Source organism: Amphibalanus amphitrite, unplaced genomic scaffold (genome assembly GCF_019059575.1).
Source record: "Amphibalanus amphitrite isolate SeventyFive unplaced genomic scaffold, NRLGWU_Aamphi_draft 001379F_arrow, whole genome shotgun sequence".
Lineage (NCBI taxonomy): Eukaryota > Metazoa > Arthropoda > Thecostraca > Balanomorpha > Balanidae > Amphibalanus > Amphibalanus amphitrite.
This window is the reverse complement of record NW_024882872.1, coordinates 2,057-141,562: the sequence shown is the minus strand read 5'-3', so window position 1 is coordinate 141,562 and position 139,506 is coordinate 2,057. Positions and strand designations below refer to the sequence as shown.

General features: G+C 49.3%; 13 protein-coding genes across 37 annotated transcripts in view; 4 read left to right on the top strand and 9 right to left on the bottom strand.

Annotated features, from left to right (window-relative positions):
• The window catches only part of LOC122372634 (oocyte zinc finger protein XlCOF6-like), a 5,678-nt gene extending 3,801 nt beyond the window's left edge, over positions 1–1,877 (bottom strand). The window contains exons 1-2 of one of the 10 annotated variants that reach the window (XM_043350087.1): positions 961–1,009; positions 30–278 (exon numbers count right to left, since the gene is read on the bottom strand). The gene's annotated coding sequence lies outside the window, so the exon portion shown is untranslated. Of the gene's footprint in view, positions 1–25; positions 1,035–1,707 lie in introns of those variants that run through there. The other 9 variants (XM_043350093.1, XM_043350090.1, XM_043350092.1 and 6 more) reach the window with 9 other exon arrangements.
• Positions 1,878–25,585: 23,708 nt separating this feature from the next.
• Positions 25,586–29,809, top strand: LOC122372624 (uncharacterized protein K02A2.6-like). Its single transcript, XM_043350066.1, has one exon. It carries the CDS (start codon positions 25,586–25,588, stop codon positions 29,807–29,809), a length of 4,224 nt encoding a protein of 1,407 aa, XP_043206001.1.
• Positions 29,810–36,984: 7,175 nt separating this feature from the next.
• On the bottom strand, positions 36,985–45,009 carry LOC122372629. 2 transcript variants are annotated; one of them, XM_043350078.1, is made up of 7 exons: positions 44,925–45,009; positions 41,447–41,656; positions 40,894–41,107; positions 40,167–40,315; positions 39,677–39,851; positions 37,792–38,002; positions 36,985–37,527 (listed from the first exon to the last, which is right to left on the bottom strand). In XM_043350078.1, exons 2-7 carry the CDS (start codon positions 41,627–41,629, stop codon positions 37,059–37,061), a joined length of 1,401 nt encoding a protein of 466 aa, XP_043206013.1. In that variant the 5' UTR covers positions 41,630–41,656; positions 44,925–45,009; the 3' UTR covers positions 36,985–37,058. The 2 variants fall into 2 exon arrangements, with proteins under 2 accessions (XP_043206013.1, XP_043206014.1); XM_043350079.1 differs by having other exon boundaries at positions 41,447–41,944; positions 44,925–44,942.
• Positions 42,158–42,838, bottom strand: LOC122372630 (rab-like protein 3). Its single transcript, XM_043350081.1, has one exon. It carries the CDS (start codon positions 42,836–42,838, stop codon positions 42,158–42,160), a length of 681 nt encoding a protein of 226 aa, XP_043206016.1.
• Positions 45,010–45,688: 679 nt separating the features above from the next.
• Positions 45,689–52,714, bottom strand: LOC122372635 (DNA-binding protein Ets97D-like). 5 transcript variants are annotated; one of them, XM_043350100.1, is made up of 10 exons: positions 52,367–52,714; positions 50,413–50,609; positions 49,947–50,094; positions 49,445–49,796; positions 48,430–48,663; positions 48,115–48,219; positions 47,712–47,822; positions 47,397–47,486; positions 46,870–47,096; positions 45,689–46,621 (listed from the first exon to the last, which is right to left on the bottom strand). In XM_043350100.1, the coding sequence occupies exons 1-10, from the start codon at positions 52,394–52,396 to the stop codon at positions 46,460–46,462; spliced, it is 1,656 nt and encodes a 551-aa protein (XP_043206035.1). In that variant the 5' UTR covers positions 52,397–52,714; the 3' UTR covers positions 45,689–46,459. The 5 variants fall into 5 exon arrangements, with proteins under 5 accessions (XP_043206035.1, XP_043206032.1, XP_043206031.1 ...); XM_043350097.1 differs by having other exon boundaries at positions 48,430–48,768; positions 52,367–52,676; XM_043350096.1 differs by having other exon boundaries at positions 46,870–47,105; positions 48,430–48,768; positions 52,367–52,617.
• A 25-nt stretch (positions 52,715–52,739) lies between these two features.
• Positions 52,740–64,057, top strand: LOC122372632 (glutaminyl-peptide cyclotransferase-like protein). Of its 2 annotated transcripts, none has more exons than XM_043350084.1 (8): positions 52,740–53,182; positions 58,506–58,661; positions 58,941–59,124; positions 59,464–59,546; positions 59,859–60,026; positions 60,185–60,401; positions 60,734–60,891; positions 62,926–64,057. In XM_043350084.1, exons 1-8 carry the CDS (start codon positions 53,096–53,098, stop codon positions 62,962–62,964), a joined length of 1,092 nt encoding a protein of 363 aa, XP_043206019.1. In that variant the 5' UTR covers positions 52,740–53,095; the 3' UTR covers positions 62,965–64,057. The 2 variants fall into 2 exon arrangements, with proteins under 2 accessions (XP_043206019.1, XP_043206018.1); XM_043350083.1 differs by having other exon boundaries at positions 52,782–52,838.
• Positions 64,056–65,534, bottom strand: LOC122372631 (failed axon connections homolog). The gene has a single exon (XM_043350082.1). It carries the CDS (start codon positions 65,367–65,369, stop codon positions 64,371–64,373), a length of 999 nt encoding a protein of 332 aa, XP_043206017.1. The 5' UTR covers positions 65,370–65,534; the 3' UTR covers positions 64,056–64,370.
• A 1,098-nt stretch (positions 65,535–66,632) lies between these two features.
• LOC122372627 (transmembrane protein 33-like) lies at positions 66,633–89,368 on the bottom strand. 8 transcript variants are annotated; one of them, XM_043350069.1, is made up of 5 exons: positions 89,348–89,368; positions 87,419–87,617; positions 68,715–68,964; positions 68,144–68,277; positions 66,633–67,638 (listed from the first exon to the last, which is right to left on the bottom strand). In XM_043350069.1, exons 2-5 carry the CDS (start codon positions 87,595–87,597, stop codon positions 67,413–67,415), a joined length of 789 nt encoding a protein of 262 aa, XP_043206004.1. In that variant the 5' UTR covers positions 87,598–87,617; positions 89,348–89,368; the 3' UTR covers positions 66,633–67,412. The 8 variants fall into 8 exon arrangements, with proteins under 8 accessions (XP_043206004.1, XP_043206008.1, XP_043206010.1 ...); XM_043350073.1 differs by lacking the exon at positions 89,348–89,368 and adding an exon at positions 88,962–89,182; XM_043350075.1 differs by lacking the exon at positions 89,348–89,368 and adding an exon at positions 88,915–88,958.
• Positions 70,672–85,682, top strand: LOC122372626 (chorion peroxidase-like). Its single transcript, XM_043350068.1, has 4 exons — positions 70,672–70,929; positions 72,440–72,631; positions 81,538–82,323; positions 82,525–85,682. The coding sequence occupies exons 2-4, from the start codon at positions 72,608–72,610 to the stop codon at positions 85,273–85,275; spliced, it is 3,561 nt and encodes a 1,186-aa protein (XP_043206003.1). The 5' UTR covers positions 70,672–70,929; positions 72,440–72,607; the 3' UTR covers positions 85,276–85,682.
• A 230-nt stretch (positions 89,369–89,598) lies between the features above and the next one.
• Positions 89,599–94,687, bottom strand: LOC122372623 (exosome complex component RRP46-like). 2 transcript variants are annotated; one of them, XM_043350064.1, is made up of 5 exons: positions 94,429–94,687; positions 94,081–94,194; positions 92,703–92,824; positions 90,642–90,782; positions 89,599–90,214 (listed from the first exon to the last, which is right to left on the bottom strand). In XM_043350064.1, the coding sequence occupies exons 1-5, from the start codon at positions 94,544–94,546 to the stop codon at positions 89,933–89,935; spliced, it is 777 nt and encodes a 258-aa protein (XP_043205999.1). In that variant the 5' UTR covers positions 94,547–94,687; the 3' UTR covers positions 89,599–89,932. The 2 variants fall into 2 exon arrangements, with proteins under 2 accessions (XP_043205999.1, XP_043206000.1); XM_043350065.1 differs by having other exon boundaries at positions 94,081–94,158; positions 94,429–94,675.
• A 296-nt stretch (positions 94,688–94,983) lies between these two features.
• Positions 94,984–99,385, top strand: LOC122372621 (methionine--tRNA ligase, cytoplasmic-like). Of its 2 annotated transcripts, none has more exons than XM_043350060.1 (2): positions 94,984–95,241; positions 95,756–99,385. In XM_043350060.1, exon 2 carries the CDS (start codon positions 95,761–95,763, stop codon positions 98,944–98,946), a length of 3,186 nt encoding a protein of 1,061 aa, XP_043205995.1. In that variant the 5' UTR covers positions 94,984–95,241; positions 95,756–95,760; the 3' UTR covers positions 98,947–99,385. The 2 variants fall into 2 exon arrangements, with proteins under 2 accessions (XP_043205995.1, XP_043205996.1); XM_043350061.1 differs by having other exon boundaries at positions 95,137–95,231.
• A 3,896-nt stretch (positions 99,386–103,281) lies between these two features.
• On the bottom strand, positions 103,282–123,743 carry LOC122372620 (nephrin-like; the record flags this gene model as incomplete). The annotated part of the gene is made up of 15 exons (XM_043350059.1): positions 103,282–103,448; positions 108,834–109,004; positions 109,469–109,655; positions 110,221–110,448; positions 110,801–110,979; positions 111,438–111,716; positions 112,084–112,383; positions 112,611–112,738; positions 113,020–113,203; positions 114,057–114,347; positions 115,381–115,546; positions 117,796–117,932; positions 119,758–120,048; positions 120,534–120,722; positions 123,564–123,743. Coding segments are annotated over 15 exons (3,077 nt in total), but the record flags the coding sequence as incomplete, so codon positions are not given.
• Positions 104,196–105,419, bottom strand: LOC122372622. The gene is made up of 2 exons (XM_043350063.1): positions 105,342–105,419; positions 104,196–104,974 (listed from the first exon to the last, which is right to left on the bottom strand). The coding sequence occupies exons 1-2, from the start codon at positions 105,414–105,416 to the stop codon at positions 104,708–104,710; spliced, it is 342 nt and encodes a 113-aa protein (XP_043205998.1). The 5' UTR covers positions 105,417–105,419; the 3' UTR covers positions 104,196–104,707.
• Positions 123,744–139,506: the final 15,763 nt, after the last annotated feature.

Genomic DNA, 139,506 nt, shown 5'->3' with positions numbered 1-139,506 from the left:
TCTGGGTACCTATTAGATTAATTACCTACATCAAGTACCAGGTCCAGAAAAGCAGTCTTGGATGCTGCAGGTTGCAGGGGAAGGGGTCATATGATCTTAAAAGATTTTACAAGTTCCCAAGACTCCTTAGATTCTAATCTTTATGAGCTGCTGTACAAATTTACCAATTTTCCTTAATTTGAAATTAGCTGTTTAGTTTGTGTATTTTGTTCCCAAAACCTAAATTTTCTATATCAGGCACTTTCCTGATCAGGGGAGATAATAGGCCCAAATGCTCCCTGGAGCAATCAGTGGATCCGTCAGTCACTTTCAGTACATGTGCATGCTAATATCATATCTATAGGTAACATTGCAACAGGTCATCAATGATCAAAATGTGTTGTTGATCTTCTTACTAGTGGTGCTAATCAAAACCGTGACCTTCAGAATTCTGATTTTGTCCAATATCAAATTCGGGGTTTGGAATTTGAACGAAGACAAGCAGGCTGCTTTGGACATTGGAAAATCACTTACTACACCTTAGTATTTTAAAAAGTAATCATGATTGCATTGCATTGGTAAATAGCATTGATTGGTCAATAGAAAGCTTGGTCATCAATTAACACTTTTGGACTGGTAAAAGAACATTAAATGTAAATGAAATGAGTTTTGAGTCGTGTTAATCATTGTGTAGTTATCAAACAGCTTTGGACAAATGGCTGGTTTGGATATCTTTGGACACACAATTAACGAAAATGCTGGCCATTGACACAGGCATTTTATGAAACGGGTAGTTCAGGGCACTACTATAAACTATTCACAATTATTTCAAAATTAAAATGTCAGTTCAGTTGGGCTTGCTGGTATCGGACATCAGTATTGCTTTACACATCATCCGTTATTTTATATGTGGCTGAAAAACTAAGGGGCAGCTTCAGGCTGAGAAATAAAGCATTTTCGTGTCCATAATGGTAAAAGCACAGCAAAGCCCCATCGAGAGCGGTCAGCGGGGGGCACACAAACCTTCCACAAAACAATGCTCACAGGACACAGACAGGGTTGCCAGATCCAGAATGGTCCTTATCGCCAAATTCGCCCCTCGAATTTCGCCAAAATTCGCCAAGTAGGATGCACTGTATAAGCATACGTATAGTCTGTTCCATATCAAGTTTGCAGTCGGAGTTTCTTCGGCAGATCGCTCCTCCGCTCAAGAATTTGCGTCTTAAAATGTAAAAGAGCTATATATGTATACAGAAATCATGCACTGCTTTCAACAGGGCACTTCGGCTGCAAGCTTGAAACGGAACAGAGTATAGCAGCGCAAGTTGGCGTAGGTGTAACCGTGTTCACGATTCGTTTCCAAGTTCACGATTTACCTATCTCGTTTCTCATATTCATTTACATAACATCTACATACATTCTCATATTCAATCAAGAAGATATTTTCATCAGGAACATTTTATATTTGAGTGCGTAATATGAAACGTTGGAAGGTTAAGTTAATCAGATTACGAAATATTTCGTAACGATGTTTTTTGCTTTGTTTTGTTCATTTTTTAAAATAATATTCGGTGATTTAGAGGTGAACTCTGGAAATTCGCCAATATTTGACGTTTTATCGCCTATCGCCAAACGCCGTGCTTCTATCGCCAATGACTTTCAAAATTCGCCAAATTGGCGACATATCGCCAAGTCTGGCAACCCTGGACACAGATGAATGAGACTTACGATGTGGGCATTAGAAGTTTGAGCAATTCAGGGAGGCAATTGAATTTATTTTCATGCCTATTTTGAGATAAAATAATTCAATTCAAATCGCCCATATTATACAAACGTAATCCGCAATCCGTGCTTAACTGCGCCAGAACTCGCCGCTGACGTTTGTTTACTAGATGTCCATAAAGTTAGCGTCGTATTCGTATTCGGATTCAAATTCGAGTAATGATTTCGCTCAAAATTGGCATACAGATAGCCCATGGCACGCTGAGTTCGAAAATGGTGACCTTTTTTTCCTAGGTCAAACCGTTTGACCTTGAGAGGTCAAAATACTGCGTACCCTGTAGAATCTTTGTTTATGGTCCGATTTGAAAAATTCGACCACCAGTGTGTTCGTCTCATCGAGAAGCAGTAGCACATTCAAAAAAATCCGAGGTCAAGGTCATAGGTCAAGGTCAAGGTCACTTTAAAAATCGCCGTACCCTATAAAACCTTCATTTTTGGAGCTATCGGAAAATTTCGGCCACCACTGTGTTCGTCTCATCGAGAAGCAGTAGCACATTCGAAAAAATCCGAGGTCAAGGTCATAGGTCAAGGTCAAGGTCACTTTAAACGTTAATTTTAGTCCCCGTACCCTGTAGAATCTTTGTTTATGGTCCGATTTAAAAATTTCGGCCACCACTGTGTTCGTCTCATCGAGAAGCAGTAGCATATTCGAAAAAATCCGAGGTCAAGGTCATAGGTCAAGGTCAAGGTCACTTTAAACGTTAATTTTAGTCCCCGTACCCTGTAGAATCTTTGTTTATGGTCCGATTTGAAAATTTCGGCCACCACTGTGTTCGTCTCATCAAGAAGCAGTAGCACATTCGAAAAAATCCGAGGTCAAGGTCATAGGTCAAGGTCAAGGTCACTTTAAACGTTAATTTTAGTCCCCGTACCCTGTAGAATCTTTGTTTATGGTCCGATTTGAAAATTTCCGCCACCACTGTGTTCGTTTCATCGAGAAGCAGTAGCACATTCGAAAAAATCCGAGGTCAAGGTCATAGGTCAAGGTCAAGGTCACTTTAAACGTTAATTTTAGTCCCCGTACCCTGTAGAATCTTTGTTTATGGTCCGATTTGAAAATTTCGGCCACCACTGTGTTCGTCTCATCGAGAAGCAGTAGCACATTCGAAAAAATCCGAGGTCAAGGTCATAGGTCAAGGTCAAGGTCACTTTAAACGTTAATTTTAGTCCCCGTACCCTGTAGAATCTTTGTTTATGGTCCGATTTGAAAATTTCGGCCACCACTGTGTTCGTCTTATCGAGAAGCAGTAGCACATTTGAAAAAATCCGAGGTCAAGGTCGTAGGTCAAGGTCAAGGTCACTTTAAACGTTAATTTTAGTCCCCGTACCCTGTAGAATCTTTGTTTATGGTCCGATTTGAAAATTTCGGCCACCACTGTGTTCGTCTCATCGAGAAGCAGTAGCACATTTGAAAAAATCCGAGGTCAAGGTCATAGGTCAAGGTCAAGGTCACTTTAAACGTTAATTTTAGTCCCCGTACCCTGTAGAATCTTTGTTTATGGTCCGATTTGAAATTTCGGCCACCACTGTGTTCGTCTCATCGAGAAGCAGTAGCACATTCGAAAAAAAATCCGAGGTCAAGGTCATAGGTCAAGGTCAAGGTAACTTTAAATATCGCCGTACCCTATAAAATCTTCATTTTTGGAGCTATCGGAAAATTTCGGCCACCACTGTGTTCGTCTCATCGAGAAGCAGTAGCACATTCGAAAAAATCCGAGGTCAAGGTCATAGGTCAAGGTCAAGGTCACTTTAAACGTTAATTTTAGTCCCCGTACCCTGTAGAATCTTTGTTTATGGTCCGATTTGAAAATTTCGGCCACCACTGTGTTCGTTTTATCGAGAAGCAGTAGTACATTCGAAAAAATCCGAGGTCAACGTCATAGGTCAAGGTCAAGGTCACTTTAAAAATCGCCGTACCCTATAAAATCTTCATTTTTGGAGCTATCGGAAAATTTCGGCCACCACTGTGTTCGTCTCATGAAGAAGCAGTAGCACCTTCGAAAAAATCCGAGGTCAAGGTCATAGGTCAAGGTCAAGGTCACTTTAAACGTTAATTTTAGTCCCCGTACCCTGTAGAATCTTTGTTTATGGTCCGATTTAAAAATTTCGGCCACCACTGTGTTCGTCTCATCGAGAAGCAGTAGCACATTAAAAAAAATCCGAGGTCAAGGTCATAGGTCAAGGTCAAGGTAACTTTGAAAATCGCCGTACCCTATAAAATCTTCATTTTTGGAGCTATCGGAAAATTTCGGCCACCACTGTGTTCGTCTCATCAAGAAGCTGTAGCACATTCGAAAAAATCCGAGGTCAATGTCATAGGTCAAGGTCAAGGTCACTTTAAACGTTAATTTTAGTCCCCGTACCCTGTAGAATCTTTGTTTATGGTCCGATTTAAAAATTTCGGCCACCACTGTGTTCGTCTCATCGAGAAGCAGTAGCACATTTGAAAAAATCCGAGGTCAAGGTCATAGGTCAAGGTCAAGGTCACTTTAAAACGTTAATTTCAGTCCCCGTACCCTGTAGAATCTTTGTTTATGGTCCGATTTGAAAATTTCGGCCACCACTGTGTTCGTCTCATCGAGAAGCAGTAGCACATTTGAAAAAATCCGAGGTCTAGGTCATAGGTCAAGGTCAAGGTCACTTTAAACGTTAATTTTAGTCCCCGTACCCTGTAGAATCTTTGTTTATGGTCCGATTTGAAAATTTCCGCCACCACTGTGTTCGTTTCATCGAGAAGCAGTAGCACATTTGAAAAAATCCGAGGTCAAGGTCATAGGTCAAGGTCAAGGTCACTTTAAACGTTAATTTTAGTCCCCGTACCCTGTAGAATCTTTGTTTATGGTCCGATTTGAAAATTTCGGCCACCACTGTGTTCGTCTTATCGAGAAGCAGTAGCACATTCGAAAAAAAATCCGAGGTCAAGGTCGTAGGTCAAGGTCAAGGTCACTTTAAACGTTAATTTTAGTCCCCGTACCCTGTAGAATCTTTGTTTATGGTCCGATTTGAAAATTTCGGCCACCACTGTGTTCGTCTCATCGAGAAGCAGTAGCACATTTGAAAAAATCAGAGGTCAAGGCCATAGGTCAAGGTCAAGGTCACTTTAAACGTTAATTTTAGTCCCCGTACCCTGTAGAATCTTGTTTATGGTCCGATTTGAAATTTCGGCCACCACTGTGTTCGTCTCATCGAGAAGCAGTAGCACATTCGAAAAAATCCGAGGTCAAGGTCATAGGTCAAGGTCAAGGTCACTTTAAACGTTAATTTTAGTCCCCGTACCCTGTAGAATCTTTGTTTATGGTCCGATTTGAAAATTTCGGCCACCACTGTGTTCGTCTCATCGAGAAGCAGTAGCACATTCGAAAAAAATCCGAGGTCAAGGTCATAGGTCAAGGTCAAGGTCACTTTAAACGTTAATTTTAGTCCCCGTACCCTGTAGAATCTTTGTTTATGGTCCGATTTGAAAATTTCGGCCACCACTGTGTTCGTCTCATCGAGAAGCAGTAGCACATTCGAAAAAATCCGAGGTCAAGGTCATAGGTCAAGGTCAAGGTCACTTTAAACGTTAATTTTAGTCCCCGTACCCTGTAGAATCTTTGTTTATGGTCCGATTTGAAAATTTCCGCCACCACTGTGTTCGTTTCATCGAGAAGCAGTAGCACATTCGAAAAAATCCGAGGTCAAGGTCATAGGTCAAGGTCAAGGTCACTTTAAACGTTAATTTTAGTCCCCGTACCCTGTAGAATCTTTGTTTATGGTCCGATTTGAAAATTTCGGCCACCACTGTGTTCGTTTTATCGAGAAGCAGTAGTACATTCGAAAAAATCCGAGGTCAACGTCATAGGTCAAGGTCAAGGTCACTTTAAAAATCGCCGTACCCTATAAAATCTTCATTTTTGGAGCTATCGGAAAATTTCGGCCACCACTGTGTTCGTCTCATGAAGAAGCAGTAGCACCTTCGAAAAAATCCGAGGTCAAGGTCATAGGTCAAGGTCAAGGTCACTTTAAACGTTAATTTTAGTCCCCGTACCCTGTAGAATCTTTGTTTATGGTCCGATTTAAAAATTTCGGACACCACTGTGTTCGTCTCATCGAGAAGCAGTAGCACATTAAAAAAAAATCCGAGGTCAAGGTCATAGGTCAAGGTCAAGGTAACTTTGAAAATCGCCGTACCCTATAAAATCTTCATTTTGGAGCTATCGGAAAATTTCGGCCACCACTGTGTTCGTCTCATCGAGAAGCAGTAGCACATTCGAAAAAAATCCGAGGTCAATGTCATAGGTCAAGGTCAAGGTCACTTTAAACGTTAATTTTAGTCCCCGTACCCTGTAGAATCTTTGTTTATGGTCCGATTTAAAAATTTCGGCCACCACTGTGTTCGTCTCATCGAGAAGCAGTAGCACATTTGAAAAAATCCGAGGTCAAGGTCATAGGTCAAGGTCAAGGTCACTTTAAACGTTAATTTTAGTCCCCGTACCCTGTAGAATCTTTGTTTATGGTCCGATTTGAAAATTTCGGCCACCACTGTGTTCGTCTCATCGAGAAGCAGTAGCACATTCGAAAAAATCCGAGGTCAAGGTCATAGGTCAAGGTCAAGGTCACTTTAAACGTTAATTTTAGTCCCCGTACCCTGTAGAATCTTTGTTTATGGTCCGATTTGAAAATTTCGGCCACCACTGTGTTCGTCTCATCGAGAAGCAGTAGCACATTCGAAAAAATCCGAGGTCAAGGTCATAGGTCAAGGTCAAGGTCACTTTAAACGTTAATTTTAGTCCCCGTACCCTGTAGAATCTTTGTTTATGGTCCGATTTAAAATTTCGGCCACCACTGTGTTCGTCTCATCGAGAAGCAGTAGCACATTCGAAAAAATCCGAGGTCAAGGTCATAGGTCAAGGTCAAGGTCACTTTAAACGTTAATTTTAGTCCCCGTACCCTGTAGAATCTTTGTTTATGGTCCGATTTGAAAATTTCGGCCACCACTGTGTTCGTCTCATCGAGAAGCAGTAGCACATTCGAAAAAATCCGAGGTCAAGGTCATAGGTCAAGGTCAAGGTCACTTTAAACGTTAATTTTAGTCCCCGTACCCTGTAGAATCTTTGTTTATGGTCCGATTTGAAAATTTCGGCCACCACTGTGTTCGTCTCATCGAGAAGCAGTAGCACATTTGAAAAAATCCGAGGTCAAGGTCATAGGTCAAGGTCAAGGTCACTTTAAACGTTAATTTTAGTCCCCGTACCCTGTAGAATCTTTGTTTATGGTCCGATTTGAAAATTTCGGCCACCACTGTGTTCGTCTCATCGAGAAGCAGTAGCACATTCGAAAAAATCCGAGGTCAAGGTCATAGGTCAAGGTCAAGGTCACTTTAAACGTTAATTTTAGTCCCCGTACCCTGTAGAATCTTTGTTTATGGTCCGATTTAAAATTTCGGCCACCACTGTGTTCGTCTCATCGAGAAGCAGTAGCACATTCGAAAAAATCCGAGGTCAAGGTCATAGGTCAAGGTCAAGGTCACTTTAAACGTTAATTTTAGTCCCCGTACCCTGTAGAATCTTTGTTTATGGTCCGATTTAAAATTTCGGCCACCACTGTGTTCGTCTCATCGAGAAGCAGTAGCACATTCGAAAAAATCCGAGGTCAAGGTCATAGGTCAAGGTCAAGGTCACTTTAAACGTTAATTTTAGTCCCCGTACCCTGTAGAATCTTTGTTTATGGTCCGATTTGAAAATTTCGGCCACCACTGTGTTCGTTCATCGAGAAGCAGTAGCACATTCGAAAAAATCCGAGGTCAAGGTCATAGGTCAAGGTCAAGGTCACTTTAAAAATCGCCCGTACCCTGTAAATCTTTTTTGGAGCTATCGAAAATTTCGGCCACCACTGTGTTCGTCTCATCGAGAAGCAGTAGCACATTCGAAAAAATCCGAGGTCAAGGTCATAGGTCAAGGTCAAGGTCACTTTAAACGTTAATTTTCCCCGTACCCTGTAGAATCTTTGTTTATGGTCCGATTTAAAATTTCGGCCACCACTGTGTTCGTCTCATCGAGAAGCAGTAGCACATTAAAAAATCCGAGGTCAAGGTCATAGGTCAAGGTCAAGGTCACTTTAAAAATCCCGTACCCTGTAAATCTTTTTTTGGCTATGAAAATTTCGGCCACCACTGTGTTCGTCTCATCGAGAAGCAGTAGCACATTCGAAAAAATCCGAGGTCAAGGTCATAGGTCAAGGTCACTTTAAACGTTAATTTTAGTCCCCGTACCCTGTAGAATCTTTGTTTATGGTCCGATTTGAAAATTTCGGCCACCACTGTGTTCGTCTCATCGAGAAGCAGTAGCACATTCGAAAAAATCCGAGGTCAAGGTCATAGGTCAAGGTCAAGGTCACTTTAAACGTTAATTTTAGTCCCCGTACCCTGTAGAATCTTTGTTTATGGTCCGATTTGAAAATTTCGGCCACCACTGTGTTCGTCTCATCGAGAAGCAGTAGCACATTCGAAAAAATCCGAGGTCAAGGTCATAGGTCAAGGTCAAGGTCACTTTAAACGTTAATTTTAGTCCCCGTACCCTGTAGAATCTTTGTTTATGGTCCGATTTGAAAATTTCGGCCACCACTGTGTTCGTCTCATCGAGAAGCAGTAGCACATTCGAAAAAATCCGAGGTCAAGGTCATAGGTCAAGGTCAAGGTCACTTTAAACGTTAATTTTAGTCCCCGTACTGTAGAACTTTGTTTATGGTCCGATTTGAAAATTTCGGCCACCACTGTGTTCGTCTCATCGAGAAGCAGTAGCACATTCGAAAAAATCCGAGGTCAAGGTCATAGGTCAAGGTCAAGGTCACTTTAAACGTTAATTTTAGTCCCCGTACCCTGTAGAATCTTTGTTTATGGTCCGATTTGAAAATTTCGGCCACCACTGTGTTCGTCTCATCGAGAAGCAGTAGCACATTTGAAAAAATCCGAGGTCAAGGTCATAGGTCAAGGTCAAGGTCACTTTAAACGTTAATTTTAGTCCCCGTACCCTGTAGAATCTTTGTTTATGGTCCGATTTGAAAATTTCGGCCACCACTGTGTTCGTCTCATCGAGAAGCAGTAGCACATTCGAAAAAATCCGAGGTCAAGGTCATAGGTCAAGGTCAAGGTCACTTTAAACGTTAATTTTAGTCCCCGTACCCTGTAGAATCTTTGTTTATGGTCCGATTTGAAAATTTCGGCCACCACTGTGTTCGTCTCATCGAGAAGCAGTAGCACATTCGAAAAAATCCGAGGTCAAGGTCATAGGTCAAGGTCAAGGTCACTTTAAACGTTAATTTTAGTCCCCGTACCCTGTAGAATCTTTGTTTATGGTCCGATTTGAAAATTTCGGCCACCACTGTGTTCGTCTCATCGAGAAGCAGTAGCACATTCGAAAAAATCCGAGGTCAAGGTCATAGGTCAAGGTCAAGGTCACTTTAAACGTTAATTTTAGTCCCCGTACCCTGTAGAATCTTTGTTTATGGTCCGATTTGAAAATTTCGGCCACCACTGTGTTCGTCTCATCGAGAAGCAGTAGCACATTTAAAAAATCCGAGGTCAAGGTCATAGGTCAAGGTCAAGGTCACTTTAAACGTTAATTTTAGTCCCCGTACCCTGTAGAATCTTTGTTTATGGTCCGATTTAAAATTTCGGCCACCACTGTGTTCGTCTCATCGAGAAGCAGTAGCACATTCGAAAAAATCCGAGGTCAAGGTCATAGGTCAAGGTCAAGGTCACTTTAAACGTTAATTTTAGTCCCCGTACCCTGTAGAATCTTTGTTTATGGTCCGATTTGAAAATTTCGGCCACCACTGTGTTCGTTCATCGAGAAGCAGTAGCACATTCGAAAAAATCCGAGGTCAAGGTCATAGGTCAAGGTCAAGGTCACTTTAAACGTTAATTTTAGTCCCCGTACCCTGTAGAATCTTTGTTTATGGTCCGATTTGAAAATTTCGGCCACCACTGTGTTCGTCTCATCGAGAAGCAGTAGCACATTCGAAAAAATCCGAGGTCAAGGTCATAGGTCAAGGTCAAGGTCACTTTAAACGTTAATTTTAGTCCCCGTACCCTGTAGAATCTTTGTTTATGGTCCGATTTGAAAATTTCGGCCACCACTGTGTTCGTCTCATCGAGAAGCAGTAGCACATTCGAAAAAATCCGAGGTCAAGGTCATAGGTCAAGGTCAAGGTCACTTTAATTTTAGTCCCCGTACCCTGTAGAATCTTTGTTTATGGTCCGATTTAAAATTTCGGCCACCACTGTGTTCGTCTCATCGAGAAGCAGTAGCACATTCGAAAAAATCCGAGGTCAAGGTCATAGGTCAAGGTCAAGGTCACTTTAAACGTTAATTTTAGTCCCCGTACCCTGTAGAATCTTTGTTTATGGTCCGATTTGAAAATTTCGGCCACCACTGTGTTCGTCTCATCGAGAAGCAGTAGCACATTTGAAAAAATCCGAGGTCAAGGTCATAGGTCAAGGTCAAGGTCACTTTTAATTTTAGTCCCCGTACCCTGTAGAATCTTTGTTTATGGTCCGATTTAAAATTTCGGCCACCACTGTGTTCGTCTCATCGAGAAGCAGTAGCACATTCGAAAAAATCCGAGGTCAAGGTCATAGGTCAAGGTCAAGGTCACTTTAAACGTTAATTTTAGTCCCCGTACCCTGTAGAATCTTTGTTTATGGTCCGATTTGAAAATTTCGGCCACCACTGTGTTCGTCTCATCGAGAAGCAGTAGCACATTCGAAAAAATCCGAGGTCAAGGTCATAGGTCAAGGTCAAGGTCACTTTAAACGTTAATTTTAGTCCCCGTACCCTGTAGAATCTTTGTTTATGGTCCGATTTGAAAATTTCGGCCACCACTGTGTTCGTCTCATCGAGAAGCAGTAGCACATTCGAAAAAATCCGAGGTCAAGGTCATAGGTCAAGGTCAAGGTCACTTTAAACGTTAATTTTAGTCCCCGTACCCTGTAGAATCTTTGTTTATGGTCCGATTTGAAAATTTCGGCCACCACTGTGTTCGTCTCATCGAGAAGCAGTAGCACATTCGAAAAAATCCGAGGTCAAGGTCATAGGTCAAGGTCAAGGTCACTTTAAACGTTAATTTTAGTCCCCGTACCCTGTAGAATCTTTGTTTATGGTCCGATTTAAAATTTCGGCCACCACTGTGTTCGTCTCATCGAGAAGCAGTAGCACATTCGAAAAAATCCGAGGTCAAGGTCATAGGTCAAGGTCAAGGTCACTTTAAACGTTAATTTTAGTCCCCGTACCCTGTAGAATCTTTGTTTATGGTCCGATTTAAAATTTCGGCCACCACTGTGTTCGTCTCATCGAGAAGCAGTAGCACATTCGAAAAAATCCGAGGTCAAGGTCATAGGTCAAGGTCAAGGTCACTTTAAACGTTAATTTTAGTCCCCGTACCCTGTAGAATCTTTGTTTAGGTCCGATTTGAAAATTTCGGCCCACTGTGTTCGTCTCATCGAGAAGCAGTAGCACATTCGAAAAAATCCGAGGTCAAGGTCATAGGTCAAGGTCAAGGTCACTTTAAACGTTAATTTTAGTCCCCGTACCCTGTAGAATCTTTGTTTATGGTCCGATTTAAAATTTCGGCCACCACTGTGTTCGTCTCATCGAGAAGCAGTAGCACATTAAAAAATCCGAGGTCAAGGTCATAGGTCAAGGTCAAGGTCACTTTAAAAAGTCCCGTACCCTGTAGAATCTTTTTTAGTTGAAAATTTCGGCCACCACTGTGTTCGTCTCATCGAGAAGCAGTAGCACATTCGAAAAAATCCGAGGTCAGGTCATAGGTCAAGGTCAAGGTCACTTTAAACGTTAATTTTAGTCCCCGTACCCTGTAGAATCTTCTTTTTGAGTATCGGAAAATTTCGGCCACCACTGTGTTCGTCTCATCGAGAAGCAGTAGCACATTCGAAAAAATCCGAGGTCAAGGTCATAGATCAAGGTCAAGGTCACTTTAAACGTTAATTTTAGTCCCGTACCCTGTAGAATCTTTGTTTATGGTCCGATTTGAAAATTTCGGCCACCACTGTGTTCGTCTCATCGAGAAGCAGTAGCACATTCGAAAAAATCCGAGGTCAAGGTCATAGGTCAAGGTCAAGGTCACTTTAAACTTTAATTTTAGTCCCCGTACCCTGTAGAATCTTTGTTTATGGTCCGATTTAAAAAATTCGACCACCACTGTGTTCGTCTCATCGAGACGCAGTAGCACATTCGAAAAAATCCGAGGTCAAGGTCATAGGTCAAGGTCAAGGTCACTTTAAACGTTAATTTTAGTCCCCGTACCCTGTAGAATCTTTGTTTATGGTCCGATTAAAAAATTTCGGCCACCACTGTGTTCGTCTCATCGAGAAGCAGTAGCACATTTGAAAAAAATCCGAGGTCAAGGTCATAGGTCAAGGTCAAGGTCACTTTAAACGTTAATTTTAGTCCCCGTACCTATGACCTTGACCTTGACCTCGGATTTTTTCGAATGTGCTGCTGCTTCTCGATGAGACGAACACAGTGGTGGCCGAAATTTTAAATGGGACCATAAACAAAGATTCTACAGGGTACGGGGTCTAAAATTAACGTTTAAAGTGACCTTGACCTTGACCTATGACCTTTACCTCGGATTTTTTCAAATGTGCTACTGCTTCTCGATGAGACGAACACAGTGGTGGCCGAAATTTTCAAATCGGACCATAAACAAAGATTCTACAGGGTACGGGGACTAAAATTAACGTTTAAAGTGACCTTGACCTTGACCTATGACCTTGACCTCGGATTTTTTCGAATGTGCTACTGCTTCTCGATAAGACGAACACAGTGGTGGCCGAAATTTTCAAATCGGACCATAAACAAAGATTCTACAGGGTACGGGGACTAAAATTAACGTTTAAAGTGACCTTGACCTTGACCTATGACCTTGACCTCGGATTTTTTCGATTGTGCTACTGCTTCTCGATGAGACGAATACAGTGGTGGCCGAAATTCTTAACTCGGACCATAAACAAAGATTCTACAGGGTACGGGGACTAAAATTAACGTTTAAAGTGACCTTGACCTTGACCTATGACCTTGGCCTCGGATTTTTTCAAATGTGCTACTGCTTCTCGATGAGACGAATACAGTGGTGGCCGAAATTTTCAAATCGGACCATAAACAAAGATTCTACAGGGTACGGAAACTAAAATTAACGTTTAAAGTGACCTTAACCTTGACCTATGACCTTGACCTCGGATTTTTTCAAATGTGCTACTGCTTCTCGATGAGACGAACACAGTGGTGGCCAAAATTTTCAAATCGGACCATAAACAAAGATTCTACAGGGTACGGGGACTAAAATTAACGTTTAAAGTGACTTGACCTTGACCTATGACCTTGACCTCGGATTTTTTCAAATGTGCTACTGCTTCTCGATGAGACGAACACAGTGGTGGCCGAAATTTTCAAATCGGACCATAAACAAAGATTCTACAGGGTACGGGGACTAAAATTAACGTTTAAAGTGACCTTGACCTTGACCTATGACCTTGACCTCGGATTTTTTCGAATGTGCTACTGCTTCTCGATAAGACGAACACAGTGGTGGCCGAAATTTTCAAATCGGACCATAAACAAAGATTCTACAGGGTACGGGGACTAAAATTAACGTTTAAAGTGACCTTGACCTTGACCTATGACCTTGACCTCGGATTTTTTCGATTGTGCTACTGCTTCTCGATGAGACGAATACAGTGGTGGCCGAAATTCTTAACTCGGACCATAAACAAAGATTCTACAGGGTACGGGGACTAAAATTAACGTTTAAAGTGACCTTGACCTTGACCTATGACCTTGGCCTCGGATTTTTTCAAATGTGCTACTGCTTCTCGATGAGACGAATACAGTGGTGGCCGAAATTTTCAAATCGGACCATAAACAAAGATTCTACAGGGTACGGAAACTAAAATTAACGTTTAAAGTGACCTTAACCTTGACCTATGACCTTGACCTCGGATTTTTTCAAATGTGCTACTGCTTCTCGATGAGACGAACACAGTGGTGGCCAAAATTTTCAAATCGGACCATAAACAAAGATTCTACAGGGTACGGGGACTAAAATTAACGTTTAAAGTGACTTTGACCTTGACCTATGACCTTGACCTCGGATTTTTTCAAATGTGCTACTGCTTCTCGATGAGACGAACACAGTGGTGGCCGAAATTTTCAAATCGGACCATAAACAAAGATTCTACAGGGTACGGGGACTAAAATTAACGTTTAAAGTGACCTTGACCTTGACCTATGACCTTGACCTCGGATTTTTTCAAATGTGCTACTGCTTCTCGATGAGACGAACACAGTGGTGGCCGAAATTTTCAGATCGGACGATAAACAAAGATTCTACAGGGTACGGGGACTAAAATTAACGTTTAAAGTGACCTTGACCTTGACCTATGACCTTGACCTCGGATTTTTTCGAATGTGCTACTGCTTCTCGATGAGACGAACACAGTGGTGGCCGAAATTTTTAAATCGGACCATAAACAAAGATTCTACAGGGTACGGGGACTAAAATTAACGTTTAAAGTGACCTTGACCTTGACCTATGACCTTGACCTCAGATTTTTTCGAATGTGCTACTGCTTCTCGATGCGACGAACACAGTGGTGGCCGAAATTTTCAAATCGGACCATAAACAAAGATTCTACAGGGTACGGGGACTAAAATTAACGTTTAAAGTGACCTTGACCTTGACCTATGACCTTGACCTCGGATTTTTTCGAATGTGCTACTGCTTCTCGATGAGACGAAAACAGTGGTGGCCGAAATTTTTAAATCGGACCATAAACAAAGATTCTACAGGGTACGGGGACTAAAATTAACGTTTAAAGTGACCTTGACCTTGACCTATGACCTTGACCTCGGATTTCTTCGAATGTGCTACTGCTTCTCGATGAGACGAACACAGTGGTGGCCGAAATTTTCCGATAGCTCCAAAAATGAAGATTTTATAGGGTACGGCGATTTTTAAAGTGACCTTGACCTTGACCTATGACCTTGACCTCGGATTTTTTTAAATGTGCTACTGCTTCTGGATGAGACCAACACACTGGTGGTCGAATTTTTCAAATCGGACCATAAACAAAGATTCTACAGGGTACGCAGTATTTTGACCTCTCAAGGTCAAACGGTTTGACCTAGGATAAAAAGGTCACCATTTTCGAACTCAGCGTGCCATGGGCTATCTGTATGCCAAGTTTGAGCGAAATCATTACTCGAATTTGAATCCGAATACGAATACGACGCTAACTTTATGGACATCGGCCCCCGCCGCCTGACGCCGCGGCCGCCGGGCGGCGCCACCTGCATCCGACGTGTGCCGGCCAACATGGCCGCCGCCTCAGATTCTTCACGGAGCACTGCACGAGCCCGGTCTGCGAGCTCGCCGAGAGACAGCGAGTCGACCCTGGCTCCAGCTTTCAGGACCTGTTTCACGGCGATCGGGAGGCCAGCCACAAAGGCGCAGGACAAGCCTTCCTCGCTCATTCCCCCAAAAAGGGCCGCGAGCTGCTGAAGTTCAGCCACGTAAACGTCCACTGATTCTCCGCCACGGAGCCTCCTGTCCATGAATCGCTCGTAGGCCGTAAATTTGTCAAGCGCGAAAGCCCTTTTAAGAGCGTTCTTGATCTTTTGTGGGTCCTTCCTGTCTTCCTCTGGCAGTTGGCGATACACAGACAGCGCGCCTCCCTTCAGTCTCAGCGGAATGACGACCTCTTGTCTCGTCTCCGTTTCTCCTGCGCGCTGGGAGAGTGTGCACACCATCTCGATCTTCTCTATCCACTCGAGAACGCACGCTCCGTGTGACCCATCGAACTCTGGGATTAATTTAACGTCAAAACTGGCCATATTGCCGAAATAGCTTGTAACTGATTGTATATATATATCAACGCTCGACCATAACTGCGGCACATCCACTCCCGGCCGTCCCACGACTCCCACTGCCGGCCAGGCCCCGCCCACTTCCACACCTGGCGGGCGGCGGCTCGGCCCCCGCCGAAGTTAGTTGGTAGCACTGCTGCTCCACGGCGTACATTTCCTACCAGCCCATAGGGTTTACATGTTAAATGGCCTGTTTTCAGCGAGCGATATCTCGGTCAACCTTTGAAGGAATCAATGGTTCTTAGTCTCAAATGATAGATCGATGAATTTTCTTTCGACAATTCCTCTACCATTTTTCACGAAACCCAGCCGATCTTCTACGGCGTACAGGGTAAAGATTTCTCTGCACGCCAGCACCCGCGATCCGCCTCTCCGATCGTCGGCGCGCGGTCCTCGGTAGCGCAGTCGGTAGCGTATCGGGCTACGGATCCGAGGGTCGTGAGTTCGAATCCTGGGAGCGCCGCGTGATTTTGGCTAGAATTGAATGATGTAGATTCTTGAATGTTTGCATAATCAATTATTAATAGCTAATTGAATGTATCTGCCCACTAATCGGCCCCTAAAACCTGTTATTTTAGAAATTTAAGAAATGAATGTCACGTGCGCGTCACAACTGCCAACCATAAGCGTTACCATATTCTAGTTTGAACTAACTTTTTGCTAGTCCCGACCACATATAGTAGGTTTTCTAGTAGATATACTAGAAATTCCTACCAAAGTTCGTCCTACCCTTCACTCAATATACCCTGGGCGGCGGCTGCGCTACGGGTAGGAGCCGACGCGCGAGACGGATCACGGTCCGCTAACCCGTAAATAACACTATACGGGCCAAAGCCCGCTGAACCAGAGCCCTGTTCAAGTGCTCTGCGGCCGCCGCGGCTCCCGCGGCCGGGAGGCGGAGCCTAATTTCGGTTAGGTTGAACACCCTCGCGGCTGCGGCCGCTGCGGCCGGCGACGAGAATGGCACGGTTGTTTTGAAAGGAGATGCTGATCAAAATCTTGTGTGTAATGGCTTTATAATGGCTTTATTACTTCAATTAGTACCTTTTTGAAGCAATTATTCCTTATCAACATAATAAAATCAACGGAAACAAAGAGCGAAATCCGCAATGTTTTGTCTCACGCGCGCAGTTTATGTCGAAGTTTCCTTGCGGTCGCTCCCGAGCGACCGCGGGAGCCGCAGGAAGAGCTACGCATTACCCAGAATGCTGCTCTCGCCTGATTGGCCGCCAGCTAAGCTCCGCCTTTTTGGCCGCGGGAGCCGCGGCGGCCGCAGACACTTGAACAGGGCCCATGGCTCACACATCACACACACATCACACACTAAACGTCTAATGACATTGATACAAAGACCCCGAACACATTGACGAGTAAATGTGCATCAGGAACGGATTTTCCTGCTTGTTCAGCATAGTGATACGTTTGTAATACGCAATTACTCTGCTCATGGATCCCAGCTCAAAGACGCTAAGATAAAAATCAGGTCAGTCTCAGAACCTTTGGTTTTTATTCTATATCTAAGTACTAACAACAAATTGTAGTTTGTTTTCTAATTGGCACTAAATCATGATCGCAACCTTGCGGTACTTTAATGCCATTCGATTTTGCAGTACTTAAACGCCAACAAAATTTTGCAGTGTTTTAACGCCTGCTTTGTCTCTGCATTGCTATTGGTGTCGACATTTCTGGCGGACCTTACAGTTTTGACGTCCATCAATTGAGCAGCAGTTTGATATTCGCGAATATCAAACTAAAAATTCGATATTCGGACGGGGAACGCAATAACTCAAGAACCAGTGAACCGATTTTGATGAAAAGACCCTCATTCGATTCCTCGTTCCTCATTGCAGGTTGACAGCGATTTTCAGGTCACTAGGTCATGACCTTCAAGGTCAAGGTCAAGGTCAAAGGACGGGGAACGCTCTACAGCCTAAAGTTACCGTCCGATTGGCTTGTAAATGGTCTCAATCGATTCCCTGACCCCGATTCCAGGTTGACAGCGATTTCCAGGTCACTAGGTCATGACCTTCAAGGTCAAGGTCAAGGTCAAAGGACGGGGAACGCTCTACAGCCTAAAGTTACCGTCCGATTGGCTTGTAAATGGTCTCAATCGATTCCTTGACCCCGATTCCAGGTTGACAGCGATTTCCAGGTCACTAGGTCATGACCTTCAAGGTCAAGGTCAAGGTCAAAGGACGGGGAACGCTCTACAGCCTAAAGTTACCGTCCGATTGGCTTGTAAATGGTCTCAATCGATTCCTTGACCCCGATTCCAGGTTGACAGCGATTTTCAGGTCACTAGGTCATGACCTTCAAGGTCAAGGTCAAGGTCAAAGGACGGGGAACGCTCTACAGCCTAAAGTTACCGTCCGATTGGCTTGTAAATGGTCTCAATCGATTCCCTGACCCCGATTCCAGGTTGACAGCGATTTCCAGGTCACTAGGTCATGACCTTCAAGGTCAAGGTCAAGGTCAAAGGACGGGGAACGCTCTACAGCCTAAAGTTACCGTCCGATTGGCTTGTAAATGGTCTCAATCGATTCCTTGACCCCGATTCCAGGCTCACAGCGATTTTCAGGTCACTAGGTCATGACCTTCAAGGTCAAGGTCAAGGTCAAAGGACGGGGAACGCTCTACAGCCTAAAGTTACCGTCCGATTGGCTTGTAAATGGTCTCAATCGATTCCTTGACCCCGATTCCAGGTTGACAGCGATTTTCAGGTCACTAGGTCATGACCTTCAAGGTCAAGGTCAAGGTCAAAGGACGGGGAACGCTCTACGGCCTAAAGTTACCGTCCGATTGGCTTGTAAATGGTCTCAATCGATTCCCTGACCCCGATTCCAGGTTGACAGCGATTTCCAGGTCACTAGGTCATGACCTTCAAGGTCAAGGTCAAGGTCAAAGGACGGGGAACGCTCTACAGCCTAAAGTTACCGTCCGATTGGCTTATAAATGGTCTCAATCGATTCCTTGACCCCGATTCCAGGTTGACAGCAATTTTCAGGTCACTAGGTCATGACCTTCAAGGTCAAGGTCAAGGTCAAAGGACGGGGAACGCTCTACAGCCTAAAGTTACCGTCCGATTGGCTTGTAAATGGTCTCAATCGATTCCCTGACCCCGATTCCAGGTTGACAGCGATTTCCAGGTCACTAGGTCATGACCTTCAAGGTCAAGGTCAAGGTCAAAGGACGGGGAACGCTCTACAGCCTAAAGTTACCGTCCGATTGGCTTGTAAATGGTCTCAATCGATTCCTTGACCCCGATTCCAGGTTGACAGCGATTTTCAGGTCACTAGGTCATGACCTTCAAGGTCAAGGTCAAGGTCAAAGGACGGGGAACGCTCTACAGCCTAAAGTTACCGTCCGATTGGCTTGTAAATGGTCTCAATCGATTCCTTGACCCCGATTCCAGGTTGACAGCGATTTTCAGGTCACTAGGTCATGACCTTCAAGGTCAAGGTCAAGGTCAAAGGACGGGGAACGCTCTACAGCCTAAAGTTACCGTCCGATTGGCTTGTAAATGGTCTCAATCGATTCCTTGACCCCGATTCCAGGTTGACAGTCATTTTCAGGTCACTAGGTCATGACCTTCAAGGTCAAGGTCAAGGTTCGCGAATATCAAACTAAAAATTCGATATTCGGACGGGGAACGCAATAACTCAAGAACCAGTGAACCGATTTTGATGAAAAGACCCTCATTCGATTCCTCGTTCCTCATTGCAGGTTGACAGCGATTTTCAGGTCACTAGGTCATGACCTTCAAGGTCAAGGTCAAGGTCAAAGGACGGGGAACGCTCTACAGCCTAAAGTTACCGTCCGATTGGCTTGTAAATGGTCTCAATCGATTCCCTGACCCCGATTCCAGGTTGACAGCGATTTCCAGGTCACTAGGTCATGACCTTCAAGGTCAAGGTCAAGGTCAAAGGACGGGGAACGCTCTACAGCCTAAAGTTACCGTCCGATTGGCTTGTAAATGGTCTCAATCGATTCCTTGACCCCGATTCCAGGTTGACAGCGATTTTCAGGTCACTAGGTCATGACCTTCAAGGTCAAGGTCAAGGTCAAAGGACGGGGAACGCTCTACAGCCTAAAGTTACCGTCCGATTGGCTTGTAAATGGTCTCAATCGATTCCCTGACCCCGATTCCAGGTTGACAGCGATTTCCAGGTCACTAGGTCATGACCTTCAAGGTCAAGCCAATCGGACGGTAACTTTAGGCTGTAGAGCGTTCCCCGTCCTTTGACCTTGACCTTGACCTTGAAGGTCATGACCTAGTGACCTGAAAATGGCTGTCAACCTGAAATCGGGGTCGAGGAATCCATTGAGACCATTTACAAGCCAATCGGACGGTAACTTTAGGCTGTAGAGCGTTCCCCGTCCTTTGACCTTGACCTTGACCTTGAAGGTCATGACCTAGTGACCTGGAAATCGTTGTCAACCTGGAATCGGGGTCAGGGAATCGATTGGGACCATTTACAAGCCAATCGGACGGTAACTTAAGGCTGCAGAGCGTTCCCCGTCCTTTGACCTTGACCTTGACCTTGAAGGTCATGACCTAGTGACCTGAAAATCGCTGTCAACCTGCAATGAGGAACGAGGAATCGAATGAGGGTCTTTTCATCAAAATCGGTTCACTGGTTCTTGAGTTATTGCGTTCCCCGTCCGAATATCGAATTTTTAGTTTGATATTCGCGAACCTTGACCTTGACCTTCAAGGTCATGACCTAGTGACCTGAAAATGACTGTCAACCTGGAATCGGGGCCAAGGAATCGATTGAGACCATTTACAAGCCAATCGGACGGTAACTTTAGGCTGTAGAGCGTTCCCCGTCCTTTGACCTTGACCTTGACCTTGAAGGTCATGACCTAGTGACCTGAAAATCGCTGTCAACCTGGAATCGGGGTCAAGGAATCGATTGAGACCATTTACAAGCCAATCGGACGGTAACTTTAGGCTGTAGAGCGTTCCCCGTCCTTTGACCTTGACCTTGACCTTGAAGGTCATGACCTAGTGACCTGAAAATCGCTGTCAACCTGCAATGAGGAACGAGGAATCGAATGAGGGTCTTTTCATCAAAATCGGTTCACTGGTTCTTAAGTTATTGCGTTCCCCGTCCGAATATCGAATTTTTAGTTTGATATTCGCGAACCTTGACCTTGACCTTGAAGGTCATGACCTAGTGACCTGAAAATGACTGTCAACCTGGAATCGGGGTCAAGGAATCGATTGAGACCATTTACAAGCCAATCGGACGGTAACTTTAGGCTGTAGAGCGTTCCCCGTCCTTTGACCTTGACCTTGACCTTGAAGGTCATGACCTAGTGACCTGGAAATCGCTGTCAACCTGAAATCGGGGTCAGGAAATCGATTGAGACCATTTACAAGCCAATCGGACGGTAACTTTAGGCTGTAGAGCGTTCCCCGTCCTTTGACCTTGACCTTGACCTTGAAGGTCATGACCTAGTGACCTGAAAATCGCTGTCAACCTGCAATGAGGAACGAGGAATCGAATGAGGGTCTTTTCATCAAAATCGGTTCACTGGTTCTTGAGTTATTGCGTTCCCCGTCCGAATATCGAATTTTTAGTTTGATATTCGCGAACCTTGACCTTGACCTTGAAGGTCATGACCTAGTGACCTGAAAATGACTGTCAACCTGGAATCGGGGCCAAGGAATCGATTGAGACCATTTACAAGCCAATCGGACGGTAACTTTAGGCTGTAGAGCGTTCCCCGTCCTTTGACCTTGACCTTGACCTTGAAGGTCATGACCTAGTGACCTGAAAATCGCTGTCAACCTGGAATCGGGGTCAAGGAATCGATTGAGACCATTTACAAGCCAATCGGACGGTAACTTTAGGCTGTAGAGCGTTCCCCGTCCTTTGACCTTGACCTTGACCTTGAAGGTCATGACCTAGTGACCTGAAAATCGCTGTCAACCTGGAATCGGGGTCAAGGAATCGATTGAGACCATTTACAAGCCAATCGGACGGTAACTTTAGGCTGTAGAGCGTTCCCCGTCCTTTGACCTTGACCTTGACCTTGAAGGTCATGACCTAGTGACCTGAAAATCGCTGTCAACCTGGAATCGGGGTCAAGGAATCGATTGAGACCATTTACAAGCCAATCGGACGGTAACTTTAGGCTGTAGAGCGTTCCCCGTCCTTTGACCTTGACCTTGACCTTGAAGGTCATGACCTAGTGACCTGGAAATCGCTGTCAACCTGGAATCGGGGTCAGAGAATCGATTGAGACCATTTACAAGCCAATCGGACGGTAACTTTAGGCTGTAGAGCGTTCCCCGTCCTTTGACCTTGACCTTGACCTTGAAGGTCATGACCTAGTGACCTGGAAATCGCTGTCAACCTGGAATCGGGGTCAAGGAATCGATTGAGACCATTTACAAGCCAATCGGACGGTAACTTTAGGCTGTAGAGCGTTCCCCGTCCTTTGACCTTGACCTTGACCTTGAAGGTCATGACCTAGTGACCTGGAAATCGCTGTCAACCTGGAATCGGGGTCAGGGAATCGATTGAGACCATTTACAAGCCAATCGGACGGTAACTTTAGGCTGTAGAGCGTTCCCCGTCCTTTGACCTTGACCTTGACCTTGAAGGTCATGACCTAGTGACCTGAAAATCGCTGTCAACCTGCAATGAGGAACGAGGAATCGAATGAGGGTCTTTTCATCAAAATCGGTTCACTGGTTCTTGAGTTATTGCGTTCCCCGTCCGAATATCGAATTTTTAGTTTGATATTCGCGAACCTTGACCTTGACCTTGAAGGTCATGACCTAGTGACCTGAAAATCGCTGTCAACCTGGAATCGGGGTCAAGGAATCGATTGAGACCATTTACAAGCCAATCGGACGGTAACTTTAGGCTGTAGAGCGTTCCCCGTCCTTTGACCTTGACCTTGACCTTGAAGGTCATGACCTAGTGACCTGAAAATCGCTGTCAAACTGGAATCGGGGTCAAGGAATCGATTGAGACCATTTACAAGCCAATCGGACGGTAACTTTAGGCTGTAGAGCGTTCCCCGTCCTTTGACCTTGACCTTGACCTTGAAGGTCATGACCTAGTGACCTGAAAATCGCTGTCAACCTGGAATCGGGGTCAGGGAATCGATTGAGACCATTTACAAGCCAATCGGACGGTAACTTTAGGCTGTAGAGCGTTCCCCGTCCTTTGACCTTGACCTTGACCTTGAAGGTCATGACCTAGTGACCTGGAAACCGCTGTCAACCTGGAATCGGGGTCAAGGAATCGATTGAGACCATTTACAAGCCAATCGGACGGTAACTTTAGGCTGTAGAGCGTTCCCCGTCCTTTGACCTTGACCTTGACCTTGAAGGTCATGACCTAGTGACCTGGAAATCGCTGTCAACCTGGAATCGGGGTCAGGGAATCGATTGAGACCATTTACAAGCCAATCGGACGGTAACTTTAGGCTGTAGAGCGTTCCCCGTCCTTTGACCTTGACCTTGACCTTGAAGGTCATGACCTAGTGACCTGAAAATCGCTGTCAACCTGCAATGAGGAACGAGGAATCGAATGAGGGTCTTTTCATCAAAATCGGTTCACTGGTTCTTGAGTTATTGCGTTCCCCGTCCGAATATCGAATTTTTAGTTTGATATTCGCGAACCTTGACCTTGACCTTGAAGGTCATGACCTAGTGACCTGAAAATGACTGTCAACCTGGAATCGGGGTCAAGGAATCGATTGAGACCATTTACAAGCCAATCGGACGGTAACTTTAGGCTGTAGAGCGTTCCCCGTCCTTTGACCCTGACCTTGACCTTGAAGGTCATGACCTAGTGACCTGAAAATCGCAGTCAACCTGGAATCGGGGTCAAGGAATCGATTGAGACCATTTACAAGCCAATCGGACGATAACTTTAGGCTGTAGAGCGTTCCCCGTCCTTTGACCTTGACCTTGACCTTGAAGGTCATGACCTAGTGACCTGAAAATCGCTGTCAACCTGGAATCGGGGTCAAGGAATCGATTGAGACCATTTACAAGCCAATCGGACGGTAACTTTAGGCTGTAGAGCGTTCCCCGTCCTTTGACCTTGACCTTGACCTTGAAGGTCATGACCTAGTGACCTGGAAATCGCTGTCAACCTGGAATCGGGGTCAGGGAATCGATTGAGACCATTTACAAGCCAATCGGACGGTAACTTTAGGCTGTAGAGCGTTCCCCGTCCTTTGACCTTGACCTTGACCTTGAAGGTCATGACCTAGTGACCTGAAAATCGCTGTCAACCTGGAATCGGGGTCAAGGAATCGATTGAGACCATTTACAAGCCAATCGGACGGTAACTTTAGGCTGTAGAGCGTTCCCCGTCCTTTGACCTTGACCTTGACCTTGAAGGTCATGACCTAGTGACCTGGAAATCGCTGTCAACCTGGAATCGGGGTCAGGGAATCGATTGAGACCATTTACAAGCCAATCGGACGGTAACTTTAGGCTGTAGAGCGTTCCCCGTCCTTTGACCTTGACCTTGACCTTGAAGGTCATGACCTAGTGACCTGAAAATGGCTGTCAACCTGGAATCGGGGTCGAGGAATCGATTGAGACCATTTACAAGCCAATCGGACGGTAACTTTAGGCTGTAGAGCGTTCCCCGTCCTTTGACCTTGACCTTGACCTTGAAGGTCATGACCTAGTGACCTGGAAATCGCTGTCAACCTGGAATCGGGGTCGGGGAATCGATTGAGACCATTTACAAGCCAATCGGACGGTAACTTTAGGCTGTAGAGCGTTCCCCGTCCTTTGACCTTGACCTTGACCTTGAAGGTCATGACCTAGTGACCTGAAAATCGCTGTCAACCTGCAATGAGGAACGAGGAATCGAATGAGGGTCGTTTCATCAAAATCGGTTCACTGGTTCTTGAGTTATTGCGTTCCCCGTCCGAATATCGAATTTTTAGTTTGATATTCGCGAATATCAAACTGCTGCTCAATTGATGGACGTACAGTTTTGATGTTTCTATTTTGATTTTAATTGAATATTTTCTGGTTTGGGACGTTATATAGTTGATATTTGAAGGACTTGTTTTTAATTCTAAAAACAAATATCTTTTACCAAGAATATTAGGAAAGGTATCTGTTGTACCGTAGCCGCTCTACCAGCGTTGAGAGCCTCTGGAACGGCCAGCTGACTAGCAGTTGGCTGAGAGTGACGACCATGGCGTGACATGTCCGTGGACGCTCGTGTTGTGCCGTGTGTTAGCTATGTCCAGACTCAACGTTCGGGGATAATACATCACACTTGGCGACGAAGATCAGATTGGAGCTTGGCATGGCATAACTTTCAAGATGGAGCACAGTGGTTGGCTCGGGAATTCAATTTTGGCCTTCGGGACTCAGACTGGATCAGGCGTACAACGCATCGGATGTGTCGCGGCTTGTGATTGGTCGGTCGCTGGCAAGCGCCGGCTGTGCCCATCGTAGCGATTGGCAGTGCGCCAGAGATTCTGCGGGCGGTGCTGAATCTGGTTTGAGGCGGTTTGAGGCGGTGCCTGGCGGTTCGACGCCAGAGGTTCTCAAACTACACCTTTTGTCGCCCGGCTCCGCAGCGCTGCAGCGAACCGGCGGACCGGCCGCGGAGACTAGCGGACCGATCAAGGGGGCTGTAGCGGACCGATCGAGGGGGCTGAGCGGACCGATCGAGGGGGCTGAGCGGACCGATCGAGGGGGCTGTAGCGGACCGATCGAGGGGGCTGCAGCGGACCGATCGAGGAGGCTACAGCGGACCGATCGAGGAGGCTTCAGCGGACCGATCGAGGGGGCTGAGCGGACCGATCGAGGGGGCTGAACGGACCGATCAAGGGTACTCAGCGGACCGATCGAGGAGGCTACAGCGGACCTATCGCGGGAGCTCCACCGGACAACAGCCATGGAGCTGCCAGGAATGCAGCTGTCGGCGGTAGGACAATACCGACCGGGAGAAGACTTCGAAAAATGGCTACGGAATGTGGAGCGTTACCTGATCGCGGCCAATGTCAGAGAAACGGAGCGGAAATGCGCGCTGCTACAGTACCTCGTGGGGCCCGATATAGCGGACCTCAGCGAGGCCCTGCCCGAGCCGGCGGGGGAGGGAAATGAGTTCGAGAAGTTGAAGGAAAAGTTGACTACGTACCTGGCCCCAGTCCGGAACACTGTGACGGAGAGAGCCGAGTTCCATCAAATGACAATGCGAACGGAGGAAGATTTCGAGCAGTTCCTCGGGCGGCTGCGCGTCCAAGCGCTGCGCTGCGGCTACACGGCTGCAGAAACGGACCGTGAACTACGAGACCGGTGTGTAGTCGGCAGCAGCCCAGGACTGCGGGAAAAGCTCCTCCAAGAGACGGCGAGCAGGGGAAAGGAGCTCACTCTGGAAAACGTTCGCCGAGCCGCACGGGCCTACAGAGACATGCGGCAGCTGTGCGCCCAGGTGGGAGGAGGCCAGTCGGCGCCGGCAGTTACGGCGCCCGGCAGTGTGGAGCCGATGGTGAACGCTGTGGCAATGGCGGGCAGGTCAGCCCAGCCTCGACGAGGACAGTGCTTTAACTGCGGGTCGCAGCAGCACTGGAAGAGAGACTGCCCGACTCTCCAGCGGGGGCGCGGCGGTGGTGGCAGGAGCAGCACGCACCAGCACGCGGGCAGCAGTCCTCGCCAGCTCGCAGACGGGGACGGCCCGCCGCCCGGAGAGTACCGGCGGAACCAGGCCGCATCTCAGTCGGGACGTCGGGGCCGAGCCAGTCAACCACGGCAGGACCAGAGCACACGCCAGACGGCGATCCGGCGCTGCTACCGGTGTGGCTCCCACACTCACCTGCAGCGGAGGTGCCCGGAGCGCGCTGTGGATCACCTGACAGAAGACAGCGGACGGTGGCTGGAGGACAACCAACTGGAGAGCGGTGTCCTGAAGATTGACATACGGGGTGAGAGAGCGGACCTTCCTCTCGTCTCAGTACGGATAAACGGGCGAGAAATCAGGATGCTAGTCGACACCGGCTCACCAGTGACGATTGTCGGCAGGGACACAAAGATACCGGGAATGTGCGTGCGAGCGTCAGACCTGAGACTGCAGACATTCACGGGACAACTGGTGCCTCTCCGTGGAGAAACGACCGTGCAAGTCGAGCACGCAGGTCAGACTCGGTCCCTGCGCCTGGTCATCTGTGACCGGCCGGAAACGACACCGCTGCTGGGACGTGACTGGCTCCGCCAGCTGCAGTTGGACTGGCGAGCGGTACACATGGTCAGCGGTCCCTCGGAGGCAGGTCCGAGACTGACGCCGGAGACCGTCATCAAGAAGCACGAGTCAGTGTTTGCGGACGGTGTGGGCAAAATGACTGTGAAGGCCCACCTGGCACTGAAGCCCGGCGCTCGCCCAGTGTACAAGAAGGCTAGGCCGGTGCCGTACGCGCTCCTACCCCTGGTCGACAGAGAGCTGGAGCGCTGGGTTCGCGAGGGAATCGCGGAGAAGACCGACTCGGAGCAGGCGCCCACCGGCTGGGGAACGCCGCTGGTGCCGGTGCTGAAGCCGACCGGTCAGGTCAGACTGTGCGCCAACTACAGTCTAACTGTGAACCCGCAGCTCATGGTGACGCCGTACCCGCTCCCGGCGCCGGAGGACCTGTTCGCGAACATCAAGGGCCGAGTGTTCGCCAAACTGGACATCCGTCGGGCGTACGAACACATGGAGCTGGACCAGGAGTCACGTGACCTCACCACCGTGACGACACACCGCGGATCGTTCAGAATGATTCGAATGCCGTACGGAATCGCTAACTGCGGTTTCCTGTTCCAGCAGGCTATGGACAAGATCCTGGAGGGACTGGACGGCTGCGTGTGCTACATGGACGACTGCTTGATCGCAGCCGACAGCGAACAGGAGCTGCTGAGGCGCCTGGATCGGGCGCTGGATCGAATGGAACGCAACGGGCTGAGACTGGAGCGGTCCAAGTGCGTGTTCCTGGCCAGGGAAGTATCGTTCCTGGGGTGGAGGATCACTGCAGACAGCATCAGACCGGAGGAGGACGGCACAACGGCGCTCCTGGACGCGCCGGAGCCGCGAGACGTACAGCAGCTCCGATCCCTACTGGGATCGGTGAACTACTACAGCCGCCTCCTGCCGGGGCTCGCCACGACGCTCGCGCCTCTGTACGCTCTGCTCAAGCGCGGCACACCGTGGCGGTGGACGCCGCAGTGCTCCGCTGCGGTCGCTACAGTGAAGCGGCTGCTGGCCAGCGGGCGCGTGCTGGTTAGGTACGACCCCAGCCTGCCGCTGAAGCTGGTCACGGACGCCAGCTCCACGGGGGTCGGCGCGACCCTTCTGCATCAGATGCCCGACGGCACGGAGCGACCAATCATGTTTGCGTCGAGGACGCTGACACCGACTGAGAGGCGCTACGCACAGGTTGAGAAGGAAGCGACCGGTGTGCAGTATGGACTCAGACGGTTCCATCGATTCCTGTTCGGGAGGAGATTCACACTCACCGTGGACAACAGGGCTCTGTCACGGATACTCAGCCCCGAGCGCGACCTGCCCGGCCTCTCAGCGGCACGTCTTCAGAGGATCGCCATGGAGTTGGCGGCGTACCAGTATGACGTGGAACTGCGCAAAACGGCAGACATGGCTCTCGCTGACAGTCTGTCTCGGATGGCGCTGCCGGATAGCGAGCAGGAGCAGACGGCAGCAGAGGCGGACACCAGCGGCCTGGACTGCCACCTGATGTTTATGGACGGTGCGGGCCCGCCGCTGACGGCCCGCGAGCTCGAAAGCGGCACCCGACGTGACCCACTGCTGGCCAGGGTACTGTCGCATGTCCGACACGGATGGCCATCAGTGACGGAGCCGGAGCTGGCCCCCTACAGACAGCGCGAGACGGAGCTGTCCACCGACCGGGGCGTGCTCCTCTGGGGCGGACGGGCGGTGATACCCCAGAGACTCAGAGAGCGGGTGCTACAGGAGCTACACACTGGACACCTTGGTGGGTCCAAAATGAAACAGCTGGCGAGGCGGTACCTGTGGTGGCCCGGTCTCGATGCCGACCTGGAGGCCATGGCACGGGGCTGCCACTCATGCGCTGAGAAGCGCGGCGCTCCACCCCGAGCGACACTCCACCCGTGGGAGCCCACGTCAGGGCCGTGGCAGCGAATCCATGTCGATTTCGCGGGGCCGGTGGAAAACAAGTACCTGATGGTGGTGTGCGATAGTCACACCAAGTGGGTGGAGGCCATCATCATGCCAACGACGTCCGCCGGGCGGACCGTTGAGGAGCTCAGGGAGCTGTTTGCGCGATTCGGAATCCCAGACCAAGTCGTAACCGATAACGGACCTCAGTTCACGTCGACGGAGTTTGGGATCTTCCTCTCCAACAACGGCGTTCGGCACATCCGCACGGCGCCGTACCACCCAGCCAGTAACGGCGCGGCCGAGCGAGCTGTCGGTGTGTTGAAGAGCGGGCTCCGAGCGACCGCACGGGACGGCGGCTCGCTGCATCAACGTGTGCAGAAGGTGCTGATCGCGTACCGGACAGCTCCACACGCGGTCACAGGTCGGCCGCCGGCGGAGGTAATGTTCGGACGCCCGATCCGCACCAGGCTGGATCGTCTGCACCCCAGCATCATTCGTGACGTAACGGACAGCCAGCAGGACCAGAGAGAAGCGGCCGGGGGACGCCCGCGCGAGTTTCAGGTCGGTCAGGCCGTGTGGGCGCGGACGTATGCTGGACCTCAGCGCTGGCGACGCGGCCAGGTGATCGGCGTCACGGGCCCCGTATCGTATCAGGTGGACGTCGGTGGGGCCGTGTGGGCGCGCCACGCCGACCAGCTGCTCCCCGCCGCCGGCCGAGCACAGCAGCAGGCGACAGAACCGGCAGCAGCACAACAGCAGCAGTATCAGCTCCCGGCGAATCAGGCATCTTTCTCGCGGGCCGTCAGCGGCGGGCCCGCACCGTCCATAAACATCAGGTGGCAGTCCAGGCCGCTGGTGTCCGCCTCTGCTGCCGTCTGCTCCTGCTCGCTATCCGGCAGCGCCATCCGAGACAGACTGTCAGCGAGAGCCATGTCTGCCGTTTTGCGCAGTTCCACGTCATACTGGTACGCCGCCAACTCCATGGCGATCCTCTGAAGACGTGCCGCTGAGAGGCCGGGCAGGTCGCGCTCGGGGCTGAGTATCCGTGACAGAGCCCTGTTGTCCACGGTGAGTGTGAATCTGTAAGCCGGAACTGTATTTCCACTGCCGCGGTCGACACCTGCACACCGAACGACGCGCAAACCCGATCCTCCCCTCCGCCTGACCCCCACTGCCCGGCGGCCGCTGCAGATGGCCTTGGTCGCTGCCGGCCGCCGGCACATCCGAACTTTGACCCGCCTGCGCGCGCGCCAACACGAGCGAGCCGGCGAAACAGATCAGCGCTGCCAGTACACAGTACAACACAGACGTGTGGGCGCGCCACGCCGACCAGCTGCTCCCCGCCGCCGGCCGAGCACAGCAGCAGGCGACAGAACCGGCAGCAGCACAACAGCAGCAGTATCAGCTCCCGGCGAATCAGGCATCTTTCTCGCGGGAGCGTCAGCACCCACCCGGTGGGGGCTACCTCCGAGACGGCGGGAGTGGAGAGGGAGGACAGGAAGAGAGAGGAGAGGAGGAGGAGAGAGAGAACGAGCCAGAGCACGAGGCGGAGGCCGGAGCGGCTCAAAACGAGCGGCCTGAGCCGACCGAGCCTCTGCGCCGGTCAAAACGGACCATAAACGTGCCGATCAGATACCGGTAGAGCTGGCGGGAGCTGTCCATGCCAAGCCGGCGTTTGTTTTAGCCAGGAAGTGCTAGCAGCTAGTTTCGTTTGTCTAAATGTTTGCTAACAGCTATTTTCGTTGGTTTAAATGTTCATGTTATGTTATAGGGGCGGAGGGTGTTGTACCGTAGCCGCTCTACCAGCGTTGAGAGCCTCTGGAACGGCCAGCTGACTAGCAGTTGGCTGAGAGTGACGACCATGGCGTGACATGTCCGTGGACGCTCGTGTTGTGCCGTGTGTTAGCTATGTCCAGACTCAACGTTCGGGGATAATACATCACAGTATCAGTATATTTATCTTGTTCCATGTTTGATGTTAGGTTCTGACTAATGAAGTCACTGCTCCATGGATCCCCAGTTCACATCATTTTTAGCAGCTGAAGTAAAATGGGCTTAGGTGAGCATGAAATTCATTGTTCTTCTTACGCCTTATATTATTAAATATGACCTGAATCTGGTTCTTAAATACTAACTGTGAAGCGAAGTGAATTGTGAAATGACCATGGCATGAGTGTTTTACTTTGCAACACAAGTATGCCCATTTGGAAAGAAAATATTTTCTTCTTGCACTGTACAGTAGGTCTATTAAAAAAGTCCCCAGCACCAGTGGGCGCTGCCTTCGCTGAGCCGAACCCCCGTCTGCCTGTCCCATATCGCGCCAGGCTCAGGTCAGATAGGGTCAGCGGGACCGCTCGGTCCGGCCCGCGGGCGGTGGACGGGCGGCCGGTAACGCTTTCCGCCAGCCAGCTGTAGAATCCAACACACGGGACGGCCGCCGCTCAGCGCAGCGAAACCGGTGTTGAAGAATGGCAGTAGATGTTCATGGCCACAATGATTATGAGAGTCATTGTTAGCCCGTGCCCCACAGGAATGCCTATGCACGCCCTGTTGGAGGGAAAATGGGGATTGAGCATCATTCTTATAACTCAGCTTTGGGCATTTAAGTGGCATTCGAAGTAGCGTCAAAAGTAGCAAAAAGAAGAAGAAATATACTTCAGCCAATTTTAGATCGGGTCAGAGCCAGAGGTCATGTCACCAGAGGTCATCGGTGGTAAAATTTTGCTTGGACAGGGTGCGTTGCGCGCACCGGTGCATTGGGTTTCCAGTTTCCATGGAAACATCAACAGACTCGGGAGCTCGCAACGCTAGCGTGGAGCCGAATTCATATCAACCGCCGCAACAATGCAGCAGCGCAGCGCAGCGTGCTGCAACGCGGGGCCGTGAAACACCGCCCAGGGCTATCTATGTGTCAGGGCAATCCAACCCACGTGCTGGGCTCGGCCCCAGCGGAGCATGAGGTCCAGGACTCCCGCCCAGGCCCCCTGTCTCCCCCTAATTCCTGTCATCCTTCCCACTCTGAAATCGACCGAGCCTAACCTAACACAACAATCAGCTCGTTTACCGCTATGTCTGAATAATATTGTCAGATTTAATAAAGGCGAACAGCTTAGCACGTAAATAACAGCAACTGCCACCATCGGTATTATGAGAAAACCAATTGCTTTTCCACAAACACTTAAAAGTTTTTAGCTTAAAACTTGCTTGAAATTAATTTTACCAGCCTCGTATTCCTCTTATAAAAAAACGCTTCGAATGAATCAAAAGTTGATCTTTAAAGGTCAGTTGAAAAATTTGGCCTATGTTCAAAGACATGACCTGACCAGAAATGGTCATGATGCATAGCAGGATATTAGATTCGTATCGTGGAACTTTACGAACACTTTAGACGATTTCATAACTTAACATGTCTATCAAAAATAATTATGACATGGCTCATATATAAGCTGGGTGTGTGATCATGCTTACTAGTATGTTTAACGCAACTGATAATGTTCTGTTGGCCACAATTTCTATATTTAATTTATTCTCCCGGATTTCATATTTTTTATTAATGACACCTTGACGATGTCGAGAAAAAAACGCTTAGGAGATTTAACAGCCTGAGATACATTCAGTATAAGGAAGGGTCAAGGGTGCTGGATCCCTTCCGTCCTCGCTCTCCTCAGGAAAAAACAATCCGCATCGCCCCTAGTCTTCATGCTTCCCTCTCCGGACTGGAGGTCATCCCACCAGCCAACCTGTAGTTGATGTCGGATCCATTCCATGACACATAATCCTCTTCGGGTGACCGTTTGGGAGACGGCTGGACCGTCCCGACAGGGCAATCGTCCCACGGGAACAGTCTCGCTTCCGCAGATCACTGTCGCTGGCTCGCACAACCCAATTACTACACCAGAGCATAGTTATGTCATAGCTCTGCAAGGGCCTTTTCAGACTGAAAAAGATGGCTCCCAACAAAACAAACAATTTTCTCATTCAGTATTGTATCTCATCAAGCACCACATGTTTTCAGAATGTTTATTATGCGTTCCGTCCAAAAAAGCGCAGTTCAATTTTCTCCCATTGACTTGAACGATCTCAAAATTGACCCGGCCTTTCTGTCAGCAATGTCAAACTTGCAAAGTAAACGTTTCAAATACATATAGTGTTGCCCATCGAAATCGCTGAAAGTTCTAAAGCGATCGGTTAGTCGGTGTATTTAGATATGATGAGCACAGGAACTTTCCTTGAGGTAAGGTCACTTGACGTGACCTGCAGGTGTTATGACCTTGAATTGAAAGAGTTGGGCGAGAAAAATGGGTTATTTGAAATCTGAAAATGCTAGATATTAACAATAATTGCAAACACTACCCCGGCCAAATAGTGAGTGAGAAGGGAGCGATCCCCCAACCCCATGTTTAGCTCCTATAATTGAGCTAGCTGCTAGAGCCTCGCGGAAAAAAACGAGCGCTTGCTTCGTTACGTGACGCAGCGACTGGTACCCCATTTTAAAATATCAGTGACCTCTTAGGGCAGGTCAAGGGCCCCAAGGCATTCGATCGGTTTTTGGTAAATAACTTTGCAAAAATGGTCGCATTATCGTCATTTCGATGCAATCGTGTTTTCTGTTCTCAGACGCGTCGATTTATATGCTTTTTTGTTTAGGTGAAGCAATTTTGAATGTTTACCTGAGGTCAATGTCATGTTAGGGCAACACAGGTCACGAAGCTGTTGAAAGGAGGACATGTTGCATAACATTTGATTCGCCAAGCTTGCAAAGTCCAAAGATGGCTGTCCCGACTGGCTAGCTCATTTTGATCGGGAGTTATTGACGAAGCACTCCTATCACCTTAGTGACGTCATAAATGACGTCACGCAAGGTCAACATTGCAAAAGTGACGCATCTAACCTTGCAAGCAAGGAGTGCATCAAATCACGATTTTGTGTGCTTGAGGTAGTTGGAGATCGTTCCCGGCGCCAGAACAGCAGTTTTCATTTTTCCCCATTGGCTTATACCTAATGGTGAGGTCACGAAAATGACCTGACCTCATATGACCTTTAGGAAAAATCCGAGATATACAAGCTGTGAGACTCATAATGGATACTAGATCCTGCAAGTTTCATTTCCCTGTGACATCTCCTCTGGCAGTGAAGGCGTTGCGAAGTTGCGACATCTGAAGATCGTGCAGAGGCTCACTTATGACGCCATAGGTCAGTGACCTGACCTGACCCAAAATGCGGTTGGTGTCAAAAGATCCGGCTTGAATCAAATGTTAGGTATGCCAAGTTTCAGCTTTCTATCGCCAGCGTGTTCGGAGCTATCGCGAAAAAAAACCCTATTGGGGGCGGCACCCGCCCCCCCCCCCTCGGCCGGCGAGGGTTAAGACGCCATGGTTAAGTGACCTGACCTGAAAACGTGGTTGATGTCAAATGATCCGGCGTGAATCAAATGCAAGGCATATGAAATGTCAGCCTTCTATCATCAGTGTGCTTTGAGCTACCGCAAAAAAAAAAAAATACATGGTGGCGGCATTCACCCCTTCTTCTCGGCCGGCGAGGGTTAAACCTCGCTTCGAATTATTGCAGATAATGATGCAACTGAAAACAAAGCATTTATCTGTGTCTAGAACGGCCGCTGACTTGTTAGACAAGATCCCCAATCTTGATTTGCCAGATGGGAATAAAATGCTGGGTATGTGATACATATATACCCCTCGATTTGCTCTCGCGCTATGTCTATTTTAATCATTACTGTCGCTTTTTTATCCGAGATGATGTCGCCACTAAACGGGTTGTTTTGTTTGCTTGCTTGCGTTCAATGATCATTACGGCTTATTGAAGGGTTATGATAAAATAGGAATGGGGCGAGGGAGGATATGCACTGCGTCTGCAGGTGTTTAATTTAGATCACAAAGGCATCATTTCCGGCATAGTGCAGAGTCACTATCTTCCCCCCTCCTCCGCACTGCGGCATCTCTGCGCCCCTCACACGGCGTCCTCACTCCACGGCCGGCCGCCGCCAACTGACCCACTCGCCGGGCGCCGCGACCTGACCCGTGTCGCTGCCGCGGCCTGCGCAATAGAGTCGGGGCTGGAATCCGGGGGTTCGGCCGGCCGGCCGCCTCTGGAGCGGGGGACTTTTTTTGTAGACCTACTGTACAAATTTTCTAAATGAATTTCGGGAACGGGTCCATCTGGTTCCAATGCTGACTTAGACCGGGTCTGACCGGTTCCGGGAATGTGCCAGTCAGACCGGGTCCGGGTCCGGCCTCCGGGTCCCAAAATTTTCCAGTTTTGCCACCTCTAATAAATATGTTTTAAAAAGTTTTGTCACATCTATGTATCACTTAAATTTGATACCTTATATTTGCTTCAATGACCACTCCAGTTTGTCTGCTTTAGCTTACATTATTGATTAACAGCCTGGTTCATAGGCATTGTGGGCCTACATCCTACATCAGCAAATACACCAGCTATCATAACTTGATATTTTATGGGGCACCTTAACTCTAAAATGAACTGCACCTGTTGTTAGGCGATTTTGTGATTAATTTGTGTGACTTGGCTTTGTTTCCAAATTTCAGTGCAAGGTATGTCATCAACTGAGCTGATGAAGCTTAAGGATCACTTGGTATCTAGCATACAAGGTAGGTATGTCTTGCCTGGTTTGTTTGCAAAAAGCAAAACATGCCTGCTTACAGCTTAATTGATCAGTTTATGATTTATGAGCTATAATGATGTTTGTTGCCATCTGACCAGTTAATTCCCCGGTCAGCTGTGTCGCAGCAACTGGGCTTGCTGCTGCAGGAGCGCGACTCGCTGCAGGAGGAGGTGGCCGGCCGGCACGTCACCATCGCGCAGCTGCTGCGCATACAGGAGGACCGCGCCTCGCAGCTGGGCGTCCAGCCGGCCGTCCAGATGTCGGCTGTGCCGCGCCGGTAGCCGCCGGACGGCGCTCCGCCGGCCATGTGATACCTGATCGCCTCAGCTTTACACCATTCCGCCTACCCGCCGAACGACCGGGCGCGCGGGGCCCTCGAAACGTCGCGACGTTGACCATGACAAGCGATATGCCTACATTACGGCGTAGCTACGGCGGGTTAGTCCCATAATCATCGACACTAGACAGTCATATCAGAGGAATTCTACAATCCCCAAAAACTCCAGTGTGGTGCCAATTATTTGCAAAATGACACGTAGGACCTGTTGCGTATTTAGGGTAGAGTGGCTAGAGACTGGTCTGCGATTTTTACGCAGCTAGTTATTTCTAGTCCTAGTCCCTGCATCTAGGGCATTACCAGGACGAGTTGATTGCCTAGTGCGGTATTATGGATACTGTCCGGACTTCCGGTGATACTCGACTGTGACAAAGCGCGAAATGAATGCCTATAACCTACGTAGTTAATAGGCGAACGTTACGATTCCATAATTATTACAGTTCCTTGTACGTTTTATTTTGACGTCGCTAGCCTTTATCACGAGTGAGACTTTCGCGGCATTAGCTTTAGTGCATTGAGGACCTGTGGCCCCGACTTTTCATAGCGAGGCGGCCAGTAGGCAGACGATTTACATATGGCGCATCCTGTGGTTCGAGTTGATAATATTTTGTGATATTCCGGTGGCAGGGTCTGGGTGCAGGGAACTGCCTTGGTACGGGGCTTGGGCAATCAATGGTACAACGCTCGGCTAGGGCCCTGTTTCACCGCCCGACGCTGCGCGCGCTGCAGCGCGCTGGGAGCTGAGGCGTACCCCTGACGTCACTCGAATGACGTTGCGTGCGATCCGTTAGCTTTTGATGAATCGCGTTTGGAACAGAGGTCCAAAAGAACCCAGTACAGAGAGAACAGAGGTTTGAGTGCGAATGCTGCTAGCGTGCTGATGGTGCTGACGCTTGGGTGCTGGCGTTTTGCGATGACATCATAGCGTAGCGTCAGAGGGAGGTTTGTTGATATTGCCATGGAAACCCAACGCGCCGACGCGCGCAGCGCACTGCAGCGCTCCGCCGTGAAACAGGGCCTAGGAGACGTTGAAGGCCCGGTTTTATTTTCCCGATTGATATTATTGAGTTGTCAGTTGATTCAGTTGAATTCGGGCGATTGCGTGATAACTTGAACGGGCTATACTGCGTGTAAAATATACAAAGTACGCTATACATCAACTTTTCTCCGTTATTCAGATATCATTTTTGATAAAGTGGATACGCGTGTGTATTTACAATGACTGACGATGAGAATAATGACACGGTTATCACACTTTGTGCGAATCACGTCAGGAACACCTGTGCCACCACGCTGTCTGTCTGTGACGGACTAACTCCGTGTTTGATCTGGGGCAGCGCCGGCAGTGGCGGCGGCGGCCGCGTGGTGGGCACACGCGCGCCGCCCGCCCGCAGCTCGTCCCGGATCTCGGTCAGCACGCGCAGCCGCTCGGCGTGCTGGGAGCGCAGCACAGCCTGCACACCCTCGTCCCAGCGGCGCTGCTCCTGCAGCCAGTTCTCCAGCCATGTGACCAGGTCGCGCTGGCGCGCGGCGCGGCCGGCCCGGCGCCGCCGCGGGCCGGCCGCCGTCACCTTCCTGCCGGTGCCCGGCGCCAGACTGGCGTCGACGGCGGCGGCGGCCCGTCCGGCGGCGCTGCCGGCCAGCTCGGGGATCAGCTGCACCAGCTCGTCCACCTGGTAGTAGCAGTCCGACTCGGCGCCCTCGCCCGTCAGGTCCCACCGCGTCTGCGCCCGTCTGCGGCACAGCGAAACACGCCGTCAGAGAGGACTCGTGTGACTGAGAGAACGACAAGATTTAGGATAAAACGATTTTGACTAGGTTTCACAAGATATGATCACTGGGTGGGAAAGACGACTTCAAACAAGATGGGCGTTCACCTACTGATCATTGATCCCTTTTCTAAAAACGCCACCTCGTCACTTTCCTAGTCCGATACTTAACGATTACACGAACCACGAACGACCCCTTCTGCACACCAAACACGCCGTCGTTACTAACTTGTATGCTTGGAGCAGCGTCTTCATGCGTCCCTCGCACTGTTCTGGCGTATACTCCATGTGAATGTCTCGCATCGCGTCGGAGATATCTGTCCACAGGGCGCGCCGTTTGATGCTAGGATCTGAGAAGTCGGCGGCGCGCGCTTTCAGCAGCGCCAGCATTGTCAGCGACGCCTCGCGGGTCCAGTTGGTCTTCACGTGCCCTGCCGGCACTGGACAGGGCGTGCACAGTGTTCAGTATCAACGAGCTCATGGGGAGGGAGGGGGCTGGAAAGCGGTGTGATAACCTTCACTGGACTGACAAGGGTGAACAGCGTGTTATTTAGCTGGAAAGCGCGACTTTTCACTAAAACCCATGGAAGAGTGAGTGGATATTTCCTGTGAAAGTGTGGTGCATACATGGTGCTGGATACGCTCAATAATTTTCATATAACTTAACCCGCGCCCTGGTGGGGTCTGTTTATAACGCGACCTGGTGGGGGGGGGGCTATTTTTTGCCCCCCCCCCCTCGTATCTCCGAAACTACTGGACGGATCCGCGAAATTCAAACGGCGTTCGAAAGGCCTGTCAAATTTGTCGAAAGAAACCAAATTTCATTGACCTCGGGGTCACCGATGACGTCACAGGTCAGGTCAAAGATGAAATGTTTCACCGTTCACGGGTCATCTAGGGAATGCGCTATAACACCGAAGAAAACGCATTTTGTCGAGAATCAGCGATAGGGCGTCAGTCGCCTAGTACATATGTTGCTATAAGAGGTCACTGACATTACCAGGTCAGGTCACCAAGGGTCACAGGTCAGGTCACATGAACCTAACTTTAGGTACTAAGGTTGTGCGATGCATGTTTTATGGCCTATTTTTCATTTCCAACTCAATGGTGTTGGTTATAAGACTATCAGGTACGGCTTAGGTCACTTTCTGGTGAAGGTCAGGTCAAGGTCAGGTCAAAAAAGGTCAAATTTTAAAGTTGATAGTTTTGCATACAATGGGTATTGATTCGATGCAGCTCGTCACGGGGAGTCTAATGGTGGTCTTTGTTTTGCGCTACGGGGTCTAGAATTGCTAAAAATTGAGTTTGAAAATTTGACGTCATCAATTTTGAACCGTTTTTTTCGCTATAACTTCGCCAAAAAAAGAGGTATCAATCTCAAATTTGGTATGTGGATAGAAGGCGGTAAGGACTATCACATATATTCCGGTTTTTGCGAAATTCAAAAAACTTTTTGGATTTTTCGGCTATTATATTCAAAAATCTATTTTTTATTTTTGGGGGTCAAAATCCAAAAATTTCAAAAATCCGAGATAGCAGTTTTGTAGCCCTGTCAATTCTACAGCTTTTATGCTTCATCGTTTTTCTGTATCTGCAAAGCTATAGGCCTGACAGCTCTTCCCGGGAAACCCTTTTTTGGGTCGAAAATGGCAGAACATGACGTCACTCTGACGTCATTTCCGGCCAACCTATCATAGCCTTTGGAAAAAAAATTTGGTCACAATGTGTAAAATTGATGTCCGGGAGGGTACTGAAAGTTTGGTGACGATCGGCGCAGCGGTTCTGGAGATATATCGAAAAGTCTGGAGGGGGGGGGGAAATAGCCCCCCCCCCACCAGGGCGCGGGTTAATCTATAACTGCATTGTGAGCTTACTTGATAGCTGACATGACAAATAATTGGTCTCCTATAGAAGCCAGAGCCAGTGTCATAATATCAAGATTAGATATCAACTATGCGCGGCTTATTCGGGATATTCAGGAAGTGCCGGTTTCACCAAGTGTTAGATCTCGTAGCAAGAACGATCCCACAATAGCGGGCAGTGGCGTACTCAGACAAATTAGCGCTTAGGAGGAAGCAGGCCAACACTAGCCACTGCCTTCCGAGTCGCCTCACCGGTCGCTCGGTCGACGCGGCCGGTGTCGCCGCCTCCCAGGCTGCTGTCCACCATCAGCTGCGGGTACTGCTCGGCGATTTCACACATCTCACGGAAGAAGGCCGGCGACGAGCTGGAGGCCTGCGACTTGCGCCACATGGCCTTCAGCGTCTTCCAGCGATTCTCGCATTGTAACTGCAGGCGAGAAGGGCAACGTCATTATCGGATAATGGCACATCACGATGAGCTTCAGAAGTGGAACGCCAGCTGTAAAATGTCAAACAGTGCCTTTGTCTGAGAACTACATAGGAAACGTAGGGATAATTTCCGGAAAATTAGCGATAACGTGAAAATGTGAAACAAGCAAAACACTAAGCCCTGACTCTGAAACTCGTTGCCTGTGATGACACAGTGGTGTAACAGCTGCTAGTGAGACATAAACATATTGTTAATAAAGCACATATATCTATTATGCGGTCATCGTGAAAATCGTGGCAATTAAATTGTTACCTGGCTTATGCTGAAACCTTTTTCTAGCATTTTGTCACAGGCCTCTTTCCAGATGAACTTTCGCTTGATGTTTGGGTTGCTGAACTTGTCCGCGCTGCTAGTGAGAATTTCCATCAGCGCCAATGTGTCGTGCTGCCCCCAACGGTAATCTGGAACAATGACAGTCGCGCAGTAAGCTTAGTGTGCCGATATCGTGTGTCACTTGGAAACATAAGTAAATGACAGTCATACAGTCCGACAGTGAGCCGAGGAGCCACTATCGTAAATCACTCGGCAATGTATGCGTAGGAGTGGGCAGCAGAGCAACTCCTCAGAAGCTGATTTACCTACCGCTAACATATCGGCAGTTAAATAGGTCCAAGGTTCAACCAGGTAACCTGGAACGCTTCTCAAACGTCGCAGCTATCTCCGAAACAACACCTCACTCAGTGTGCCGTATCTGCCCCACCCAGTGTGTCGTCTCTGCCCCACACCGTGCGCCGTCTCTGCCCCCACTCTGTGTGCCGTCTCTGCCCCCACTTAGTGTGCCGTCTCTGCCCCCAATCAGTGTGCCGTCTCGGCCCGCCGTCAGTCAGTGTGCCGTCTCTGTCCCACTCTGTGTGCCGTCTCTGCCCACCCTCAGTGTGCTGTCTCTATCCCACTCAGTGCGCCGTCTCTGCTCCCACTCACTGCTGCCCTGGCTGTCGTCCCCCACTCACTGCTGCCCTGGCTGTTGTCCCCCACTCACTGCTGCCCTGGCTGTCGTCCAGCTGCTGCGCCAGGCTGCGGCCGGACGCCTGCTGGGCCTCCGACTGCCGCGGCGCGCCCTGCGCCGGCTGCTCCGGGGACTGCGGCTGAGTCGAGTCGACCACAGAGTCCGCCGCCAGGCCGCACTGGTGGCTGACACACATGTCCAGCGTGCTGAATGTGGTCTTACACTGGGCGCACTGGTACATGGTCACCTGAGAAAACACGAGACAGACGTCAATATGGCCTACCGACGGTGTTTTATGTACGGGTTTTTCTGAGACTTTTCTGGCCACTAAGCTATCGTCTATGGTCCTTACTATGGTTTCAGTCGGATTGCCTTGTCAAGTAGTGGCAGTAGTAGGCACCGTTGAGAAACCTCTGTTTAATTTCTGTTAATATCATTGGAAGCGTGAATTTGCAATACATATCGTTATCTGAAGTCAGCTGATCTACGTTATCACACAACCACTCAACCATTCCACTAGTCCCCATCCCCCCAACACAGACAAAATATCCCTCCCGACAGCCCTCGCCCCTCCTCCCCTCCGTACCTTGAATGGCGAGGTCGGCGGTTGGGGCGACTCGGGCGGCTCAGTGGGCTCGGCGGTGGCCAGCAGGCCGATGTCGTCCACCGATTGGCTCAGCTGGTCGGCCCGCACGCTGTACTGGTGCTCCAGGCCGTCCGACTTCTTCTCCAGCCACGGGTCGGTCTCCATCGTCATGGCCGACTCCATGGCGGTGGGAGCGGTCTGCCGGCGCGGCTGGTCGGCACGGGCCGGGCCGTCAGCGGGTCGGAACGGCGGCCGCTCGCCGGGCAGCACACGCGGTTGGAGCGCAGCGGCGCAGACACAGACTCGAGCGAATACGAGGGATGATAATCGACAGCGTGCACCAATGTCATATATGGAAGACGCTTCTCACATGACCACTGAACTCCAACATATCCACGGCAAGGGCACAATGTAACGCATCAGTCTGATATGTAGTACCGTCAGTATCACCGGTACGATTATCACAGCAAACTGACCCTCAAACTCTTCTTTTCTCGTCTCAACAAATGACAATCACCGATCATGTGAAACCCCATAAATTGCTAAAAACACTAGTCTATTTAGGTAAATAAAATCACTTTGGTTATATTCTTCCCATGCAGTCCAGGCACCAATAGCGTCCAAACACCCAGAAATGCTCTCCACGCTCGTCACCACATCAAACACGGTAGCCTCCGGTCCGCGGTCTCCGTGTCCCGCCCCTGCGAACGGTCAGTAGTCGCGGTACGAGTGTCTGACGGGCGGCCCGGGCCGGCGCCGCTCCCAGTGCTGGGTCACCGGCTCCCGCTGGTAGCGGCGCTCAATCACTTTGTCAAAGAACCGGCTCAGCTTGACGGCGTTGCTGCTGCCGGCCGCCAGCGAGCGGGCGCTCAGACAGTCGACGGTGATCTCCTGGGCGCCGCACTCGTCGGCGAACCGGGACGCCTGTCGCTGGAGGTGGGCGGCGCGCCGCGGGTCGGACAGGTCCGGCTTGCAGGCCACCACCAGCACGGGCAGCTGGGCGGTGGCCGAGCCGGCGAACGTCTCCGGGTCGAAGGCGGCCGACTCGCCGGCGTCGCGGCTCAGCACCTCGGCCAGCCAGCCGGCCAGCGTGTTCTGCGTCTTGCGGTTGCTGAGGTCGTGCACCAGTATGACGCCGTGCGCGCCGCCGTAGAAGACGCGCCTGGTGTTGGCGTGCGCCGCGCTGCCGCCCACGTCCCACAGCTCGACACAGTACGTGCGCTGCTCCGGCAGGCCCTCGCGAAACTCGTGAATGCGGACGTCCACCGCACAGCCGATCGTCCACGATGGCTTGGCACATGGCTCATTTTGGCAGATTAGGTGTACCAATGATGTCTTGCCTACACCGGAGTCACCAACCACTACCACTTTCACTGTCTCCATGTCACTCATGCTGATCCAAGTCTCAAGTTCATTTGTCTGCAATAACTCCTAAATGAATCAAAGGTGAATAATTATGATAGTTATGATGGTTACTAACCCATGATAGTTCCCCAGAAAAGGTCAATACATTGTGTATGATTAAAAAAACATATTTCTGTTCTCCTTGATAATATTTCAATATTGATCAATGATCGTGACATGTGGCAGGTAGTGCAGTGCCATCAAACAGAAACAGTTATGTAGTATTGAATTGTTGAATGGAACTGCACAAATAGCCTATTGCATATAACTTCATAACATAAATGGCTAGCAGTTCAAATTGAAATGCAAATGACCTATCCATTCCCTCAAAATTAGCAAGGTAGGTACCTGATTGGCATTACATAATGGATGCAAAAGTGGTCTTATCTTCAGCTTACTGTGCTAACCAATCTGGATTCTGGAATAAATAGGCCACTTTTCGGTTATTTAGTAAAATAAAGAGAAAAACAATATTAAATGAGCAAAAGGATATAATGAGGTAGGAAGGTACTGCAAGATTAAGATCAATGGCCCATTGAACTAAAATAGCATTGCAGTACTTAGGTATCCTGAGTCACACATATCTACCATTGCATGATCCTGCTTGCATCATTTGCTTATTGAACAATTAGCATGGAGTCATGCCACTGTAGTGGAATGAGCACTGAGCAGTCACATCTCCACCCATTTCCATGTTGATGCATGCCATATCGGCTGTAACTATGCATTGTCATTGGCACTGCTCACTACCTACTGATTCTTTCTCCTTTCAGGAGAAAGCAGAAGAATTAGGGTGAAAAGCAGGTGTTAAGCTGCTAGCTAGGGTAATCACTGTAGCAGCACAGTGTGCAGAGTGCATGCTAAATCAAAATGCTGTTTTACCCTTTCACCCTTCAGGTCACAAAAGTATTGAAATAGTGGCATGCAGTTTGCACTGATGGTGCCATTTGATTTTTGAACATATCTTTGATAATCATTAAGCATGTCATAAAAGCAGGCATCATTTAAATGCAGGACGACGGTGAAAACATGGCGCGGTAAAAGTATACATCGAGTCCGAGTGACTGTTAAAAGATCAAGTTTTCATATTCTTACATTATTTGACATCCTGAATCCAAAAATGATACTTGTATGTCTTGGAAATAAAACAAAAACATAATTAAACCTGAGCTCTGTTCGCACCCCGTTTATTTATCAGCAGGCGCCAGGCTGCGACCATGCTGCTGCTTCTTGGCTCCTCATTGGTCGAATTCAAGTGGTCTATTCGTTAGACCAATGAGAGGCCAAGCCGCGCCAGCAATAACTTCCTTATACGGGGAAAACCGACAGCACGCTGATATAAAAACAGCGACCGAACAGGGCCCTGACCTAACCTTACCTATTTACCTACAACCTACCAACCTCACAACCTAAAACCTACAAACCTACCAACCTAAAACCTACAAACAAACCTACCAACCTAAAACCTACAACCTACAAACCTACAACCTAAACTAACCTAAAACCTAAATTTTTTGCTGTTACATATTTGTATCAACAGCGTCACAATTGTCCACTCGGACCTAAAATATACTAATACCCAGGGCGCCTGGGGCGAATTGATCAAGGCTCTGGAAATTCACTCGCACAAACCACGTGACAACCATTGTGTAGAAGGCATTAAGAGGGGAGAACTTCTATAGTCACGTGACCAAATATGCCCTGCGGCGCCCTGCTTTCACCGATGTCCTAAATGCACCAAAATATGGGTCTTCGCCCGGGTGGCCACATCATCACATTCACAATCAGTAACCATACTGAGCTGATGTAGGTACATATCTACTTAGCACAGCATTTTTATGATTTTTGCCAGGCAAATTAGTTTTATCCACCAGTGAATGTATTTACATACAACTTTGTTTCATCACATTCAAACACAGCCAGCATGAGGTTTGAAAATACCACTCCCAAGCATCCTCTGTACACCTTTCCAAACACCTCAAAGTTATAAAAAAGACGTCCATCCACTTAGAAATATCCTTGGAAATATCCACATCCACATGTAAACAATAATGAAGTCTACTAGTTTACTTACAAATACGGTAGAATTGTCTTATATTCTGCCAAAACGTAATCCGTTGTCCACCGGGTGCTACCAGCAGCAAGAAGACGATCATTGGGTAGATTCAAGGATCGGTTAAAAATGTTTGAGTTGTCTGTCAAATTGCGTAACAACAATCTGTGCGGTCAAGCAGCAGAGCTGCAACACAGCGAGGCTTACGGAGACTAGTTCATCACAATTCACAAATCTTCGCTGTGGCCTGTGAGGTGTCATATGACCGCTTCATGTACGTACTAAAGTGCGTTATAAATGCTTTATCTTTGTAAGCGCTTGTAAGCACTGGCGGATCCAGGAAGGCGGTCTTGGACGCGGCGGGAGGGCTTACCCACAAATTTTTTCCTTTAAATCCCAAAAAAATTCATCGGATTTCGATTCCTTATGCACTGCTGCGCAGTTTAAAACAGTTCCTAATAAAAGTTTAGTTTTCGTTTTATCCTAAAAAAAACTCAAGCTTTCGTCGAGGTCACCGTTTCTTATAGGTATCTTGAGGTCACCGGTATCCGGCCAGAGAAGGCGGACCGGGACTCTTATTCGCGACGGAGTGCATGTCGAGGACTCCTACGGAGTCCACTCTCAGAAAGGCGGGCCTGACTCTGAGGTGGACCAGCCACCGCCTGACACGTGTGGGCACGATCCATCGGACCTACATCGAATCAAACGTTGCGCGATTTAGTGCATTGATTCGACTTTTATGCCATCTGACGAGACCCGAGACCTTGGAATCCGACACTCGTACCTAATATGACAAAATATCTATTTACGGTTAACACTGTTGACTGCACACACACAGTTCATGGATGGCTGTACAAAGTCATGAATACAAGGCAAGACTATTGGAACACATCATGAGTTATTTACATGAAAACAATGATACACTAACATGTATGAAATGAACACGGCACTGCATTTGTCCGCAGTCACCAGATCTCGCGAGCACGGGGAAGGCATCTTCACGGCATGGTCGCCGGCAAGACACACGGAGTCGCGACAAGGATGTACGCACATTCAGCATACTGAGAACCAACGCATTCTAATAAACATTCCATGTGCACCTCAGCGACATCGCTATGATCTTCATCCGAAGGATACAGGTGACCTTACAGTATGGGACCCTGGTATTACCAGGGCAAACCGGTTCATCGCTGTGCTTAGCAAAATTGGAACTAGAGCGCAGATAACAGTTTCACAGCCAACATAACTTACAACGCCAAAGTAATTTCGAAAATTAGCAACAATACCGGGAACCAACATCCATCGTTTACAGGTTCGCATTGCCTGTAATTGCGACTAACGCTTCCAAAGAGTAGTACCTATAGTAGCAAATATAAACCGATCCTAAAACCTCAGTCATTTGGTGATTTTCAGTGGAAACCAAAAAAGGTTCTAATCCAATCCAGACGCTCTCATTGTTCCGGTGTTTTGGTGTGAAAAACATTGATAGCCAGCTACCTAAAGCACGTGCTAGACGTGGGCTCACCGACCGCTCGTCCAGCAGTGAGCAGTGCAGCTCAGTTGAAGCCGGCCGCCATCCTGTGCCGCATGCGCTGCTTGTTGGCCAGGTTCTCGCGGTGCTCGGCCTCCATGACGAGGCGCGACAGCTCGGCCGGGCTGTAGCCGAGCACGGCGCGCAGGTCGCAGATGAACTTGTACACAAACCGCTTACCCGGCACCTGCAGTGGCAGCGCCAAGGTAAATGGTGATCGGGCTTAGTTACAAATGGTTCAGTCTTCCCCGATGTTAATGACCCAAAGTTCGAATAAACTGATAAAATGCGGCAAAACCATACCGATGAGCTTAAGCAAGAGCAAAAAGATTGGAGGATGTATATGTAGATACGGTATAGAGGCTGTACCATACGGTCAATACGGTTCATGAAAAGAAAACAATCGATTATTGCCCACGCCCGATTATGCTTTACCTTTTGCAGCATATCACTGTCATAGTAATAGCGCAGCGCGCGGCTCAGCTTCTCGTAGTTCATGTTGGGCTTGTTCTTGCGCTGGCCCCACAGGTGGGCCACCATCTCGGGGTCACTGAACTTGAACTCGCCCTCTGTGCCGACCCAGTGGATGATCTCGCGTCGCGCCTTGTCCGTGAGCAGCTCCAGCAGGAACTGCCACAGCTGAATGTGGCCGGCGGTCGTGTCTGCGGGCACCGCGCGGATAAACGGATGGAGCTCACAGCGCGCCGCCCAACGCACAGTGCACAATACATGGCACTGCGTGCGACGTAACTACCCACCAATTGGGGGTATGAATTGCGCTGTGGCATTGTGACGTGAATAATACCACGTAAATAACTACCTTTGCTCATTTTTTTTTTTAAATATCACAAAGAGCCAACGAATGTCCAATTATCGGTAAAAATAAAAAAAACACAATCATGAATGGTAAACTACGAAAGGTTAGACAAAGGCATAGAGCATTAACTCATCAATGAGCTTACTATTGGCGAATTCGGGTCCATCCAGGTTGAATTTCGCCTTTATTTTCTTCGGTTTCACGTTAGTCACGATTTCTTCCCGTTGAACAATGGCTGTAACATGTATCAACCACTCTGGTCAGTAAGCAATTATAGGAAACAAGGAAGAAACCCATAGCAAACGGGTTTAAAAACGAGCTAAGCGATGATAATCGTGAGATAACAAACAAAGAAAACTATGAGATAATCTTATTGGAGCAATATAGGACCGACGTCGAGTTGAATTACGGCTAGACAATGGCGGCTGAACAAAAGCCATTACCGGTGGCTGATACTCACCGACAAACTTGCACTTCCTGAGCAGTTCCAGATGCGTCCAGAATAGGTCGTTGGCGTCAGTGGGCACGAGGTTGGCAAACTTCTTCTTGTCGATGCCGCACAGGTCCACACCTGACGCATAGATAGGGTTCACTGACATGGAATTCACGACATCAGCTTCAGCTAGTTTTTGCCCGTCTCTCCCACCCCGTCAGCCTGTGTTCCCCTGGTTGAGTGTTGAGTCAGGATGTGGTGTACGCACACGCAGTAGGATGTTGAATGAAATGCGTTAGCCGAGATTGGATCTGTCACACAGCTGAGTCTTCCAGGCCAGCCTGTTGAGTCCTTTGTCTAAATGTCTGCGATGATGTAACCGCGCCTTTCGAGTCGGGTGTGCGTGTGTTGGCGCGTATTTATCTCTCACCTGCCATCGTTTCAAACTCTGACCGTCTGATGGCCGCTGCCGGGAACTGCTCCAGCGCCCACCCCAACCAGTGACGCACGTGCTTGTTGCTCCAGGACAACGGATCTGAGGGGTGGAGAGCGCGTCAGCGTGGCCTGTAGCCGGTGCCGCAGTCTGCGTATGGATGATGACATGTTATCGCCCAACAAGCCACGGCCAGTACTTCCTGCAGCTGTATCGTAACATTTACCGACAAACTCGTTGTTAATTACGAGCCATTTCCATGTTTGCTGAATAGACATTGGCATCACATGTGTGTCGTAGCTTCGTGCTGACCTGTGGGTATCTTGAAGGTGGTCTGGAGTTCCTTGAACTTGGGCGACAGTGCCCAGCGCGTGACCTGTTTGGTCTCCGTCTGAGGCGCCGCTTTGGCCGGGCTGACGGCGATCGGGTCTGCCGCGGCGGGCGCCGCCGTCGGCCGTCGCCCCTTGGCCGGCGGCCGTCCGACGGGCCTCCGCTCGGCGGCCGGCGCCGGCGGCTCCACCACCAGGTCCGGCAGCACCAGCTCATCTGGGGAGCGGACAGACGGCTCGACAGCCAGGTCTGGCGCCAGCGGCACGTCGGGACTGACCGACAGCCGCTCGATCGGCAAGTCCGGCAACATGAACTCATCATCTGAGGATCGAACGGACGGAGGTCAGTGGCGACGGACAGAGCGGAGAGAGAGGCCGCGCCCCGAGCCCAGGACCGCGCGCCGGGGTATCCACGAGGAGACCGGCGCCGCCTGCTGTTACCACCAACCGTGGTGCAGCTCGCGGGCACAAGCACACAACATGCAACACACAGTTAATGCAAACATAAACGCTAATAAATTATGAAAAGTGGCATGGCAACTGTACTAAACTAGGTGTTTACTTCAAACAAATAATCATTTGTGGAACATGTGAGCAACAACAAAACAAAAATGAGCGAGCATCATCATGCAAGTGGAAAGTTAGTGCTGACCGACATCCGTATCTGTAGTCTGAAACGTTCGTAAACGTTGCATTTGCGCCGACTTCACACCTACCGGCCCGTTAAAAGCGTTTTCCCGCATGTGATTAAAGTGTGCAAAGCGTGATATGTTCAAAGTATCCTATACTTTTAAGCTAAGATATTATGTTAAGGGAAATTCTACACAAATTTGCATGCAAATTAAACATAGGCAATGTACAAAAAGCATGTGTATAACCAGGCAGTGTTGTTGATATAGGTATGGGACTTCAGGCGGTCAGCCCGGCAGCCGAGCCGCCGACCGCTGTCAGGACCGGCCATTCCTGTTCAGTCTCCCATCCCGTCTGCGCTCGCTTACCTTGCACGCCCTGCATCTCGACGTCGTCCTCGGTCTCCTCGCCGTCGGGCGTGGCGGCCACCTCCTCCAGCACCGTGTCCAGCTCCTCGCCCGTGAGCTCGCGCTCGGCCGGCTCCGGCTCCGGCTCCGACTTCCGGCCGGCCTCCGGCGGCGGCGACAGCGGCCGTTTGACGCCGCGCGCCGCCTGCCGCTCGCGGCGCCGCTGCTGCTGCTCCATGTACTCCTCGCTCGGCTTCAGCACGTCGATGATGTTGATCATGCGCCGGCCGCGCGAGATGGAGAGCTCGACGTTCACCTGCACGACGCCCTCGCCCTCTATACACTGCTCGGCCAGCGTGTGCTGCGGCTCCAGCTGTGAATAACCCAACACAGGTCGTTCACACTATCAGCGGTAACAGAAAAAAACTAACACATAAAAAAGGAACATTGAAATCAAGCTGACATTTTATAAGAGACATACACCATTTCAAAATCAACCGAGATAAAGCCACAAATAACAGACCTGTTGAACGCCCTGCAGCCAGTACTCGTAGCCGGACAATTCCATGCCCATACGCTGCTCCAGCAGGTCTCTGAGCGAGGCCAGCGGCTCCTGCAGGCCTATGTGTTCCGTGAGCTGTACGGCGCCCCCTTCACCCTCGCTGGAACGCCTGCAAGGATTGACACAGGTGAGAACTACACGCTGCAGGAGTGAGGATATATCGCGGATGAACCTGCCATTGGAACACGCAGCAATCTAAAAAAAAAAAAAAACTGGGACCATGATGCAGCACAGGATAAATACCCCTTGACATAGCAAACTCAAACGGTCAATACACTGTCGATAGCCCAATATCATTGCTTTGGCAACATAAAGTTGAACGATGCTCAGAATGATTGTACGCATAGTCAAATCACATACTTGCTTCAAATATAAATAGCTGGACATGGAGCGGTGGTAGGTAGCTAGTCCGACCGTCAGCACTGACCTGCGGCGCTCGCCGGCGTCCATCTCGAGGTCCTCATCGGCCAGCGGGTCACCGCCGCCGTACGTGATGGCATTGGGCGGCGAGTAGTCGGCGTCCACGTCCGAGCCGTCCAGCTCGTCCACACTGTCCACCTCGTCATTGGAGAAATCGCCCGACGAGCCATACTCGTCCTCGCTCAGCTCAGAGCTGTCAGACATCTGTCCGCGGAAACCAACGTCATGGATGGAACCGTGTCAAAGACGGAACGGGCGTCAAGCACGGGCCACGGGAACCGGTGTCACAGTCAGAGCGGGCATCACAAAAGAGACAAGCATCACTGATGGAGATGGGCAACGGGAATCGCGAATGGGAACAGGCATCACAGACGGGTATGGGTGTCACACACACACTTAACCAACATCGAAGGTGGTACAGAGAAACCAAACAAAAACAGTCACAATCAGGAATTAGCATTAGACAGAACTGGTGTCTCAGATAGAATCTGCATCACAGACTGGGATCAGCATCATGGATGGGGACCTATGTCACAGACAGAAATCACTCATCAGTATCACAGCTGGAACTGGCATAATGGATGAAACCCAATGTTAGAACTAGCAAGAGCACTATCTTGTTGCTATTTTTATGAGCAGGCTACCAGCTCACTTCCTTACTTCTCAATGGTTAAAGGAAATAGTTCACTTTTAACATGGGGTTTTGAGCTGGAATAGCAGTTTCGTAGCTTGAGCTGAGACTAGCACAAATCAGGAGCTTTTACGGCTCAACGATCACCCTAGACGAAGAAATTCCATTTCTCGTTCCGAAAAGAGTGCCTTGTAGAGGAATGCGTGCCTTGCACAGGAATGCAGCCACGTCATCGTCAGCCAATCAGCGTGCTGCTTACAGCCAATGCAGTATTCGTAGGTTTGAGCTACGCAATATGATTGGTCAATGCGTAATAAGCTTCCGCGTCAAACATTATTTTACATAGAATATAGTTCGCCCTATATTAAAATAAAGAAAATAATTGTTTTTACAAAAAGGTTTTATTTTATTTCATGATTATTTTGAGCATAAAAAATCATAAATCAATAGCAAAATACTGATTTCAGGAAAGTGGACTGTTTCCTTTAAGTTCACAAGTGAGAGACCCAGAAACACCACCAATGATCTTCCATTTACAAGAATACCGGTGGCATGCTGATAAAAACCGACAGCACCCTTTCCCACATGTGCAGCCTGACTGGTTGCAACCAGTCCAGCAGGGCCAGCAGCATATGTATACACCTGTCTGCAAAAAATGATCTGATATGCAAAAATCACAAAAAGGTACCTACCAAGGCACCTAGGCAGCTAGGCTAGGTACCTATGTAAATGTATCATTCCTGAAAAGTGACATAGGTTAATTAAAAGCCCATGATTGAAAAGGTGTTATTTACAAAAATAAGCATAGCTTGCTACTTTGAATTTGAAATACAATTAAAATATAAGTTAGAACTTAGAATAGATAGTTCTATATAACCTCAGGTAGGTAGGTATGGTCAGATTTTTGGCATAAGTAGAGCAGACATCACACAAAGGTTTTCCAGCCAAGGAGAGGCACTGAAGGTTTGTAGGTTGTAGTGTGGTTCTTGTAAGAAAGAAGCACCCCCAGGAATAGCGCCTCTCCTCAGTTGGAAAACCTTCATGTGATGACCGCTTCACAAATACCAGATTTTTTTAGCCTGTCGGTCGTCGGATAACTTTAAGTGCACAAATATCGCACGAGACAAGGATTATGAATAGAGTCAAGTTGGTAAATCAAGTGTAAGATGATATTTTCAGCTGGGTATTGATAAAGATATTGCAGCTTCATGTGCGCTTTTCATTAGACCGCTTAAAGCGATTACAGGCTTACAAAAATGGCCTTTACCTACATAGGTATTCACAATTGAAAACCAGAAAAGAAAAGAAATGCATACAAAACAGGACTTACCTTCTCTAAAGAGGAAGACGGTCGACACATAAGAACAAGTCTGACCTCATAAAAAATAATTCGCTGTACTTGCAAACAAGTTACAAACGGGATAACAAGAAATATTATCCAAGATATTATCCAACATAACCGATCGGTTGTGTCGATTCGTCACTTCATCGGCTTCTGTTCTTTAGCAGTATACTGACATATTTTCCCTTACATGGAAGAAACTTCCTTGCGTTTCCCAGCCTCTCATTGGTGAATTAACTGCCCTGGGGGAATTCCACCAATAGGAAGGCCAGGAGACTCGAAACATGACAGCTACGTCGAACAGCATCGAGGCATGTTGGAGTCATATTTTGAAACAAGTGCGCCGTTCATGTCTAAAATCACTATCCTTTTGGACCTTGGGGCAATGCAATCCAAGGCAAGGCCCCAAGGGCCCGCTTGCCTAAGGGCAATCCTTGGGGCAGACTCGGGACAGCCCAATGCAAATTTCGTGAACTTTTTTCATCGATTGTGGCTATGCCAGTTTTCCGGATGAATCTTTGAATGGACCGAGTGGACAACATTCCTCAAAACAGAGCGATTTGAACATGTCTTGCCTCGTGATGCAATCGCAAATTTAGAATGAAAATCAAAGTGAATCATCCTGTTGACTCCTATTGTCCAGTAGTGATAGCACCTTGCAAATTGATGTACAATTTTGTCTTTTTCACACTAAAGCCTATTTGTTAACAGGTCAAGATGAGCATATATTTATTAGCCGCCATTGCTAACTTCATCACATATGGGCCTGCAAGTGGGTCTGATATCGAGTGGCTAACTAAACAGGTAATATGGAGCTATTGTGGTCAGAAATCACCACATATTCCTTTCTGCATATGCTACTGGTAACAATTTTGTCTGCATGTTGTAATTATCAATATTGATGCCTGTATGTGCCAGTACCCAGTAAACATGCCGACGTCGGCCCGACGTCGGGCCGAGGCTCGGCCCGACGTCGGCCCAACGCCGGATCAACCTCGGCCCGACATCGGCTGGACGTCGGATATGCCCGCATGTTCCGACGTCCAGCCGAAGTCCAGCCGACGTCGAGCCGACGTCGGGCCGAGGTCGTTTGCCGAGGTTGACGAGATCGTTTGTCGTTGGACCGACGGGGCCGACGTCGGCATGTTTATTGGGACAACGCGCCAAAAATATCAACCGGCGGCGGGATTCGAGCCCCCCAGTCGCCGACGTCGGCATGTTTACTGGGACCAGGGGCGGATCCAAGGGGGGGCCAACGGGGCCATGGCCCCCCCCAAGACGGTCAAAGGGGGGGCCATACTATCTTTTGGCCCCCCCCAAGACATAAGTCAAGAAAACTAAAAAATAAACATTCTAAAAGTTCCTATGCTGAAAAACTGAAATATAGCTTTGATGATTGAGTGACCTTGGGGCAAACGTGACAAACTCTGCCAACCAGAGTCAAAATGGCCTGTGCCGGCGAGGGTGAACATGTAGGAGAAATAGACATGATATCACATTGTTATTCGCATTCATAGGCACGTATTCTGTATTGTGTACTGGTTGGTTTTAATTGCAAATTTGTTGGAAAATAAGATTGTCATTGGGCACTTTTTTAAAGAAAAAGGTATTTTTAACGTTTACCATGGCCAAATGTGTGGCTCTTGTCAGAAAACTGAGGAATGATCATAACAACACTGAGTATAATCAACTTAAGCTTGAGAAATTTCAGAAGCTTTTTAATGGCTGAAGCTTCTTCATAGTTCATTAACACTTTTGACCAGTAGCTTTCTTGTCTCATACCTGAAGGTATATGGATTTAAACCTCTCCCGTATTGGCGTTTTGTCAGCCGCGAACGTATGGGGGGGGGGGGGTCCGTTGCCCCCATTGCCGTTTGGCCGCTGATCGAGCTAGAGCTTCGCGAAAAAAAACGAGCGTGCTGCCTGTGACGAGAGGAAGACGATGATACCCAATTTAAGGTCCTAGGTCATTGGTTCATGGTTGACCTTCCAGGTCAGGTCAATGACCCAAAAGTCGGGAAAATTGGGACCTGTTAGAGCGTCGTAAGTGTGGCTGAGCTTTTTCGGGGTGCTGATCACCAATATCGTGTTAGTGTTGATCCTAGAAGATGTCTTCATGCATTTAGGCAGGTCGGGTCAGGTCAACCAGTAGTGGTCCTGCCGGGCATTCGTAGTACGTGTCACTGTCAACCGCCTCTGACAGCTTCGTAACATGTTACGAAGGCACCAAAACTACTTCGTAAATGCTCAAATGGTTGCTAAACTCGAATTCAGCTCCAAAAACTAGCCTAGAAACATGTAAAACTCGAAAAAGTGAACTGAGGTCATCAAAGGTCAATGACCTGACCTGACCTTCAGGTGTCCTTCACACCCATCCAAATGCATGGGACCAACATGTTTGACCAACATGGGATCACATGTTTGAACGCTTGAAACCACGAGAAAAGACTGCAAACGCGCGGCTAATGCGAGCCAACATACGCCGAATCGCGATCCCGGCCAAGCATGGTCTCGAGAAATAGGTCACAGGTCAAAGGTCACTTGGGTCAGGGTAATTAAAGTTTTAGGGTAGATGCCAAATTGATTAAATCGAGGGTACTGAAAGTTTCGTCGCGATTAGCCGTTTTTACGCGAGTTATTCGCGAAAAACCGGGGGGGTGGGGTCTGTTCGACCCCTCCCCCTATACGGGCGAGGGTTAACAGAGGAAGACACAATTTCCCCTTACCTGTCCCAGTAAACATGACGACGTCGGCCCGACGTCGGGCCGAGGCTCGGCCCGACGTCGGCCCAACGTCGGTTCAACCTCGGCCCGACATCGGCTGCACGTCGGATATGCCCGCATGTTCCGACGTCCAGCCGAAGTTCAGCCGACTTCGAGCCGACGTCGGGCCGAGATCGTTTGCCGAGGTTGACGAGATCGTTTGTCGTTGGACCGACGGGGCCGACGTCGGCATGTTTATTGGGACAACGCGCCAAAAATATCAGCCGGCGGCGGGATTCGAGCCCCCCAGTCGCCGACGTCGGCATGTTTACTGGGACAACACGCCAAAAGCATCAGCCGGCGATGGGATTCGAACCCAGTGTCATTCGAACGCGAGGTTAGTGCGCTAACCACTACACCACGCAGCCAGCTAACGGATTTGGTTTTGTTTTGTTCGGTTATGCCCTTTCGGTCTGACAAGACCATTTCAGAGCCGGAAGTTTCATAGGATGGAGACATTGGTCTTCTTGGCGAGCACCCTGGGTCCAGTTCATATAGAGTCCCTGGTCCCATTGCTGTTACGTGACACTTATTGGAAAGGGCGACCCCACAATGGATTCATATAGCCACTCTTACACACCTGCACCAACGTTTCCCAAAGTGTCCCTTTGATAAGTGGCACTTTGGCAAAGTGACACTTGCCGACTGGCCTTTCTATATGAACTGGGCCCGGCCCTGGTGAGTTGCCGGGGCTGAGCCTGACCAAAGGATAGGCCGAGCAGCCCCCAAGCACTCACCGCACCCGGCTACGGGCGAGCTCGGCTTACGGGCAATCCCAAATGGGATAAAATTTCCCGTCCAGTCCGGATCAGGGGGTTGCGGCGTGGAGGAAGATTTGAGTTTCCTGAGGATATTTTGAATACAGAAGCTCTTTATGAAACATGAAACATGTATTTTATATTATTTTAACGGTCAAAACAGCGGCCGATGTCGGTCCGACGTCGCCCCGACGTCGGCTGGACCTCAGCAATTGATCTCGGTCCGACGTCGGCCCGACGTCGGCTGGACCTCGGCTGGACGTCGGAACATGCGGGCATATCCGACATCCAGCCGACGTCGTGCCGAGGTTGGACCGACGTCGGGCCGACGTCGGCATGCCGATGCCGAGTTGCCGACGTCACCCCGACGTCGGCCGACGTCGGGCCGACGTCGGCATGTTTACTGGGGTACTTACTTGTTTTTGAAGTGTTTCAAGCGTCATTTTGAGAAGGTGCTTTATTCAGTTAGGGGGTGCATGTGCACCCCTAAAACCCCTAATGCTCCACCATATGTCACTAACTAAACCCACTATTTGAAGTTATACTTAATGACACATGGGTAGTTTTCACTTGGTTTTCACTCAACATAGTAGGATAATTAAGCATTAAATGCAAAATTAGAGCTTGAGATTGTCCGGAATTTAGCCCAACAGGATACCTCTTCAATCGTCCTAGCTGAATCCAGCATAAGCTCAGCTTGTCTGAACTCGGACACACCATCAACATTGCCGAGTCTGAATTTGAGCTCGACGCCGGGCCATGGGCCTGAACTTTGTGGTCATGGGAGCGGGAGCTGGGGGTCAGTGAGGGCAGCCTGCCCCCACAACTCTGGGGCCGTGGGGGCGCTGCCCCACAACTTTTCATAGGGTTAGGAACCGCCGGGGCAGCTTGCCCTCCCTGAATTAGCGGTTGTGGGTCACAAAGGAAAACTAAAGGGAAGAAAACATTTAAGAAAAAAATCCCCCTCTTTACCTGGCTTGACAGCTCATGTGGAAGATTTAAGCTTTTATTCTACGTTACCAAAAAGGTAGTTCCTTGACTCAGCTGAGACAAAATATCTCACTTTTTGCAAATGTTTTCGTTTCGTTTTTTTTTTTCGATGAAAAGGCGAAGGGTGAAAAATAAGTGGCCTAAAACCGGTGAGAAAACTAGATTTGGGGGTACCCTAGGTTTGGCTAGTCCCAACAGGTTGGCCCCCCCCAAGACGGCCGGCTGGATCCGCCCTTGACTGGGACAACACGCCAAAAGCATCATCCGGCGATGGGATTCGAACCCCGTGTCATTTGAACGCGAGGTTAGTGCGCTAACCACTACACCACGCATCCAAATAGCTAATTCAGTTTGTTTTGTTGGCTTATGCCCTTTCGGTCTGACAAGACCATTTCAGAGCCGGAAGGATGATAGGATGGAGAGAAGACATTGGTCTTCTTGGCGAGCACGCTGGGTCCAGTTCATATAGAGTCCCTGGTCCCATTGCTGTTACGTGCAGTGTCCCAGAATTATATTTTGTTTTGGGTGTCAGAGGGGTAAATTTATTCAGTTACCAGGGAGATGAGAGTGGAAAATTGCCTGTCAGGTAAAGCTAAAAACAGGAGGGAGTGGTAAGAATGAAGGGAAAGCGGATTGATAGCATTCATCACCACACACATGTGGTAGAATGTAGCTTGTATTACATGTATCAATATGATGTTTACGAGCATGCACGCAGATACTCCTTGTTTTTTTGAGGTTGGGAGTGGAAAATCGCTCTCGAATATTTGAAATGAGAGTGGAAAATTGTCATAATTTGGATGTTGTTTCCCACCCAAATCGACAAATTTTAGGACGCTGGTTACGTGACACTTATTGGAAAGGGCGACCCCACAATCAGATTCATATAGCCACTCTTACACACCTGCACCAACGTTTCCCAAAGTGTCCCTTTGATAAGTGGCACTTTGGCAAAGTGACACTTGCCGACTGGCCTTTCTATATGAACTGGGCCCGGCCCTGGTGAGTTGCCGGGGCTGAGCCTGACCAAAGGATAGGCCGAGCAGCCCCCAAGCACTCACCGCACCCGGCTACGGGCGAGCTCGGCTTACGGGCAATCCCAAATGGGATAAAGTTTCCCGTCCAGTCCGGATCAGGGGGTTGCGGCGTGGAGGAAGATTTGAGTTTCCTGAGGATATTTTGAATACAGAAGCTCTTTATGAAACATGAATCATGTATTTTATATTATTTTAACGGTCAAAACAGCGGCCGATGTCGGTCCGGCGTCGGCCCGACGTCGGCTGGACCTCAGCAATTGATCTCGGTCCGACGTCGGCCCGACGTCGGCTGGACCTCGGCTGGACATCGGTACATGCGGGCATATCCGACATCCAGCCGACGTCGTGCCGAGGTTGGACCGACGTCGGGCCGACGTCGGCATGCCGATGCCGAGTTGCCGACGTCACCCCGACGTCGGCCGACGTCGGGCCGACGTCGGCATGTTTACTGGGTATGAATCAATATGAATAATGTAATTATCAATACTTACCAAATACTAAATAGTATGCATACCACTGTTTGTGCTACTCAAGGTGCTGGTTGCTACTGTAGCTCAAGCTTTTCACCTTTTTCTCACAGAGGAGTCATGTGCCTGTTTCACTGGGTGACCGCTTGGAGGAGCTGGCACTGCTGGATCATCAGATGGACCCAGATGGGGCATCATTTAACAGCCTCCTGGCACCAATGCTCAGGCCACGCTATGTGACTTCAGCAGCCCACACAGAAGTTAGACAGGTAAGAACACCTCTACTTTAAAAAGCTGGTATTAAACTAACAGGGAATTCAAACGAAATGGCTTATTAGGTACCTATCCTAAGTCAGTTAGGTGATACATATCTATAGGAGTCGAGGTGATCTGAAAGCCTCTTTTACCTCTTACAATGCACTAATGTGATGATCAAGCTGCAATAAATTGCATGCATTATTAGGCAAAATAACTTCAGTTAGTTTCCAACCCCCAGGTTTCATATATTGAATATTCCCAGAACTACCATCCTCTTGGTACACCCACAGCACATAGTGAGCACACTGGAGTCCCTGGGCTGGGCCGTGGACGGGAACCGCACGTTCGAGATGCGGACGCCACGCGGTCCGATGGACTTCACCAACGTAATAGCCACGCACGACCCGGCGGCGCCGCGCCGGCTGGTGCTGGCCTGTCACTACGACTCCATCTTCGGACGGGACACGTTCATCGGTCAGTCGGCCGGGGGGGGGGGGGGGGGGGATCGGGTCCGCTGAGTCCGCTGGGGGGGGGGGGGACGGTGTCCGTCCTCCGGCGGTGTCAAGTATCTGGCGAATGACGACCGGGCGCCGGTGCCGCGCTGTGTAATGAGTGCTACGGATATAGATAGTGCGTTTGTATGCATGTGTTTATATGTAGGAGTCAGGAGAGGTGGTGTATTTTCTTCGGGCTGGCTATTTTGACGCGGATAGGTTGTATGCAAGACGGCTAATTTTGTTGCGTACTCAAAGCTCCTAAAAACATTGTTAATCTGGCTGTGGAATGACGAAGCATTACTGTTCTGTCCCGCAGGTGCCACTGATTCGGCCGTGCCCTGTGCCATGATGCTCCATCTGGCTACTTTGATGACCAAGCGGTATCTGGACCCAATCAAGGTCGGTATAACTAAACCCGCTGGGCTTTTCGGATTCCCACAGTAGTCGTTTTTTTTTTGTAAATGTGATGCTAGTGTGTAATGTGTACCTATTGTGCTTGAGCTGCACTGCACATTGCACATCCATGCGTCCATTCGGTTCGTTCCCGAATTCGCGTGTCTCCACGGCCATTCTGAGCTAACACTGACTGAGTGTCTACTGTCTATGCCTGTATCTCTGTCCAGGGCCGGTCGGAACTGACGCTTCAGCTGCTGTGCCAGTGCGGTAGCGGTACTGAGTACTGACACTATCTGTTTGCGTCTCTCCGCTCAGGGCCGCTCGGAGCTGACGCTGCAGCTGCTGTTCCTGGACGGTGAGGAGGCCATTGTCCACTGGACCGACACCGACTCGATATACGGCGCGCGTCACCTGGCCTCTGAGCTGGAGCGAACCGTCTACCAGCGGGCCGGGGACACCGTCATCACTGAACTGCAGCGCATGGTGAGAAGAACGCTAATAAGCCGGCCAGGTTAGGTCGGGGGATCGTGATTCAGGGACTGGAGGTAGTTTGGTTTCCGCCACAAGTTCACTCGTTCAGCGCTAAAATCACTGCAGGTCGTATTCGCTCGCGTTTAACCAGATGCCGCTCTCCCGCCCAGGACCTGTTCGTCCTGCTCGATCTCTTGGGCACCCAGAGTCCCACCATCTACAACTACCCGTACTGTGCGGACGCCGAGTTCAGGCAGCTGGCAGCGGTCGAGAGGCGGCTGAAGAAACTGCGCCTCTTGGACGGCGCGCCGCGGATGTTCAAAGTGAGGAAGTCGTGGAGCTCACCAGTCGGTATAGAAGACGATCATCTGCCGTTTATGCATAGAGGTGAGAAGAGAACTGCAATTAGTCGATAAAACTTTTTTTTCGCTAAAAAAAAAAATGTCGCACTTGTTCATTCAACGACTGCGCATTTTCGACCAGTAAATGCTATTTACTGCTCAAACAATGTCGCCCTCCTTGCGAAAAGCACGAAAAGCTACATATCTCTTTGCTTGCTATCCATCATGGCAAGAAAACATATAGCAGCTGCCCTTGCATATGTTCCAATGTTTTTTTAAACGGGCTTTTGGCTATTCGCTTTCCCGCAACATACCTCGACCCTTCGTCTCCACCGTTCGCTGACCTCTCTCCCCGCCCGTTCGCCCGCCGACCGTCAGGAGTGAAGATCCTGCACGTGATCCCGGTGCCGTTCCCGGCCGTGTGGCACGAGGACTCGGATGACGCGTCCGTCATCCACCGGCCGAGCGTCACCAGCCTGGGCCGCTCCCTGCGCGTCTGGGTGGCCGAGTATCTGCAGCTGGCAGCGCTGCTCGACGTGAGTCAGACTTCCCTCACATTCACGAATGTAATGTAGGGTGGTACGGCTCTCGCGAGATTAAGCGGTAGGTTTTGCACTTTTACATTTCCGGTTATATCTCAGAAGCCAATCGATGTACGATGAAGCCATTTTACACGATCATGGCCGGCTTGTGAACCAACAACTCGATCGATCTTCAACACTTTAAAGCTTAAGACGACGAATAGGGTGAAGTCGTATAAGAGTACGCACTTAGTGGATTTCTTGCTCTCATTTGTTTAATATTTGAAAGAAAGAAATCGCAAATAGGGAATATTAAAGGTCATTGAATTAGCCATCAACCCATGGGGCAACGATCCTTCAGCGTAAATGGAAGTGATCTAAAACTGACATTTTCTGAACCGCTGCAGTTGCGTACTCTTACCATATGGGGTGTGTAAGAGTACGCACGCCAGGCGGGTGGAGTACGCAAGCATATGAACACACACCTATGCAGCTTGTACTGTCCAAATGCTTAACTTCAAACTCAGAAGGCATTTAAGTTAATTTTAGTATCCAAAAAGGAAAACATAAAATAAATCTTTCAAGTCTATAAATCAGGAAATAATCATGTCGTGTGTATCTTAAAAAAATTCACAATCAAAAGGGAGAATAACTCGTATTTGGAAGAATTTCGGGTACGTATCTGCATCACAGAGCTCCATTGATGATATACCTACAAAACAAACGTCATTGAGCGATAGATTAATAATTTTATATTTCTGTATATTCGATTTAATGTATAATTCTGCGTACTCTTACCCTCCTGAACAGTGCGTCCTCTTACCGTACATGCAATTCGCGCACAAAACAACCCCGAAACGTTGTGCAAAACTTCGCAAACAGAATATTGCTTTGCACAGTATTTCCCCAGAAAACCTCACAAGTTTCCCACAACAATCACGGAAATGTACCTTATCTCAACTGCCAAGTATCAAAATTATTGTACCATACCATAATAATATCACAACGCTCGAAAATAATATTCATCGCCTTAAACTCAACAGCGTCGCCGCTCAACGCCCACGTTTTGTTGGTGACAAGCACGCACTGGCGGCTTCATGTCACTTCATGAACTCGACAAACCCGCGTTGCTAAGCAACCGGAACAGCTGATGCGTACTCTTATCGCCCGCGTACTCTTACCCGCCCTTACCCTATATAGCCTGAAGTACACTAAATTTTCTAGGTGCAAAACCTACCGCTAAAACCCGCGAGACCTGTACTTGGTAGGATAGGATAGCTGATGGATTAACTGCGAGTTTCACGCCCACGAATCCGAAGTGATGCAGGGGCAGGATGGTTCAGGGGATCCCGAATCACTGATGCTGCAGATGATATTTCGGTTTTGGGGTACTCAGTCTGCTTTTTTTCGGCGCTCGTCCATATAGTCTAACTCTTCTCGATGTTCTCGTTGCACGTTGCTCGTGTAGTCTGCAAGTCTCTGAATCTCCTGTTTCCTCCCACCCACGCGCTGAAAGCAAGCTGATCGGCTGATTGGGGATGTTTATAGATGATTTGGAAGCCCTGTGTAATTGCCCAATGTCCGGACATATGCGAGGTTTGCGTAAAGGCCGCCCCACACTGGACCTCGCATGCGGGTTGCGTGTTTGCGGGTTTTGAGTTTGCGGACACAATACTAATTCATAGAGTGATAAGACCGTTCCCATATGGTAACTTCATGAATGCAGTGAAGCCGGTACACCTTCAGAAAATTATATATAGTCGCAATACCAGTGCAACGAACCAAAATTCGACTCCAACGAAAAACCCGCAAACCTCGCAGCGAGGAAAATCGAAAGTTGACTCAAAATCAACTTTTGGAATGCGATGCAAGGTGGCTCACAACCTAAAAACATGCAGGCTCGCTTGTTAGATGGTATTGTGGGTCACTCAGCTTAGATTGTATTATTTGATTTTGAAGAAACCCGAAAACCAAAAAACTCGCAACCCGCATGCGAGGTCCAGTGTGGGGCAGCCTTAAGAGTGACTCACATATCGGTTCTATTTGCAGGAGGATACCGCCAAGGACGCTGTCCGCGAAGAGCTGTGATAAACGCTTTCCAACTGAAACTCCATGCTGAGTTACATCATGGGAGACCGTGCGTCAAATATCGCTGATAAGTCGGTATGCTGTTTTGCACGGACTGGGTTGGTGGGGTGTGTATTTTTGTGATTTTTGTGGTAACGACTAACGGGTGACCTCTTTGGGGAGCACTTTTGAAGTGTTGGTGATACAGAACTGCGTTTCCAGTATGTCGCCATTCTGTCTTTTGTCGTTGATATGGCTAGATGGTTATGGTGGAAATAATGAAGGCAAACCGTTGATATTGCAGTTTGTCTGTAATTTATTGTTGTCCGTTGCTGTCGTTTTTGGGGAGGGGATGGGGTTTGGTGCGGGCCCGTATCCACGTTTTTTTCGCACTCCTTCGAATTTTTCCATGTTTGTCAGACTCAATTGTCTAGAGTGAGATCATTGATCTTCTTTTTACGGTATGCTACTGCAGCGATACTGCACTGCCTTATGTTTGCTGGTGTCCGTGTTCTCCTTCGGGTGATATGGTATTTATTTAATGCAAGGATCTACTTAACAGATATGGCATGTGAGAAGGCATGTCTTGGGGATGGGAAGTTGTCTGTGGTCCGTAAAAGATTCCTGTCATGCCCCACCGACAGTAACCAGCGTTCAGCATGGGCATTGGTGATGCATCTCGCTATTACTGTTTTTGAACTGCTGTGGTGCCTTTACGTCTGTGATATTCGCAGAATTATGGGACTGAAATTATTAGTGTTATTCCTGGCACATTACTAAGACACGCAGGTATTGTTGGATTTATAAAGAAAGTACCACTATTTAAGTGGATGGTAATCTCGGTTTTGGTATCACTATCAATGTTTTGCTCCACTTATAACTGCCTCGTAACCAGTCCGGCAGCTGGGTGTGTCACTGTGCCAGTATCACTCGCCGCTGCGACACGTGAGTTCGGCCGCTGCCAGCCCGGCCCCCTGGCCGGCTGCCCAGGTACCTCCGTCCAGGGCGGCCGGTTGACGCACGCGTCACCGCGACCGACGCGACCGTGGCACCACGCTGCCAACAGCGCAATCTGGACAAGGAATCGTTACGTTTACAATAAATATTTGGCATATTGGCGTGTTTTCTGGTATATTCGCCGGAGCAGAGTAATTTTAGGGACGTAGTGCTCGCTCCTCACATACACATGTATTCACCACTGCAGTCCTTTAGCGTCGAGACGACACCGCCCGAGGGGCTACCTGTCCAACACGGCGTCTAAGTACACCATCCTCCGAGGCAGCCGGGTGGCCGCTCGGTCACTCAGCGGCAGCCCAGCCGGCCGGGCGGGCACCGCCTCCAGTCACGCGCCGCTCCCTCCCACCATTCGCCTTGCAGCTCGCACTCACAGGCACTCAGTCAGCCGCTACCGCCGGCAGCGCCAGCACCTACTGCGCCAGCACCTGGTCCCAGTCAGACCAGAACTTGGACTTCATACGGTCAAAGTACTGGCAGAGGTTGTCGTGCTTCTGGCGCACCTGCACCTCGACCTCGGGCGCGGTGGCGCACAGCGCCTGCGCCAGCAGCGAGAACGCCGCCGCGTCGTAGGTGGTGGGCTCGTTACCCAGCAGGTAGGGCTGCTTGCCGAGGGTGTCGGCCAGCGCCTGCAGGTCACGGTACAGGAAGAACAGCACTTCGGGCTCGGTGAACCGGCCCACGCCCTTCAGCCACATCCGCTTCTTGATGACGCCCGAGAAGAAGAGCTTGTAGATGATGACCATCTTCTTCATCTGCGCCGGCAGGATGGTGCCCACGTACTCCATATTGTCGATGACGTAGCGTTTCATGGCCAGCAGGCCCATGGTGTGCTCGTCCAGCATCACCTGCGTGATGCGGCCGACGGCGCGCTGGGCGGGCGTCAGCTTCTCCGTCGCCGCCACGGGCTTGTTGAAGTGCTTCTCGAGGTAGTCGAGGATCAGCTCGGAGTCGTTGATCTCCTCGCCGTTGATGGTGATCCAGGGACTCATCAGCTTGCCGCCCATGGGCTCCTCCGTGTCGATGACGTAAGCGATGCCGGCCATGCGGCAGTAGGTCTCGATCTTGAGCGCGAACGGCGACATGTTGGGCACGGTGGTGCAGCGCGGGTAGGTGTGCAGCACCACCACGTCCTTGCCCTGCTGCGCCCATCGCGCGCGCCGCTGACGGCGCCGGTACTGGGTGTACAGCTTGACGCCGATGCCGACGGCGGCCGCTCCCAGCGCGAGCTGCAGCAGACGGCGGCACGCCGGACTGTCGGCCACCTCTCTGCAGGCGCTGCGCAGACCTCCGCTGCCGAACCGCGGCCCGCCGCCGCCGCCACCGCCACCGAACATACCCCCGACGGTGGGCGGCGGCCCGCTGTAGCCGCCTCCGCCGCCGCTATACGCCGGGCCCGGTCCTCCGTGCATTCTGGCCGACCACGTGGACACGCGTCGAGCTTCTACACGCACTTTACGCAGACGCCGCCCGATCTGCCGTGGACCACACCCGTCACCGGTCGCCGCCGACTGGCTCCGGCTGCCTGCGCACCGCCGCCGCCGCGGTCGATCGTTCCGTGACCTTGAGAGCGCCAGCTGGCTGTCAGGGGCGTATCCAGGGCATCAGTCACGGCGGCCACAGCTGACGACACCGACGGGAGACCATTCACATCGGGCTTCCCTTGACCGAGGGAGGGGTTAGTCACTCCGGGCAGAAGGGCACTTTGTCGGCCTGAGATAGCACACCGCGCTGTCCGGAACATCCGAAAGTGCGTCGGTACCTGCCTGGGAAGGGTGACAATATGCAAGTCATGCTTGCTGGCACATATACACGCGCCTGCCGTGGTGAGCTCACTGAACTCATTGTATCGCCTGCGGCGGTGCGGGAGCGACTTAATTTCAGTTCTCAGTGACGTGAAGCGTTCAATGCACCTGTCTGCGGTCTGCGGGGTCGGGGAGTGGTTGGGAAAGACTGAGCTCACGGCTGTACCGGGTGCGGAACGAGTAGGTCACGCTGCATTGGTGCCGGGTCTGAGAACGTGAGGGCGAGCTGGAAGTGAAGCAGGCAGGTCCGGCTGGGATTGGGGAGGAGGTGGGGCTGAGGGTGGAGACGGTCAGAAGGTGCAGAGAGTGGGTAGATTGTGAGGGGGACAGGCGAAAGCCTGAGATTGTGGGCTAAGCTGAATACGCTCGAAAGACAACAGCCGTGGCTGGTGGCTCCCTTGAATGAATCATTGAATCGACAGACGAGATCTGGACCGGTTGGATTTATCTGAAGGTGCGACGGAAGTCGTTATCTCATCCGCCTACGCGCTCGAGACACGTTTATCGTCATCTCCACTTTTTGGATGTAGTTGATAACGCTATACGATCATAACCAGTTTGAAACGGAAGATATGAAAACGTTGACCTCCTAGTTCGCGTTCCTCTCCCAAGATTGTATTGTTTTGTACAGTCTGTCTTAAAAGTACCGCGCAAAGTAACGGTGGATCCATCAAGTCTGACCGAGAAAGTTAATACCGCAATCATATAATCGTGTTCCAGTGGCCAAATGCGCGTGTCAACGAAATCTCGACGTAGATTCTTGTCTTATACAATGATCATAAATAGAGAACTCAACTCGGTTATCTAGTATTTGATGATGAAATGTTCAGTATGATGATGACAGTAGCTGAATATAGAAGACAGGAAAGCTGCAACTTTCGGTGGCTTATATTGGCTTACGAACAGACAGGTAACATAGTGATGAAGTGCGGGGCCGTAGATAAACATAAAAAGTAGAAACAGGCTGCAAGAAACAACTTAATGGAGAGCTAAATCATAAATAATTTATTGCTACATATTACACTGACAAAAATATGAAATATTTGACACATACTATAGCATTTCTGATTTCACGAACGATAAACGATAATTGATAGGATACACAGCTCCAAGTAGCTCAGACCAAGTAGCTCCAAGACACCTTACCATTAATCACGACTAGAGTACATCAGTGAATTGGGGAGCTGGGGATCCCTGAACATTTGACAGATAACACATCCATAGGTGCACGGTCTCAATTTATCGACAGCGCTCTGTGAACACACCCAACATTCGATGGACCGCCTGAGACATCAGACAAAACTTGGACTTATATACCACATACGACTGTGAAACATACCATCACACACGGTATGACAACACATCACTGGGCATCACATTTATGATAGCTGATTGACATTGAGAGTGGAACCCCTATCAGTGGGCACTGGGCAGTGCAGCAGATAGGCGTTGCCTGATAGTCATGTTGACTGACCTGACGGTTGACCCTGCAACAGGTCACCGGAGGCAGCATCCGTTGACCTCTCCCGTTTACCTGGCCCGAGCAGCACGACCCACCGAGCTAGGGAGTCCAGGCTCCACGCATGTAAGGTCAGACGGAGACCCTTCGGGGACAGCCGACTTCAGCGCCCCTGGCGGCCGGGTCCTCCGTTACTGGGGCGCCCCCATGACGGGCGGGCTGAGCGCCGACACCAGCGCCACGCCGCGGTGGATGGCCGAACTGAGCAGCGCCGGGCAGCGCGGGCTGGCCGCCTGCCGCTCCAGTGCCACGCGCAGCTCGGCGAAGATGGTGCGCGAGTAGGGGTTGCGGCGCGAGGCGTACCGCAGCGACAGGAACCGGTAGTAGATGAACGGCACCAGCAGACTGCCGCGGCCGCTGGCGAACAGAGACACACCGGAGTCAGGTGGTGGGTTCATCCGTTGTAAATTCCAGGTGTGGGCCTCATGGATGTCGGTCAGAACTCAGAATTTAGATTTCTAGTTGCGTTCCGAATCAACGAGAGAAAATTTGAAACACATCAACAGAAAGCAGTGATTGACACCCAAGTTCAGTTAAAGAATTCAGAAACATTTCAGCAAAAGCATTTCAGAAACCAATACAAAGCAGCGAGTGCGCCATCTAAAATCTTTCGCAAAATCTTTCTAAAAGTTTCGCAGCCTGTGCGATGAAAAGCTGCTATGAATATGCCTAAAATATGCAATAATAGTACTGAGAGTCTCACATTTATCAGCTATCATATGCAGTAGCCATTACGCCAAAGATATGGTTTTGTGGTTGGCTATTCTAAAAGCTTGCCGGTTCTCCAGACAGATTTTATCATCCGAGACGATCGAAAACGACAATTCCAACACTGCCCGTGCGTTTATGGCCGCATACGTACACGAGCAGCATGGCGACTGTGTAGGGCATCAGGACGATCTCGGCGATGGCGATGGCCCTCAGCATCGCCTGCGACTTCAGTTCGACCAGGGAGATGAGGTAGCGCAGCGGCGCTGCCGAGCTCGGTCCCAGCAGCTGTGGCAGATGGCGCCGTCACGCACAGATAACACCGGGCGGTCGTCAACACGACACGACCGGCGGATACCACAGATGGAGCGGCGCCTGTCGGCTGGGTGTAATCCACCCTGTCTAAGCGCTTCATTAGCGAGACGGCACCTGTGGTCCCACAGACATACACGCATACGTACACACTAACGGTATCTGTTCACTTACATTCCCAAATAACCTCTCCCCCTCCACAGTCACACATATGAACACAGTCTTCGTCGACCTTCATATAATCATCACCTGGAGTCCCCCTTCAAACAGTGCAACGGCCCACTCAAACCCATCCAACTATACAAACAACACACACAATGTTCTTACCTTCACATCGAGTAACGGCAACCCCCTTGCCCACCAAAAACACTTCCAACACACAATACCAGCACAGACGGCCTCCATCGACTCACATCGAGCAGCTGCAGTGTGTAGCTGGAGCTGTGCAGCACGGCGAACAGCGTGACTGGCAGCAGCACCAGCGTCAGGGGCGGCGGCACCACGAACACCAGCGCGTACATGACGTAGTGCGAGGCGTCCTCGAGCACCAGCCGGGCGCCCCACTCGCGAGTCAGCTGCGGTGGAGGCAGACGCTGGCGCAGTCGTAGTATAGAGGTGAGCAGAGCTGCTAGGAGAGCGGACACGTACGCCATGCGCGCCGGGCTGTAGGCACAAGAGAGGGGGAAAGTCATCAGATAGGTTCAATGCTAGACCGGAATGTGGGTGCAGGGAATGTTGATCGTTATCATTGGTACACAGACGGCAGGGGAAGTGGGTTTTCACCCAGATTGGCATGTCAGACCGGGGTGTGGGAGAGGTGATGACAATAAAAGTCACTATCAGTCTACTGCGTGGCTTTTGGATGGCAGTGGCAGGACAGCGAGATGAATGAAATACGGCCCGACGTAGAACAACTAACAGTGATTATGTCAACATTATCCGATAAGGCATCCGCAGTTCCTGGACAAACAGAGGACGAAAGCTGTCAGCTGAAGCAAGGTTGGAAAAGTTGCCGTTTTCTGGTATCAGGATGCGCCAGGAATTTTGTACTCCACTAGAAAATGACAATTTTTGTACTCCAATGACTACGCATCCCACACAAATAAAAGGGTGTGAAATTTGACAATGAACTGTCCATACTCCCTTGTGTTACAGGTACCCAGTGGAAACACAGCTTCTGCAATCCCAGCCCAGGGGCCCAACCCAAGTCAGGGCAAAAACTACAAGTACAATGCACAGCAAAATGAGGATCGAAGAGCCAAATATCCTGCATAACATCCACCAGCCGTGATGAACAACTACCAGGACTGATACTTGTACTGGTACATTGCTGTGTTATGCTTAATAAATTATGTGCTTACGTGGTCCTGTAGACAATGTACATGAAATAAACATGCATGCAAAATGTTGTATTTTGTGAGCTTAATAACTTAGAATGACTTGCATTTGTGCCAAGTCCAAATCCAGGATGATGATGGGGTACAAAGTTATCAAAAATGCCATGGAGTACCTATTGGTCTGGACCAGGGTCTGGACTAAACGCTGCATGTGTACCTATCGTAATAGGGATCATAGGGATATCAAGGAAGCAGACACCGATTAACACATAAATATCATCAAGCTAGACAAGTATCTGCCAGCTGCGAATGAGGTTAATAATTTAGCTGTAACCTTCATCAGTCATGCAATTAAAATGAAACACGGGATAATGCAAGTAAAACTCACAAGCCCGGCCACAAAATGAATGAATACACGTCGCAAGGTATATAAAAATACCATACTATACACTAAACACTACACTATACACATGATACGTCGTATTTATTCCTATCTCCATGCCGCTACCCAAGCCGCTACCTACCACAGCACAAATAAGTGCGCAATGATTGTCTTTTTGTTAGAGATGTTCATATTCTGCACAGCTTCTGTGGAGTCGCGATTCAGTTCTCCTAAGGATGGAATTTTAAATGGTTTTTGATCGGGAGACGACTTGGAATCTTTCGACATTTGCATCGTAACTTTCGCTCAAATAATGATTGTTTGGGGTTTAAAAAAAGGAGAAAAATACAACCTTTCAAAAAATGACCAATTTTTTTCAAATAAAGTGCCGCAACTGTTAATATTGAAGATTTTCTGAACTGGAAACTCGATGATAAAACTTGAAGTAACGACCCCGTACTCCTTTGCCAATTGTATGCTCCACACAGCTCCGTTTCTCATGGCCCGGCCATGACAGATACAAAATTGAGCCTGCTTTCTGATGGTAGGCAGTTTTTGGCCAGAGGACCTATGGTTATTGCGAAATTGGTGTTCAAAGGCTGTACTCCGACCTCTGTCTCCGGGTCCTGTGACCGTAGCGTAGTCGCGACTCCGTGGTGTGTGCTGTGCCAACACTATCGGGCCGTTTATTTCGCCGCGCCGATATTTGTGCCGCTGATGTCGGTACCGGCGCGGCGTTTTCCACGTTTTTGAAGCTGGATGAAGTGATTATATTTTCGCTTGTTTTCCATTGTTGCCTGTTTTCCGTGCTATGAGTATAATTGTAAAAACAACCTAAACAACCTAACAGGTTTTGTCTTTTATAATTGTAATCAAGCGTGGGTCGTGGGCATTGGCATTAGCCGTGGGGTAAGTGAACGTTCCACTTTGATTTTGGTCTGGTTCCTTTCATGATAGTAAATAGGTACCATTAAGCTGACTATGATGATTAATTGATAATTTGACTGTTACCTGGAGTGGAGTCAATATCACTATCATTAACCTCCCAATTGTCTTTGCTGATCTAGGTACTATCAGTTGTCTAACAAATTCAGATAATCTTGCTTTCAGTTATAGCTTGCATTACATTACATTGCATGACTAAGAAGTGCTTCCTGGTGCATACGAGAGCACCAATTTTTGGTTCCCGACTCTCGTCCCTTCTTCTAGCTGCTAACCTAATCCTTACTATGACCAGTGACCACTAACCACTCAATTACGATCACATAGTACTTGCCACTCTCAATAAAAAGTTCTAGCCAATCGTCTTGCTGCGTCACTCGATAAACATTGTTTTCCACACTGTATTGTTTATTCACATGCTTCCAATTCTACATGCATAGGTACAAAGAAACACACTGCACAAAAAAAAACACTATGCAGACGCAATTGACCACCCCAACGCTGTACAGTTGTACTCCACTGGCCCAAAAATTTTGTACTCCACTACCAGAACAAAAAAGTGAAATTCCAACCCTGAGCTGAAGTGTCTATACTCCATACACTAGTTTCCGTTCGAATACGGTATGCACTTTATTCAGATGGGCTAAATTGGGATTTCAAGGAACAGCAATCACCGACCAATCCAATTACCAAACGTTTATATAAATACATGAAAGGTTACTGATCATTCTCATTTTAAGAATCATTTTCCATTTCTATCACTTCCATAGTCCCCCGACTTCAAAAACGTTCTAAGACCAGTTGAATCTAAAGATACCCGTGCTACTACCACGAATGATCGTAACGGGGACCCTGTTTAACGATCCCTTATCTCACCACCACAAAACGTCTCAATCCACATTCCCCGCACTTTTACAAGATATTAATAGAGGGAGCAAAAAATAACGTTCGGGATCAATAAACGTGTGAATATTACTGTCAACGACCGTTCGGCGTTAACAGGCGCTCTTTGTCCGCACGGTAGGTATGATCCAGCTAGCCTCCTGAATAATGTTCTGGTTCAATAATCGTTATTGATAAGGACTTTGATCTAAGAGGCGTTGCTGAATCGTATGCTTCTATGCCAGAAAAACAGATACTGATTATTGCTACAAACGTATCTGATTTGATGATGGCAGTGATAACAATTAGGAGTCGAAGCTATTAACAATTGTATATTAGAACACTAAGTTATGGCCTTGCGGTGGAAAAAGTTCGCCAGCATTGCAGTCGATAGTCGGATCGTCAGCAACCGCAATCAGGATCACTCATAACGCACCGCTCCCCAGAGAGAGGGGGGGGGGGGTCTGCCCACCGCGCCACTCCTCCCGATCTGTGAACGGTGTGCGCGTGGGAAGCCGGCTCCGTGGTCCCACGCCGCCGGCCCGGAGACGTGACACGTCCCATCGGGATCGGTGCATTTTTCTCTCATCTGCAGGCCGCCAGTCCATGCAGCCCGGCTGGAAAAGAGCGCTGCTCGTCCGACGGCTGATGACGGCCGAGATACCGGGCTGGGCGCGACGACCGGAGGCTGGCCTCAGAGCGCGGTCAGACTGCGGGCGGCGCGGACACGGAACGGATCGCGGCACCCACGGCACGCCGCGACATGGCGCTGCTAGGAACCATGCAGGTGAGGAGTCAAACACTGCAGAATAGCATAGACGAGGCGGACCAAGAAACCGCTGCTGTAGAGGCGAATGAATTATCTTCAGGAGTCAACAAAAGTATTTAGCATCCTTACCTACTCAGCACCAACCGATCATCTTTTCCAACTCCTTGTGCTCTTGATTTTCCAAAAATGTATAGTGATTGGCTAAGGTTCCGGCTTTTATTTAATTCAATAGAAACACCTACAGCGGCGATGACGACCAATGGGGGAAAAATCAGCAGCAGTGTAGTGCCTTCAGCACACCATCGTGGTGACGTAAAATATGTCTGGCCGATTCTACCGTGGCTCCAAGACAGCTACGGGCGCAGCGAACAATCTTATTTTCAAGCTTCCATATTTCAAAAACACCGTTCACTGTTGAAGTTTCGTTCATCGGTAGCGTGAAATACATAATGCTTATTACAGCAACTTTTGAGGTAACGCAGCGACGTAGGATTACATTTTACGCACCTCCCCTTCCTAAGGTTCTCCCGAATATCTAAAAAGGCCGGGTAACGTTTATTATCGCAGAGTGATCAGCATGCTGATTAATCCGCGCCAGGGCGCATGGTGGTTCTACCGTAAGATATCGAAGTGGGAGAGGTTTTTGCACCCCTCTTCCTTGAGCGGTTCCTAAGCCACGCAGCGACAGCGGCTAAAGCGTGTTCATGAGGAGTTCTTAAAGTCATGAAAAAGTACTTCTAGGTCATTTTCTAGGTCAGGTCAACGCCGAGGTGACAGGATATCACCAAAGGTCATTTTATTTTGAAATTATTGGATGGACAAAGTAGCGCATAGCTCTAAAAATAGGAACTAGAGCAAGAGCATCGAAAAAAAAACATTGATAAGTCATTCGTATGACAAATAATTGACTAAAAGTTAATGGCTTGACTTCAAGAAGGCAAAAACCGTAAAAATGAGGTTGTTGAGGATAAGTTTTCAGCAATAACTTTTGCCATAAAGTTTGCACAAATATTTGCATCGTGCTTTTCTCGTTGAGAAGCTGGGGCATTCCACGATAGATCGTACCAGGCCCGTCACCCTCATCTCTCATATTTGAATGAAAATTGGTATAAGGGGTAATCATAGACTCAAAAAACACCTGCCAAAATATCAGACTTCTCAGATGAAAACTTTTTGAGTTACATTGCATAAAATTTTCTAAACTTCAGATTGTAAGGGTGAGTTTGATGAGCTATAACTCAAAAACGAGCTAAGCAAGCAACAAACGGTAAACAGCTTTGAACTAACGATGAATCAAAGATTAATACAGTATTTTTAAAGTTGGAAAGAAAAGCTTTATATATTGAAAAAAGTCCTAGTATTTTTTTAAATTGTCCCTTGGCCCTTGGGATCAAAATTTTTGCCATTTTTATTTCTTCAAAATAAACCTCAGGTCATTTAAAATCGACATGCAAAAAAATTAGAAAGGTGTTCTTTCTATAAGTTCCTCATTTAAATGTATACAAAATGGGTTTCCGGGGGTCGGTACGACCCCGGCTCGCCGTTTCGCCTCTAATGGAGCTAGAACCTTGCGGAAAAAACGAGCATGTGCGCCGTTGCAAGATGCATCGAATGATACCACATTTTAAGGTCTCGGGTTCATTGGTGACCCCAGAGGTCATTTCAAGTGACCCAAATTACGGGTCCGGTTTTTGATAGATTACTTCGCAACAAATGGTCGCAGAGCCGCGATTTTAGCATTTTTGTGTTTGCCTAGCTCCGGCGCGTCGAATGGTATACTGTTTGTTCTGGTGAAGTTAGCTTAAGTCGCTGACCTCGGGTCAGCACACTGCCGTGTATTTGGCTCCGCTCCCCGACCGGGCGGCCCAGCCGGCAGCCAGCCCCCAGGCATCACGTGACCGCTTCGAGTCCGGGGCAAAGCCAACCAGCGCGGCGCTGGACAAACAGCGCCGGCACAGAGATGGAACAGTCGGGTCAGGCCACGAAGCTGGGCGAATGAGATCATATTGCACATCATTCGATTCGCAAGGTCTTCCCGAGTCCATTGGTAGCTTTCCCGTCTCTCTAGCTCAATTTGATCGAGAGTTATTGACGAAAAACTCTTATGACACTAGTGACGTACGAATGACGTCACGCAAGGTCAACAATGCAAAAGTGAGGCAAAAATGACTTCAATTGAACTTTCAGTAGCCAGTGATGTCACTAGGCAGCTTTACCACGCCATTTGTAGGCTCTCTTCCGAAATCACAATTCGAGACCATTACGGTGACGCAAAATAAGTACATTCATAGAAAGAACACCTTCCTAATTTTTTGCAGACTACTTAATAATGATCCAAAAATGTTTTAAAGAAAATAAAAATTCAAAAAATTTTGGTCCTAAAGGCATAAAAATGCAACTGAAAGGAAACTCGAGGTGTTATATATCAAAAATAGCATATATTTCAAAATTTTAAAAATTAATATTATTCTTTGTTTCAATGCAAGTTCAATGCCGTATAGCATTTGGCATTTGGATTATCCGTCTTAGAGTTACAGCCCGCCAAACTTGGCGCTACAACGCAAGATCCAAAACATGTTATACACTATAACTCAAAAACCACTCATCTGATAAGCCTGAAATTGTTACAGGAGGATTCAGAGCCCCTGATTACCCCTTAGACCAATTATCGTTAAAATCCGTGATATGAGGGTGTCAAATTGGAAAAAAGTGGTACGATCTATCGTGGAATGCCCCAGCTGGAAAATTCGACCAGGCTCAGGTCATGACCTGAGTTGGGGAGGTCATGGTGTATACACCCGTATTGATGAACTGAACCACAGAACACATCCAAGGTGTTGTCATCTCCCTATCTTGTGTTTAATTTAAGGTATTGCAGAGGACTGTTGGTGAACTTTCATGACCCATATGACCTTACGGTAGGTATTGCGTCAGACATTGTGATGTTTATTCACATTCGATGACAACACAAAAGTAAATATTCTAAATGGCCATATTTAATATTCCATTATTTAGAATATTTAGATTAGAATATTTGCTTTTGTGCTGTCACCGGATGTGAAGTTACGGTAGGGGGTCGCGGGTGCATTTTTTTTTTATTTACTTCGGCCCATGGGCGTAACCACCGCGCTGGAACGCTGGAAATTCCAGCCCATTTTTGGGATGCTGAAATGCCGCCCCTGGTAGAGGAAGTCTGCAATTGGGGGGTTTAGTTTAGGGACTTCAAAACGAAACAAAAGAAACGGCACTGCTCGGTCCACTATACGCCTGACCTCAACGTGCCGTTCCTCACTAAAATACCTAACCTCTATACATGCCGCCCCTCCCAGATGCCCTGCCGCCCCTTCGCACCGACTCTCCCTCAATTTCCTCGGAGCTCTCTGTGCCGCCCCTTACAGAACCGCACCGTCCTCAATGTGCCGTCCTTCCGCATAATGCTCTATCGCCGTCTGTGCCACCCTCCCCAGATGACTTGCCGCCCCTTCCCAGAGCACCTCGGCGCTCTCTATGTGCTGCCCTCGCCACAACTTCCCGCCGCCCTCAATAAGCCGCCCCTCCCCACAATGATCTATCTAGCAGTCGGCGCCGCCCTCCCAAGGCACCTTGCTGCACCGCTACGTGGCGCCCCTCCCCAGACACCTTTCTGCTCTTACACGCCTCCCTTTCCCAGAACGTTTTATGATCCGTCCCTCCCTATAACGCTGTATTATTTCACGTACGTACCTATCTATTATCCAGGGGCGTAGACAGGGGGGCCACTGGACCATGCCCAGCACCATTTGCGATTGAAGGCGCCGAAGGCACCCTCCAATCGCGAATATGTTTACAGGGAAAATGCGGTTGGAGGGCGCCGGAGGGCGCCCTCCAACCGCTTTGTAGGCTGTAGCGCTCTAATCGTAGTGGTAGTCGCCAATTTAAGCCTGTTGATCGCAGCCGTCCTACCTACTGGCGCCCTCATTTTGATCGGAATACCCCTACCATTGGCGGCCTCCTATAAATCGGCGCCCTTACCCAAAGGCGCCCTCCTGTAGGTCGCCGCCCCGCTATCCGTTGGCGCCTTTCGGCTGGTCGGCACCCTCCTACCTACTGCGCCCTCCTGTAGAATTTTGATTGCCGCCGTCCTCCGTTCTGGCATCCTCTTGCTGATCGCCGCCCTCCTACCCATGTGGCGCCCTCCGTGGCTCCCTCTTGTTGAGTGTTGATCGGAACCCTCCTACCTTTTGGCACCCTCGTGTTCCCTCCTACCCACTGGCGCCCTTCTGTTGATCACCGCGCCATCCTACCCACTGGTACTTTCCTGTTGATCGCAGCCCTACTCATGCAGGCGCCCTCCTGTTCAATGTCACCCTCTTGGGCGAAGGCGCCCTCCTCACCATTGCCGCCCTCCTGTTGATCGTCAACCTTGCGCCCATTGGCGACTTCCTGTTAATGATCGCCCTCCTACCTATTGACGACCTGCTGTTGATTGCAGTCATTCTGCCTATTGGCGACCTCTTGTTGATCGCCACCTTCTTATCTATTGGCGCTCTCCTGTTCCTCGCCGCCCTCTTACCTGGTGGCACCTACTTGTTGATTGTCGATCGGGCCCCTCTGTCCTATTGGCGCCCTCCTGTTGATCGCCGCCCTTCTACCCACTGGTGAACTCCTGTTAAACGCCGCCCTCCTACCTTTTGGCGCCCTCCTGTTGATCGCCGCCCTTCTACCCATTCGTGACCTTTTGTTGATTGCCATCATCCTACTCATCGGTGCCCTCTTGCTGATCACCGCCCTCCAGATAATTAACATTCTTCTGTTTTTCGGTGCTCCCCCACCTACTGGCGCCTTCCAGGTGAATGTTGGCCGGGGCCCTCCTTCCTACTGGCGCCCTCCTGTTAATTGCCGCCCTTCTACCCATTGGCACCCTGCTGCTGCTTGCCACTAGCCTACCTATTGGTGCTCTCCTGTCGAATGTCTATCAGGGCTCTCCTATCTTTTGGCGCCTTCCTGTTTAATGCTGATCGGGGGTCCTCCTATTTGGCGCTCTCCTGGACCTGATGATCGCCGCCCTCTCAGTCATTGGTGCCTTCCTGTCGATCGCAGCCCTTCTACCCATTGGCGACCGCTGTTGATCGCTGCCCTTCATTTATCTACGTTTCCCAGCGTGCCGCTCTCTTTCACATATTTGATGCCTTGCCTGTCGAAACTGCCACAGATGAGCGTGCATTTAGCACAATGAATGAAGTAAACCAAAACTCTACGCTCTATGCATGAAACCCGTCTTGGTCTTAGCAGATTGATCTTACAATTATGACATTTAGGTACAGGGATTAGGTATGATAAAGAAGTTAATGGGCACGGCCGCAACAACAAGCATTTGAAATTTCGGCGATTGAAATTGGTTATGTGTTATGTGCTAAGCACTGCATGGGTCTGTGAGAACTAGAAGGCTATAGGGGCTGGTCTGAGGTAATTTAGGTGAGAAGCCCGAAGAGGCTAACCCGCTCTCATGAGGAGCAGTCCTGTTTCGGTTTATGTTTCTGATGCTTGTTGCTGCGCTGCTGCTTCTTGTTGTGAGCTTGTACTAACGCATCTCGTGCTCCGGTATCAATCCGATACGGTGATATGGTGTGGATGCCGCCACCAATTAACTTTTTCTACACCGTCACCCATGGGCGGAGCTTCCTGCACAGTTGGTGTGGCAGGTCCCACCAACCTTTATTTTTGCCCCACCAACTTTTCTAAAAGAGTGAGAAGAGCTTTGAACAAAGAACAAATCAGATGTGCTTAAAAAGCGGAGATAGTGTTTGTTTTCGAAAATTTCGCGCGCCCTCGGCGCAGCATTTCAAGAACACTTTGGCAATAGGAACTTAGTGCCTGTGCCAATCACTTGCAACCTTTTTGCCACTGTGAGATTAACCCAATACCTATCAAGTTTCGCAGCACTGTGCGTCGCAGCTTTCCCTACACACGCAAAAAAAAAACTGGTGGCGTGGTAAAAAACGCCCCCCCCCCCCTCCTGAGCGATCGTTACGGATTTCTATCTCGTCACCGTATGGCGCCCTCCTTGGGTGAGGTGGCGCCCTCCTAACCCTTGCCCCCCTTCGCGATTTTCTAAATACGCCGCTTTCTGTTATGTAAACTTTTAACCAGGATAGCTTACTTCCTGTGGCTGCCCTAAAATTGCCGGCTAGGTTTGACGCCAACCAGTCAGAACTCAGATCCCATTGCAATTGAACTACCCTGAATGAAGTGAACTATTTAAGAGTGTACCTATCATTTATCAATCCGGTGCGTAGTAGGGCAAAGTCAAACTGCTAGCAACGGGCTGACCGCCCATCTTACGCATGCATATCTACCTCATAAAGTATCAATATCTCATACACCAGAGCCTTGGCGGGTTATTTACGTCTGCCCCTTATAACGTGTAGTCAGTTGACTGCTGATTATTGCTTTAATTTCCCAAAGCGAAAGTATATTAACCCTCGCCCGTATTGGTGTTTTTTTCAGCCGCGAACGTATAGGGGGGGGACCTTGCCGTTTGGCCCCTGATCGAGCTAGAGCTTCGCGGAGACACGACCGTGTTGCCCGTGACGAGAAGAAGCCGATGATACCCAATTTTAAGGTCTTAGGTTATCGGTTGACCTTCCACGTCAGGTCAATGACCCAAATGTCGGGAAAATCGGGACCTGTTAGAACGTCGTAAAGGGTGGCTGCTATGGAGTTTTCGGGGTGCTGATCACGCATATTATGTTAATTATAATCATAGATGATGTCTTCATGCATTTGGCCAGGTCGGGTCAGGTCAGGTCAGGTCAACCAGTAAGGGTTTTGTCGGGTATTCGTAATGGGTGGCAACCGCCTCTGACAGCTTCGTAACATGCTTCGAAGGCACCAAAACTACTTCGTAAATGTTCAAATGGCTGCTAGATTGGAATTTAGCTCCAAAAACTAACCTAGAAACATGTAAAGCTCGAAAAAGTGAACCGAGGTCATCAAAGGTCAATGACCTGACCTGACCTTCCGGTGACCTTGACACCCACCCTTATGCATGGGAGCACCATCATATCCCATGTCTGAACGCATGAAACCACGAAAAGACCGCAAACGCGCGGCTTATGCGAGCCGACATACGCCGAATCGCGATTCCTGCCAAACATGGTGTCGAAAAGTGGGTCAAAGGTCATTAGGGTCAGGGTCATGAAATTTTCAGGGCAGGTGTAAACTTGATTAACGCGAGGGTACTGAAAGTTTCGTCGCGATCGGCCGCTTTTTACGCGAGTTATCCGCGAAAAACCGAGGGGTGGTCCGTTCGACCCCCCCCCCCCCCCCCCGATACGGGCGAGGTTAATACACAAACACATCGGCCCTCAAACACTCACCTCTGGCTCCCAAAATATAAGTGCCGCCCTTCCCTTCGCATTTGATGCCGCCCCCGGAGGGAGTTATTTCCAGCCCATTTTTTAAGGAGTGATTACGCCCCTGCTTCGGCCCTACTCCCTATTCGATATTTACTTTATGAACGACGACTGAGTGTTAAAATAGTGAATTTAGTTTAGTTCGAAAAAGGAAAAATGCAGAATTTCGCAATTGACAGAAATGGGCAGGTTGTAAAATAATCGGGAAACTTTAAACTCTGAGGAAAAGTTATAGTCAAGCATTGTTGGTGAACTTTTAAGAGCGAAGATGACCTGTGAACTGAGTAGTGACCCGACTTTTTATCTGGTAAACAAATGACCGTGTCCGTGACCGTTAATGACCGTTAACCTTTAACAAATGACATGACCATTAACAAATGACCGTGGACCACCATGCTAGGAATTCGTAAAAACTACGAATGTACATACCGTGTTTGAGATTCACAACAAAAAGCCAGTCGAAGTCAGGCAGGACGGTCTTCCCATCCATGAGAAAGAATGCCTGACAACAAAGCAGGCAAAATTTAGAAGGATCTAACCAGCTCCGATTCTGTGTAATTAACAATTGACATGGAATCCCAACTTCCCACAAAAGAAAACGAGATGAATCAACGTTTTAGATCATGGAAAGTGTGTACCCGCGATCCCGAGCCTTTTTAGAATCTCGGTGCAAACCTTCTCATCACGATTAATCGATACTTATCAATCACCGGGCTGCTGAGATGTACCCGCCACTTTTTGTTATCTCCAACACACTCAGGAACCACCGAATCGTGGGGAGATTATATTCCAAGGTCTTGGTGTAACGGTTCTCACTCATCTTCCCATGGCTGGGATGCGTGTGAACAGTTCAGTGCTGTGTGTGGTTTGTGAGCTGAATGCGATTTGTTCTAACCGTCTCATTGGCCAGCTACAAAGGCTAAGGTGATGTCGGAATTTGCGGAAGGATGGCGTTGTAAACATTTTACGAAACACGGTTGATAACATTTTGAGGAACATCGAACACGAATTCCGCAGCTAACAAGCTGTGAGAAAGAAATGAAATCCGAGTGTTAAAGCGCTATAGGTACGCCGTAATACAAGTGATCAGACAACGGGAAATTAATGGCTCTTTGGAACACTATTTTTGCCTTCCAATATTGCGTTGACTATTGTCTGCTTCACATTCTGAACTGTCAGGGCAGCTCATGTCACTCTTTGCTCGGAGTAGCTGAAATCAAATATGCATTAAAGACGTCAATAGGTTTTCGCTATTTGCATGGTAGTCGTCAGTCACTTTATAGCAAAATGAGTGCTGCAGAGAAAACCCTGCCGCCTGCGTCATCTTTTGACTAGGTATGAACTGAACTGAGCATCTTACGAGGTCGTCGCCGAATTGATGACCATTAGGCACTGACCATTAACTTATTAGGGCGTTTTCAGTTTGCATGAGTACAACCATAGCTGTTATCTATGGAGTTCTGACTGGCGGAGAGCTACATTAAATACAACTGGACAACAATTCTGATGGTATTATGTTCCGTTTCCCAGATTCTGCTGATACTGCTTTTAGCCGGCCACAGTCTGGCTGAGACGTCCGTCTTCAGCGGTCCCCGGCCGAGCGCCCGTTTCATTCCGCCTCCACCGACTCTCCAGGACGTCAGCAGCGCTTCCGGAGGCATCATCGACGTCTTCGTGGAGGACCAGGAGGCGGCGCCGCCGTCTGCAGACGGCGAGACGGCGCCGCCGCCCGCCGACGACTGCATGCCGTTCGCCAGCGTCCCGGGGCTGGTCGGCAGGATGATGGCCGGCCAGGCTCCGGCCACCTGTTCGTTCGCGGATGGGTCTGTGGGCGTGTCGGCCGGCCGGACGCCGTCGCCGCCGGCCGCCACCGGGCCGCCGCTGGAGCCGCGCGCGCCGCTCGCACCTCTACCACTGCCCGTAGGCGCCGACCAGCACCTGGCCTCGGCCGTCCGCCAGCTAGACGCCATGGTGCGCCTCGAGCGGAGACTGAGTGACCAGGTGCCCCTGGCCCCCGAACGGCTGAACACGCTGCACTTCAGATCGGACGCTGCGTCACAGCACCAGGGCCGCCGCGCACTTCGGGACCTCATGGTCATCCAGCTGGCCAGCAACAGCTCCACCAGAGCTGCATCCGCGACGACCACCACCACGACCACACAGAGCAGGTCCGGCAACGGGAGGACCATGCGTGTGACGGTGCGCAAAACCATGGTAGGAGAAAAGCGCGTTCCCGGCTGCGAGATCGAGCCCGAGATCTCCTGCAACAGGAGTAACAAGTACAGAACAGCGGACGGCAGCTGCAACAATCTGAAAGTAAGTTTCTTTTCTATTCAATTGCTAAAATCAGTCTCTGTCTCACAAGGCTGGTTAGTTCATGCATGAACTCCTGTTATTGTTGTCATCGCTTGCAGATGCATTCCATATTTGTGTATGGATCTGAGCCCTGGTCGGTACCGCAAAAAAGTTTACGATGTAGGTATTGCTCCCAAGCTCACCCCGATGTCTCGCTTTCAGACACCCTCACTGGGTCGCAGCGGAACTGGCCTACACCGTCTCCTGAACAGCACCTTCTCGGACGGGATCTTCGGCCCGCGCCTGCTGGGCAGTGGCGGCTCCCCGCTGCCGTCCGCTCGCCGTCTGTCGGCCAGCCTTCTCTCCACAAACGCCAATGCAGATGGCCGCGTGGCCGTCAGTCTTCCCGTGTTTGCCGAGTTCCTGTCGCATGACCTGCAGCAGACGGGGGTTTTCCGACTGGAGGGAGACCGGCCGCTGGACTGCTGCGCCGCCGACAACCACCCGCAGTGTCTGCCGATCAGCGTGAGCGGCGATGATCCCGTGTTCAGTGCCGCGGGCCGGCGATGTATGAGCATGACGCGATCGCTGCCGGCACCGGAGCGGCAGTGCCTCCCGCGGCCGGCAGCGCCACTCTCCCGGCAGACGGCGTTCCTGGACGGCTCGGGTCTGTACGGTGCCACCGCGGCCGACACCCGGCGACTGAGGGAGCTCCGGGGCGGCCGCCTGCGCAGCAACGACGGCCTCCTGCCCACGCGCGACGCCAGAGACGCGACTGCTGAGAACGCCATCTTGAGCGCAGTGACTAGCGGACGGCGGCGACGGGACGCTTTTGGCAGACCCAGCATCGGCTTCCAGGACAACGGCCTGTTTCCGCGACACCCGTTCAGTGCGCAGTTCGGAGGCGTACTGCAGCCACCACATCTAGGGCCATTCGAACCATTCAACACGCCATTGGGTGTACCCATGGATATACTTCAAAATGGACGCTTCGGCGACTTCGGGAACGGTTTTCTGAACGCTCCCTTGCAGCAAAGCACTCCTGTGGATGTAGCACATTTCGGTGCAGGTCCACAATCACATGTAACCTTCAATAACGGATATGTAAGCACTGCGACCAAGATCCAACACCCTACAGCAGGCAACCCACTCGGAAAAACACTAAGTGCATCTTCCTTTCTACAGGGCGGTCCTGGGGACCTAACAAAGGAACCAAAGAAATATCCGCATTTTAAGGGGGATGATAAAATCGGAAACATTTTTCCACGTCTGCAAAACAACGTTTTTCCCTCTGACACCGCCGATAAAAGATCCGAATCATTCCCGTCCGTTCCAAGACCATCAGGTCGTTATGGGCCCCCTAAAGACTACGAAGGCCATTCTGAGAAAAATGATTACCTTCCAAACGGAAAAACACAACTCTTCCCAGGGTTCAATGAAGAGTTCGACCGCCTTTTCTCAGATAGACGTCCTGCAACCGAAAACTCACCCTTCAAGAACGAATTCCTTGGTCGAATCGTTGCGGGTGCGCCAAGAAGCACCTCTCCAGCATTCTCGCCGGCCAGCCAGCCACTGTCCCGCGGTCCACAGCGAGCATCCGCAGACGAGGTGGAGGAGTTCCTTCCCAGTCGAACACCGTCCCGAAATATCGCGCCAGGGCTCATCTCCTCGCGTCTTCGGGCTCCTAGCGAAGTCCCACCGCAGGAATTCAGCAGTGCATCTGTCGATCCGACGTTAAACGAAGTAGCTCCTGAGCGAGGCCCACTGAATGACGATCTATCGATAGAGGTAGGCTCGCCGATAGGCAATGTCGATCAAAGTTCCCTCATCAACGTGGACGTGGATGCCGACGGCGAGTCAGAGACGTCAAGCAACTCATTCTTCGGTCCATCCGCTGACCAGTCTTGCAGCGCTGGCTGTCGCGACTGCACCTGTTTCGACGCAGGCAACCATCGTGCCAACGAACAGTTGCACGTAGCATTGCTGCACACAGTTTGGTTGCGGGAGCATAACCGCGTGGCGGGTGAGCTCGCCAGGAATCACCCGGACTGGGACGACGAGCGACTGTTCCAGGAGGCGCGCCGTGTGGTCGTGGCCCAACTGCAGCACATCACCTACAATGAGTTCGTGCCGGGCACGCTGGGCTACGAGTACGCGGCAACGCGCGGCCTCCTGCCGCTGTCCGTCGGCTTCTCGCCGCTCTACAATGCGTCAGTCGACCCCAGACCGGCCGTCGAGTTTAGTACCGCGGCATTCCGAGCGGGACACAGCAAGCTGCAGGGTATGCTGCGACTGGTTTCCCGCAGCGGTCAGGTGGACAACTCCAAACTGACTGATGGCGCCTTTAACCCGGCACCGCTAGTCGATGGACGCTTCTTCGTGAGGCTGGCGCGCGGCATGATCGACCAGCCCGCCGAAGGCACAGACGCCAACTTCGCGGCGGCCGTGCACGGGGAGATGCTCGGCGGAGTCGACCTGCCGGCGCTGACAATACAGCGCGGCCGCGATCAAGGTCTGGCTACGTACCCAGCTGCGGTGCAGCTTTGTCACGGCAAAACCCTCGCGTCCTGGAACGACTACTCGACCTTCATGGACGCTGAGGCAGTGGTAGAACTGCGTACCGCCTACGCCGATCCGTCTGACGTGGACCTCTACATCGGAGGCATGATGGAGCGGCACGCGGAGGGCGCCGACCTCGGGCCAACGTTCCAGTGCCTCGTCGGTGACATGTTCTACCGGCTGCGCGTGGGCGACCGCTTCTTCTACGACAACGCCGATCAGGCGGGCACCTTTGACGATGCCCAGCTGAACGAGCTACGAAAGGCGAGCATGGCGCGTATCCTGTGTGACAACGTCGGCGGCGACTTTGACGGCGTGCAACCGATGGCAATGCTGCGACCTGACGAAAGGGAGAATCCAATCGTGTCGTGCTCCTCGCAAGCGCTGCCAAGAGTCAACCTTGGCGTCTTTTGAGAATCTGCATCGGTGCATGAGCACTGAGCAGTGCGACCTTCCTCGTTATCAGTGCGGAATGCGCGCCCTTGCCGAGCATTTTCACGAATACATTGATTTGATGCGCATGCATACCCCTGCATAGCTGTAGAAAAGCAATCAACGTCCCAACTTGTTCTTTTTAAACGACAACAACTTTCGCTGTTAGACTGGCGTAGGTAACTCTAATTCTGCTGCAAAATGGTAACAATCTAACTTCCAGAAGTAGTTACGTGAGGACGACTATCGCTTAGCTACTGCATTATGTATACTCATCATGACTTTGCCGTTGATATGTGCCATATGTAGTTACTACTTGTAGCGGCTTACAGCCGTGACAAATTGAGTATATACATACATACATACAAATACATATCTTGAGCCTCGTACCTGTATGTTGTGTATCCACGACGACACACACGACATTGGCTATCAGACATTTGAACTACATTTAACACTTCTAGTATGAAGGTATTATGACACGAGGAATAAATTATCAACGAGGAAACAAGATACACCAGGGCTACAGGGGGAAAATGCATTTCACCCAATAATCAGTAGGTAGGCGCACGAATCGCATTCCGCAAGTTTGAGCCTACCCAGTGTCCTATACGAATTTGAAATTAGGGGACGTTATGATAAATACAGAGTTGATGATGAATTGGTGAAACAGGTACGTGAGCATGAAGCACAAACAGGCTGGAAACCATTGCTGTACCAAAAAAGGAATCATGTGGTTATACAGGGTGGACCAAAAAGGATGGAAACATTTTGAACTCGCATAAAACATGCATTATTACATGCATGTGACTGGAAATGGTACCAAACGAGAGTAGGTACATTTCGTGAAAATTCATAAGGGCATCACTCTCATCTGCTTTCTCTCGTTTTCAGTCTATCACAGCAAATGTTCGAAGAGACCACATTCGCGAGACAGGCACAGAGCGGCCGGTCTGGTGGCTGACGCGATAGCCCGACGACACATGTTCGCTGGTATGGCTCACACAGTCTTGGTGATCGCTCTCTTCAGGTCACAGAGACCTTCCTTGTAGACCTGGCCCTTGAGATGAGATGATAAAGAAGTCACTGCACAGCAGCAAGGTCACCGAAATGGTGTGCCCTCAGCGGAGAATGAATCGTGGGTCCACTTTGGTTCGAGGAAGGGAGCGGCGACACCGTGACCGTCAATCAACAGCGCATACTAGGCGGCGCTGAGGAAGTTCTGAGAGCGAGTCCAAACGAAGCATGGCAGCCTCATCAGTAATCATAGACCTTATGTGGCTCCAGCAAGACGGTGCGCCTCCTCACATCGCAAAAACAACGCTCAAGTGCATCGAAAGCCACTTCGGTGACCGGCTGATATCCCGCGGTGACAGTCGGAACTGGCCTACCTGCTCATCCGACCTGACCCATATGGATGTTTTACTGTGGGGCCATCTCAAGGGCCAGGTCTACAAGGAAGGTCCAGAAAGCCTTTGAACTGAAGAGAGCGATCAGCAAGGCTGTGTGAGCCACACACGTGGGCTATCGTGTCAGCAGCCAGGCTGGTCGCTCTGTGCCTGTCTCGCGAAGGTGGTCACTTCGAACATGTGCTGTGAGAGACTGAAAACGAGAGAAAGCATATGAGAGTGATGCCATTATGAATTTCCACGAAATGTACTCTTGTTTGGTATCATTCCCAGTCACATGCATGCAATGATACATGTTTTATACGAGTTTAAAATGTTTCCATCCTTTTTGGTCAACCCTGTATCACAAAGTTGGAAAGCTATGAGTTTATGGATGATGAAACACATATAACAAGAGTACATTATTCCTGACCTTGGAAATTGAAAATTAAGATTCCAAGAGCACAACCTGTAACCTCAAAGGTTATATCAAACACAGGCTATGGACTGCCCTGCAACAGACCATCCAATCAGAGTTATGAAGTTAAGATCCTATTAGAATTCCTGAGTCAGACACAGCAAGCAATGGAGTGCATAAAGCCTGGACTCTCCAACTTCAAACAGGTGGTGGCTATCTAGCAAAAAATGAGTGCATTCTCATGCACCAGCAAAACAGCTGGTGCACAAGGAGGAGAAATAAGGTGGACAGAGGACAAAAATATGTAGTGGGTACTTACAATATGATTGGTACCAAGTATGCCATGGCAGCCAAAATCTGGAAGATCCTAGAGCAGTACATGATAAATGATGTCAAATCCCTGGAAACATGCTCTTTGATAGCATGAATTCCACCAGATGGTACTGGCCCTGAATCTTCAGGCTCAGACTTGTTCTCACTAGATGATGATTCTGCCATTTTTTCAGGGTATTTTCAACCTGAAATGTAAAACAGCATTCAACTTTCCATGAAGTTAGAAAATATGCATAAAAGAAGCAGCAACAGCTGCAGAGCAATGAAGACAATGATATATTCAAGGCAAGCATGTCAGACACCATACACCATGTTTGATGTTACAGCCTAGAATTGCTGAAAATAAGCATGACAGCACCAGGTAACAGTAACCTGAGTAGGTGTGAATGTTTGTAGGAGTTACATAGGTGTCAGGTAGTTGCAAGGTTGGGCGAGGACAGGTTGAGCTAGTTTTGAATATGCTTTTTCAATACAATTTATTATTTGCTTTGGTGCCCTATTTGGCACAGACCTAACATTTGATTCACCAGATAATTTGTAACACACTTTTACAGCCTTACTTAACACCTAATTAGCACCTAACTAGCACTTATAGCAATGCATGTGTATAAACCTGCTTAAAACCTTTACCTATGTATTTAACACCCCTCGCCATGTCAGGTAGGTACCTACCAGGGGCAGGGTCTGGGGTCACACATCCCACAAGGCCCCATATATGGGGACCTTATAAGGTCTAAAGCCATAAGACCCCACCAGCTTGTCATTTTGTTCAAGGTAACCAGGTACTAACTCACAATTGCCATACATTTTGACTTTGAATTGAACAAAGCAGCTAGAATAACAATGAAACATAGGTACTCAGCAGTCAGCTAGAAATGATGGAGCCCAAGCATGATGCACAAGATATTCCTATGCTACTGCAACAGGTAAAGCTGAAATTTTCAACATTCCTAACCCAAAAACCAAAGCTAAGTGCAAAAATAGTCAATTTGCTTTAACTCCAAAATGCTCTTTTTAAAATGCATGCTATGTTTTGAAAACAGAAAGCGATGGCTGATGGGGTAATTCAATAGAAATCCAACTGACAAACTTTTAGCAATTAACCATAAAAAATTCACATCCTTAAAAATCAAAATCAGCATCAATTTTTATCCAGCCAGAAATGAGTTGACATTCACTATGTTTCCTCGACACATCCAAATAGATTTAACTTAATTTCACATGCATTTTTTTTTATACTATTCACCTTATGCAAAAATGAGCGTTAATATGGTTTCAGACTAATCCTATATTTACAATTTTCAATGATGTCTAAATGACATGATGGAGAAAACCATTTTGCAAAATTTGCAGCTAACTTGAACTTGTGCCGTGAAAACGTAGGTAGTAAATCTACTTGGTAGTGCTGCTGGTGCCTGGCAGCCAGACTGACTATATTGTTATATGACGAGATTTATCCGGTCGTGTAGATATCACACAGACAGTTAAAACAAATAAGAAGTCAATTAAAAATAAAAGAATTAGCTCACCCTTCTCGGCTACTTCCGCCACCTCCGGTCCCGAATCTCAATCTCTGTTCGTTAGCAGAACCAGCACGTTGGATGAGCTCTGCCCTATGGAAAAGCTTTTAGTTGTTGGGACGTTCCATGTCTGTTGTTATTTGAGAAATGGAATTCAGTAGCCAACAGATTCGCTATTCATGTTTTTGTAACTATCTTACACCATAATTTCTTCATGACGCGTTAGCGTTGACTACCTTCTCCGGTCGCCATAGAAACTGATTCTGCGACAGCGTTAGCACAATCGATCCCGAACAGGGTGGTGTTTCACGGTCGTTGCAGCGCATTTCGCGAGCTGACGTCACACCTGTGGTGAATGGTGCTATGGGGCTTGTTTGTGTTTCCAAGATTCTTACAGATAGGTGTTTCCCAATCCATGGCAGCCCAACTGCTGGCAGCGTCGGTGAAACCGGTGAAACACCGCCCGCGGCCCGGATGCGATATATGTGTATTCGGGGTCTAATTGAATTAAGATGAGGCAACTAAAAAAATAACAGTAAAAAACTTATTTCATGACCCATCCCAGACCTTCGATGTTCAACGCAATGCTATAGAAGTCCGTACAACGAGCCGAATTAATCTAAAACTAAGAAGGCCTCAAACCGGATTCATAGTTATCATCTTTATTCACGATGCCTCCTCGCCATCCAAGCTATCGCTACGAATGTTTTTTTCGATGAATAAGCAGCACTGTTGAATGAAGCGGTGCGATTACCAACCCCGTGTCCGCCACGGTAATACGTCAGCAGCCGTCTGTTCTGTCCGGCAGTGTTTCTGCCGACCACCCTGTCACTTACGTCAGTATCAGCGTCGGTAACAGCTATCGAGCGGCCGACAGAAGTCGAACGGTCTCAATTCAGTCTCACAGCACCACACGAACAAATGGTTTGCTCACGGTGCTCTGCTCGTACCGCACAAGACCACAGCAGGCTATCTCCTATTCACGACGTTGACTGTTCTCCCGTCTGCTGCCCGCCCAGTCGCCGCCATGACGGTGGCATGTCCTCGGCGCGCGACGGGCCCGCCCACGGGTCGCGCGGCTCCTTGCTGAATTTGGCGGCCACGGCGCGCCGGTAGAGCTGGCGCACCAGCGCGGCGGCGCGGCGGGCCTCGCGCAGACAGCTGGTCAGCTGCTCGGCCGACAGCTGTCCGGCGGTGCGACACGCCACCAGCCGCTCGGAACCCGTGTCGTAGACGGCCGTCACGGAGCCGCCGCTGCTTCCCTGCCGAGCGGAGACCGTACCGCGCGTTACACAGGTCGGGCCGTAAGGATGGCTGATAGCGGTGCAGCCGTGGTTCAATATGTACAGATGCCTCAAATACGAAAGCTATGTGGACATGCTGTTGAAAGAGCGACGCTGCCAATGTGATAATGCAACCGAGACCGACCCAAACTATGTTACTGCAAAGGCGGTCAGGGAGAAACCGTGTCCATGCATATTGCATGTGCAAATGCTGCAACGTAACTTTTTAATTAACGAGCCCAAATATCGAAGAAAGCTTTTTCCATCTAACCACGGGAACTCCTAGCATGATGCAACCAGTAACCGCACCGCAATCGTCCAGCAGAGTTGAGATTCCTCCAGCCAGTCGAACAGACAATAACTAGGGACCGTGACTCGTGAGGTCCGGGGGTCTGTCGGGACTAACCTGTCGCTCGGACGGCAGCGGGTTCACCAGCACCCGATCGCCGACGGGCACGCACGTCACCGCTGCCGGCAGGTACTTCATCGAGAGCGACGAGTCGAGCAGCGCAAGCACGGCGGCGTTCACACATGTCGAGAGCAGCAGCTGCCCGAGGAAGGGCACACGATGCCGTGAAGCAGGGGCGTAGCCAGGATTTCCTCAAGGGGGGTTCCAAACCTACAAGGGCCCAAGGTAACCCCCCTCAAAATTTAAAAAGTCGTCGGATTTCACGCACTATTTTTTGGAGAGGGCCCAAATAAGTTGAAAAAATATTTATTAAAAAAAAAATGAAAAAAATGTTAGAACTGAGGGGGCAAGCAGTCCATGGGCCCTTGCCAGATAGGCCCACGAATAGCCTCATAGAGTCGCTCAGCCGGTTCTGAAGGCGGACTGAGGGTCTCGTAGGTCGGATGAGGGTCCTTCAGACCGTCAAAGGCCGCTACAGGCCATGAGAGCCTCGTAAGCCGTCTGAGGATCATGTAAGCCGTCTGAGGGTCATGTAAGCCGTCTAAGGGCCACTCAGACCGACAAAAGGCCCCCTTGCACTCGCAAAATGCAGAGGGCCCTGTCGGACCGATGGAGGGCCCTCTAAGACAAACCAAGGGCCCATCAGGTCATTTGAGGGCCTCGGGACCCCTCAGATCGACAGCGGATCCGATGTGAAACCCATCAAACCGACATCGAATCAGACCAACCGTCGGAAACCAACAGATCAACAGAGGGCCCCTCGGGTGAACAGAGGGCTCTCTCAGGTCAATCGGTGGTCAAATAAGACCGGCAGGGGCCCCTCAGAACAGCGGAGGGCCTCTCCCAGGTCGGGAGAGGGACCCTGAGACTGACAGAGGCCCCTCATGTCGATAGAGGACCTCCTCAGGTGATATAGTTGATCACCTTCCAGTTGATATAGGCCCCTCTGACAAACAAAGGCCCCTCAGGCCGATCGGGGGTCCCTCAGGCCAATCGGGGGCCCCTCAGACCGATCGGGGGCGCCTCAGACCGATCGGGGGCCCCTCAGACCGACAGAGGGCCCTCTCGGTCCAAAAAGGGCCCCTCACGCAAGTTGCGGTTCCTTTACACTGACAGAGGACCCTTCAGATGTTAGTCAGAGTCCCATCATGAGCTCGCCTCAGAGTCAGAGGGCAACTTGACGCGTTCAGAGGGCCCGTCGGTAGATAAGAGGGCCCCCGTCCAGCGACCAGGGGCCCTTTCATGCGCTCAGAGGATTTTACTGTAGCTCAGAAGGCCCACGTCAATCAATCAGGGGCCTCTTCATGCGTTCAGAAGGCCCTCTCGTGTATTAAGAGGGCCTTTCTGTAGTTCAGAGGGCCCTTGTCAAGCGATCAGGGGGCCCCTAATGCAATCGGAGGGTTTCCTGTGGCGCAGAGGGCACCCGTCAAGCGATCAGGCGGCCCCTTCATGACTTCAAAGGGCCCTCTCGTGTAGCAAGAGGGCCTTTCTTTAGTTTAGAGGGCCCCGTCAGGTTATCAGGGGCCCCCTCACTAGCTCTGAAGAGGGCCCCTCGAACTTAAACCAAACTATTAGAAATAAATATTAAATAAAATTAAAAAAGAGGCCCATCAAAAATAAAGTGAGTGAAATCAACCCTAATAATTGGGTAGGGTGTACGTAGGTAAAGCCCACATTCATGTGTGGTCCCCCATTTGAAACAAGCCCATCCCGGAACTTTTGAAACTACGAAGGGCTCTGCCGTCAGCTTCGGGGATAGGGGCCCATGGAAGGCCCAAGGGGGGTCCCTAGGGACCAAAGGGACCCCCCTTCGCTACGCCACTGCCGTGAAGGCGATGGTTGAGACAACAGGGCGCGCATGTTCAGCAGGCTAGGACGCCGCAGAGTTATAATTAGACATCGGCGGTAACTCATTGCGACGAGACGACACGCCGATCATTAATGAAAGTTGGAAATGAAATTAATCTTGTTAGAAAAAGTGCAAATATTAGGAAATAAATTGCAACGCTGACTGATGATCGGAATTCGAACTCAGTCCACTGACATCAGGCTTCTCACCAGATCATCGGTCTCCAGGACATTGAGCACCACGCTGACGGCAGTGCGAGGGTGCAGAGCGGCGAACACGCACTGCTCCAAGGTGGAACGCACGAGCTGTTCCACACGACGGTCCTCGACTCCTGCCGGTGCAAACACAAACACGTCACGGGCGAGACACAGACCGAGCGGAGAAAACAAGAATAAAGAGGAAACAAACAATCAATTACTCTCTACCCACCACGACCCTTTCAAGAAAACACAACACTGAACATCCAGAAAACAAGGTGCCAGTGTATGTGACCGTATCATATATAAAACTGAACCAATTTCCCAATTTAAACAGCGATTGAGAGACTCAGAAAATCCGCCTAACGATGCCTAATCACGAGCGAAAGCGAATCGCGGAGCGAGTCTTTCCCATGTAACAGAAAAATATCAGCATAAGCCGCCCGGCCAAGCCTGATCTGTGACACTTTTGAGGGACTTAATCTCAGCATCCCGCGGTCTTTTTGCTGGATAGTTCCGCTCCATCCCTTCCACTCCGTAATTAATTATTTTTCATGCATATAAGTGATCGCCGTGGCATGTTACATGCCAAGTCAGGGTTCCATAGCTGTTCCGCTAAACTACCGATTTCGAGAGGCCTTTATCTCAGCAACAAGGCCGATTGACTTATTTTGGTAAGGTAGATTCATTCCCTCTACCAGGGATCAAAGTCTTTGTAATGCATGAGGGTTACGTACTGCATGTGTCACGAGCAAAATTAGGAGGTGTCAAGTTTATTACAATTAAAATTACTCAGCAATTGCTTGACCAATTGCACTCAACCTTGGTATGCTGGTAGGCACGTCCTGTGTCGGTTTCGCCCAAAAAGAACAGGTTAATCTTCGGCTGTATGGGATATGCGCACAATGCAGGGTCTTGACACAGACTGGTCCACCCCGAAGCCGCAGTCCCGCAGCCGACTGGCCGGCCACCGCCCCAGGGGCAGGCGGTGCAAAGGCAGTCCCAGGCTCTGTCCGGCGGGCCGAGCTCTGCCGCGGGTCGCCCGCCAGGGGTGGGCTCAGGCAACACAATCAAACGACACAATCACAACAGCAACCACAGCTAAAATGCATTCATTCTCATTGTTGGGGCACAAGGTGTGTGAGCAAGCCGCAATAAGCCCCAAGAATTACGTACTGTTGTGCAATATATAGATTGAAGCATTTTGTAAAATTACAGATGTTCACCTACTGATGATACAAAAGCAAGGAAATGCACCATCACAAAAATGTTGGTAATATTGATAATGTTCACACTTTTTGGAGGGTAGGCCGTAAGGTTTAACACATCTTTCGTATCCATAAACTTAGTGACCAGTGAACATTATACCTGGATGTGTTAAGCAGCTTACCTTCAACACCATGTGGTCCTCTGAAGGTCACCTCAATGCTGGATCGGTCAACCAGTTCACGTTGTTGTCGCACTTCCACTGGCCCAAAGGTAGCAACAAGCACAGCAGTGAGGCCTAAGAAACAATGTGTGGGTCATTTAAATCATTTCATTGTCTCTTGCGTTGATTTCTCTGTAAAATATAATGATATGGAATACATTGACATCATCAGATGAAAGTACGGGCAAGTTGAAATTCACACGACAAAACAAGAGGTACCTACCTATGACTGTAGGTTATTAACCGAATAAAGTTAAATGATTGCCAACTACTTTGGACAATATTAAACTGACTGCATTCAAAAATTACCATTGCAGAGGGTTGCTGATCCATCACACTGAGACAGCACACCAAGCTCACAAGTGAAATTATTTATAGTATCTTCATCCAAGTCGCCTTCTTCACTCTTCATGTCAGCTGAAATCATCTGATTTCTGAGAACTCCAAACAGTTGTTAGATTGGCTTTACTGGTATATCATATACTATAGAACTAACTGACAAAATCTTATTAAAATGGGAGGATAAAACGCCAAGCACACACTAATTCACCGACAGCACCGTCAACAATCAGTAGGTAGGGCGCCAGTTTCGCCGCACACACTGGTTTTCTTGCCATGAAGTAGTGCATGAAGTAGAATAAAAAATATGACGTACTTAAACCTGGTGACATAATATTCACTTCATCATCAAGAAAAGGGGAATAATTCTAAATAATTAACTAATTAATCCTCTTTTCGCTCCTTAAGTCTCTTACTGGCCACAGAAAGACGCATTTTAAAGGAATTTTTGAAGAAAAGGTACTTTCATGAAACATAGAATCAGGCTGACTTTTGAAATCAAATTTGAGATAGGAGCTTTGATGCAGTATTATCTAGTGAACACACGGTAACAGTACGACTGAGCCGTAAAAGGGGAATTCAACTGAGTGATTATGGGAAAAGTATGCATTTTATCAATGTTATTCATGACGTCATTGCACATCAACGTGACGCTCAAATACATACGCCTTGTGTGCTTGTAATGCGACGCTTGCGGCGCATGCACGTTGCCGCTTTTGCTCTGCTGGGATGTGAATTTTGATCGGCTGTTTCCTGAATTTGATTAATTGTTGGTAGGTGAAGGTAAGAGCGAATGATAATTGACATGTAATAATGCTAAGAATTAGCCTTTCACATTGTTGATGCCTGTTGTCAAGCTTTTGTCTTTCGTTGCCTTCCATCGAGCTGACGTCTCGTCCAGGGACCCTTAGGTACCAGTTATCTCCGTCAATTCCATATTTATATTAATCTCTCTCTCTCTCTCCTCTCTCTCTCTCTCTCTCTCTCTCTCCTCCTCTCTCTCTCTCTCTCTCTCTCTCCCTCTCTCTCTCTCTCTCTCTCTCTCTCTCTCTCTCTCTCTCTCTCTCTCTCTCTCTCTCTCTCTCTCTCTCTCTCTCTCTCTCTCTCTCTCTCTCTCTCTCTCTCTCTCTCTCTCTCTCTCTCTTGTGTATGAGTGTAAGCTGGTAGCTATGTCATTTGACAGATATCTCTTATCTTGGGCAACATTGGTCAAAACGGTTTGTTCTTACTCTAGAAATAGCTCAATGATCTTTGAAATATGGTGTAACTGAAAAGATGGCTTCATTTTTATTTTCAGAGATCATGGGTGACAGGAAACACATACTGGTGGCCCCAGAGTTCCATCCAGTGTCACTGAAGGTGTTGGTAGCTGCTGAGTTGAGTAAACAGCCCCTGACTGTCCGAACACCTAGTGGACCGGATGACCCTGTGTGGCGCTGCTCCCTTGCTGGTCTACCTGTGCTGCTCACCTCCGATGGTGGTGTGCTGTTCTCCCCGTCTGCCGCGGCTCGCCACCTGCTCTCTGCTGCCGGGGACGCCGACCTCGAGCTGTGGCTCAGCTGGGATGGCCGCGTGCTGCAGCCGCTGGCGCTGCGCCGGCTGCAGGCAGCGCTGGCCGGCCGCACTGACCCGGCGGCGGCCGCCGCGCTCGCCGCCGCCCTGCAGAAGCTGACAGACGCTGGAGCTCTGCCGGAGGCCGCCGGGGCCGTCATCTGGAGTACTCTGCAGCCGCTGCTGGAGCTGGATGGTGGTAAGCACGTGACGCTGCCACCGGCGCTCGCCGCCCGACTTGAGGCAGTAGCCAAGACAGCGAGCTGCAGCGCTGCGCTCCGTCGGCTCTATGGCAAAGAGTCTGTGGAGGCTAGCCGTTCTGCCGTCTTGGCCACTAATTTGCCGGTCATCGGATTAGACACAGCTCAGCCCGCGACAGCAAACGGCCCAGCCGATCCAAGCAATGGAGACACCAAAGGGGCATCCAAGCAGGGGAAGAAGGCATCGGGCAAAGGTGGCAAGGGAAGTCCTGCGAAGACGAAACCGGTTTCGGTACAAAACTCCCCGGCTGATCCAGCGACGGAGCGAGAACCGGAGGAGGATATATCGACGGAAGAGGTCGACGTCGCGGTGAAGGCTTTCCTTGCCGGGCCAGGTTCGGCGCCGACTCCGCGAGAGCGGAAGGCTCCTGTGCTGCCGCAGAAGAACACTCGCAATGTCCTCATTACCTCGGCCCTTCCGTACGTCAACAACGTGCCCCACCTCGGCAACATCATCGGCTGCGTGCTGTCCGCAGATGTTTTCGCCCGATTCTGTCGGTTGCGAGGCTACACCACTCTATATGTGTGTGGTACGGACGAGTATGGCACGGCGACTGAGACCAAGGCAATCCAAGAAGGCCTTACCCCACAGCAGATCTGCGACAAGTACAATGAGCTGCACCGGGGCATCTACGAGTGGTTTAATATCAGCTTCGACCACTTTGGTCGTACTACCACGAAAGAGCAAACGCAAATCACTCAGGATATCTTCAAGGCCGTTCACGAGAACGGGTTTACCACAGAAGATGTGATGGAACAGCTGTTCTGTAGCAAGTGCGACCGTTTCCTCGCCGACCGGTTCGTGGAGGGTGTCTGCCCGCTCTGTGGGTACGACGACGCGCGTGGCGACCAGTGCGACAAGTGTGGCAAGCTGATCAACGCCGTGGAGCTCAAATCGCCGCGTTGTAAGCTGTGCTCGGCGCCACCCGAAGTGCGCAGCAGTCGTCACATTTTCCTCGACCTGCCCAAGGTGGAGGCGCCGCTGCGCGCGTGGTTCAAGACGGCGTCACCGCAGTGGACGTCCAACGCGCGAGTCATCGGCAACTCGTGGCTGCGGGACGGACTGAAGCCGCGTTGCATCACCCGCGACCTGCGCTGGGGTACGCCCGTACCCCTGCCCGGCTATGAGGACAAGGTGTTCTACGTGTGGTTCGACGCTCCGATCGGCTACATCAGCATGACCGCACAGTACACAGCCGAGTGGCGTCGCTGGTGGGAAGCTCCCGGTGACGTCACCTACTACCAGTTCATGGCCAAGGACAACGTGCCGTTCCATGCGGTGGTGTTCCCGGCGTGCCTGCTCGCCACTGGACGTCCCTACACCATGGTCTCTCACCTGATGGCGACAGAGTATCTGAACTACGAAGAAGGCAAGTTCAGCAAGTCCCGTGGCGTCGGCGTGTTCGGAAACGACGCCCGCGACACTGGGATTCCCAGTGACATCTGGCGCTTCTACCTGCTGTACGTTCGGCCGGAGAACCAAGATGCCGCCTTCTCGTGGACAGACCTCATGACCAAGAACAACTCTGAGCTGCTCAACAACCTGGGCAACTTCGTCAACCGCTCGCTGTCGTTCTGCCAGCGTTGCTTTGGTGGTCAAGTGCCGGAAATGGACATACAGGTGGAGGAGCGCCAGTTGATTGGCAAGGTCGCGCGTGAACTGCGCCGCTACCTGGCACTTCTGGAGGCTGCCACGCTGCGTGATGCCATCCGACACATCCTCAACATCTCTCGGCTTGGCAACCAGTACATGCAGGCGAGCCAGCCATGGGTGCTGGTGAAAGGGTCTGAAGCGGAGCGGCTCCGCGCCGGCACAGTGATCGCACTCTCGGCCAACATCACGTGTCTCTTGTCTGTGATGCTTCAGCCGTACATGCCGCAAACTTCGGCCACCATCCAGACCCAGCTGAACGCCCCAGTCAGCGTCAACGCTCTAGCCGATACCTTTGTATGCATGCTGCCAGCTGGTCATCGGATAGGCGAGCCAGCGCCACTCTTCGAGAAGCTAGTGCCGGCTCGCATCGAGGAACTGCGTCAAAAGTACCAAGGCCAGCAGCAGCAGCCGCAGAAGCCGGCGCCGGCGGGCAGTGGAGCGGCGGACGTGTCCCGGCTCGAACAAGAAGTGACAAAGCAGGGTGACATCGTACGGAAGCTAAAGGCGGCTAAGGCGTCAAAAGATGAGGTGCAGGCGCAAGTGAAATTGCTTCTCGACCTAAAGAAGCAGCTGGCTGACGCCACAGCGGCGGCCGCGGAAAGTTCGGGCGCAGCCGGCAAGGCAGACGTGAGCCAACTCGAGCAGTCAGTGGCAAAACAAGGGGACATCGTGCGCCAGCTGAAGGCAGCGAAAGCTCCCAAGGATGAGGTGCAGGCTCAGGTGAAAGTGCTTCTCGACCTGAAGAAGCAGTTGGCCGACGCCACAGCGGCGGCCGGAGACAGTTCGGGAACAGCCAGCAAGGCAGATGTGACTCGGCTGGAACAAGAAGTAGCAAAACAAGGTGACGTGGTACGCCAGCTGAAGGCGGCTAAAGCTCCCAAGGACGAGGTGCAGGCTCAGGTGACGATATTGCTCGACTTGAAGAAGCAGCTTGCCGACGCATCGGTGGCAGCAGGAATCGCTACCCCTTCGCCTGCTTCGGACAAACCCACTTCGAAATCTAGTAAAAAGGGGAAGAAGTAAGGAACTTCACTAGGGTGTGACTTGTATTGTTTTATCGGGTTTAGGTCGAATTATTTTGGAATTGTTTGGGTTCAGAAAAGGTGGGCGCATTGTTGATGGGTTCTTTTCTTCCCGTGTCCTCGCGAATTCCCTCAAAGCTCATGTCCAATATCTGGTGGTGTCCATGCTCCACACACAGTTTTCCTGGTTGGCCGTCGGTAGAATCTCTATCGGCGACACTATCAGGGCATTGTTTTGGGTTGGATATGGTGACATAGGCCAAAGTCACTGCTCTTTATTTAGTTTTTAGAGGAGAACTGACAGCGGAGATGTGATACGTTGAGATTCCTTGTTTTCCGGTGCGGTGAAATGCAGACAAAAAATAATTCTGGCATACTGTTTCACGTTTCGCCCATGTGTGTGGTTGTGAATAAAAGTGGTAATTTATAACATTGACAAACATGCGTATACTAATGAGTAGTGAGTACCGACATCATCAGACAATGTTATAACATTTCGTGCATTTTATATCATTTTGCTACGTACTACGTAGTGACAAAAGCTGCGTGGTAATTGCGAGTTTTGTTACCGAAGACACTTCGTAAGACACCGAGTCCTTCAAAGACAACTTCGCTGGTGTATTGCCATCACACACACGCACAGCCGGCAAAGAAATGACAAGAAAGAACTCGACATATATGCTTGCGTAACAATACCAATAATGCCGTTCGCCCTTTCAGTGACCGGCCCTTGAGTCGTCAAAGTAATGACCCTGGCTCGCGACGGTCACGGCTCGATTTGCGTTCAGTACCGCCGTACCTACGGATGCAATTCCAACCGGCCGTCAGCCGCCAACTTTTGTTCGAGGGGAACGTGGGCTATGCAATCAGCAAGTGAGTGCTACAGCTGCTACGTAACACTTGTGTATCCAAGCGAATGATACTGATTGTCAATGAATATTCATGATTTTCTATAAAGTAACTGTAAACGCGATTTCATCGCTGATACTTTAATGGAGGTCGTCCTCATCTACACGAGTTGAAAATGACCCGAGTAATCACAAATATCGATTTCTTAGGCTCATTGGTAAGTGACCTGAGTTTGGATTCATATGTGAAACTCATAAGTTGTTTTCGTCTGCCGTATATGATGCGCCATGTCATATGTAACAGTTGATTTTGATTGTCCATATTGACCACAATTGTACGTTAGATCCCTCTTGAGTTTTCAACCATCGGGCAGCTGCTAAAAAGGTAAATATAAACAAATAATTGCGTACACACAGTACAATCACTCAATGACTAGTTCAGCTAGACATCACACTCGCTCACTACACATCGAGTCGTTACTTCACTCGCGATCATCGCGTCGTGTACAATACACATGACACACTACGGTTAGAAAATAATACTCCACCAATCCATTGTCACGCATTACAGCCTCATGTACACGTACTTCAATTACAATATGCACAACAGTAACTCAGCTATCCCAGGCATCCAAACAGCCCGGCTGAACAACACAATAGTTTTGTCTCCGTCAACGGAGACATGAGCAGTGTCATATATCACCAACAACATCACATATACTTATGTAGAGTAGCGTCAGAACGGCGCCGCTCCTCCGACGTCGGCAGGCCCCTGACTAGTCTGTCCGTGGGCCGTGGCCCCCGACTCGTCCGCCGGGTCACTGTGAGCCGTGGGCCCCGTCCGCCGTGTCACTGTGAGCTGTGGGCCCCGTCCGCTCGGTCCCTGTGAGCTGTGATCCCTATCTCGTCCTACGAGTACCGATATCCCTATGTGTCCGTCCGCCGGGTCACTGTGAGTCGCTCCAGCGGGAGGTGACGGGCCGCTCGGAGCACCCGGCGGTCGGTCGCGGCTGACCCCGGCTCAGCGTCAGCGGTACCTCGCTGGCGGCAGTGACGGTCACATCCGGCGGTACAGAGGGCGGTACGCTGTCGGCCAGCGCGTCCCGGAACGGGGTCGGGGTCCGCAGGTGACTGTACCCGTACGAGTCGTCCCCTGCGGCAGACAAACGTCATTAGATTCACAGGATTCACTGCACAGTGCACGTCGACAGTTCCGAGCAAGAACATCCTAATGTCAAATTTTTCGAAGTTGAGATTTTTATACCATTCGACTCAGCTCGATAAGCTGAGTCGAATGGTATGAGCATCTCAATTTCGAAAGATTTGACACTTAGGATGTTCTGCTCGGAACTGTCGACGTGTCTACGCGTGCGAGTCGTATCTCTATTGTGAAGATGGGCATTGGGCAGCATGATTTCATTATTTCAGCCAGGTTCGAGCAAAGCGATAACCAGCGTAGGGAACCATCTGCACCTAACAGCATTAACCGGCGTCTAAAAAAGCTGCTAACGGTTCTTACATCGGACTAATGTGATAGTTTTGTTTCTGTACAGAACATTGAGCGTCATGGGACGGTGTTGCCGGCCGTCCCTCGCCCACGCACCGTCTGGGGAGCCGTCCCGGCGGGGCGGCAGGTCCGGCAGAGTCATCAGCTCCACCTCCCCGGGGCCCTCCGGCTGGACGACAGTGATGGTCGGGAACGGACCGCGCTCAGTGTCAGGCAGCAGACGGCAGTCCTCCGGCTGCAAATACAGGCGTCAGTAATTCACATAGCCGTGACGGTGCAGTCCCATTGTAGAGCATGGAGCTGGGTCTGAGGTCACAGATTATAAAGTACGAAATACACGTTTTAAGTTTTATGTAATGCCTTACTGACCTGACCTTACTGCCTTTGACGAGGCTAAAGGATGACAACATGTGCAGAGAAGGTTCATGATTCTGTCGCAGCTGCTGATTCGAGAGCAATGTTCGGTGGGCAGTGTTCGCCATGGGCCGGGCCAGCCCAATGGGCCATGGGCTGGGCTGGGCTACGGGCTGGGCTGGGCTCTCAAATATGAAGGATCGATGGGCTGTTGATGGGATGGGCCAAGAACTCGTAAGTGGAGCCAGGGGTTCGCAACTGAGACAAAAACTACATATAACTACATAGCTTGTTGCTGTGCAAGACTAAAAACCGAGTTAATAAAACACGCATGCAACCTTTGGGTAGGGTAAGGTGCCTAATTAGCGACCCTTTCCGATTTGCGACCTACCTCCCTACAGAAAAACTGGCAGGAGAAAACGGGGTAAAAATATCGTCAAAAGGTCAGCCATACTTTGGTTATCAAATTAAATTATATTCCGGTCGTCGATGTTTCTGGTGGGACGTTTCAGGTGAGTTTAAATAAAGATGACGAGTTTCTTATCCAAAACGTGTGTGTTTGGGCCCTCTCTGTCTCTCTGATGAAAAGCGATGCACATTAGGATGATGCACCTTTTTTAATCTGAATCGACGTTCCTTCTTCAATTGATTGCCGTTTTCCCATAGTGAATCGCTCAACTGTGCACAGCATGGCGGTTAAAAATGTGTCGCAACTCATATTTCCTATTTGCGCCTGACATGGTCGCAAATAGCTCAAGAAGGGAAGGAAAGGGGAAAAGAGAGAAATGAAAATAGGTGTTGCTGAAGCTTGCAATGTGTGGCAGGGGATGCCAAATGTCGTCACCGACTGCAGGGGTGCCGAATTCAGCGCGGACCTCGAATATCATACGAGATAGCCCGCAAAATTTGGGTTTCCGCCTTCTTTTCGCCTTTCGGTGCATCACGTGATCAGTTTTTACTTCCGTAAATGTGTTGGATAAACGTTCCTGTTCGAGTGATTGAGTGCTTTGCGTATAGGTTACCTTTTTGAGATCATATTTCATCTTTTCAGGCGTCGCATTTTTTGCCATTTTTAATATGGGGAAACCCATAGACTTATTAGCGACCCTCCCCGGTCGCTAATCGGGACGAGTTCCCTATTAGCGTTTTTTTTTTGCAATGGTTTGCCAAAATGCTCACTACAAATAAGTTAGTGAATATTGGGGCAGAAAATGACTATATTTTAATAGAAAAATGAACGGTCTCTCCGAAAATCAAGCCAGTAATACAGTGGCACCCACAGAGCGTGAGCAATGACGGTTCAAATTAAGGGGGTCGCTAATTAGGCACCTTACCCTACCTGTTGGGTGTCAATAATTTTTAACCCATTCATTTTTGGCGGGCTGGGCCGGGCTGGGCTTTGACGCTTTTACCATGAATGGGCTCGGGCTGGGTCGGGCTGTGAACCCATGGGCCTGGGCTGGGCTGGACTGGGATTTTGCGGCCCGTGGCGGACACTGGCGGTGGGCCAGTAATGACGCCTATTTCTCCCGTCACGGCACGGGCTAATAGGCTAGCTAATGTAGCTATGCCAATGTTTGCTCACTAATAAGGTAACTTCTTATTCAAACAGTAACGATTTACTAATTTACGAGCCAAGTACCACAGATATATCTGCACCGGTCGCATTTACCTTGTCGATGCTGTCCCCGATGGAGTTAGAGCGCGCGCTCCGAGCGGAGAGGGAGCTGGTACCGTCGGGGTCCACCGGGGCCGCCGACCCCGACGGTCGGCCAGCCTCGCTACGTGCTGCTGCTGGAACCCGAAACAACGTTACAGAGGTTAGGTGGGCACATGACATCTACGGCTATACACGGTTCGACAAGCTATGCGTTCTCTCACATGACACGTTCTCTATTGCCGAAGACACAATTACGTGGTGATGCGTCCTATACTGAGGCGTCTGGTTGTTCCTTGATAACTTACGCTGATTTGAGTGACCTTTTTATTAACTAAGGATAAACAACAACCGGGAGCATGCTGTCTGATCTAAGATGCAGTAAATATAGGCGGCATATTTTTATTTCACACTCCAGTAAAGTTAATGTGGCTATTTTATTCTATTAGGTACATTTAGTACGGTTGATTAATACACTCAGTTTAGCCATTTATTTCATTTCATTTCCTACCTATCATATAACGGCCTCGCAAGACAAGTTTAAAAGACTTATTTATTTTAATAGCCACAAATCTGTTATTTTATCCACCTTCCACACTTTTTATCATATCGTCTCCAGCCTTCGCAAGTTCGGTACGTAAAGCTGCAATGCAATCCAAGTTTAGTTTTCAGTGCTTAGACGGCTCTTTTCCCAGCTGAAAACACGTTCCTGATCACATCTGTTCATCCTATATGTATATCCACGGTATAGTAAGCCGGTAACAGGCTACGACCCTTAAGTCGCACCAACTTTATTCCACCGTGCCTCCTTTTATTGGTGATGTTTCATATAGGTAACGGTCACATGGGACAGTCGGGTCTTCCAGTGACATAAGAATCACATTAGGCATCATGTGCGTTTATTGCTTCAGATTTTCGTACAGAGGCGATTACAGTACCGGTCATGCATGACGAAGAACGAAATACAGCATCACAATTCACATGTATGAATTGTGAAGATAGGAAAACACGGCTATGCACTAGGTTCAAAAAGCTTTGGTTGAGAAATAAGCGAAGGGGGGGGGGGGCTAGCAACAACTTTGACGGTAACATCAAGTAATGTAAAAAGCGTGCAAAAGCAAATCTGAATTGCGAAAGGTTGAGAAATCAATCATCAGATCCGACAAGGTGGCAAGCGTCCTCGGAGTAGCAGCCGTCAGCGAGGGATCACAAATGTTGACTGTCCGATCGGAGGTGATCCATCGGCGGCTGAACCTTCCCAAGAACACCGTTCACCCCGCTACCGTCGCCTCTGGAACGTCGCTGCCGCAGCCGCGGGTCCGTCAGTCGGTGTCCCCGGGTGTCAGCCGCCCGTGGCGAGCTCCTCAGACCATGGCAGCCGCGGCGGACCTCCCGTTCAGAAGCTCTCAGTGGCCGTCAGAGGAGTGGTATCGGTATCAGTCGTGGTGTCGACGTCAGTCGTGGCATCAGTGTCGGGGTCCACGGTGTCGGTGTCGGGGTCCACGGTGGTGGTGCCTCCCTCGGGCGGAGGACCGCCCTGCTCCTCCTCGGAGGAGCTCGCACCGCTCTCCTCGGAGCTCGCGCCGCTCTCGTCGGAAGAGCTGCCGCCGCCGCCCCGCTGCCTGGCCGCACGACTCCGGCCCCTGCCGCCCCTCTGGCCGCGCTGTGCAGAACACATCGGTGGTCAGTGAGGACAACCCGAATAACAGGCAACAGCTGCTTGAACATGAAGAGGTGGTTAAGTCTTACTGGATAAATAATGAATGATAAGCGGAAAATATCTACATGTTTTACGATGGTAGAACATTTATCTAAGAATTATATACCTACACTTCCATTTGCTAATTCCCCAGTCGGGTGAAACAGGTAAAACAGGCTTGGCATATTACTGGGTATGGCTGTGTAAGAATTTCCGCACATCAATAATCGACAAATCTTTCGCTCACGCCCAACTTTTCAGAAGCTTGAGATACCAGATAACAAAGCACGGTTCATTACATTCGACGGAGACTCAGGCAGACAGTGCTCACCTTGGGACTGGCCTCTGCGGCCAGCAGGACGGCCGCCAGGCACACGCACAGCAGCAGCGCAGTGGAGAGACGCATCGTGATCGGATGGCGCCCGCCGGCCGACCGCCGCCTATATACCCCCGGGACACGAGCATGACTCGCCCACCAAACACGGTCACGTGACCGTCATCACTCCGTCCGGATAGGGAGGAGTGCACGTTATCACCGGTGACAACGCAGGCAGCCGGGTCGGGTAAAAACTCTTCAAAAATTCGCGCACACAGCCATCTGATAGGGATCATGTAGGGAAAACTTGGGTATTATCGGACCGGTAACTTCAAGCCATCGTAACATGAAGGTTATCATTTTTATGTAACTGGGAGTCATTTAAATATATGTAGAAAGCCCAAAACTTTGTTTTTAGAAAGTCTGCTGAGGGTCCGGTGTTGCGTTGGAGCGCAGCGATTTTTTACTTGGGTATTATCGGACAGCAGCAGCAAATTAGGGACGGGCGTCCAAATGAATGGATCCCAAGAGTCTTGATATTGATATTGGTTCCCGAGTTATGCGCTGGCTTCTTGCTCTTTCGAACGCCACCTTCCGCGTGTCGCTCCGTGGCCTAGGAGCCGAGTTAGAAGAGGGGGAGGGGGTTCAAACACCTCCCCCATGGGGTAATATCGGATGGGTGTCCGATAATAGCAAACACGTAGGCCGTTCAAAATGCGTCAAAATGGGAGCAACAAACACATTGAACACAGATAGTTGGCCCATAATCGATAACAAAAATGTTCAGGTAAGTGGAAAAGGTACAACTTCGCAGTTACAACTTCTTCATCTCTGCGATAACAGGTAATTAATAAGTTGTATGGATGGAAGGACAAATGGCGATTATCGTAAAACAATTATGACAGCCTATCGGCAGGGCCTTGGGCAAACTGCCTGCGAGAGGAGGTGGTGACAAAGGAAATCCAGCGCTACCTTTTTCCAAATAAAATATTTGCGTATGCACCTGGGGGAGAGTGGGGGAGAGTTCAGAAGATAACTGCCTGTCCGTACTGGCCGATATTACCCAAATTTCCCCTATTTGAACATTCAGGTGCTATTTTGGATAGATAGGACGGACAGAGGAAACAAAAGAAGGCTATCATGAATCATGATAAATTGAGTCGTCTGCCCGTTAAATCCTATCCAACCATTTATGGCGAAACCAAACCGTGACAGCGGTAGCCGGTAACAGAGGTCAGCATTTTACTCCAATATCCGTCAGAATAACTACCACTACCAGCCTACTGACTGTCGAGTCGATCACGTACATGTACGAGGATAACAGGCAGTCGATCAGTTCAACCCTGTCGCTATCAATGGAACCGAACGACATTTGTCAAGTCAATGGCTAGTCTTTGTAAAAAGACGTCCAAAGACCTATTAAAAAAAATGGTTCGAGACTTTTGTTAGTACGAACTCATACATACGCAGCACGTCTTGCGAGGGCCCCACCCCTTCTGCCGTTCTATCTTTAATTCCGCGTTGTCGAAATAATTAAGAAGCCAACGAATAGCATAAGTGCAACATGAGTGCAACACACATCCGAACACTATTCATCCCACCGACAGACTTCAGCTGCCTGCGACTGGCTCCAGCAACCGCAGAAAATCCTCGTTAGCAGTCACTTATGTAGAGCGCCGGAAAGACTCAACTCAGACTCTCACCACCGAGAGTCCATCGCTCTACCGTCTTAGCTGGCTGCTGAACGGACAAACGTTATCAATGCTACTGCAGGATGGGCCCGATGGCGAGACACAATGCTGAGTGCCAAAACCAGCTCAGCGTAGATTGCTTGAGCTCAGATCAACGACCTAGCTATGCAATAGAGTTACAGTACCATCAAGGTGCCTTTCTATCTTGGACGGGATCGTCTTGGACAGGTGGATTAATGACAGGCACTAGGCAGATAGTCGACCGGCAAAGGGAGGGAGAAACGGTACACTCAGCCGATTACAGTTTTCCTGTGAGGGTGCAATAACGCTTGATACCTGGCAACTGACTATGGACAATCCAATCCCAACACCGTGATCAGTTTTGGGATCGAAAGTCTCGAGGCCTCGGTGAGTGGTAAAAGTCCCTAAGTTTGAACGAGCTTAAACGAGGTTGGCCGCAGCAAAATGCCGTTTGTAATTGTATGTAAAGTGCATATTAAATAGTAAAAACAGGTGTACCAACCGCACCTTTTATCGGTTAACGTTGCACCGAACTTTGGACGTAAACCACGCTTACGTTTTAATTCACTTAAAATACCGTGGATAGGCGATTCCTGAATGATTGACGTGAGAACCATTTCCAAATCGAATGCAATTACCCTTTTGCGTACACTATAATCGTACCCGGATACGTCTAGCACTCAGCAGGGCTGGATTGTTCGCGTCACCGGAACCGGAACACGTCAGAGCGCCTATGGCAGTGGCTCGTCATGTCACGGCCCGGGCGGTGCCGGCGAGTGTCACGGCCGGCGGCCGCCCGTCGCGTGACACGGCGACTCTGCAGCTGTGACACCGCGAGAAATGAGATGTGACGGTGCGACTCGGCGCTGCGACTGGCACCGACGCATCCGGCCGATACTGGCGTAACGAAAAATTGACGGGCAGCCAGCGCTGCTCGCTGTATGATTGCAGATGAAAATTTTGGCTGAATGAATAAAATACGGCCAGTCCCGATATCGCTATAAAATCTTTTCGAGTGCCATGAGCCGCAAGAGGTAGCAGAGGTGTAAAAGTAGGTACTATCAGCGAAGATGTTGTCCATTTGGGTAGGCAAATGCCGATGCGTACCGCATTGGTGTACCTAATCTGTGAAGTCTGAAGTGCATCCGCACGGCTGTGGACAATGATGCCGAGCCTTCTCATGGGCAGGGGCATGGCCACGAGATTTTATCAGTGGGAGGGTTGCAAGAGACGGTGATTATTCCGATATATCTGTGTAAAGGTGAGTGATACCCTTGATGCGGGGCTCCGGCAGCCCTATATCCCAATAAATCTCAGAACTGGTAGTCGAGCCCAACCCGAGTGATCAGGGATTGATGATTTATCCGCTGTGCGGATGATCCTTTCCTGACCCTTAAATCGCCCATCTTTCATAAATGTTTTTATTGGATTTTTTCCTTGTACGACAGATTGGAACCATTTAAGAAATCAATTAAAGAACAGCCTAAATTTTAATCGTTCCATTGCGAGTGAGTTATTGCTCTTATTTTTTCGCTGAAAGTAATAACATCGAAGCGATGCACCTTTCAGTTAGGAAGGAATATGCTCGGCTAGCCGAACTATTCCCTACAACACGAAGGTGCTTCATCACCCGTCATAGTTTTTACTAACTAATATACCTAATGCAATCGCCATGTGCATAATGAACACAACTGCTTAGTACCGGAACATACTGTGTTCCTTAGAAATTGCAGAGTTGCAATTTTTAATCATTCGTCAACATGCTAATTCCTTGTAGGTCCGCGTTCCCACTCACCGTGTCTGAGGCTCTGTTTGCGGTGGAAGTGGCAGCAGCTGATGAGGACCGCGTTCAGCACCACCAGGAAGACGATGCCGCAGAGGGAGGCGGCGCCGACCAGCAGCCGGGGGTAGGGCAGCCGGTCCTCAGAGTCCTCCCGGTCCGTGACGTACCCCACCGGCGGAGTGCCTGTCAGAGGGAGGTCCACAGCAGGTCAGTGACTGGGTATAGCGGCCCGGCTCACAGCCGGGTAATCACAGGAGCAAACACCGCCATTGGATTAACTCGGAGCCCCGGCGTCTATTTCTGAACGACCAGATACGATCACGGCTACACACTCCACCGGTCCTGATCACTCAGTAATTAGCAATGCAATTATGTGGTCGATATACCATCCGCCTCGAATAGCCAGACCAGCGTTCTACCGCAAGTCGGCGACCAGCCCAGATCTACCACTGGTCCTTATTACCCCAGACCTATACCGCTTGACCTGATCAGTGATCAACCAGGGTTCTACCGCAGGTGGAGACCGACCCCCTGGCCTATCGCTGGTCCTTACTGCAGCCGGGGACCTGTACCGCTCAGGTCCTAACCAGTCCTGTGACCCAGCTAGCCAGGGTTCTACCTATAACGCAGACCAGCCCCGAACCTACCGCTGGTGCGTACGATGAGCGGCGGCTCGGTGTAGGTGCCCACGCCCAGCTGGTTGTAGCCGGCCACTCGGAAGGTGTACTGGGCGTCCGCTCGCAGACCGCCGACCGTGAAGCGGGCCGAGTTCGGGTCGCCGTCCCGCACCGTCTCCTCGCCCGACTCCCACTCCGAGTAGCGGAACCGGAAACCCTGGCGACGAGACACGGCGAGCTTAGACGGCTGACTAAGCATAAAAATAATAATACACAATGACGCATTCTGGAAAGACCTATTCCGTCCATACGTCTTTCCAGATCCATTATCACATCTCAGAAGAACACAGGCATATCTCATGCCTCGACAATATCGTTTTCAAGCACACTTATTCTTACATACCTATCAGTCGAACCAGCTTGTCGCTTTGATAAAAAAGCGGGAAATGTCCACATGGTAATGGACATTTACCGGTAAACGTTAGATGGCGCCAAGCCATTTGAGTTTTTATCCTCACAAGAATAGCGAATATCGACAAGAATACCTCCACCCGCCTAGCGACCGGACGGGAGCTTGGCGCCACCTGGATGGGAGCCTGTTTAATCCCACTTTGCCCAGTAATGGGAGGTGCAATCAAATTGTAATCCCTTACCAAATTACTCCGCAGTCCAAATTACCGCTACATATGAGATGACTCGGTTTAATCTAGCAATATGTCCCTGCCTCTCTCTCCCCCCCTCTCTCTCTCTCTCTCCCTCTCTCTCTCTCTCCCTCCGCTAACCTGGATGAAGCCGCCGTCGAAGGCCGGCGTCCAGGCCAGGGTGACAGCCCCGGACGACACGTTGAGCACGTGCAGGTCGCGCGGCGGGTCGGGCGCCGACGGCTCCACCAGCCGCACCCGGTGAGTGTCCGAGCCGAGACGGTTCGACGCGCGACACTCGTACTCGCCGTAATCCGACTCGGTGATGTCACTGATGACCAGCACTGATGCCCATCTCAGGACGTCAATCTGCCGAGAATGAGAGGATTGTGTTAGTCCATAAAACGCAAAGGCCTCCCATTTCCACACACTAGAAGAGGGAGGTAGTTGAATAGCTCCCTCCCATCTACATAGCTGGAGCTCAGGACTTCATGTACCTGTTGTCCCTTGTAGATACACAAGTGACAACAGGTACTCATTTCATCGCTCTAAATCTCGCTTTGAAGTCGACCTTATCAGCAGGGCATAGGCTAGACTAAGCAGCTTATTGTCAGACTGTCTACCTTTGAGGAGTTGTTTACCGTTTGCCCGCCATATGTAGGTAAGTGCACCTGTTTTGAAGCGGACAAGGCTTTCCTTTCAGCGGCGCTCCGCAGCTCACCTGTTTCCGCTCGGTGCCGTACTTGCCGCCGGAGCCCGTGCCACTGATGACGTCACCGTCACGTGACCAGCTGAAGGCGACCGCCGGAGCCCCGCGGGCACGGCAGGTCATGTGGGCCTTCTCCCCCAGCCGGGCGGCGGCCCTGGCGAAACGGACGCTTTTGGCGATTTTAGCCGGTTCTGCCAAAATCAGGTAAATGTCAGGAAACGTTCGGTAGAAAACATGCAAGGGTTTTGCGGTGAATATGGTCAATATCAATGTTCGAGAGCGCCATGCGTTGTGTAACCCACTCCAGCCCACCAGTGGCATGTTTTGAACACTGAACGGCTAAATTCGTTCGAATTTTAATCTAATCTTATGCTAAAGAATTTCAGTCACGAAAATCGGAACATTTTTATCAGCCATTATTAGCAACTAGCAACGTAAACACATTATGAAGAAGATAAAACATATGCAAGTGCTTCTAACATCAAGCGAAAACTATGCAGCCTTATTGCAATATTTATTCCTCGTCGCTATATTTATGTAGCTAGTAGCGACGCGCAGGAACTAAAATAGGCACATAACCTTCATTTGTTATTTTAAGTACCACGCCAAGTACGATGCCGACTGGAGAGTTATTATAAAAATTGTTTACCTTGAATAACCACTGTGAACGTGGCACTGTCGAGTCCGAGGTCGTTCGTCACGGAGCACAAAAAGTCGCCGGCGCTGTCCTCGGTGAGGGCCGGTATCCTCAGGAAGGAGGTGCCGTTGAGGTAGCTGGAGGTGAGGTTGAGCGGCTGCCGCTGACCGGGCCGGGACCAGCTGAACATGCTGCCGCTCAGCGGGTTGGCCTCGGCCCGACACGGCACGTCCAGACGGCCGTGCCGAGCTGCAGTGATGATCGACGGTGTCTTGAAAACTTTCGGGGGATCTGGAATAACGGAGACAATGTGTTCGTCAGTCACATGTTTGTATTTTGATTTGCGCATTCTATAAGTGGCGTGCATAATATTAATCGTATTGAAGACATATCGCCCCGTGTCAAAGAACAGCACGGTATGAACGTCAAAATATGAGGTATAAAATAGCACTTTTTATTGATAGGGCCTTGGTTTATTCGTTAATTTCATTGTCCACAGTCCTACACGAGTCAATATCCTTCATACTGTATCGTTTTGACTGCACGACTGCGTCTGTGATTATTGGGCATGCTGTCTGTTTGCGCCTTTTACAAAATAATAATAATAATGAATAAAAAATTAACAATAGGTGTGCCCGACTAAGCGACCCGTTCTCACACAGCACGTCGACGTGAACTCGGGCCGAGGCCGAGCCCAGCGCGCTGGTGGCTCTCAGCAGGTACCAGCCGGCGTCCTCGCGTCTGACTGACGTCAGGTTCAGCACTCCGTCAGCTGACGTCAGTAGTCGCCCGTCAGCTGACGTCAGTAGTCGCCCGTCAGCTGACGCGCCCGCCCCGTCAGCCCGCGACCACACGTAGTCCCTCACGGGCGGGTTGGCCCGCGCCGTGAGATTCAGAGACAGCGGCTGACCACGGACGGCTGTGGCGTTCAGCTGCGGCCGCTCGAACACAGGGGCGTCTGGGGAGAGAGAGACGGGGAGAGAATCAGAGTTGAGGGAGATGGAGAAAAGAAAGAGAGATTGGGAGAGAGGAGGTATATTTCACGCTAAGGAGTGAAAACATTTAACTTAATTTTTTGTTACGCAATTTAAACGCTAACTTGAACCCCTCAACCAGAACTTTCTTCGACCATTTCTAGTCATCTGGCCACGAAGCGAAAGCCCCAAGTGGAAGCCCAACACTCACGCTGTACGTGCAGTTTGCGGACGGTCTGCAGTGTGCCGGTCAGAGCCGGCATCTCGGCCTTGCAGACCAGCTCCGCGCCGTCGTCCGTCCAGCTCAGAGACTTCTTCAGGACGCTGCGGCTCACGAAACTGGCGGCGAAAGAAGTGACACGGGATAAAACTTCGTCTACTAGAGCTAACTTTTATTGAACCAAATGCTGGTAAGTGACACCTCTCCCTCGAGGCATCAAGAATTAGGAAATGATTAGGAGTTTCGGTCCCGAACATTCTGCATTTTTCGTATACATTCTTATTATTATTTCCAAGCGTTGGAATCCTAGACGTTTTTACCTTTTCTAGCCGTTTTTTACTTCAGCCGGGCAACAATATCACCTCCGGTCTCTCGAGTGGCCGTGTCTGCAGTCGCTCACCCTCCGTGCTGTCCGGTCGGCACCGTGTCCTCTCTGACGACGTGCTCGGTGACGGGCCGACCCCCGGACCACCAGCTGAGCCGAGCCGCCGGCAGAGACGGACGCGACTCGCAGGTCAGCTCCCCCGGCTGGCCGGCACGCAGCGGCGACGGACTGACACTGATGTCCAGTCGGCTGGGAGGAACTGGAAAGAACACAGTCAGAGGTTCAGTTGAAAATCCACCTCTGTAGAGCAAACAATACTCGGGGAGCATTTTCAGTTGAATGGAGGGCGTTATCTGGAAGACATTACTGGTTCACATTAAATCACTGCTTCACAATAAATCGCTCGACAGTAGCGCACAGTGTCTCAATAGTGAGCCCAAGTATCCTCCACAAGTGTCTGTCCCTCGGTCTGATCTATCTTGACAGGCTATGTGATTAGCCGGCGACAGTGCACCTGCCATGCAGTATGCACTATGTTGTCATTTGTTCTGACAGCTTACTGGCTGAGCTAAATTGAACTTCCACTTTCCATGTTAGATAATGCTGGTAGACACAAAGCATTAGCGGTCCATGGCAATTAATATTCTATGCCCCGTCATTGGATGTTAAACGCTTCACCCAGCTTCAGTTTTAGCTTACGGTGGCGGGGTCCTATTCGCGTCTCTGCGCAATTACAGTCGTAAAATGTTAGAACAGCGGTAAAGCAAGGAAGGCATAAAGATAAACTTTAAACCGGATATAACGATGCAAAACATGCAAAGGCCTATTTGAACAACAGTGACATAATTAAGTGACCATTGTATTACATTTTGCATTGGGCTGCCTAAAGGAAGACGGTGTGCAGAGAGGCTGAACCAAGGGCTGAACTATCTTATTGTCGCAACAGAGTTATTGAAACCGTACTCTTATTTCATCACAAATTATCTCGGGCGGTCGACATCGCGAGTCGCGACATTATTATTCATCATGTTTCCAAGTTCTCGGGTTTCCTTTCCTCCTCTCCGACTATGCCCCGGGAAAGGGGAGCAGCTGGGAGGTGACCCGCCACTCACAGGAGACCCGCAGCGTGGCGCTGGCGTCGCTGGGCCGGTCGGCGGCGTCGCTGCGGCTGCGGCAGGTCAGCCGGCGCCCGTTGTCCTCAGCGCTGACAGTCAGCGTCAGCAGGCTGAGCGTGTCGCGGCCGGCCTGCTGCTGACGCGACTCGAGCGGGCGCGCGCCGCTCAGCCAGGAGAGCCGCGGCCGCGGGTTACCGCCGCGCACCAGACAGCTCAGAGTGACCCGCTCGCCGGCCTGCAGCACCTCGTCCGGCGCGTAACCCAGGATCGTCGGCGGCTGCGGCGCCTCTGTCGAATGAAAGGGCAGCGTAAGGATGAACATTCAATTAAATTCGCGATGCGCCAGTGGGGATTGGCTCTACCCATTCATAATCTACCTACACATAAACAGATAAATACTTCCTTTCATGTGAGCTCAGATAAAAGGGCTTACTCACGTCAGATCAATTACAGCCAAAAGGTTTTACCATTGTATGAATAAAGCATTTAAGCAGACATGTGCATGGATCCGAGTGATGGATCTATGATCTCAGTGGATCTCGAAGCAAAGTACAAGTTGGGATCTATGATCCCACCGGATCCGGCGTGAAAAATACATCTTGGATCTATGATCTCATATGATCTGACGATAAATTAAGAACATGGATCTATGATCTGAGTGGATCCCACCATGCACCACATTTGAAACCATGTTTTAAAGGGTTTCTATACCAATAAGTGACACAAAACTATGGATTATGACGTGCAATCACATAAAATCACTAAAACAGAACGTTTGTGAGTTGAAACAAGTGCTTTTTTGCGATATATGTGTTAACAAAAAATAAGTGAGGATCTATTATCTCAATGGATCTCAAGCAAAAAATGAAACTCGGATCTGTGATCCCTATGGATCTCTCGATAAATTACAGAGCTGGGTCTATGATCCCGACGGATCCGAGATCAGGATCCGTGGGATCCGATCCCAGATCCATTTTCTCGGATCCATGCACATGTCTGCATTTAAGAGTATATTCACCAAGCTAATTATCGCAAGGGCAGCTTTCTACAATTTGGGCGTATAGCTGCTCCAGCACGGAGCACGACCCTGAAGAGACTCCCAGTCCCTGGCGGGCTGACGAAGACCGATAGTTTTCCGGGCCGATTTTCCGCAACACTGTGACCTGAATGCAGGGAGAAGGCGCTACATCTCAGCGGCTTATTCTGCCCAAACCGGCCAGGGCCGACTCATTCTCGCACCCCGGTCGGGTGCTACGTGAGCTGGCCGCTGAGTGCGGCAGTCTCGCGGGTCGCAGCAGTGACGCAGGCCGGCCCCACTCACGCAGAACGGTGACGAGCGCCGTGCCGTCGCGCGGCTGCGGCACCGCCGGGTTCTGGGCGAAACAGCGCAACGGGAATTGCTGGTCGGCGTCGGCTGGCACCAGCGCTGTGACGTTCGAGCTGGAGATCCAGCCGCCGTCCGGGGCCGGATGCGCCGCCCATGTCGCCTGCAGAACAGCGACGGGTCGTAGTTGCCAGAAATACAGCAGACAAGAACATTTGTCTCAGCTTCAGAGTAGCGTGTAACAGTTACAAACGCACCTTGTACTTACGTGACGGAGAGATGAGTCCGTCTTAGTTCAAAAATGGTGGGCGTACCTACCGGCTCGCTTGCGTTTCGATATTCTCGTTATATTCCAGTTTAAATCGTCCTTTGGTCTTAGAGAGGCCTTCTATCATCATAGCCCAGCATGCGTATGCATTAGTTTACCGTTTGATACCTTTGTGTGTAAATTGCATATATGTATTGCGACTTTGCAGGGTGACTATACTTCCATTCTCATGCCTTTAAATGATCGTGGTACATACGAGTGATTGTCACGTTATGTTACGTGCCAGCTGTCAACTGCTGAGCGAGGGGTGCCAAAATAGTTCCACTTAGGTACAACACCTCAGAAGGGCTCGGTGAATGGTGCAGCAATGTGGAAAAAAACGGCATCCTACGCGACGGTGACGTTTTCAGGTATTTCACGCACATTTGGGGTGAAAGTGAACGTGCGCACGTACCGGGTTCACTTCAGACCTATTAAAAAGCCAGAACAAGAGCTTTGCTCTACTCATCATGGGCATCTGATCATTGGTACGCGTTTCAGTAGCAATCCCGCTATAACATCGTAGAACAACGGTTTAGTATGAAGGGTGCCATTTTGTCTGAAGCGAACTACATTCGTCATATATGTACATACCAATGGTTTTCTATATTTTCAGAAGCAATCAGCCCTTATAAGTTATGTACTTTTATCATGGCTCTTGATGAGATACCTACAACTGATAGGCATCTTATTTCAAACGGACATTCAAAAGAAACCACATGAATGCCAAAACAGTAGACGTACGTAGTATGTAACTCCTGCCTATGGCTGCCGGCCTGCTTCGAATAACATTGCATTGAATATATAATGATGCAACTAGCCGCTACCTTGGAAGCATTTGACCGTACGTCGTTAGGCATTCCATGTCCATACCCAGGGTATATCGAATTAGGTTCCATAGTCCATACCTACATGATAACACTTTTGTAGGCACCTTTGCCCTGAAAATAATATTGACAAAAGATCATATAACTAAGACGTTTAATTGACGCGGTGGCGGTAGTCTTGAAAATGCTTATATACTTTTATTATATAATATATAGGTATAGGTAATATATAGGTATATAAATATATATGGTAATAGCCGTTTTCACGACGGCCATCTGGTACACATTTGGTGCACATCTGGTGCAGATTAGTTAGGTGCAGATTTGGTCAAATTAGGCTCAGTGTGTCTCTTAGTGGCAATCAGCTAGGGTTGTAGGTACTAATCGCTTACATGCATGCTTTGTCATATTATCAGAGAGCATCATCGATTAAAACACTGAAATTAATTAATAAAATAAAGATATTTGCTGTAAAAGAGATTTGGTGCAGATTTGGTCAAATTAGGGGCATTCGCCGGATAGCCCGTCGTGAAAACGGCTAATATATACCTAATAATCAATAACACGGAACAAAAATGATAGACGAACGCGTTTCGGCTAAATCACCGTCATCAGCGTCTAAAAGGAGAACAAGGTTCTCCTTTTAGAACCTTGTTCTAAAAAAATGCAGTAGATATCTTAAATCTTAAATCTCAGTAGATATCTCTTGTTCTCCTTTTAGACGCTGATGACGGTGATTTAGCCGAAACGCGTTCGTCTATCATCTTTGTTCCGTGTTATTATACTTGTCTCAACTGAAATACTAATAATTAATATATACCTACCTAATATTTAATAGGTATGATTGTAGGTCATTAAAATAATTAATTCAAATCCGGGGAGACGATTACCAACGTTGGCTTCCACATTTTGGTAAGGATTTTCATATGAGGTTTATAAAATAGGTATATGTATTAGCATGCAATAGAGCGAAATATACCTAATACCAAATATGTAATATGCAATCCATCAAATTTCCTACTACAAGGCTTCGGATGCCAGATATCTACTGCATTTTTAAGTGCAAACATTTCAAGTCCATGGCGCAGATCCTTTCAGACCAGCGATTGAAAAATATGCTGTGGCAGCATCGCTCCCTGCCCTCCATCGAAGCCCTTTGGCAGGCGCGGTGTAGGCGTCAAGTTCCGTTTCAGGTAATAGATTAACGTTCCGAATAAGCAGTGCTGGCAGATATGGATGGCGCCCGCCGCGGCGAGGTGGTCGGCGGCAGCTGCTCACGTTTTCCAGAACGCCGTCGCTGACAATCCACGTCAGGTTGGCCGGTGGGTTGCTCTCGGACGTGACGCAGCTGACGTGGATGACGTCACCGGACTGAGCAGACGCCGGCGCCGTGACCGACACCCTCTTGGGCGCGACTGAAATCCAGGGGCAGAGGTCACCGACGGACACCGCTATTGATTGGCTCGAGCGCGCCGGTCTCGCCGGTTAGCGGCGCTGAGGCCATCCCGGATCCGCGGCCCCGCCCTCACTACCTAACCACTGCATCCGCCGCCTCAGGTGACGCAGTAACAGCAGCCGCCACTCGTTAAACTCACTTGCTATATCAGACCAATTTCTATGGCTGGTGCCGCGGAGACAAGACAGAACAAATGGCGCGTTTCAAATTTTTGGTCGATCGCCATCAGTCAGGAAGTGATCAAACTGTCGTCGGCCTGAGCGCCCGCACAGGCTCCGACTTAGCGATGGTAGAGTCGCCGTCGCGGTTCCTCGAACGAGGCAGAGCGGGAGCGGGAGAGAGAGAGAGAGAGGAGGGGCTCAGACCGGGTCGCTTTCCGGTTGATTGTCTGTGTCGCTGGCGGCGGTCGCCTCTTGACGGACGCCTCCTCAGCCTACGGCGCAGCCGAGATCGACCCGACAGCTGCCTCAGCATACACCGCTTCCGAGACCGATATTTCGGCTCAGACCCAGCACATCAAACCCAATTTAAAATCCAATAAATAAAAATCCACACAGAACGCACCAGCCGTCAACCCCAGTAAGCAAAGTCAGCGACGACCCATGAGTTGAGTGGGACTATAGGTACCTACAACAACCATTAAAAGGCAAAACAATGCTCTCAAAACATTGTTTCACTTTTTGTACGTTGGACGTTTTAGGGTGGTTATGAATTATTTATCAATCCCGCATCATACATTATTTTATTACAATTACGAAAAGTGCATTATGTAATCGACACTGAAACCAATGTCATTCTACGTTACTTTCAGACCAGCGAGCGCTTTTCTGAGAAGCTGACAGCCATATAAGACCTTAGTCAGGCACCCTCATCGATCTAGCGCATGGTGGATAGCCAAAAAAACATTTATTTAGATTTAGCCGATACAATAACCATCAGCGTGAGCTGCTGCCGGCGAAGATAAATGTCTCTCTGGCAAGTCACAGACAGGTATAGCATCGCTGCATTAGCGCTTCAGCAATCAGAGGTAGCGGCACTATTGTGTGCCGTCTTTTTCGGCCGGCCGCGCTCAGCTGCCCGTCATCGGAGCGGAAAGGCTGCAGGTCTCGGCGGGGCCGGCGGTGGCCCGCCAATAACGGCGCGTTATCTGCGCCCGGCCGACTGATGGCGCCGCCGGCCCGACCCGGACGGAATTCAGGCGGCCAGCTTATGCAGCCTCTTCAGGCCGATAATTCCCTGATATCTCGTCCTAAGTACGACGCCGGTTGAGATCAGGCATCTTTATGGGCCTCTCGGGAAGCCCCCTTACCGGCCGGCCCCGGACCGCGACGTGACTGGGGCGGACCCGCATGTCATCTACCCCCAGACGGATCCACCTAGAAATTGCAGCTTACCAAGGAATGTTAAAATAACGTGGCTTCCATGGGCCTCAGAACCACACATGGACGAAAATAGAAGCAACAGAATGCATAAGTGGCAATCCTACATTGTGAGTTATGGCTGCACCGACTGCCCGGCCTGTCTTCAGTCAGGAAAACAAAGAAAAATCGTTTGAAGTTCCAACTGAGATTGACAATGCAATCAATGCTGAAATATTTCGCTCAGGACTAAGAAAGTGTTTAGAGTCTTTGTAACGAATTCAACCGACCTGTTGGGTTTTGGGACAGCTGAAAAAATATGCTTTTTATCGTAACACACTGTAACCCCTTAATCCTTTGCATATGAACCAATAAAAATTTAAAATGCATACAATACAGTTCACGGCGCTGTCGGCGGTTACTCACAATAGACGTCGATTTCCACCTGGGCGGCCATGGGCTCCGGGTACACTTTGGAGGAGGCCGTGCACCGGTAGACGGCGCCCAGGTCAGTCGGGTCGGCGATGAACGTGTGCGCGGCGGTGGCGGCGCGCCGGCCGGCCCGGTACACCTGGCCCACGGCGCGCCCGTTGCGCGTCCACACCAGGCGCGCCGGCGGGTTGCCGCCCTCCGAGGAGCAGGTCAGCGTGCGCTGCTCGCCCGTGCGCAGAATCTCGCCGGCGCTGTACCCACTGATGGACGGGGGTCCTGGGGGATCTGCAATCAGCCGGCCACGTCTCAGGGCGGCGGATCTATCGCCTAATGGACGGGTTAGAACGGCTCAAACTAAGCCTAAAAGTTTCAAAGGTGCAGTTAGTGAGCTTAAAGACACTTGTCTTGCTGCAGAAGGCGGTTAACATAGATGAGTAATAAACGGCTAGAAGAATTCGGCAATTATCTTCTGGCAACAATTTATTCGCTTCATTAACACTGCAATATATTTCTGGGACGCCTGAAGATTAACGAAACATGATAACAGAACGTATCCGGCAGCTAAATTCTGCTCAAAGGAAAACACAGATGACACCCTTCATCATTATGAAAACATGTCGCAGCGCGCCGTCGCCGGTCGACTCGCCGCGCGGCTGAGAGGCTCGTCCGATTGCTCGGCGCCCCGGGGGACCGCCGTGAAGATTAGTCGCGCTAAGTTCTGACGGCTCGGCGGCGCGCCGAGACGGGCCTGCCGGCGGACCATCACTCACACAGCACGGAGAAGGTGATGCTGGCGTTGAAGCGCTCGCGGTGGCCGTCGGCGGGCCGCAGCGCCGGGTGACGGGCCACGCACGAGTAGCCGGCCCCGTCGTCGGCCCGGCCGGCGTCCACTGTCAGCGACGAGCGGGTGTCCAGACGGCGCGCGTCCCCGACGGCCGCCAGCACCACGGCCGAACCGTCTGCCAACCGCACCGGGCCCGCAGCTCAGACAAATGCAAATTTGTTTTGTATCGCGCCCGGGCTCAATCACTCAGCAGATCGACAGGCAATTTATCGGTCCACCGGCTCGCTGCACCCACCGAATTGACTTGGCAATAAAAACGGCCTCGAGCGAAATAACAGCGTGGGGACCACTCCACGGCACGGTTTAGGAGGGGGCTATTGTGTTGTTATTTCTGGTAAATGGTCTCTCATCTCATGTGGAGCCAATATAAAACTACCATACAAGGACCAGTAAATTCTGAATGGTTAAGCTACGTCTTTATTCTGGGAGAAAGAAGCGCCAGTAAACTACGAGCTCTAAAGTTCTTCGTTTCTCTCGTCCTCTCTGGCTCCCTGGAGAAGCCGGGACTCCCTAATACTGCAACTAACCAGCCCTGGCAGTCGTTGCATGAGTCGTTGGAAGCATGCAATGATAATTGGAGCGGCCGGCCCACCCACCTGCCTCCAGGTGACGGCCGTTGCGCTGCCACTCGATGCCGGCGGCGGGACGGGCGCCGGTGACGTCACAGGTCAAGGTCACCGACTCGCCTCTGGGCACCTGGACCTCGTCGTATGTCGCCACGCCGTCAACGAATGCCCGCAGGCGCACCGACTGCGGTTTTACTGAAAAAAATCCTCCGTCCTCAGTCTGTAGCTTTTAGTAAAATATGTAAATTAATATCTTGGCTATTTCTATTTTTATGACCCAAATCAGTGTTTGAGACAAGTGGGTAAATGAGATCAGTTATATAAGCTGCCCAGTGCCCACACAGATGCGAAATATCAGAGGTCAATATATGATGTCTCATATTATGGGGGGGGGGGGGTAAATACTGGATCGCAGGATCATGGAAATAAAGCAACATATAGTCCCAAACGATTTTGTTGGGGCAGCAAGGCCGGTTGAGACATCACTCGGTCAGGGGTCTTGAGGAGTGTCAAAGTCAGGGATTGCGTGTCCCAATGTTTTCTAATGAAAGTTTTACAGATTAACCCTCGCCCGCACATGGGGGGGTGGTTGCCACCCCCCCCCCAGGCAGTCTTTCTGCTCTGCACTCAACATTTTTAGAGCTAGAAGGCTGATTTTTCGTATAGCTGCTCGTCTATCCTTTCTTGATGTCCACTGAAAATTTCAAGTTTCTGTGATTTTTGATTTCGGAGATATGACCTTGTTTTTCAGGTCATGTCATGACCCAAATGGCCAATTCTCAACATCTTGCGTTTGCCATGGGCCTTGTGAGCTTTTGACACCCTGATTTCGGCCTTTTTTGCCAGTCTTACCTCCCACCTATCATGGAACATGTTCGACGATGTACAGGGGTCAAGGTCAGGGTCAAGGTCAACCTAGGTCATCTAAGATAATTGCGTTTTAGGCAAGCTGAATTTACTTTTTGTGAAGTTTTTTGACTGCATTTTTGGTAAAAGCTTCTCAGATCATGATTTCATGTGATATGGACCCAAAAACAATCGGTGCACGCATCAGTATACACACAGACACACACAGACATACAAACACATATAATTGACCTTGACCTAACTTGACCTGAAATGACCTCAGCAGCAAAATTCTGGTCGGATAGTGTGACAAAGAGGTTCTAGCTGCCTTGGCACCAGAAAACAGCATCGTCATCGGTATTTGATAAGCAGCGCACTTGATATCCAACGGTGACCCAAAACAGCAACATTTTTTAGTTTGACCTGACCTGGAAGGTCAATGACTGACCTGAGAAGGTAAAACTGGGTATCATTGGATTCGTCTCTTCCCAAAGAATCTTTTTGGTCTTTACTGCTAAGCTCTATCTCCAACAGGAACGAAATGGCGCGGGGGGGGTGGCAACCACCCCCCCCCCCATGTGCGTTCTAGGATGGGAAAATGGCATGTGCGGGCGAGGGTTAACGCTTAATTGTATGGCTTACCTACGCGTGCCCTAAAACACACACGATAAGTCTATCTTTTCCTCAAACATGTAATGTAAAACGTGTTCATTTAAGTTCAAATTTTTCTCTGGGGACACAGTTGACAACAGCGTCCTCACATGAGATATTTTTGACAGAGCTGAAGTAATCCGGAGCGGCCTTAGCCGCCGGTTGACGGATGGATATAGATCGGATGAGTCGGCCATGATGGCTCCAATTTGTGGCCGGATGGATGACCATCGCAGAGGCTGAGACCACTGGTTAGCGATATTGTTTGTGCCGCACAGGAATGACATAATAATCCCTAGACAGCTTCAAGAGAACGCCTCATCTGGAAACGTATTTCCTCTGATAATTACTATATAAACTTTCGACGAAATCGTCAAATGCCGAGATTGGAAGTGATGACAAGTTTTTTACGAGCAACAAACGTGTCGAACTTTTCAGGCTACCGGCATGTGAGAGCCATCTTGCGAGTCGGTTGATATATGCGGCCATTGCGTCGATTCCTAAATAATAATTTAAAAAATATTACTTCAATCAAATATCGTTAAACAACCACATCCTTTGAAGTTTCCACGAGGATGAACCACCGTACTCAGCAATTGAAAGCGCTACAGAGCATAATTATTTTCGGAGAGCAAAGCTCTGAATGACTGGTAAATGTTCCATATCGAAAACACGACGGCCTGAACTGCTGGTCGGGACGAAGGCTATGTTGGAGCGGCGCCGGCCTGACTCACGGCTAACGTCTGTCTCTGAGAATAACGTCAAAGTCCGCCTCACTCGCGGATGCCGCCGAGGAATAGCTTCGGTCTGACTCACTGATGATACCGAGTACCGACATATAACGTCGGTCTGACTCACGAATAACGTCGGGGAATAACGTCAGCCTCACTCACGAATGATGCTGAGGTAGGCGTCGGCGCGGATGGCTGGCTGGCCGCCACTCGGTGACACCTGACACTGGAACCGGCCGTCGTCCTCCAGGGTCACGTTGGTGATCTCCAGGTCATGCACGCCCGCGGCCGGGTCACCCAGCAGACGGTACCGAGGGTAGCCCGGCAGCTTGCGCGAGTAGCCTGAAACACACACAGAGCGCTGCTGTCATACGCAACTACCAACCGTTAACAGCTGGGCGAAAGAAAGCGCGATTATTTTCATCGCATTTATTAGAAATTTTAGATGTTGTTGGAGCCAGCCCCCGTTCACGAGTTCCAGAATCCCTTTACCGTGACGTCACCACGGGGGTAGAATCTCCCTTCACCAATAGGCATGCACGCAAATTTCATCATCTTTCGAGCGAGCTGGAGAAAAAAAAGCATTATGTGTCATCAGAAGTTGTACCAATGTAACAATGGGTTCGCCTCATTACGATAAATGGGTCTGAAACTAAAAAATAGGAATATATCGAGTCAAAATCAGCAATTCAAATGACCTCTTCATTTGAACGTGAAGGATTTCCTCTGATGACGTCACCACGGCGCCTTTATTTCCCTAGTGAACCAACCTGAGTAGTAAAGGAATCTTGGTTGGAGCTACCTGGCTAATTCAGCATCAACTTGATTGTGCCCAAATAAAGTCGTCTCATCCTCTTCACGTTCATTCACTGGATGCAGCATTCCCGAAAATTTTGTACAGTTTCAAACATGACGCACTGAACATTGTTTTCTTTCTCAGAAACGTATGATGTCCTTATCGAGTTAAGTTTGACACAACCGAGAAAATAAATCTACATTATGCCTTGACTCATCAGAATTATCTACTGAGATCATATTTTCATCTGAAAGTGATTTCCAATGTGCATCTTCATATTCGTTTTCAAAAGCGTTTTAATGAAAATCATCACGCTAAGCACGCTGTGCAGCAATATGCAGCATTTTCAGCCAGTAAAAATAAAGCAAAAGTAGAATCAATGGGCCGACAAGATGCGGTTAGAGGGCGATCACAAACAGGCGCTGCTGCTTGTCTGTCCGAACGCCGTCGTTTAGGACCGGAAATATTCCTGTCGTGGTAGCGTCACTGCGAGAGGCAGAAACACTGGAGGAACACGGCAGATCAGGAAATGGAACTTGAAAGGTCAGAAGTGAAAAAGTGCAGCCGCCGGTAAACGCGCTTCCAAATGGTGATGGTGAGTGGGGCGTCCTATCAAGAACCACCGCTGCTGTCGTGTAGGCAGCAGCAATAGCCGCCCACGAAACCCAAGAAAAGGTAGGTGTGATTGTCATTGGTTAATTCTTTTGTAAGTGTTCAAGGGGCAAGCAAAATATCTTAACATGCGATAAACGTTTGAAGTGCGTGTTTCAGTTTATATTTCTAACAGTATTTCATCCAGTTACCACACAATATCAGTGTTTTAGGTTCATAACTATAGCAGGTCGTTTCAATGTAATTCGATACCGACATCAAAGGTGACAAAGAAACGTTTCTCCAAGAGCCGACATTTTCGTTGAAACCGTGGCCAGCGACGGCCCAGGCGCCAGCAGTGGGTAGACTAGCCCGGAGCGCACGCAGGTGCTGCGGCACAGCCTACCCACCGAGCTCCGGCGCTATAACGCCACCAGTCTCTGGTGCTATAACAGCATCAGCACAGCCTACCCAACGAGCTCAGGCGTTGTCACAGCATTGGCCATTCAGTTAGTGGCCGCCCGATGACTGACTAGCTTAGCTGAGTCGGTGACAACCGTTGTTACATACGTTGTGTCAGCTTATATAAGCGGGAACAAGTCATAGCCCACCGTGACACATAAGCGAAAACGAAGCAGGAGACAGCAAAAATGCAATACACGGCAAAATGCATACAACAGAAAAAAACCGAGCAGTGGGGACTTTCTTTTGAGCACAACTTTATTATCACCGTCATATGCAGTATACACTAAAAGCAGCTGCACCTACAAGGCGTTAGGCGCTATCCCCAACAGCGCCACCAGTGTATCCAGCGAACAGGATAGGCTTTAATTTATGCATGATACTACAAAGTGCTGCCGCTAAACACCACTTGAAATCGGTTGTCAGGCAAACTTAACACTAAATAAAGACGGTGGCATGATGCCATAACCATGAAAGGGATTGAATCATGTCATCATGTGGAAAGCATCGCTCCATTACGGGTACACAGAGGGTCTGAGGCGGTTCACGGAAGTCGTTAGCTGAATGCGCTTTTCTGGGAAAAGGCAATTCCATTTCTGAAACGCCCACCGTATAGCTCCATCTCATTGCTGAACTCGTTATGGACTGATGCACATCTCCGTTGCCTGTCTTATCGTGAGATCGGTACCCATCTGAAGCATAATCCACTTAGGTTCACTCTGTGTTCGGTGCTCAGGCTGTAGATTGCCAAAGCTTCATTATGATTTTAGAGCGAGCCCGACTTGGGAACAGGGAGTGCAGTCACAGCGGAACGGAAATTAAGAAATTCACAAGCCAAGGGTTATTAGTCATCAGGACGCACGACTTCGTCAATGAAAGGCTGGGGATTAGTTTCCTCATTTAAGTGTTATTGTTGTTCTTGGATGAGCTGATGTTTATCAGCCACCAAAGCTCAAGGTGTTACCGTAGGTGCATAAAATTTCGTAGACCTATTTCGTCTCGATACTGAGCAAGTGATATGTAACTTGATATCTATTTAGTCAGCGTTGTTTTACCGAGTAAAATTAAATATGTGCCCTCCGCATCAAAACTTTGGGAGTATTCGTATGATGTATTTCCTTCTTTTGACATAGGTATAGTCGAGAGAACAAGATGGGCAGTGGGCACCAAGATTTACAGCATATCATTCGTGATTCGAACCATTTAAGCACGCACCATTTACGAACAACCTCAATGCCCTACGCTATGAACGATAAGATTGATTTTTTTAAACAATGTAAAGTAATAATTTTTTCAAACTTAAACAACAGGCAGACTTCCACATTATGTAGGCATGCATCTTCTATAGCCGCTCTGGGCAGGGGCGAGAGTCGACATTGACATATTTTTACATTACCATGTTATTACTAAGCCATACCACATTACCATATCGTATTCTGGGATGACTCTGAAAGCGTTACGGATATTCAGCAAACGTATCATAGCCCATTCAGTACCCACACACAGATGCATACAGATGCAGATTCATTGCAAACACCTCCGGGCGCGCGCGGTACTCATCTCACGCACGCCAGAAGCGGGGTCGAGGGACGGACGGAGGCGGGCCGGATCGACCTCGCGTGCGAGTCCGCCACCCTTACAGAACCGAGTGAAAGACGCGCACCAGAATAGTAGGCAAAGTGCAGGGATATTTCGGTCCACGACAGCTAACGTAAGGCGAAAATGTGATGGGAATATTTATAAATAAAAACGAAGAGACGAAATAGAATATGCACGGTTATTGGAAGCATGTCACTACATATATCCAACAATAAAGTTTTTTGTATTGAGTGCTGCATTGGAAACTCTTGAGAAGTTTGTACTATCGAGCGGTGAGACGACACTTCTCTATGAATCGTGGTAAAGTTGTTCACATTCAACTAAACAACATTATGGTTTCTGTTAATTTGCTACCAGTCTCTCACGATGACACAAAACCATTAGCGTATTTATATGCAGCAAACAAACTTTCTCTGCTACAAAGCCTTCTGAAAATACTCCACCAGCCATTAGCAGTCGCAAACAGTCACTATTCCGGCGCTGTTCTGACGTTTTCACGTCTGGATGACCGGTCTGTCGATCGATGGTTTGGCAGCGCCCCCAGAGTCGGGACTGTGTACTCACCAAACAGCCAATCACCAAACTACACAGCGAGACAATCAGGCCTAGGACAGTCGCTCCCCCGAGGGGCCGGAGGCTGCGCGGCACCTGGCCGCACCTCTCTGCAGACCGCGCGCCGCCGCCGCCGCCGCCGCTCTAACGGCCACCAGATAGTGACGAATGGTGCCGCTTAGTGCTGATTGATGAGGAGCTTTGAACGCAAACAACCAACAGCAGACTTTGCTTGATGTGCTTATTAATCGACACATTTGGCGTTCTGAGAAGTGCATCAATACGTTAAACGATTAACGAACTATAACTATGATATGCAGAGAGAACTTAGAAATCCTGAGGTGGGATAAGCGTCCTCCTATTGTCGGTCGTTACTGGTTACCAGCCTATCAAACATCAACTATCCTATCAATAAGCATTAATCGACAACCATCTGCATCGTCATCAGTCGCATATCATATTGAATCCACATGATAGCTACGTCGCTACGATTTGCTTTTGCTCGCAGAATTGAGGCATTCAGACTTTGTCCTTAGAGATGTTTGTCCTGGTGCGGTTGCCACCTTGACGTGAAAGGTGACTTATGATTAGCTTCGTTTGTAAATCAAATCTGCTTTTACTATTCAGGAAGCCATTTTGTACGCTTGGGCAGCTTTCAGTATGCATTGAAATGTTTGTAACAATTTATTGTCACGAGAAAAATGCACCCATCACTCAGCTGTATCCTCGCGTTACAGCAACGGATTTCTAATCTAATTGAGGAGATATTAGCCGTTTTCACGACGGGCTACCCGGCGAGTGCACCTAATTTGACCAAATCTGCACCTAATCCAAATCTCTTTATTTTATGAATTTATTCCAGTGTTTTAATCGATGATACTCTCTGATAATATGACAAAGCAGGCATATAAGCAATTAGTGAAACCCCAGCTGATAGCTACTAAGAGACACACTGAACCTAATTTGACCAAATCTGCGCCTATAATCTGCACCAGATGTGCACCAAATGTGTACCAATTGGCCGTCGTGAAAACGGCTATTACTGATGTCAAGAAGTTTTAGTATAAATGTGATCGGTTGTTACGAATAAATGAATCGAATTATTTAACATGCAATATGCGAGTTATATTTTTACCTCTCTCAGACTCTTACAAATTAATATCATATTTTTCCTATTTTGGAGGCCATTCATCCATATGAATCCTTTATCAGAGGCGGGCGTCGTTCTGAATGTCTATTGCCCGCTCGGCCGGTACTGATGAAACCATAATAGCCGTTTCATTATGCAGCCGGCTACGCCGCGATCGGGGGCTGCGCCAGCTGCGTGGCTGGCTGGTCGCGCGCCAGGCAGCCCGCTGCTCCCGGCCAATACCCACAGCCTACCCGTCCCAGCCGAGATGGGGACAGCCCACTTCATCCCGAGGCAATAGGCCCCGACGGTGAAGGCGCAGCGTTTTCCGATCCAGTCCCAATGATCCAAGTTATGCGGCCAGTTAGGCGTCTTATCATTAGCTCGCCAGCGCCAGCCGTTTTCTATTTGGAGTCGGGACGTCGTCAGCAAAGCCACGCGACTGAACGGAGCAGCAGACAGGCATTCAGCCGAATAATCTAACGGCCAACGGTTGGTTAACAGTCAATATTGGCTAGCAAGGCGATAAGGATTGAATGGCTGTTTTGGTTATTTCTTATCCCGCCATTGACCGGGGTTTTCACCGAGCGTGCGTATTGATTGTGGAAGGGAAACTTTTGCAACTGGATACCCATCTAAGGAACATTGTCCGGCTGATATCTTCGAAACTGGTGGTCGAAGAAAGCCTTTCACAGGGCTGTAGGTATCGTGTATCATGCTGTCAGGGGCTCCCCTGACAGCATGATACACGATACCTAACATGCTGAATCTAAGATCGAGTTCATGTTAAAGTGACCATCCCACCTTAACATTAGTTCCGAGTTGAGATAGCCAAAATGGGGTCCCTGGCTTGCACTTACCGGTTTGACCACTCAAAACATCGAGAAATGCCTCAAATCGAAAATATATTATCTCAAAGTTGCAGCACTTTGGATTCAGAGGGGCTAATGCATTTGAATGACCCCTCTGAATGTGTGACGTCAGCGCAGATATAGCGATTTTAAATATTTTACTTAAACGTTTGGTAGCACGCGGTGGTATATGCCGCTTTGCGCGCAACAAGTGCCGCACTTTTAGCAGCCAACTATTGCTTCCAAATAAAGTCGCTAGGAACAGCGGAGATCCCAAAAAAGAAAACAAAAGAAAAAGTTCAATACCTTGAAAACCGGTGAACATTTTTGGTGAAATTTGGTAAATATTCGCTTTCGCTCTTTCTGAACCGAGTGACATCACTTTCATGCCAATTCACTAACTTTTTTGAAGGTGGGAGGCGGGAGGGTCCCTGAGCCAGGTCCGGACAGTGTTAAGACAAAATTAGATTTTAGTAGAATGATACGCATTCCGAGCATTCTATAGGTGTTCAAAATTAGACTTGCATGTAAAGCGCTTAAACACCGCAAATAATGTCGAAATTTACACATCAATGCTATTTAATATTTACGACATTTTTTAAATCTTCAGTTTTTACTGCAGCTTCGAACGGAAAGCAAAGCCAACAATGATCGTGTTCCTAGTATAAAAATAAAGTGAAACTCTGAAGCCTGACTTTGCAATGCGAGCCCAACTTTAAAGAACAGCAGAAACATCTAAAATACCTATATGTTTTTATTGTTACTTATTCCCGTTATACGTTTACTGCAAATTGCCTAAGACAACTGACGCCTAAGATGCGCCACTTTTATAAGAATTCATCACATAGCTTCTCCTTGTCTACAAACTACTGCCCGGCCCCCAGTCAATGGTATTGGTAGCTTCACGCTCTGGTGACGTAAGCAGAGCGTGAAGGTTTTTTATTTTCCCTTCACTAGTGCTAAACCTATGGGAGAAACCGATTTCGAGGGCAAAACTTAAAGTCGATTCATGAACTTCTTAGTCGAGATACGTAAAAACCTAGTGTACCACACGACTGCCTGATCTTTCTTCTATCGATACCCGCATTCACTTTGGTGATGGGATATACATAAAACGCTGAAATATGGCGATTAGCGGGAAGATGTCATCCTAAACGGTATCATTAAATTACATCTTGATGGTTGCTTTCTCGAATGCTCGGAACGTACCGAGTAGTGATGAACCTGACCTCTGATTCAAGCCGGATCTTGCAATACCAGCAGCTTTTTAAGGTCAGGTCAGGTCACTGACCTTTGACGTCATAAGTGAACCTCTGCACGGTCCTCAGATACCGCAAGTTCGCAACGCCCTCAGTGTCAGAGCAGATTTCACAAGGAGATGAAACTTGCAGGACCTAGTATCCTCCAGAAGTCTGACAACGTGTATATCTCGCTTTTTTATTCAAGGTCACATGAGGTCAGGCCGGTCATATGAAGTCACCATTATGAGCCAATGGGGGAAACTTATTTAACCCGGCAGTTGCTGGGGTATTTCGCCACCCACCGTTTGCTGGGGGGGGGGGGCGTTAAACGCCCCCAGCCGATAACTCGAGAACCAATAGGCGCAGCGAAACGCACGAGGCGGCAAACGAAAGAGCGCGACGAGACGCTTCAGATGAGTACTTTAAAGTTGAATTTTGAGGTCACAGGTCGGGTCAAGGTCAGGTCAAACACCTGAAATCGGACTTTCAGTAGCATGGACTTCAGGACTTCGCAATGGGCGCCTCTCGTCATAAACTCTGTCCAAATGGTGCACAATCCATCATATAAGGCCTACAAGAGTGTCAGCTCCATGTCGGGGTCGGTCAAGCATAGGTCAGGGTCAAGGTCAGGTCAACCGGGTAGGCACATATCCACGAAAATCAAAACTGATATTCGCAGCCTGTGACACATGTTTTATAGGTAATTTGGGGCGTAGAACACGATGGTGACATTCATTTTATCATATGTGTACGTGTTTGGCTCAAAAAGTTCAATTTAAGAAATGCATGTATCATGGTCGTGAAGTAGTCACGAAAAATTGCCAAGATTCAGTTCAAGATGATGGAAAATGCGGAACGATAATCAATAATCGAAGATAGCCATTTGATTGATCATGGTATTGGCAGTCTAATGGCGTTTACGGCATGTCTGTATGTCTATTCTGTGATTTTATATGATTTTTTGAACATATGCCGTTTTTGGTCGAAAACTCAGAAATCATGACGTCACTAAAACCTCGATATCTCAAAAATTTTCCGACCGATTTTTTTGAAACTTTGTCACAATAAACTTCAATCAATTCCCTACAGATACCCAAAATTTGGCGCGCCTGCGGCGCGCCGTTTTTATGCTATGGCCCGGCGAAAAAAGTGGGGGCGTTTAACGCCCCCCCCAGCAACTCGCGGGTTAAACAGCTATTTTGGAGCCCAGAACGATCCCAGACTAGCTGTAACACACGCAACCGTGATTATTTCATGCACTCTTTACAAGGTTCGATGCTTCATTTTTGCACCAAGAGCTTGCATGACGTCATTGATGACGTCACTAGTGTCATAAGTTTTTCGACAATAATTTCTGATCAAATTGAGCTAGCGAGTCGGGAAAGCCACCAATAGACTCGGGAAGACCTGCCAAATCGAATGATATGTGACATGACCTCCTTCGACCAAGTTCGTGCCCTTGGGATCTCTGACCTCACCATGACCCGAGGTCAACACCCAAAGTTGGCCTCACCCAAATAAAAAAGAATACCATTCGACGCGCCTGAGCAGGGCGAATACGATGCTGTCAAAATCGCGGCCCTGCAATCATTTTTTGCGAAGTTATTCGCCAAAACCGAACCCGTACCTTGGGCCACTTAACCTGACCTCAGAGGTCACCGGTTGACCTGAGACCTTAAAATCGGGTACAAAACGCTGCATCTCGTAACGACACATACGCTCGTCTTTTCTGCGACGTTCTAGCTCCATTAGGGGCGAAACGGCGAGATGGGGTCGTACCCCCGCCCCCCCCCCCCCCCACCCACCCCGGCCCCCGGCCGGCGCGTATGTAGAAAACCAATAAGTCCGGCGCTAGGGTTAAGCGGGTTCCACTGTGCACAAACAGCTAAGGGTTGTGCATTTAGTATGGTCATGAAAGAATCCTGTTTGATTTGGGCTCATAATACAATGCATGATCACTTCTTGTTCATAAGTTTAATTGATTTTCTTCTTCCCAAAAACAAACAATAAATGCTCTTCTCCATATTCCCCCTCACTCAACAACTTTTGATCACTTTTCCCTAAAGGCCTAAGGTAATGCATTGGTAAAAACACAAATGGATGGCTCATCTCAATAGTCAATACTTCTGTCTCCATCAGCCTTTGATCATGGTGGCAATGCAATGTGATGATGACAGCATTCCATTTATCACCACTGAAACACAACTTAACTCAAAAACACTCATATACATAAATTTATTTATCTCCATTTGTGCAAAATTACTTAACTTATCACATTCTTTGACTATTGCTTCAGAAAGACATATCAGACCATAAGATTGTGTGAAACAAGAAAAGATTATCAGGCAATAGAGTTGATATATGTGTAGATGAAGTCCAGATTGTAGACTTGAGTTTGGTAGGTTGTAGGTTTTAGGCTGGTGGGTTCGTAGGTAGTATATTGGTAGGTTGAAAGCTTTGAGTTAGAAGGTAAGGTTAGGTCAGGTTAGATGTTCAAAATCTTCACTGGACTTCATCTTCACATTTACCACAGAGTTGACACTTGACAAGCTGTGCCAGTCAATCTAGCAACTAAGTATTCCGCACTAGCACGCACATAGGCTGGAAATTTGCACAATCACACGAAAAAAGGCTGCAAGATTGGGAACTCTGCACTTATATGGAAACTACACTAATATTCAATGACGTCTCATTTGCCTTCTGAAAATTTCTTAGATAGCATTGCATCAACACTTCAACAGTGTCAGCTCATAGGTATCACAGCACAGCCGTTTGGCATGGCATTTACCAGATCATTGCACGCATTGTGCACTGATCCACACAAAATTCACACCACAATTAATTTGCACTGCATTGTGCATTGGCTAAGTGCCTCTGCCTGCACATACATCTTGCTGAACTGCCATTCTTAGCACTATAATGTTGCAGCCGCAGGCATTGTAAGCGTCAGAAGAGATATATGATTTCAAGCTTTTACGACTAGACATCTTAATTCAAGGTAGGTACGTTTTTTCGGCTACTAGTCGTTTATTGTTAAAGGTAGTGTGCCAGCTTTCTTGGACCGTATGGAGTTAATGGCCCAGATAAGGAGAACCGGATTTTTAGAACTTATCCATACCTTCAAAACTCATGGAAACGTCTTAAATTCTTCAAATTTTGAGTACCCCAGTGCGAAATTCGCCCCGACGGGTTGTCGGTCGTACCCCAACCACATTTCACACCACTATGAACAATAAATGCACACACTGAAATCGCTATTACCGATATGCTCATCCAATCAAGTTTCGATAAACCCGTTCATCATCATCTCCTGCGGTTTCGAACACGCCTGTTAGGTGGCTTCTGATGCTCGTCGAGGTCGGAATTTCCAAATACGCGTGGTGCGTCGGGCCGCGCGCTCTGACTTCGGCCAAGAAAAATGCGTCAGCTGATCATTGTCATTTCTGCCACTTGCGTGTGGTGAAATGGGGTCATAACTTATAAGACGGCTTTTTCATATCAATTATTTTACATAAAATCATATTTCAAACCATAAATAATGTTCGACAGCCAAATAAAAGAAACAATACCAATACGGGCTTACAGTTTAAGGCTCGACATTGTGTTGTCTACGATTAGACAGCTGATAACTCATTCCCGTACGTCGTATGGTCGTAACACTGTAATGACCTTTGCTTATTGTCACAAGTGCGCCGCATTCGCGATTGTTGCCCGACGCCTGTTTGCAGGTGAGCCCACTACAGTTGTTATACATATCTAAAAACCGAAAAACTTTTAGGCGAAAAAGGCACTATTCCAGGCCCATTTTTGATTTTTTTTTGCGATATTAGGTAAAAACAGAAGCTTCTTATCCTAGGAAAAATAAAATGGGAAATCTTTCAAAGGTGGCACCATAGGTGTAGCAACGTATCTCTTTGGTGAAGGATACCTTTCACCAAAGTTTTAGATTGGTGAAGGATCCTTCACCAATCTTGAGCAATGCAGGTGAGGGTCTTCACCAATGCTAGAACGACTGGGTTCGACGGTCGATCTAATGTTAAAAAAAGAAAAGCAATGCCGAATGGGATGAACAAAAAGGCTATTGCTAAAACGGCAACAGGTACCCAATTACCCCATCCTTTCAGTTATGAAGTGTTATGCCCATCTTCTTTACAATTCACGCGGCCACGCCATTTAACCCTCGCCCATGTAGGGGGGGGGGGTTGGTGCAACCCCCCCTAAGGTTTTTCGGAAATAGTGCAAAAACGGCGGCGCGCAGCGCCGCCAAATTTTGGGTACCTTATGGGGCAAACCTTGCGCATCTTTTGATAAAAAAATTTTGACCGGGTCATGTCAGGTCACGGAGTTATGACGTCACAAAGGGAACAGCCTCCGGCCGGATTTTCACAAACTGAGTGCCAACGCCCGAGGTTTCCTGCCGGTGGTACGGACATCGGTTGATGGATCGTGATGAAACTTCCCATGCATGTTGGGGCAAGTATTGGCTATCATATGGTATAAGAAACTTGACCGGGTCAGGTCAGGTCAGGGAGCTATGACGTCACAAGAGGAACAGCGTCCGGTACTATTTTTGAAAAGCGCCCGAACCACTATTTTGCTAATTCTTGTCACCTCAATGGGAATATGCCGCAATATTAGCTTCTATAGGGAGCAAATGGACATCCCAAATCCAAAAATACAATCAGATTTCAAAAATTTAAATTTTGATTTTTCGAATTTCTGCCGCCGACTGTGACCTTGCCGACTTCCGGCGCTCCCAACGCGCCATTTTTAGAGCTAGGGAAACGAAATACATACCAAACGATAGAGAATTGATCAAGGAACACGAAAGTGAAGGTTTAAAGTCGATATCTCCCACCGTTTTGCCGCAATCGCCGCGGAAAATTTGAAAAAGTCTATTTTCCCGAAAATTTGACCTTTGACCGGTCAAAAGTAGGTCAAATGTTGACCTAGGACCAAAAAATATACCACCAATCGCGAGATCTCGGCGAGAGCAATCCGTTGGTATTTTCCGCTAAGCTCTACGACGCTCCGTTTTCAAACGCCAAGGGGGGGGTCGCACCAACCCCCCCCCTGCATGGGCGAAGGTGGCAGATCGCCGTTTACGGGCGAGGGTTAACCCGCGAGTTGCTGGGGGGGGGGGGGCGTTAAACGCCCCCACTTTTTTCGCCGGGCCATAGCATAAAAACGGCACGCCGCAGGCGCGCCAAATTTTGGGTACCTGTAGGGATTTAATTGAAGTTTATTGTGACAAAGTTTCAAAAAAGTGACGTCATGATTTCTGAGTTTTCGACCAAAAACGGCATATGTTCAAAAAATCATATAAAATCACAGAATAGACATACAGACATGCCGTAAACGCCATTGAACTGCCAATACCATGACCAATCAAATGGCTATCTTCGATTATTGATTATCGTTCCGCATTTTCCAAAATCTTGAACTAAATCTTTGCAATTTCTCGCGACTAGGGGAAGGTGGGGTAAGACGGACCAGCTAAGGTTTGAGGCCGCATATCTTGCTACACTGCTCTCGTAATTCATACTATTTATAGTCTTCGGAATGCTCAATCCTTCCTCTGTTGATATGTGTAAAGACTAAATTTCAAATTAAAGACATCTAGGTGGTGGATGCTCTTAAAGAGGGACATGTCAAAAACTCAGACAAGAAAAAACGTGGGGTAAGACGGACCACCCAGCAGTGCCTGCTATCCGTTCATGTGTGTTACACTTCTGCTCTGTACTCTTGTAAGAAAAAGTAACCAGAATGGTAAAATAACAAAATGAGCCTTTATTCTTTACTCATGTGTGATGGAAGTGCAGCTAAAAGCTGGGAACATGTGTGTTCATTGTCGTTTGGCATGAATGCATGCTAACTGAGCACTTGCATGCATGGCTCACATGCAACAAAGACTCCTTGTCCTTCCCGAAAAATTAGCTTACTTAAACTTGTGTCAATGTTTTGGAAAAGAACTTTCCATATGCAGGGTGCAATGGACCACCACAGGGTAAGATGTACCACAGTGGTCCGTCTTGCCCCAAATCTAAATTCTGTCATTATCATGACGTATATGTCGAATAGCCCAACATTGCAAAACCTTGCCTTTCCTAAAGTGTGACTATAACTAAGTTTATAACTTTGTTCTTCACAGTTAACCCGGCAGTTGCTGGGGTATTTCGCCACCCACCGTTTGCTGGGGGGGGGGGGGGCGTTAAACGCCCCCAGCCGATAACTCGAGAACCAATAGGCGCAGCGAAACGCACGAGGCGGCAAACGAAAGAGCGCGACGAGACGCTTCAGATGAGTACTTTAAAGTTGAATTTTGAGGTCACAGGTCGGGTCAAGGTCAGGTCAAACACCTGAAATCGGGCTTTCAGCCGCGTGGACTTCAGGACTTCGCAATGGGCGCCTCTCACCATAAACTCTGTCAAAACGGTGCACAATCCATCTTATAAGGCCTACAAGAGTGTCAGCTCCACATAGGGGTCAGTCAAGCATAGGTCAGGGTCAAGGTCAGGTCAACCGGGTAGGCACATATCCCCGAAAATCAAAACTGATATTCGCAGCCTGTGACACATGTTTTATAGGTAATTTGGGGCGTAGAACACGATGGTGACATTCATTTTATCATATGTGTACGTGTTTGGCTCAAAAAGTTCAATTTAAGAAATTCATGCATCATGGTCGTGAAGTAGTCACGAAAAATTGCCAAGATTCAGTTCAAGATGTTGGAAAATGCGGAACGATAATCAATAATCGAAGATAGCCATTTGATTGATCATGGTATTGGCAGTCTAATGGCGTTTACGGCATGTCTGTATGTCTATTCTGTGATTTTATATGATTTTTTTAACATATGCCGTTTTTGGTCGAAAACTCAGAAATCATGACGTCACTAAAACCTCAATATCTCAAAAATTTTCCGACCGATTTTTTTGAAACTTTGTCACAATGAACTTCAATCAATTCCCTACAGGTACCCAAAATTTGGCGCGCCTGCGGCGCGCCGTTTTTATGCTATGGCCCGGCGAAAAAAGTGGGGGCGTTTAACGCCCCCCCCCCAGCAACTCGCGGGTTAAGTGCAAAATAGAAACAAATCATGCAAGAAAGGCGCCGTAATTGAATCATCCGTAGACCTCTTATATTAGATCGGTTTGACGAAAAACAACATTTTTCTCAATAACTCAAAAGCAGCGGTGTAACTTTCTATATGTATGGGGGTGCAGGTGCACCCCCATCCCCTGAAAGTGCACCCCCATCACGTCAAAGTGCACCCCCATAGGCTAAGCGGCGCACCACACGCCGCCCGACACCGATAAGCTCTTGAGCAGATGGCGAGGGTGATTTCCCGGCTACATTCCGTCTCGTGACCGGCGTCGTGATGCTTGCGGGCTTGGGAAGCGTCCAGTCGTATCGTCCCCCAAAAATGGGTGAAAGGGGCACCCCGGCAAAAGCGGGACTTTCTCAGCAAAAGTGGAGCGCCCGAGGCAGAAGTAGGGCACCTCCAACGTAGGTTGGGATCGTCAAGCATAAGACTGGCACCCCAGCGGAGGAGAGGCGCCCCCAGTAGGAATGAGGCACCTCAAGCATGGATTCGCCCAGTAGAAGAGCTTCCTCAGTAGAACACGGGCGACTCCAGCAGAAAGGGGCGCCTCACCAGAAGAGGGGTGCCCTAGCAGAAGAAGGACACCCCAGCAGAAAGGGGGCGCCCCACCAGAAGAGGGATGCTTCCAGAAGAAGAGTGGCACTCCAATATAAATGGGGCACCTCAAGCAAAAGTTGGGCTCGTCCAGCAGTAGTGGGGCGCCCCCAGAAGAAGAGGAGCGCTCCCAGCAGAAAGGGGCGCCACACCAGAAAGGGGCGCCCTACCGGGAGAGGGATGCCTAAAAAAGAGAGGCGCCCTAATACAAAAGGGGCACCTGGAGCAAAAGTTGGGCTCGTCCAGCAGCAGTGGGGCCGGGGGCGCCCCCAGCAGAGGTGGTGGGACGCCTTTAGCAAAAATAGGGCATACCCGGCAAGGGAAATGTCAGACTCCAGCAGAAAAGTGAAACCCCAGCAGAGGAGGAGCGCCAATCAGAAGTAAGTCTCGCCGAGCAGAATGAGGGGTGACCTCAGCAGGAGAGAGGGAGAGGCGACCCCAGCAGTAGAAGGGCGCCCAATGAAAAAGGTGATTCCAGCAAAAGTGGGTCTCGCCAGTCGACGAGCATAAAAAGGGCACCCCAATTCTATAAGAGGTTGGAATAAAAAAGTAAAATGCCATTCGTTATAAATTCAATTGATTGATTGATATTCGTGCAAACGAATTCAATTTTATTTCATAATACCCAACTTTGTACCATTGGACTCATCTGCATCCATAGGCGTCGCCAGAGATTTTCGGTTGGGGGAGGGGGGACAAAATCCAATTTGGTCTTTAATCATGCCTTTCTATAGTCATTACTTACACGTTTTATACCTATGTCACTCGACGCGCCATGGCGCGCGAGGAATGCAATGGTGATGCAGTTTTTCCTCTAGCTATGAAATGTAGAAAGTATTTTTTTAGGATTTCCTGGGCAAAATCAGTTACGTCAGTTAAAAACGCATTACCCGTTACGTTAGTTTAGCAGGGTAGAGCCTATTAATGGGAAGGATACAATGGGTCTGTAGGGCCCCTCCCCCTCCCTCCCTCGGACGGGTCCGTGCAGATGATCCCAAACCTTATCCAGAAAAAAAGAGTTGCAAATGATCCAGGGAATCGGTTCGCCCTTCTAAAAATCCATATTCTAGCATGCTCAGTTTCCGTGATGGATTTATCGGTGCCTTCGACTCGAATCCGACCCCGGCTTCCAAAACCGACTTCGACTCCGGTCAGAGCTGTCGACTCCGACCGACTCCGACCCCG

Excerpts from the sequence above, each read along its gene's own strand:
- LOC122372624 (XM_043350066.1), top strand. The coding sequence starts at position 25,586 with ATGGAGCTGCCAGGAATGCAGCTGTCGGCGGTAGGACAATACCGACCG.
- LOC122372629 (XM_043350078.1), bottom strand. The coding sequence starts at position 41,629 with ATGGAGTCGGCCATGACGATGGAGACCGACCCGTGGCTGGAGAAGAAG. Across the intron at positions 40,316-40,893 it reads GGACGACAGCCAGGGCAGCA|ATTACCGTTGGGGGCAGCAC; the intron begins GTGAGTGGGGGA and ends TCATTGTTCCAG. Across the intron at positions 37,528-37,791 it reads ACGCTGCTCCAAGCATACAA|ACGGGCGCAGACGCGGTGGG; the intron begins GTTAGTAACGAC and ends GCTGTGCCGCAG.
- LOC122372630 (XM_043350081.1), bottom strand. The coding sequence starts at position 42,838 with ATGAGTGACATGGAGACAGTGAAAGTGGTAGTGGTTGGTGACTCCGGT.
- LOC122372635 (XM_043350096.1), bottom strand. The coding sequence starts at position 52,396 with ATGTGTCGACCGTCTTCCTCTTTAGAGAAG. Across the intron at positions 48,220-48,429 it reads CACCTTCAAGATACCCACAG|ATCCGTTGTCCTGGAGCAAC; the intron begins GTCAGCACGAAG and ends TCCACCCCTCAG. Across the intron at positions 46,622-46,869 it reads ACAGTGATATGCTGCAAAAG|GTGCCGGGTAAGCGGTTTGT; the intron begins GTAAAGCATAAT and ends CTGCCACTGCAG.
- LOC122372632 (XM_043350084.1), top strand. The coding sequence starts at position 53,096 with ATGAGCATATATTTATTAGCCGCCATTGCTAACTTCATCACATATGGG. Across the intron at positions 59,125-59,463 it reads CGGACGGGACACGTTCATCG|GTGCCACTGATTCGGCCGTG; the intron begins GTCAGTCGGCCG and ends TCTGTCCCGCAG. Across the intron at positions 60,027-60,184 it reads TCACTGAACTGCAGCGCATG|GACCTGTTCGTCCTGCTCGA; the intron begins GTGAGAAGAACG and ends TCTCCCGCCCAG.
- LOC122372631 (XM_043350082.1), bottom strand. The coding sequence starts at position 65,369 with ATGCACGGAGGACCGGGCCCGGCGTATAGCGGCGGCGGAGGCGGCTAC.
- LOC122372626 (XM_043350068.1), top strand. The coding sequence starts at position 72,608 with ATGGCGCTGCTAGGAACCATGCAG. Across the intron at positions 72,632-81,537 it reads CGCTGCTAGGAACCATGCAG|ATTCTGCTGATACTGCTTTT; the intron begins GTGAGGAGTCAA and ends TCCGTTTCCCAG. Across the intron at positions 82,324-82,524 it reads GCAGCTGCAACAATCTGAAA|ACACCCTCACTGGGTCGCAG; the intron begins GTAAGTTTCTTT and ends TCTCGCTTTCAG.
- LOC122372627 (XM_043350069.1), bottom strand. The coding sequence starts at position 87,597 with ATGGCAGAATCATCATCTAGTGAGAACAAGTCTGAGCCTGAAGATTCA. Across the intron at positions 68,965-87,418 it reads TACTTGGTACCAATCATATT|CCCGGCGCGCATGGCGTACG; the intron begins GTAAGTACCCAC and ends TTGTGCCTACAG. Across the intron at positions 68,278-68,714 it reads ACACACTGCAGCTGCTCGAT|CTGCTGGGACCGAGCTCGGC; the intron begins GTGAGTCGATGG and ends CATCTGCCACAG.
- LOC122372623 (XM_043350064.1), bottom strand. The coding sequence starts at position 94,546 with ATGATTTCAGCTGACATGAAGAGTGAAGAAGGCGACTTGGATGAAGAT. Across the intron at positions 90,783-92,702 it reads TCCTGGAGACCGATGATCTG|CTGCTGCTCTCGACATGTGT; the intron begins GTGAGAAGCCTG and ends TTCCTCGGGCAG. Across the intron at positions 90,215-90,641 it reads CGCTGCCGTCCGAGCGACAG|GGAAGCAGCGGCGGCTCCGT; the intron begins GTTAGTCCCGAC and ends TCCGCTCGGCAG.
- LOC122372621 (XM_043350060.1), top strand. The coding sequence starts at position 95,761 with ATGGGTGACAGGAAACACATACTGGTGGCCCCAGAGTTCCATCCAGTG.
- LOC122372622 (XM_043350063.1), bottom strand. The coding sequence starts at position 105,416 with ATGCGTCTCTCCACTGCGCTGCTGCTGTGCGTGTGCCTGGCGGCCGTC. Across the intron at positions 104,975-105,341 it reads CCGCAGAGGCCAGTCCCAAG|CGCGGCCAGAGGGGCGGCAG; the intron begins GTGAGCACTGTC and ends TGTTCTGCACAG.